We start from the raw sequence: 109,049 nt of genomic DNA, 5'->3' as shown, positions 1-109,049 counted from the left end.
TTTAATCATTCAACAAGGGATTTTGCAAGCTTTAGCTGACTTCATCAGGTGTACCGTACGTAAGCTTTTACCATTATTTTTACTAAAATTCATTACAGACCCCCTTCCCCCACCCCCGTGCAACGTTTTCAAGAAACCCTGTTTGGGACTTAGAAGTTACTGCAGTCAATGCTACTATATTCTTCTCATAAAATTTTGTTTTTTTAATTCTTTTTTTGTTGTTGTAAGAAGACGGCTTTAGCGCGGGGCCCCTAAAATTGCGGGACTCGTTGCAAATAGTACTTTTGCTACATTGTAAATCCGATAATGACCTTAACACCTTATGGAAAAGTGCATTTCGGAACATGTAGCATATTGACGTCATAACTACATGCAATTAAGGCCACGTATCGTCCACCCAGGTCTACACCAAAGATAATTAGGCAATATTTTTCAAAAAGTCTCTACCGACGTTATCGTTACGTTACGATGTTATCAAAATACCTGTTTCTAACTTGGCTGTAATTGGCGTAGAAATTTGAACATTTTTATTTTCTTTAAACAGTTAAGTATTTTTTAGTTCCTCTGGGTGCCAGTATAGGTTACCATGGCGATAGCCGATAAGTTACAAAACATCAGAAATATAAGCAAATTTTGGCACAAGTCACATAAAATTTAACTCCCATGAGAACCATTTCAGCGTCAGTCGGCCTGACGGGCGTTTACTGCTGTAGTGTAGATCAAGCAACGAAGAATTCAGATGTTTTCATATTTTGAATAGATATGTACATACTAGGGCTACCATCCGTCATCTTTTTGAACGATTTGTCCTCCCTTTCACGACGACTGAATTGTCCTCCGAGAACGCATTAAAATCCCAAAATGTCCTTGTTTTTTGGTAATAACGTTTTCATACTGGTGTTTTTAAGTCGAATTTGCTGCATCTGGCCAACAAATTTAGATGCTTGTTGTGTTTTTTTGATATATTACAGCTTTGTCATGTCGAATTCGAAAAGTATTCAGAAAATACAAACCTCTATCGGCGCCAAAGGAATTAAATGAATTCATCGCCCCTGCATGAGGGATTATAGTCTGCGTCGCATGGTGTTGTCACAAACATTCTGTTACAATTGAATGTTAAAAAGCTTCGACGACGGTTGCTTGTACAGTAGTATCGAAAGGAGCAGAACAAATGTTCTGCTTTTTTAATTTAATCAGTCGTTTCTTGAATTATTGCGGAGATACAATACTCCAAAAAATCCATCAAAACTTTTTCTAATTTTAGAAATGCAGCCGACAAAGAACAAAAACTTAGTTTGGTGAAAACATGACAATAACACTTTTATTTCACATGCATAAAAGCTAAATCCATATCCCGCATTTCAAACAATAAATGCTGATTGTACACTAGCGTATTTAGGAAGGGGCCATGGTTCCTCTCACAAGCCGGATTTTTTGGATTATAGGATGGCCTAGGCGTTTTAAGTTTTGTTTACCGCATTCCTTGTTTACGACTCCTTATCAGCTATCATTAAGGAATCATATACTAAAGGGGGCATCCAGGCAGGATAGCGACTGTCAAAACAGCGACTGTCATAATGGCGACTTCATAATAGCGACGTAATCAAGTGAACGACATTCCAAACAGCGATTGTCTAAATGCCGACCGCATTAAAACAGCGACTGTTATGATAGCGACTTAACTAGGCTTTCCATTTTTCCAAATTTTTTTGTTGTTTATCATTGCTACTACAAGGCAGAGACCTGACTCAGCGAATGAAAAGATACGTGACAATGAACACACGAATCACTGTTGTACAGCAAAATCGAGGCCAGTATGATCTGCGGCAGTTCCTTCGAGCCCTTGCTCGCAATTTAGAAATAAACGTGTCTTGATTTTTATTGCATTTTTATTGCATTTTTATTTTATTTTATTGCTTTTTAAATCATGTGACTTCATGTGACTATGGATAGTCCAAATAAAATGTTGTTTTAAAGTCCCTTTTGGTTTCAATCTTTCACTACGCAGTATTTGCCTGTTTCTGCGTGCATACGTGTGTAGAGAGGTGTGGGGGATGGAAGTTCGTGTGCGCGTAAGCCTTGGATTTAATAAAAGAAGTGAGGTCGCTGTTGTGGCAGTCGCTGTTTTAAATGAATCGCTGTCGTGTAGTCGCTCTATTGACAGTCACTGTTTTAAATGAATCGCTGTCGTGTGGTCGCTCTATTGATAGTCGCTGTTCTGACAGTCGCTATTTGGAACCCGAGCCACTAAAGGGGTAAATGGCGTTTCAAAATCGCTGTATACGGCGTTACAAAATCGTTTTATACGATTTTTCAAAACTGTAGTTTTATTAATTACTGCTACTGTACTGCACATAAAATAGAAAAATATGATTCATTTCGAGGTCTTTTAAAGCGACCGTGGATGCTTAAAAACTCAGATCGTTCGCCCTCCGCGCCCCCTTGACAGGGTATTTAATGAGGGAAGTTTTGATCATACTTTTAAAAACATTTGTCCCATCCTCTCAACACAATCCTAAATACGCAACTGTACAAGAGATTGGCGGTGAAACGTATTCTCCTTTCGAGCGATAAAAATTTGGTACCCCTAGTTAGGTATGTTACGATCTGAAACATTGCGCTACCAATCATGTTGGCACATTTTGCACAAACAGGGGAGCGGTAAGTGCCGCGATAAGTCAATGCATAATGCACATTGTGTGTAGTGGCTATTGAGCCATTCACGTTGAAATCTTGGGGATTTACAGTAGCCTAGCTATAACCACAAAAGCAGAAACTAATTAAAATATAAAATAAAACAATAAAGTTTTAGGCTGCTGTTTTGTGGTATGGTTGGGAGTATTTGCAAACACTACCGGCATTTCCTATTTCCATGCTTACATGGCTTAACTCGGCGCGGGAGAACGACAGCTGCTGCAACTGCGTATGATGTCATTGTTGTCTGGGCAACTGATATGACGTCAATGCGTTAATGAAGTGGTAACAAGCAACGTTAGTATAAGGAAGGTAAGACTATGATGTCTCAATAAAATTAGCTATATTGTAACTTGCATTAGAAGCGTACAATTCAAAATGTTTTTCAATAATTCCAAGAGCATATATGAAAAACGTAAGATTTTGTTTCACATTGTGTTTTGATAAGTAAGTTGACAAACCATTAACTTCAAAAAATGTCTTTTGAGACCACGTCATTGTACCCATGCCTAAGTGCACTCATGAATATAAATTGTTTTGTGGTAATCATTTTTAATTGGTTCATTTGTATAGTTAATACATCATACCGTTGAATGTTATTTGTTACCAACATAAAAGTTCTTTAATGGCCTATGGATGTATCTTCTTTGTGCTACTGCATAATCTACTTGTCAAAGAACAACATTGAGCAATTAACTGTGGAAAGCTGAGATAATTTGAATAACAAAACCAACGTGAATGATCCAGTTACTATAAACTGGATGAAGAACCAGAAAGGCAATGCATATAAATATATGGCGTATGTTGCCAAAATACGAACAGAAATATTGTGGTATATGGCCCACCAATGATATAGTCTGTTATGCTACTACTATTAATTGTGCGTTCGACCAAGACACCAAGTAATGCGATTAGTGGGAAGCTGGGATGTCTTTAATTCAAGCGATGGTGTACGTCGTATCAAGCCTAGATGGTTATGACGTTATTGCGCCAATACTTATTATGTCACTCGATTTGAACGTCAGGCCAGCTGCTTACACAAAGAAGGATGCAAACTGAAATCCCTGTGTGCCATAGAGAACTACTTGGCCTCCAGAGCTAAATTTAGGAAGGCTGCAGAATGGTTTTAGAGGGATAAAAATTATTTTTAGCAACGTATATGGATGAAAGAATAGAAGTGCCAGATTTTTTGGTATCATGTATAAAACATTTTTAGTAAATTTGTGAAAGTAGTAGCAAATCTTCTTTTATGATTTAGCCTAAATTGTTTTAATTATCAATTCATCAAGCTATGTTATTAGTAGGTTCCTAAACGACATTTTAAAAAATTTCTCATTGTGCATGTCTGCCGATATTGCTCATATGCCATGGCCTTTCACTTTTAAGTATACAGTATTACAGATACCAGTCGCCTAAACTTAGCTTGGCTAATATAAAAATGAGTGAGATTAAAATTGCTTCACGTTTTCAAAAACTTGCAAATTACTAAGTGCTGTTTCCTTTGTCAATTGTGCTAAGTTGCTGTTCTACCATTGTTTCTAAGTAAAATCGCATAACACCTTTAGTACCTAGGTCTTTTTTTACAACTTTCTAAAGTAGTAATGTCAAAGGTATAGAATAGAGACCAGAAAAAAGAGTCTGTTACTGTCTTTGTCAAAGCTCAAAAACATTGTTCCCAACTGCCATTTTAGCCATGCATTAATTAAAGATCGATTAAGTGATTTGCACTGAATTTAAAACAAGATTTGTATGGTTTTCGCTGCACATAAGAATCTTTGTTGTATTTAGTTCAATTTAACAAAATATTACCACTGCATAAACAAGTTGCAAGTTTTTTGTGCAAATAGCCTAATTTCCTGCGGCTATCTACTGTATAGCCAAAGACTATAAAAGAGTATAAAATAGCTATGATCTACTAACTACCTATTATTTTTTGTGCACATTTCAGAACACGTTAGTGACTTTTCTACGTAAACGTATACACGTAAAAGAACAAATTAATATGCCGCGAAATTACCTCGGTTTTATTTTAATATCGATTTTAGAATTATTCATTAGTTCTGCGATGAAGCTGTTAAAAAAAAAAACAGGCAGAGCCATTATATCACCCGTCACAATAAGAAAGAGAAAATGACTATGCTCTAGTGATTTCGAATCTATAGGCGGGCAAGCTTGATGAAACTTTTTTTTCACAACTTGAAAGAAGAGTCCCACTCTTTCTTATTCTAATGGATGATTAAAAATCTCTAGGAAAAAAACAAGAAGTATTTTGGATGAAGGAGTTTTTACACGGTTTACATGCGATAAAAATAGCAAGGTCTATGGTATCAAAAAGCGATTGCTTGCAATTGAAATCTATTTTTAAATTTTGTTTCATATTTAGACGACGGTAGGTCTTATTTTGGTACTTCACTGCAGTAAATGTAGTATTTGTCGTTGTGTCAACCAAATGAACCTATTGTAGCCTTGCCCTTACTATGGTCAAATGTCTTAAGCATCTGTAAGGCGTTGCTTAGGTTCAAATAAAATTTCCTCGTGCTGTTTGAAGGTCTTGGGTAATGGAATAGTGACATTTTTTATGTAGTTTTCCGAGTGCGTGATCTTTTATTGGCCATAAACGGACAATTATTAGCCATCGCGCACATTTCTTACGAGAGTTAAGCTTCAGGTTTAGAATATAGGCTACGGTACATTTATTATAAGTCGAACTCAAAATGCGTTGACTACGTAGTATATAGCTTATAGGTAGGCCACGGTAAGTTTGAATTGCAGAAACGTCCCCGGGGTGTTAGTTTGACTGTACGGTATACCAACAGCGTCGGAATTTAAGATGCAGTTTATCACGAAATCAATTTTTAAACATAATAGGCCTAGAAGCCTACCGGTAACGATAATTGTGCTTTGTCGATCTACAGTGGCTGCCACTATTTCACCAGAATAATCGTTCAAAGCTTTTTGTAAACCTTAAATGCTATAACATAGCAGCATAAATCTACCTTCTAATCTAAATCAACTCCAATAAAACCTTGAATAGAATAGGATATCAACTTTTTGCGTGGTCCTCCCCTAACATAACAGCCTATCTTAAACTACAGGCTGCGTGACCTACTTACCGTGAAATAGACACTCTTTAGCCTATAAGCTTTAAACAGTATAACCTAGGCTATAATGTACTGTGCAGGATATCAGTGAAGTTTAAATTTGATTGCTTTAATAAACATTTTTAAGTGTATTTCACTTATGGTAATTATGGGATATTAAAACTAAGGTCTATAGTCATGATACATTTAATTTGGCTGCAAAAAGGTCGTTGATCAGTGGCATAAGTTATTGCAAAAACAAACTATAGATGTCATCATTCTGTGATAATTTATTTCAGTGCACAATGCTTCAAGCTAGAGTGTTATGCTTGCACTATATCATGTTAAACTATAGGTTTAGGGCAGAAGTACACAATCAAATGACGTTTACAACTTACATCATGTAGCTGTGTACTTTCGCACTAAATTGAAAGTATCAAGCCACAAAGCAGATGTGTTGTAAAGTATTGCTTGGCATAGTTCCTCTGTTGTGATGTTGCACTTATTTCCTGGGCTTTCTAAGCTCTGTAGTCTCTCTGTTGAGCTTGTCAGTTAGTGAGATTTTGTTTAATAAAAGTTTGTAAAATTTATTTTGGGTCTAGTGCAGAAGTGCACAACCCGATGATGCCACAATTTGAGTAGCTAGGGTCCAGTATGCAAAGACATCTTGTGGTTGTGCACTCCTGCACTTGACCCTTTATATTTGTAGTTAAAACATAAAGCTTTGTGCACATTACTTTAGATTTTTTTGAAACGTTGTCTGAATAATCATTGAATACTGAATCATTCATCTGAGAAACACAGCAAATGCATACAATAGACAATTGTTACAGTTACAGTGCACTTATAAACTGTAACAGTAGTTGTGCCATGAAATAGTTGCTTGAGTTTTTCTGTATGTGGACCTGCAGGAATTTGGCGTGATAGTTGTAGGTTATGAATATGATAAACATATAAATTTTGCTATTACTTGGAACGATAAGTCTTATCTTTATATATACTTATATCTATAAATATCATAAAAAAAATATTATTTAATGCGTAAGGTATAACCGTATTTCCACCAGATGACCTGATAAAAGTGACATATTAGTTAAGTTTGAACTTCACATTTTATGGGTATTTTGAAGTATGTGAATGTTTTATCAGTAAATTATTAGCAAAATTGCTATGTATACATATGTATAAAAGTAGCTGTGTTAATATGAAAATTATATACTTCATTATATCAGGGTCTTGTCCAGCACACAAATTAACTTAATTGCAATATGATGTATATGTATAGTCTACTTTGATGTTTTGATTTGACGACGTGTTCAGTGTATTGTCCTGTAGTAACTTTTGCTTGGTGATGGTACCTGTTTCTTGTAAATGCTATGGGCTTGTGCCATTAATAATAGTCTTACTACCGTGTGCTATTCAGCTGTTTTGTTTTTCTTGGCATCATATGAGGGCCGTCTTGTCATTTTTGGAGTTTTGGTATTAAGGTTAAGAAATGAACATGATATATTCAGATAAATTTTTCTATGAATTGCTGCTTTTATGTTCTTTTCATGCTGATTTTACTCAGGCTATCTTCTTGCTGGTTTTACCTAGACTAAATATTCAGCTGCTTCGACGATGGTGATATAGCTGGAACTTCTTTCACCAAGTCGAACACATGGTTATTCATTGAAGTCAGTTGGTCGGAAGTGTAGGTGTGCCATAATGTGCCATAAAGGGATCATGTAAACTAATATTATTTCCTTAATCAGCTATTTTTACAACATACTCCTGCCTCCCTCTCTTCCGAGTATGTTTGATTTTTCCTGTCCTGCGTGACGTTGGTAATTTTTGTCTCTCGTTTTGTCGACACCTAACATCAGCTTGTTCCAAATGACAAACAGGCATTATAAGAATTGTAGTTAACAATGTGATTGTGGTTACCATTGAACAGCAATTGTTTGATTGTAAACTGCAAGTTTTTTATTAAGTGTAAATGTAAATCAGAACCCTGCTGTCACATCATGTTTCAGAGTGATTAAAAACATGAGTGCGGATTTATTAGAGATGTGGTCATTTTGTCACGTCTTATAATAAGATGACTAAAAACATGCAAGAAATATCATTTGGCAAGTTACTTGTAGGTTAATGATTTCCAAAGTGATTTTGCACATTTTTGTTCCATGCTCCATGAAAGCAATTATCCATGTAAATTGTGACCTTTTTGCTTTCTATAAAAAGATGTGGCTCATGCGTAGTAAAAGTTTGATAGTTTGTTTAGTTTTGATCAGTTTCGCCCCAAAATGCTGACACGTTCTTTTGTCATGCCTTTGGTCTGTGGTCATTTTCATCTTGACTGTCAACAATACGTGCGTTTTTGTTTCACTTAAGACAAATTATCATGTGCCCGTTGCATATTGTATTCTGTTAAGCCACAAAGTGGTCGTATTCCTGTGTAGTGTGTTTCGTTATGAAACAGAAACTCTTTCTAAACCTTCTTCGGGTGAATGCGTCTCAGATTACAACTTGTTTACAATCTGGCTTTTATGCCACTGGTGTGACTGAGGAGGGTCGATTTTTTTTAGCTCAAACGCCCTATTATGAATATGATTCCTTTACATCGTTTATCAACTGTGGGCTGCAACGTTGGCCCCACTTCATTGCCCCAAGCTATATTATGCAATAATGCTAATAACCACAGCACTGCCAACCCTTATGGTTCTTTGCACCTCCATTTGTTAAGTAGGTGCACTCTGCGTCGGTGTGCAGTATTTTTCAGCGTTATGTCTACATGAACCTTAACTATGTTTACGTTGAATGGCGAGTGATCGATGCATAACCAGCAAACCATGTTGCAATTTATATGATGATTATGCACTTTTGACTAGAAAAGGAGTTGTTTGTACCGTGGCGCACTCTTAAGTGGTAGTGAAATCCCGCCATATACCCGTCAGCTGATTCAGTAATCTTGGTTAAAGATTGCTCTGTAAAGCCAGGCCCTGCCAAGGGGATTTCAGTGTTCATGGTGACGATCGTTTTGTGGTTGCTTACCGAGATCCTTAAACACATGAAACGCAAAATTTTATACGTCGCAAAATTTTATGGCAGCAGGTGGTCGTTTGTGTGCGTGCACGATCTTCACGCAACACAGAGCATATTATTACGTAGCGGAAGTCTACGTCACAACAGAGGCAGGAAAGGGCCTAAGGACGGTTCTGGTTAAATCACGATCTTATGCTGTATCGCGACTCAACTGCGTGATTCCGCTGTTGTGCATAGAGCCCGATATGACAGTGGTTTAGTTCTATAAATAAATCAGGCAAGGCAGGTAGGAGCCGACTCCAACTTTGGTCGCTTGGCATTCGGGTGTGACGTGTACTACGCGCTTATTAAAAATGCCTTATAAGCATATGGTAAGGAAAATAAATAAAGCTTTCGAAATTTTTGCAGAAACTCAAAAAAAATTGACATTACTAAAACAACTGTTTTTTCGGTCTGAAAAGAGCGTAGAACTTGAAACAAAGCGAAATTATAGAAGCAACCTTATTCTACTAAATTGTAACTTCGTGAAAAGTTGATTAGTTAACAACTGCGTGTTGTTATTCTAATTCCTTAAAAGTTATTGCCAGTCTTTACTTTTGACGATGATGTTTGGAACATGTATTATTTGTTTGTCGTCGTTCCTATGTTGCGCTTCACACGAGTTTAAAGAGCAAAAGCCTTGTTTCTGTTTTTTTGACGTCACGTCATTCTTACGCGGCAGCGATGCGTAACGTGTCCTGTTGTATTTTAAGTCGCGTCAGTATAGCGGAGAGCCAGATTTAGAAGTGAGCGTTATTTGTGGACTGCTGGTCACTATTAATACCCGTGTTGTGCTAATGCGTGTGGACGGAAACGTCTTGTTTTCAAAAGTAATTACATTTTATACGTTGAGTTGTTTAAAAAATAATCGTCTAATCAATGTTGTACGTCGATTTTTTATATGAAATTTTTTCCGACTTTGAAGTTCTTGGTACATTCTGTGAACGAATTAGACCAGGGTTGTAATTAAAGTGAATTAAGTAGAAAGATGACGTAAGTTTAGCGTGAATGCTTTAGTTTTCTGAAAACTTACAATAAAGCGCATTATGATCCCTTGTACAGATAAGGCTAAAGTTGTTCTTGCTAACTGTTCAGGCAGATTGATAGTGGACTGTAAAAATACGAATAGGAAAATGCATAAAAATAAACAGCAGGTGGACGACTGACAGGATATGTCAGTTGGAGGGGTCATTTAACCTTTGAAAGAAAAGTCTTGCTTGCTTGCTTAGCTGTTCAGTTTGGCTTCCGTAATGCAAATGCGTGATAATGTATGCTCAGCTTACAGTTCCACACCAGCCCAAACCTAAACGATTTTATTGACGTTTCCACTTTTCTAAGATTCGCCGAAGGTGTTTTTTCTTATGTGTGTTAGGCAGCGACCTGTTGATTGATCTTACACCTTTTGTTGAAATTGGCATCCGTCGTGTTAGGAAAAACGGCTTCAATAACCCTTCACGTGGCAGTTCTGTCAGAATTAATAACCAACCATACAAGGATGTGCTGCAAACACGCAGATAAACACTTGCTCTAAGCGGTGTTATACATTTCATTCGTATAATATAATTCGAAAATCGATTTACAAGTTGTTTTCTTGTTTTTCAGCTTTTCATTTTGCAACTAATCAAACGCAAAACTTGTCCAAACTCGAAGCCGCGGAAAAAGTTAAAACCTAAAATTTAGTTTTGTTAAGTATGCTTGGCAATCTTTTAAACAAACAGTAAAATTGCAATCGTAAAATTAAAGACAAAATAATTTTCAAACGTTTGAACCTTCATTGCTTTTGCTTGATATCCATACCGATTGAAAATGGGACGCAAGAAGATTCAAATTTCAAGAATAGGAGATGAAAGAAACCGACAGGTGAGTTGAACAACGGTTCGGTATTTTAGAGTTTTACGCATCTGTTTATTTGCGTATTATACATTTAACACCTGCTCGACAAGCGTTAAATGTCTCAATATTACTTGTAAATTCTGACATGTCAGCCTGACAAGACAGCACAGCTAAGAGTCGTCTATCTTGCTTCAAAGGGTTAAGTACTTGTTCGGAATCAACAACGTTTCATACTTATCCTGAGGAAAAGCTAGAAAATATGTTCTTTTCGAAATGGGCACAGTTATGGTTGTGAATCGACATATACCGTGATGCGTTCACGGGTTTTTACACCGTACGAATTTTTCCAGCTCATGGTAAGCGTTACTAGCTTCGGGCGTGTGCAGAGCACGGTGCTGAAGCACTTCGTAATCCACGCATATGGCTACCACCGACTTACTTACAGGCAAAACAGCATAGGCAGTACATTTACGCTTACGGTGATACCAATAAAAAACGTTAGGTTACTTTTCGTGTATCGTTAAAGAAGACGTAAAAATGCTTTCACCTTTAAAAGGGAATATACAGTCTTTTCGCATGCTGAAGGTTTACAGTGATTCGGGTGCGCTTTTTACAGTCGGGCAAATATGGGTCCAAAAAACTTGATTGGAACGCAAACTGCAGCACGTGCTTAGATACCACGTGGCAAAATTATTTTCGTGTCGTCGTTCTAGGTTATTTTTAAAACAGCATGATAGAAGTTTGGATGCTTCTTTCCCTGAAAGAGATCACCTTGTTTGCCTTACACCATTGCACACAGATGCTCAAGTTTACGTAGTGACGGGCTAACTGACGTCATCGGCAATTTTACTGCTTATGGGGAAAGTAATTGTGGCTTTAGAAAATCGTTATCCCTTCCTCTTTTAAGGAAGGTTAAGACAGTTTTGTAAATAGCATATATCAACCTTTTGAGATGGTTGTTTTATGTAAATACCTTAAAAATGACGTCGTATGCTCTGTTAGTTGTTTAACGTTTGCTAACGTGAAGACAGTAGCAACATGGTTCGATCGGTAAAGAATTTGCAGTAAAAAAATCAAATAGCTGTTTTTTCGATGGAAAGAAAACATTTAAATATACAGAGAAACGTCGGAAGACACACAAACAATCCCTTGCATATTAGCCTATTGTGTTTTGGTGTGCGTAATTTCCCTAGCCTTTACCAGCTCTTGGTCTGTGTGCTTGTAACTTGATTCCAATGCAAGGAAACCAGTTTGCCCGCGTGGTTGCGTTAACTACGTTTAACGCATTATTTGCAGCCATGCATGCATGGTAGTACTAACTAATGCTATGCGCTTAATCATATTAAGCGAACGCATACTGCACAAATCGCAATTCACATATCGCACAAACCGCTATTGGGAGGATGATTTGTCCCGTTCATGCACCCGAGGTGTTTTTAAAACCTTACGTACGTTTTCGAGAACAGACATGAAACTACGTTTTGTATACTGTGAATTAGGTATGTATTTGTCAGTGCTATTAAATTTTCCAACAGAGCAATATGGCTACCACATATACAGTATAACATCCGATAAAGCACGCGTCGTAAAAGTTATTCTTCCGCCGTCTTGATCTTCCCTTGGACAAGAAATTAATTTATTATCAGCAATTTGTCTGGCCTTTAGTTAATGAAAAGCCCAGCACGTAAAGACGATGGTTGTCGACACCGCTCTCGTCACCTTGCCCTTGTGTCCGCATTAATCTCACGTTGACGTCAGGCGCATAAATTATTTATTTACCAAACCGATAATTTGGAAAATGCCTTGACGTTTTGTAGATTTTTTAAGAGAAGTGACCAGTGTACATAACGCATCCTGGTAACAAAGTATTTTGCATCAGCCAACTTAACGTCTAAATGTGAAACATCGAGCTATTTTACGCCATCTTTCTCGACCACCAGTAACCGTAAACTCGTTGTTTTTCGTGATTAGAATAGTTTTTTTGCTCGAAGTGATAAAAAAACGTTTTTTGTGTCATGGAGATGAAAGCGTTGACGTCAATCGTTAAACAGTTCCACAGAAACCGAAATTCCCCACTTACAGCTGCCTATCAGTTAATAATTTTTTATCGTAATTCCCGTCTTTTTCCTCGCATTTCCAAGTCTGCAAACCAGAGGTAAAAACTCCCACAAGCTGCAAATCACATGAGAGTGCGTTTGGAACATCCATTAAAAAAGCTTCTTTTTCAGGTAACCTTCACGAAACGCAAGTTTGGTCTGATGAAAAAAGCCTACGAATTGTCGGTGTTATGTGACTGCGAAATCGCCCTGATCATCTTTAACAGCTCAAACAAGCTTTTCCAGTATGCCAGCACAGACATGGACAAGGTTCTTTTGAAATATACTGAGTACAACGAACCCCACGAAAGCCGGACTAACTCCGACATTATTGAGGTAAAACCTAGAACAAATCTTAACAATGTCTAGTCAATTAATTAATTAAATTATTATTAAAGCTTAACTCTGTCTAATCCTGTTGACATAGGAAGAAATATAGAAAAATGTTTGTCGTTACGCGAAGGTGGCTCATCGCCGGTAGAAACATGTTATTGGAACAGTATTTATTTTTATATATGCCCTGGCTTTTCTGACTCCTCTGTCGTAGCCGTTCTTAACTCTAAACCGCGATCACAGAAATTTCATTTATGATTTCCGATATCCTTGACACTATGGAAATTTAATTGTTGTCGTGACATTACGTCATGCAATTTTTCTGTGTAATGTGGCCGCCGTGCCAAATAGTTGTATAAGTGTACCTCGCAGTTGATACCATTCGTTTCGACACAAACTTATCTGATGTTAACAATGGAGCGCGGTGCAAAACCAAAACCAAAATAGAAAGGGATTTCCCCCAGTTTTGCCCTTCATGAGCCCTCTTGTTGTGTGTTCTGTGTATCACCTAATATACAGTACAAGGAGAATGTGGTTTTCAAGAAAAATGGAAATTATTCCACGCAATACAACAAATAATGAGAGTGACAGGTACTAAATCATAACCGAAAAAATAGAAGAACGATAATATCTTTTTCGATAGGATTCCGATTGTTAAGAAAATAATGCGGTTGCCCGCCCAAGCCACCGCGGTATGGTTACGTCGAAGATATCGACGTCATTTTTTGAGAAGAGGACCTTCCGTAGAAAATAGCATGCGTGGGGTATCTCGTTTCGTTTTCGTTCTAAACTCATCTTCCTCGTGCGGCGTATTTTTGGAATCCGCTATTTTTAGTCAAAACTGACGGGGATTACCCGCCCATTCTAAGTTACAAAACGAATAAGTCCTTTAAAAAACAAGACGATCAGATGGAATTGACGATTTTTTTACATTGTTTCCTAGAAATTCTTATAACTGATTCTAAATGTGTTAGTGTGGTTCCTAAGGTTTAAGGCTTCTCCGTCCTTCACCGGGCGTTGTAATCAGTAGCAATGCAAAATGAAACGTTTCTGGCATTATGTTCAACCTATTCTGTATTGACCACTGACTATTTACGTTTTCTATTTTTTCCGCTCTGAATCAGGTTACTATGGTTACTGTGGTCGGTGAAAATAACTTTAGAATAGTCTAAACATTCTTAACACTCACTCATCCATGTGTCTCAATAAAAAATTTTGTTTTTGCTTAATTTATGGACTTCCATTGTTTCAAATACGTACATAAGCCTAAATTTTCCCGAACGAGCTCGAAGTGCGTGATGGCTTATTGGCAAATAAATGCTTTTTAGTTACTTATAATTTTTAACTTAAGCAAATAACAGGATATTTCAAAAAGCCATGTCGTACTGTACATTTTTGCACCTTGCAGGAAAACTGGGGTAATTTCAGTTTAACTGCGGTTTAGGGAATTTCTCGACCAGTGAAATCCTTTTTTGGTCACATTGCGAAGCTGACACTAACATCCGACAAAACGTCTTTGTTTATTTTCGATATGTCAGTGTTTCAAAATTTTTCAATTTTCTTTTCCGTGAAGATATTAAACGAAAACAATTAGGCTGCAGGCCAGGGGCTTTACTGCGTCATAGTAACATGCAACTTTCCCGGAATCGTTCTGCTTTTGCCACGTTTTTGGCTTGAAATGCCAGACATAAACGCATGTTTACAATATGAACAACACGCTTTGACGCACATTCACTAAATTTGTGACATTCGGATAATTTTAGGATATTACTACTATTTTCAGATATGTCAAAGTATTTTTGCCACTTCTGACGCTAAAATGGTACTTTGTACGTATATATCGGGAAATGTCATAATAGTGACATCGTACATTCGTAGTCGTGGTTTTTTATCCTTTTTTGGAAAGTTACAGTAGCATCTATGAAACTGTATATATTTTTGAAAAACCTCCGATAATTATGGAAACAAAGTCGTCGAATGCTAATTCTGATGCTATAATTATGTTGTGCAAGGTAACGATCACATCAAAATTAGTAGTTATGGTGCAAAAAACACTAACGTTAAGTCGTAATCGCCACCGACTCTGGAAGGTTTCCCTGCATATAAATCTCCCATTTCGTGCGTGCGTTGCGTCAAGGTGTATTCCCATGACGATTTATTTTTGTGTCCGTAGCGTTGCCACAAATAAGCGCGTTAGTCTTCCTCATGTAAAGTGGCCAATGTTTCTTTTTTCTCTTGGTGTTCAATGACAAAGCGCGTTTTCAACAAACCAGGTGGCAAACAAACTGTGGCCGTTGTTGTGATGGTATAAATTCTTTAATTATTTTTAAAACTTGAAAATAACCGTAAATATTATATAGCGCCATTTTTATAATATTACGTGTCTTCTTATTGACACAATTGTAAGTGCAGGCGAACGCTTGGATAGGGTGAGGAAAATAGACTTTTTCCAAAAATCTTCCTTTGTAGCAGAATAGTCACCACGGAGTCATAGACCAGCCCCTTCGCATGCGTCCCAGAACACTGCGTGCGAATATTGGCTTTTAAACATATGCTCCTACCCGTGAACAAATATTTAAGAGCCACGAAAGTTTTTTTGTTATCGCCGAAGAACTCTCTTTCTCCCGCATACGTCACGGTCGTGTTGACGAGTTTACCTGTCGCGTTTGTACTTCCCTGACGTGCCGTTGCCTGAGTCATAGCTCATGTACTCAGCTTTTAATACTTTTCTTGGATTATTTTTAGCCATTAATGACCGAAACGCCTCAATAGTTACCAGTTTATTTGTCGTTGAGACAAATCCTAATAACAAATTCTTGCTTGTTCAGATTCTCAAAACGAGCGAATGCGCCGTGACCATTAATTTTTTCGCAAAATGCTGCTTTGCCAAAGCGAGTAGCTCAAACCGTTCCGACAGCAGGTATTGAAGTGGTATTAAGGTAAATTGATTGCCGAAAGCAATGTACTGTTACAGCAAACTCGTTCGGTCGTGACAACTTCTCTACGTCACGAAACATGAGGCGCTTGGCGGTAGCCTTGTATCACAACTTAACATTCCGCGAATGCATTGTGCGGCTTCCTTAGGCTGCCGCTTTCCCGCCGGAACCAACAACGTACGCAAATTTACCCCTACTAAGACAAGATCCTATTTGGCTTTGCAACCCGCATAAATTACCCCTTTTTTCACCCGGACATTCTATTCTTAGTAGCTCACTCTCACATTCGAACTATTATTATTCGTTCCCGCTATCATTACTCTCCATCATAGCGCTTTTATTTTTCGTCTCCACAAACCGCAACTTGCGTCAGCAATGACGTCAATACGGCTTAAATGGCAGCTCAGCATTGGTGCTGGCTTCGGAAAGTGTTTTTACTGTACAGTGTACATCAAGGCCAGCTACTAATGCTTTGGTGCTATTTAATCGTCTGTATTTAAAGCGTTCATCTAAATCAGGCGTGGGACATATTTAATTTCACTCCGTTGATTTTGGAAATGAGAATTACCTTGCTTATGATTTATTGTTTGTCAAATATCTCTTGTGTACAATCACAGAAAACGATCATACGTACTATTGCAATAAAGGTTTAATGAGGTAGAATAAATGACTTATGGAAATATTCTGTTTTATTGTAATATACAGTACTGATGTTGATACTGTACTTCAAACCGGCAGTAGCCTGTTTAAATTAAACATTATGGAAGTGTGAATGTAAACTTCAGCACAAACTCGTATTATTTATCACACTGCTTTTCTTTCCAGAGCTATCCTCAGAATGAACCACTGTAAATTAATAATTAACATATGCCAACTATACAGTATACCAAAGACATATTATATTACTCTTATTTTTAATGCAAATAAATAAAACTGTAGTATTTGATGTCTTGCGCTTATACTGTTCATGTTAAGTTTAAAATTACTTTTCGTTGTGGAAAGAGACATTGTTATAGCTGCACAATTAATAGAAAATACACCATGTCATTTATCATGACCGTTCTCTTAGATGCTGAACAAGAAGGACAACAAGAATTGTGACAGCCCTGATGTAGATCACCAACCCCAGCTTCCTACTCCTGGAACAATGCAGAGATATGCTCAGATTGATAAGCAATTCGATGAAATGATGACCACCCTCCGTCCGCAGCAAGTATGTTTTCACCATTTCCACCAATGTCTGGACTGTTTCTTCAGCAGTAAATCGCACTCCTTGATTTATCCTTCCTTGCACCTTGTTATGTGTCATAACATGTGATAATAGCAAATGTCAATGCTTTATATAATTTCTGTGGGTTAGCTCTGGTATCCCTGGTTTTATATTTTAAATGTGTATTTTCTTTTTCAGGCAACTGATTTTCCTTCTCACCCCGTTTCGTTCCCAGTCACAGATCGAGGAATCCCCTCCTACCCGACAAGCGGATTTGGACTTCACCCTCATGGACTTCACCCGGAACATGATCCTAATCTTCTGCATCCTCATCGCAGAAGTAGTCCTCTTCCAAGAAGCCCTTTAGCTGGCGGCGGACACAGTCCCAGTCGATCCCCCTCTGGTAATTAAGTAAATTTGATTAAAGTAGCATTTGTTAAGATCCGAGTGCTCTGACGTAGTTTTGGTGGAACGTAATTGGCATAGGTGGCAATCGCGTTAGTGCATGATTTTTCCTTGTAGATGTAGATTTTGTTTTAAGGATTTTCGAAATTGAAATATCCTGAAATGATCGCTAAATTTTGTTATATTGAAATTTGCTAAAATTCCTACTTGTTGATAACAATGTCCATGCCTTAAATGTAATCCTTTACAGAACTATTACTTTTGCAGTTAATCAATTCACGTATGTATAAGTCAATATGCAATAAGTTCTTTAAGCTGAGAAAATAGCTTGTTTTTGTGAAGCCTAAAAATTTTAATTTGATGCGAATCACTCTTGCCTATATTATAACATTTTGAATGGGGATTATTTTGTAAATTTAAACTGATGCTGCGCTACATAAGACACAAAGAACTTGTGATTTTGGTAGAATAATTATCAGCATATTTTACAATCTCATCCATGAGCGCCTGAAAAGTGCACAGTTAATTTTGTTTTGTTTTTCTATTCGAATTTCAAAGCCCCTGGAATAAAAAACAGTTGCATGCGCTAGACTGAAACAAACTTAATTAACCCATCACCAAGCACAAACTGCAAGTTGAAGCCAACTGCAAATGTAGCCTTGGAAAATATACAATTTAATTTTCTTCAATTCCTCTTTTTATTTTCTAAGGACACTTCTTGCTTGCATTAGTTTAGTTTACTGCATGCCACTAACACTGTCATCCACTCACACAGGTCCGATGTACAGCCCAGAAATGAGCATGGTATCGGATGCTTCTTCACCTGGCGGTGAGACTAATTGTGCTTACTATAATTAATTGCGGTAATTTTGCACTCTGTTACAGTTGTTTTGGTTTAGTAAAAAAGATTGCAAAAGTTAGCACATTTTTATAAACAAAACTGTCAGCTTGACAAGTATATTTTACCTTACTTAATATTTGCATATGTTTTTGTGCATAGCTGATAAAATGTTGTTTAATCTTTAGGAAATGGATATAGCGGACCCAGCCAGCAGAGGGGGTCATCGCCTTCAATGCACATACAGCAGGACCGCACTTCCCCAATGCCCCGGAAACAGATTATTAACCCACCTTCACCCAACCGATCCCATCTTCATGTTGTCATACCCCAATCTCACAATCCCCAGATGGTAAGTACCTAGTGAGATGTACATGGACTCGCACATTTATTGAATGTCTACCCCAAGCAGCGATTTCTTATTAGATTTATCCCAAAGGGTTATTGCACAAGTTTCATTGGTTGGTCTAATTTTATAAGTTTACTTCTTTAGGATGGTGTAAATGAACTTTCAACGCCGGTTGTAAGCTTGGCTACGCCCAGTGTGATGCCCTATGTACAGCAAGGTTATAGTGCTGGTAAGTTAACAAATGGCATGAAAATTAACACGTTTTGAAAGTATTCGTCCTGTAGAAAAATCTTTATACAGCTAACGCCTTGTTTGTCTTTTAATCCAAGAACGTGCACTTGGTAAATATTTTTTTTTAAATTTTGTAGTAGGTGATTATCCGATTTTGACAGGCAGTGATTTGCCAGGTTTTTCCCCGTCACCGGGATCGATATTGCACCAATGGCCCCAACACCAGCTGGGAACACCACAAATTCAAAGGTATTTCGTTGTCTTGTATCTTTCAACTCGTTAAACATGACGCAATGCAATTTTCTATAAACACCCATAAGGAACAGATGTTTGATACGGTGCCTCGCTTCACTTGGCATTCAATTACCATTGACCTTGCATTTTTGTATTTTCTTAAAGTTCTCTTGCTCATCACGGTGTTCCCATGGTAACGATCAAAAGCGAACCAGCGTCACCCCCAGACAAAATGGCAGACCAAGCCTCGATGAATCGCTCAGTTGAAGGAAGGTGGGTGCATTGATGTGAATAAGTTAGCTAACAGGTGTGATATTGGCTTCATGAAAAAAACTCGTGGTTAGGAACATTTTGACAATAAAAGCACTGATTTGGGCAGCAATTTTTAACTGATTCACCGTGGCTGTAATTTTCACAATGTTTCCTAAACTTTTGCTCTGATAATGTCGTGTTTTGCTGATTCTTCTGAAAAATTTGAAACAGCACAAACTCTACATTTTGTGCCTTACAAAGATTACCTACTTTGACATGTAGGTTACAAAATGAATCAGTACAAAAGCTGAACGTTTTTCGCTAAATACGTCACTAAATCAATGTGCTATTCTTCACTTTCCTCATTTTGTAAATTAGTATTGTCCATCCTCCGTACAAGTCCATCTTCTGCAGATCTCCGATGGAAGTTGTGGCATCCTACGACATGGACGAACGAAACAGCATGCTCCTAGAGAACGGAGATCGTCTCCCGACCAAGAGGCAAAGAGTAGAAGCGGGACCTAGTACGTCACCGGGATGGACCACTTGATCGTTACGTCGTTGTCCGTGACGTCAGGCAATTCTGTTAACTTTGGCTGGCGAACTGAGCGTGCCTGTTCGCGCGGTATATCTTTGTGACGTCATACATCTAGTTGATAACGTTGAAGTTGGCGCGTCGCGGCGAAACGTGCCATTTTTGCATAAACTGCCACGCTTACAGCATAGGCTGGCTGAACGGGCGGTTTATATATAACAGCGCCTATTTAATGGATTTTCTTCTCTCTGCCAAGTTCCTGCGTTTTTTGTGTTTGTTACTAAATCAAATCGCGCTATGTGTGGAATCATGTTTGTGGCACCAACATGCACCTCTTGGCCGCGCCATAAAGTTCTCCAATTTGCGCCCTGGCCGTTGTATGAGATTACGTCTTCGTGTTTTATTGATGCTTGATGGAAGGCGTTTTGTTTTAAAGAAGTTCTGTAGATATAATCGTCGCTTATATTCGTTGCCAGTTTGTATCCTGTATATAATGCATTGTTACCGCTTGTACGTTATCTTTCGCCCCCCTTTAAACCATTATGTGGCTGCCAGTGGTCTTTCGACTTCGCACTCCGTGAAGACAAAGTCCGAGTAAAAACCTCGAAGCTCAATGTATGAAGCGCACCCAGCAAAGTTTGCAGAACCAACAAATTAACAGCTTGCCCCATTTCAAGAAATTCCGCATTAATATATGCTAGAGTTCCAATATCCGTTTTGCAATTGACTTCAAAAATCTTAGTTCTTTACCTGTTTCAAATACGCTCCGAATTTTTGTGCGAGATATTTGTTCGTTCTCGGCTTTATGGCTTTTCAAGGGTTGCTGTTTTAGCATCCGTCACTTTTTCCTTGCAAGCAGTTACGTGACATACGGTGGTATATTATATCCTTTTTGCCTTAGATGTTAGGTCATTGTGCGTTCCGTATTTTGTGGTGACGTTTTTGTCTTGTTGACGTCATTTTTCGTGAAGTCAAGTTTCGATGAAATCTTTGAAAATTTACGTGCTGCGTATACCATGTGTGCGCCATTTCTATGCCGATATCAAGGTTCATTATAACCATTACTAACCCAACGCACGTATTTTGTTCTGTTTATTTTTATTCGAGTTGCAAATACGGAATAAAATAACTTGCTATGCCACAAGGCCGCAAAACGTAAGATCTGGACATCGGTATGTTTTTAGCCGGTTAACGCGTAGGCGGACTCAGATTATTGTAAAACCTCAGGGCATGGTGCCATAGTTGGTCAGATTTAAGTATTTGGCAGATTGATACTTGTTTTGCTTAAACAGTGTTACCCATTGTTTTAGTGCGCGTTTGAAAAATTATAGCTTTCATAGGTTTATTCTTTTGCAAAAAAAATCTGGCTCGGTATGCACATAATAACATGTAAAATGTCTTAATTTGAGCGAATCATGTCAGAACTACCAAGTGATAGCTGACTAAAGCGAACACTTAGTGTATAAATCTGATGCGGGATACCTTTCCTATTTTCTTATAACTTTATTGATGCTCAAAAGAAGCCCAGGAATCGAAATTTGGTATAACAGTTTTGAATCGCAGATCTCTATTGTAACCATCCATGTATTTCCACGCACGCTATGTCACGAAAAAAGTACGACGTGTGATGAGAAAACTGAGAAAGTTATTGCTTTCCTAATTGGACTGTAAAAAGATTGCCTGACTAGTATTTAATCGCAATTCGTGTTTATCACAAACAGTTGCGATTGCTTCGGTTCCAATTTTTAAAACCTTGTTTACCAGAGCGCTTACATAACTGTACTGGTTTTATTTTATAATTGAAGGTTTTCATTGGCACGTTCAGGAGATTTGTTGTTTCACATTCCAATGCTATGAACTGGATGCGTTAATTGTCATGAATTAAACCATCTGTCATGTCAGTTTGACAAGTTTCAACTTGCTTGAACCAAAATAATTTCGTGAGCCTATTACAAAGGCAAAACAAAAGAACTGCAGTGCTTAGATTTTTTAACTTTTATGCTATTCTAGAATAGGATTCAAAATTCTGGATCCGGAATAGACTATTCTAGATTATTCTAGTATAGTCAGTGCCGGATTTACCAATAGGCTACGGCCTCGAAATTCAATTTCGAAGTTTGGGATTGATGCCGCTTTAATTGCTTTAGAGAACCTTACGTCTTATTTTTAGGGCAGGGGTTCGTCTTTTGGGCATTTTGACACCTTTGGTATACCATTTTGTACCAAAGACATCCCAAAATTAAGAACATGCAAATAGTGTATTGTTTTTTTTTTTTTTTTTTTAGGAACATTGGTTGCTTTCACGCACAGTCGAATCTGACTTCAAAAATAAAATAAGGGGCCTCACAAATGGAATAGCCTAGGCCCTCTCATGGTCTAAATCCGGCCCTGAGTAGGCCTATAGTCAATTATTCTGTATTGGACATCCCTAAGCCTACTAGGTACTAGTATTCAGTGGTCATAGTATTGGATATTTGGATTAAGGTTAAACAAACTTAATTATAAATGTACTCTTTATTACGGTGACAAGCGCGAGTGTTCAAAAGCAGTGCAGGATTAAGGTGGATGCTATTGATGCTGCAGCATTAGGCCCATTCCTGAAATAGGCCCAGACGAAAACAGACGTGAATTTTCCGGACGCTGAACAGTTTTCCTTTGCTTAATTAACCCACAAATAATTCTTATTATGAAATTTGTAGTCCGACTTTCGCACGCCTAGGCACAGTGTTACGCCTAGGCACGTAAGATAAAGCAAGATTTTGGCATAGACTACTTATTTAAGATGAAAAATTATAACACTTTTCGAGCTGTTTCAGGGCCCTTCATTACTTCAGCCGCAGATAAGATGCACGGCTTTATTAACTCTTCCCCAATCGTGTATGCTTTTTTTGGTTTTAACTATTCGTAGAGAAACTAGATAGGATTCATGAAGAAAGGATTTTTCGGTAGTCGTCATCTTTTCATTTGCTTTTTTTAATCGTTCATATCAGAGAATATTCGTCCAAAATATTCAAGTGGCTTGCCTTCAAGATTGTTGTGCTTTGAATGAAAGTGACGAACAACTTTAGAAGGTTTCATAACGTCATTTGGCAGAATTTGGGAGCACACCAAACATTAGGGCCGTGACGATTGTTCACTACCCGGAACTATTGTAAAACCAAGCTCCAAGTATTTTTATTGTATTGCCTGACAAATTCCCCTTTTCGTTTCTTACTTCCCTCTGTGACACTCAACTTATCTGCATATGCCCTTTTCGTAGTTTACATTTGCACCTACTGATACTTGGTTCATTTCCATTTTGAGAATTATTTGTTTCAGAAGTCTTAGTTTTTTCCTTCTTGTTAAAATACACTTGTTGGTTCGTTGATTCCATATTAATCCTTCTGTAGTTTAACAGGACAAGCTATTGCAGCATCTGAAAAGTGAAGAATGACCTTGTATTACAAAACTTTTTGAAAGCTAGACGCAGTTTATGACGAAACAATCATAAACGGCACAAAATCTAGGTCATCGGAAGGTTAACCTTTATTATTAAACAGTTCTGCTGTATCAACGAAGGAGAGATAGGCTATGCCAGTTTTAGCCTACTGCTGTGAATCGGCCAAGCGTAAAATGAGTTTTACAGGAAGTATCAACTTTGCAATGCTTATGATTCCAGATTAAAATTAGCTTGGCAGAAAGTAAGATACGGTACTTCGCGGACCGGCGGTTGAGAACCACTGAGTTAGGCTAAGCCTTAGGAATAGATTAGGTTAAGGCAGTAAGATTAGTACTCATTATGGTTGGGAAAAGAGTTAGCAATCATTATTGTTGAGTTCAATGTTGTTTCATTGCCGATTCACAAGCTAACACCGTGCAAACAACTGCCGGTTCACAACAAAAAATGATGGAAACCAGTGTCAGTTTATAACAAAAAATGATGGAAAGCATTGGGGTTCACTTGGACGCTAGCGACTGCCTTAATTCTAAGACAATTGCTAATGTTTTTTTTTTGCACTGTGACGTAGGCTAAATATACGGCGTTGTGTTTATTGTAACGGAAGCTTTCAAGTTAATGCGATAAATTTTACGGTTCCACAATTTACAAATTTAGCTGCGTTTTGTGCACGCTTGCTATGGCGTCTCAACTCAGTGGATGGGATAAAGCGAAAAAGAAAAGGAAAGAAGCAGCAGAACAAGAAAAGCTTCTGGCGAAAATTCCAAAACTGAGTTCATACTTTGGAATGCGAGCAGCTTCGTCTCAATTGCCTGCGTCGGATGCGATTGCGAATTCGAGCGCTCCTGAAGACCAGGCCAAGCAAGATGAACCTGATGAGGAAAGAGAGGATAAAGAGCGGGAAAGTTCAGCGGAGAGAGCAGAGGTGAAAGGAGACGCTATCACTGGCGAAGCACTGGCGCAAACGCTGGAGGATATCACCAATGATTTAGGACAGTGGGGTAAAATCAACGCTGACACTCGAGAATATTGGGCCAAGAAAGGTTCAAAACACTGCCAACACACTGAATCGATGTTTGAAGAGAGCGCCAGACAATACCTAGGTGAATCATTCCAACGTCGATGCACTAAGACCTTCTTCGTGCGTACGCATCCGCTCAATGGTGAAAAATCCTATAGACAATGGTTGTGCTACTCGCCTTCGACCGGGAAGGTGTTCTGCTTTGCATGCAAGTTGTTCGGTGGTAATGCTGTTCAAGCAACCAAGTTCGTATCCGGCGGTTTCGACAATTGGAGGACAGGCGAATCCAGAATAAAAATGCATGAAAGCAGCGATGGTCATCGCAAGGCTATGTTGTCTTTTGCGAGCCGACAGAGGGAGGCCGGTCGTGTTGACTACCTAGCCGCTAAACAGGTCGAGGAAGAGCGGTGTTACTGGCGCCAGATTGTAAAGCGGCTCATCGACGTTCTGATATTCCTAGCTAAGCGTGGCCTTGCTATAAGGGGCGCGGATGAGATCATAGGTTCCCCTCATAATGGTAACTACCTTGGCATCATTGAGTTGTTGGCGGAGTACGATACTCTGCTGGCTAGCCATATTAGAAAATATGCGAACTGCGGGAAAGGTCACATTTCTTATTTGTCATCCACAATTTGCGAGGAGCTGGTGCAGCTCATGGGACAAAAGGTGCAGGACACCATCCTGAAAGAAGCCAAGAAGGCGAAGTATTTCTCTGTCTCGATTGACTCTACACCTGACGTATCACACCTCGACCAGCTAACGATTGTTATTCGATATGTTCTGCCGTTGGGTCCAGTTGAACGGTTCCTGACATTCTTGCCTATGATGAGACACACCGCTACGCACATGGCTAGCATACTTCTGAACTTTCTGAAGGAAAATGGCTTGGATGTTACTAACTGCAGAGGCCAGTCGTATGACAATGCGTCAAACATGTCAGGACGGTACAACGGTGTCCAGGCAATTGTGAAGCGAGAATGTAAATATGCTGCTTTTATTCCATGCTGCAACCACAGTTTAAACCTGGTAGGAGACCAGGCTGTTAATAGCTGCGCTGGCTGTACCAGGTTTTTTCATTTTGTCAATGGACTATACGTTTTCCTGTCTGAATCGACATATCGCTGGCAGAAACTGAAGAATCGCTGCACATTAACGCTCAAAGGTTTGTCTGGAACCCGATGGTGTGAACGTGCAGATGCTGTCAAAGCGCTAGTAGAAGGGTGGAAGAGCATTCAAGAAGTCCTGGATGAGCTTGCGGCAGATAAGGAGCAGAAGGCCGATACGAGAAACCAGGCCGACGGATTTTCGCGCAGGATGGACGAACTTGAGACAGCAGTTATGGCGACTGCCTGGAACGATATCCTATGCCGTCTCAACAGTACGAGCATTAGCCTCCAAGACCCTACAGTCAGTCTGAATACGGCAACTAGTTTATTGGCATCACTGGTCGACACGATTCAATTTGCACGGGACAGATTTGACGTGTATGAGCAGATGGCGATCGAAAAGGTTCCTCACGGCGAATACAAGGCTGAAGAACGTCGAGGCCGTAAGCGAAAGCGAATGCCTGATGAAGGAGCTGCAAACGAAGAAAACCTCACCCCTAGGGAAACATTCAAAACCCATATATATCTGGTCATGATCGACAGACTGTTAGCTGAACTGGAAAAGCGAATGAAGGCGTATGAGGATATATCTACAACATTCGGCTTTCTTTCGGAGCTAACGTCATTGAGCATAAAGCAGATCGAGAATAAAGCTCAAAATCTCGTTTCCTCGTATCCAGATGACTTGGAAGACACGCTGGTGGCTGAGCTCATACAGTTTGCTGCATTTATGCGCACCCAGAAATCGGTGAGTGTGAACGAGTCAGCAGAGCTTACCATGTACAAGCTTTTGTCGTCGTTGAACCTTTCTCAAACATTTCCAAACGTCGAGATTGCTTTGCGCATCTATCTGTGCTTGATGGTGTCTAATGCCTCCGGCGAGCGGAGCTTCTCAAAACTGGGAATAGTCAAAGGAGAGCTGCGGTCCTCGATGAGGGAGGAAAGGCTAAACATGCTGGCGCTTATGAGCATTGAACATGAGGTGCTGAGCAGCCTTGACTGCACTGACATGATCGAAGATTTCGCGCTTGCTAAGGCTCGAAAAACAGTAGTATAAGTAAGCAGCACTAGCGCAGCATTGACAATATGCCAACGTTAAGTTGATATGGATTAGCCTTTTCTTCATTAACTCCGCTTTTCAGGCAATATTGGTATTGAATTGTGTTGGTGTTACATAGCCTGATGTTACTCTCGAGTTTTTACGATAACACGTCGTTATTATTGTTCATGTTCATTAAAATTTGGCTGACTGCGTCGAAAGCAATAAAGGCTCTTTGGTCGGTCTGATTACGCGTGTACGGTGGAGTCAGAGTGTCGAATGCATATGTACCAATGCCTAGAAAAAATAGGCCTGTTTTTGCGCTGCAGCATCAGGCCCAGTTTCGTCTTAATCCGGCCCTGTTCAAAAGTATGTTCCAAGTGAACTCTGGTGGAAGTTGTTTTTAACGTATCCGGTTAACTTACGGTTTACGCATGTTTGTACGTAAAAATTATCCTTCTGTGGATGGATGTAAGTTCTGAAAGAGACAAAATATTGCATGCATGTATGCATACAAACTCAGTGTAGTACTGTAGTCCATATATGTGGGGCAAGAATTAGGGTGAATTGTCAAGCGTGACTTAGTTGTACAAGGCCGACTGTATTTTGCTCGCTGGTTAAACTCGTTGGAAACTGTTACTACACGGCAACATTTACAAAAGTTGAATACATGGTTTGGCGAAGACAATTCGTTTTCTTTTTCAAAAAGTTCGGTTTCGGACCGAATCCAAAAAGTCCAATTCGACCATTCGACGCACCTCTACTGTCGCCCCCAAAAGACTTACAGGAAAATTAGTATTGAAATTGGTACTTCCCCGTAAACAGAACCATGTGCCAGATAGTTTTGCCCCAAGTTAATAGAAAAGTATTCTCCATTAAGACGCCGATTTTATACACCTTGAGGTGGAAATTTGGGAAAATCCTACTTTAGCTACAACCCAGATTGAATAGTTTGCTGTTTTTTGCGTGGAATATCCCCCGCACAACAAGATGAAATGAAACAATAGCTAGTAAATGCGCAATTAATATTAATCCCTTGCGCACCTAGCAAACTTTCCAATCTGGGATACAACGCCAAATTTACGTCGTTGCACGCACAATTTCTCAGCGAAAACCACTACTTTCCCGTCGGGAACATGTGTATGTATCCAGTAAGGGTACATTATATGTGAGTTGTGCCGAAGATCTTCAGCGTGACCTACAGTCAAGTGGCATGAACTTGTTTTAACCTCGGCATGTCATGGACCATGTCACATCTTGGCACAAACTGCAAATTCAGTTTGCTCCTCTCCAATTTTATTTTGTTTGAATGAAAAAGAGCACTGTGTGTATTTTTAGAGATTGCAGTTGGCATAACGTATTTGGCGAACACATCGCACAAACTGCACCCTGGGTAGCCTATGTCCAGTCAGGTTAAAAGTAAGAGTTGATATTGCCTATGGTGCAGTAAAATTTGCTGCATTCACACCAAGCCAGTGTTGCACGTGATTAACAATAATTACGAAAATTATGTAGCGGAGCTGCTATTACGAACGTTTGGAACAAATTATATTATTATGCAGCCTATTTTTTTTGTTATATTTAATGCACACAAAACATCAACAACCAGCTTTTTATCCATCTCCACTCACTATGTAAATGGATTTGAAATGCATGCAATGTTTTTCACCTCGATCTTGGCCCACATTGCCCATTTTCTGAAACCGGGCAATAGCAGAATAGAATTTTTTTAATGTGACGTATAATAACCGTCCTTTGGTAACTATTACTATGACCATAAATCATGTGTGGGAAGTATGGCAGTAACACGGCTGCATTATTTAAGTAGTATTACACTTCACGAGGCCCACAAGGAATATCGCTTTGGCGTTTTGTGCAGAAGTGAATCACACCCAATGTCAATTAAGCTACAATACGTAGTTGGAAAAATGCTTAATTAAAAAAAAAATTTTTTTCTGGGGAAATTTTAGCAACTGCCTATCTCTCCACTTAGCCTAGCTTGTCAAATGTCTTGAAATTTCTGAAAACAATTGCCATGAGATGGTTGAGTTACAGTTTGAGGACATACAAACTTTGTGGCTTTTGTCATGGTTAGACCACATTAGATGAAAAAGATGTCTATACACCTTCTTCGTTGACCTCTAAAAACGTACATATGCCAATTTTGAGATAAGCTTTGAAGAGTACTGCAGGAGTACGGTATTGATGACAGCCTACTCATAGCCATTCACTCTCTGTTCACTTGCTCTGGAGCTTGTGTCTGTTTAAACAGTGTGTGAAGTCAAAACCATTCAGTATGGATGTTGAACTCTGCCAAGGGTGTGGGTTATCACATCTCCTCTTTGTAATTTCAGGAACTGAATGGACAGGTACAGCTTTGGCGAAAAGTGTTTCATTGTTTGAAACAGTATGATCAGTCATTTATTGTATGCGGTCACGGATGGCTTGGTTTTCCTGGCTTCTTCTAAACTTGATCTTCAGCATGCATTCTATCGTTTTGCAACTGTTTGTGATAACACCAGGATGAAAATAGACAAAAAGTAAACTGAGCTAACTTGCCTCTCCAGAATCCCGGCTCACTGAAGCAGGTGGAGAAGTTTTATTGAACACTAGAAAGGCAGTTCATGATTTATGGAAGGCAGAACATTGGACACCTGAATTAGAAAAACAAATTTGATTAGTTGTGAGCTTTATCATTTGGTTTTCATGAAGCAAGGACTTCAATCTTCCTTCCAACTTTCACCTATGTTCTTGAGTCTTGAATAATGACAAAAAGAGTGCACTCATGGGAGCGGGTTTTAGAAATTGCAATCTTAAAAATGGTTCGCGGCATGACTAGGGACGTACAATACAGAATAATTGACTATACTAGAATAATCTAGAATAATTTATTTCAAATCTAGAATCTAGAATTTCGAATTCTATTCTAGAATAGCAAAAAAGTTAAAAAATCTAAGCACTGGAGTGCTTTTGTTTTGCCTTTGTAATAGGCTCACGAAATTATTTTGGTTCAAGCAAGTTGAAACTTGTCAAACTGACATGACAGATGGTTTAATTCATGACAATTAACGCACCCAGTTGAAAGCATTGGAATGTGAAATAACAAATGACAGCAACTCCTCCTGCTTGTGCCAATAAAAACCTTCAATTATAGAATAAAACTGGTTCCTAGGATCTGGAAAAATACGAAAATTAGATTCGGTTCTTTAGGATTTGTTATTGTAGTATGTGCATTCCTAGGCATGACGTTATTAGATCAAACGCAGAGCCCTGAAATCCAAATCGGAATCAAATCGAACACTGGAATGCTTCAGGAAGAGCTTGCAAAACAAGTGATGCATGCCACACCAACTGACAAAGGATTGACAGATCGACCAAGGGCTACTTACCGGTAGTACAGTTACATCACTGATCTGGCTTAGACTCGCCTGGGTATTTTTTTAAACAAACTAGCAGATATGGCATAAAGATGCAAACTGTTTAGGGAACTCCTAAAGCTACTGCCTCACATGCCATATCCCTTTTCCGAATATACAATGGGTTTTAAAGGGAGAGAGAGGGTATTAATATAATGGGCTCGTATTACATGTGATTTATGCGAATATGTGTAGTTATGTGAAAAAGTGATAAGACAATTTATTTAACAACATGGTGGAATTAGATAACATAGAAAGCCATTTTCAAGTTAATTATTAAGTCACAAAGGGCACTTTTTTGTTTGCATGGCAAAAGGAAGTGGATGCAACTGCTCCCATGGTTAGAGCACTTCTGAATTACACCCGTGAGTGTGATTGCATGTAAGTGCAGTTTCATGGTCACTGTTTGCAGGAAGGCCAGAATCAAATCGATTGATTGATGTAATTGTTGAGTATAAAAGGTTGCTTGTTAACATAATGTTTTTATTTTGGACAGTTTCATAGATTATCTATATTCCTGTCATACAACTTAAAAGCTTTTTTGTTGTTTAGGCTGTATAGAGTAAACAACATGTTGCATATTTTGATCTGTCAACAAAAATGACATACTACACTGGTGCTTAGCACTTGAGTGCTAACGATGTTGGTAAGCTCAAAAGATGATGTTGCAATCTGTTTTTCAGAATCCTCAGCTTTGGATATCGATTGCTCGAAAGTGGAATGGATAAAACCACATGTAAGCATATGCATTTTGCAAGGTTTTAATTTTTAATACATTTGCCTTTTGTATCAACAATATTTGTGAATAAATTTTCTTTATTTTTATCGGATTTATAATGCTCTGCGTGTAGCTAATTTTTGTTCTTGACAGTATTTGCTTATTTTTGTTTTAATGTAACTCAAGTTACATTAAAAGGTCCTAAAAAAGTTTAAAATTTTTTACACATTTTATCTCGTATAGTGTTTAGAGAGTCATACTCGCAGTTATGCAAACTGGGTTCTCTACTTGACATTGCTGTGTTGTCATGCACTGCGACCTGGCTTTAACTATAATTCCTTCTGTTCAGTGGTTCTGATGAACAGTATCAAAAATGCCATAAAAAATTAAAGCTGTTATGCGGCTTAGATTCTGAGATTAATTTGATTTTGAGTATTATTGTATATTAAAAAATACATGTATCTCTATCAATGTTTAGGATTTATGTAAAAATCCAAAACTTTTTGGTGAACATTTGGGTAACTTCCCACTTCAAGGACAGCTTGGAAACTGTTGGTTCATTTCAGTCTGCTATACATTATGCGAAAATGTCTTCAATCTCAAGAAGATATTTGCCAATAACAAAGGTATTATGATTATGCAAAAATTACAATTTTGTTGTAATTGCTGACAATAAAAACCTAACTGGTAAGCTGAAGAAGTGCACCCTTCGCAACAAAGATCAATCTTTTAATTGCAGTCTTTGTGGGCACATTATTTTTGATTTAGCTTGGAAGTAACACTCTTTTCTTGCAAGTTGTGAATTTATTTTATGGTTTTGTACATACTACTTCATATCTTCATCTTTGGTGTACAGGTTATTATCAGGGTTATGAAAAAAAGCTCATTATGATGTTAAAAGCTCGTTCAAGACTGAAATTATGATGTCATAATAATACGAACAAATAAACTGATATGTAAAGGCAGAAAGCTTTTTACTGATATACTACGGCTTCCTTCGAAGTCTGTGCTCGTGCTATACGTGCTTTTTAATTGATGTAATATAACAGAAGCTATTTTACAAAGAGAATTTTCAAGACAATAAACTATTTTGAATATATCACTTATTAGCGATTACATTTTTAATAAAAAATCACACTAACTGCGAATCACACTAACTGAAAAAAATCACACTAACTGCGAAAAATCACACTATTTGCGAATCACACTAACTGCCATGCCTCCACAAAGAAAGCATGTAGTGATACCACAAAAGTTAGAAGGTATTGTACAAGAAATACAAATTTTTGTGTCTTTATCGAATTCCAACCGCACCATAGCTATGCATTTGTTGTGCCCATATGGACAAGATGTGGCCCTTCAAACTGTGTTCTGGTTTAATATATAAACTCTCATTTTGCAGAGTATAAAAAACATAATTTAATTTAAACGGGTTTTCATTAAAATCTGTATAGAGTTTGAATTGGCATTGATGTTAACTGGCCGTTTATTAAATATGTATTTAAGAGTTTACCTAATTTTTGCAGGAGCCCAAATTTACTTTCTAGTCTGGGCCTACATTTTGCTATACACGGCCCTGCCGGGTGTAATAGTGTACATGTCTGCGTTGAAAAAGAATGTTCATCGTACATAATGCTAAGACTGTTGTTGCAACATAGCTGTAGAAGACATTTCCATTATTGCAACAAAATTTGGCATAAATCTCAGAATAAACTGGGGAAAATAGAGTGTCTCTTTGATTGTTATCACATTATTGCATGTTGCATTGAAATGGAAAGATGCGATATTTCTGTTGCAATGATGCACTAATGCAATTTTCTTTTCCAATAGTCTGATTCTAATTCCGGTTGTTCTTCTTTGACATTAATGATGTGTTCTTTCCGGCAAGAAGTTGTATTCAACCTGAAGTTGGTTATGTCTACTTTATGTTCTTTTTATGACTACAAAAAGAACGACGATGATTATTATAGATGCTGCAACCCCCTTGGTCCTTGTACCGCGTGATGATCCTTGCGTCCCGCATTTTATTGGAGTCCAGCCTCTTCTTTCCAGCATTGGAACAATTTCATAATTTGCGCTTTGCCTTTGTCCGTCAGCATAATGTCTAGGCTATTACAACCAATAGAAAGTCAGCCAAGCGACTCAGTAATTTTGTTAGACTTTACTATAGAACTGTCCTGTATTCAATTCTGCACTTCATTGCAAGTATTATAGCTTGGTGTATGTGACCGTTTCTACAGCTTGGGTGACCACTATCTTTCATAAGTTGTGAGCAGAAATAATACTTGATTAAACGTTACACACCTACTACTAAGTAGCACAAATTAAACCTAAAATACGTTGCTAACGTTTTGTTTTTATTAATTCTACTATAGCAAATTTTTGTGATAAATCTTATGATGGCTCATGGAGATTTACTCTCTGGGATTCAACTAAAGCTGAATGGACAGATGTCATCATTGATGATACAATACCTACAGTAGAAAAACGATTTTTGTTTGGCTCTAATCAAGACAGAGATGTATTTTGGCTGCCATTGCTCGAGAAGGCTTGTGCAAAGTTAGTTTGCTAGGTATTACAGACCAGCCTTTGAAGCTAAAAAAATACAAATTACCAACAAAAAATTTACACACATAAATGAAGAAATTTGTAATGACCTTTTTTGTTTCTTAAGCCTAGGATTTTTGTTGCATAGAGTTAATTGCATTGCAGATTTTATGGATGTTACGAAGCACTGTCTTCTGGCCGAGCATCTGAAGCATTCATGCTGTTAACTGGTTCTTACTGCTGGCGCAAACAACTCTTAGATGTGACCAAACTCGCCATAGTTAAACAGCAACTAGAACGAACTTTGCAGCAAAAAAATGTAATGGGGTGTTTGGTTGCCACAGATGTATTGTGTATTAAAGGTAATATATGGTGCTATCACATTGTAGTATAGGGACATGATGTTAACGACTGCATCACTTTATAATTATGTATCAATAGATAATAATGTTTGTTAACAACACATCAATGTGGTAATTCTGCCAATTACTATGAAATTAAGATAGTGAATGATATAGCTATTCTATGTAGTTTCTGTGTACGTAGAATATGAACAATTCCGGCGAGAATCAACAGACCTTCATTATTATGTTATTGTCGGAGTGCATGAAAATGCTGAAGACACTGTGGTTAGTTGCCACTTTTTGAACTTAATGCAACAAATGTAATTTAGCTATACAGGTATTATTTAAAATCTTTTGAAAACCTGATGCTGTTTGATAGTTGTTTGCAATTAAAACTTTTTTAGATGAAACTGATGAACCCACAAAGAAGCACTTTTGGCGAAGGTCAAATTATTGTAGTACCACTTTCTCAGTTATTTGGTCAAAGAGCTGTGCTCACTTTTACAACAACTAAAATGAAGGCAGTGTTTAATGGTTAGACAAGATCTTTATGTGATATGTTAAACTTTTTATGAAGCTGTTAAGTCAAAAGGAATTACACAAATTCTGAGCTATGCCTTTGTAAACTCAGGTTTTGTCACTGAATCGTGATGCTGTTGGTGTTTAGAAACGGTAAAGATATACTGATCCTTAAATATCAAATCATTTTTGACAACATAGCACCACGCTTGATGTTTTTAATCTGAAATTTATTTAGAATGTGAAGCAAGTATTTCCAATCATGACTTAATCGGTGAGTGGCAAGCAGTGGGGTCTTCTGGTGGCAGCATTAACCATCCATCTTATTCTTCAAATCCACAATATTTAGTTTCACTCAATGGAGACTCAAGTGCAATCAGTGAGTGGTATTGCAGTCACCAATGGTTTAATGTAATTGATTATTATTTATAACATATGCCAAGTTTTCTTTTGACCAAACCAACTTACCTCATTTTATGGAATAATATTTTCCCGTCCATCACAAAAATTTTTTCACTTTCAGCCTGAACAGAAAACCGTTCAATAAATCTCAGCTAGTTTTTATAATCAAAGCTTATTATTGTAGCCCAAATTTTTGTGTCACTCATTCAAAACAATAAGAGAAGGCAAAGCAAGAGAAAAGATTTAGAGCAAGCTATTGGTTTGCACGCATGGAAGGTTTGTTTTAGTTGGTATGCTCAAATCTTAAATAAGCATAATTAATAACGTATTAATTGAACGGTAATTTTTGTATGTTATGCCGCGGCATACAAGCGCATTTATGAAGATAGTCTGGATTGTATGGGTACAACTTCTTAACTTGCAGGTTAAATCGCCAATTACAAGACCAGCTTCTGCGCAGTCGCTAAGCAGCAATGTACCTGATTATGCAACGTCACCTTCTTATGCATATGCTCGTAAGTTAGTAATCTATGTATGTGCTATGACTTCTGCTTGGTAACATATTTTACTTCGCTATTGCTTCTCTTTTCTAAGCGCATGTCAATGAATTAGTGTTCAAGTATCGGTAATGTTTAATTTTAAATCTACCCAAAAATTGGCAGAAAAATGCTACTAAAACGTCTCTCGCAATATCATATTGTGAACCTAGAGATTTACAGTAGGTTCGTATTGAAATCTATATTTCAACAAATAAACTTGGATAACGGTAACACTTTCTTCATATTATTTGAAGATGATGTTTCCTTGTTTTGTTCCTTGACACTCGAAAAACACCTGCTTGTGATCCCAAGCACATACGCCACAAATATTAACTGCAGCTTTCTCCTGCGGATATCTACATCAAGATTTTCTACTGTTACGCTATTACAGTGATTGGCTGTTTGAATGTTTAAGATAAACGACATTTCAGTAAACCATTGTCCGTCACACTTACAAACATTATTATTATTCAGTAAAGCGTGGGGGTCCTGCGACTCTAGTACCGATAATTGCTGGATTGCCGCCTGCAGTTTGCTGTAAGTAGTAAGAAGTTTAAGCTGGTTAATCGTTGGGTTGATTTGCTGATAAAACCTCATATTTACAGTAAACTAAAAACAACGGTTCCGCGCGGTTTTTTTTGTTCTATGGATTCATACAGTGATTTCTTGCGGGCGGTGGCCTGACGAACAAAGGGCGACAAATTGAACACAACTCAATAAAAATTATTTTCTGTTGTTTTATTACTCATTCCAGTGCTCACTGTAGCGATAAAAGGTGCAACAAAATACTTGGGAATATTTTACTTTTTACCGAACGTGCAGTAGCAAGCAAGCATTAACACAACACCATTAACATTAACACACAACAGTAGACACAAGAAACCGATTTTGGTGTGGATTGTTCCGTCACATTGCAACGGTTTTTCACCCGACTTTTTGGTGAACTTGTGATTATAACTTGGCATTTGCAAAATAAAGGAGTTAAAGACGGACTATTTGGTGTCAAAATCTTGTTAACCATACGTTAGTAATAGACACTGTTTCCTTCCAGACACTGAGAGATGTGCAAATATGAACAGTTGAGAAGTGAAACATCGATCTGTATTGAGCGAAAAGTCAAAAAAGCACGTATCAGTTAAACATACTGTATATAGAATATTGTCAGTGACAGTGATTAAGTCGCTGCATTCCAGTTGCTCACAATCAAAACAAGAAAAGTTTCGAACGCGGCTTAGGGAAACTGTTTGGGGGGGCGTTAACAGGCACCAGTTCTAAAGTTTGCTTGTGGGCCCATATTACGTTTGTATAACTAAACCGTGTGAGCCAGCAAGTCTATATAGTCATACAAACATAGCACCGCAGCTCGCGAGAGATCTTTCTGTTGATCCCGTCTAAAAGCAACTAGCTCCGCCACACGCGTACAGAATCTTTAACGTGTTATGCCAAAATTAAAATTCACTGAACTCGAAAAAGAATTCACTAGTTTTGATAATTTTTATTGTTTAGTTGGTTGGAGACGTACAAAGTAGAAAAAAATGGTTACTCTAACAAAATAGCAATTGATACTCGGAAAGGGTTTCTTTTCAGATCATTACAAACCGTAGCAAAATTGATTACACGTAGGCCTAATATAGAAGGAACTCTGTCCGAATAATTCCACTATAGTTCTACACAAAAGAAAGTATAACGCAAAAATTAAAATTTGCCAGTAATTTCAATTTCAAAACAATTTTTACAGTCTTCATAAGCTTTGGCAATAGTTTTTAATGAAACAGAGAAAACTATTGCCTCAGTTTTTGAAACTCAGCGCAGACAAGCTTGGTAACCAGAGCAAGAGCGGTGAGGAGTTATCGCCGAGATTAGTCATATGAAAATTTTGCCTCACCCGGATAGCCTACCCAGCCACCATACTGTTTTCTTTACGCAACTTTTATTACGTCATGTACTCGTATTGTAGGTGTGGAATAAAGCTCACGTATTTACAATTTCTTACATACATACAAGCATTCGCTTTTACTTTACAATAATACTCAAAGTCAGCAAAGTTAGTTAATTATATGTCTCAAGCACATGTCTGTAGCGTTCTCTATAGTATAGGGATTTACTCTACTTTGACGAAACTGACTGAGCAGGCTCAGACGAACTACGGTCGGTTTTTTCGTGTTGAACTTGTAAAGTGACAGGACCTTTGATGGCTTGTTTGATAACCGGCGCCTCGACGGTAAGAAAACCATCAGGAGACAGAGATGACGTCACCGTAAGTGGATCCACGTCTGGAAAATTAATAATACATAGAAGGTCGTTAACGAATTACATCTGTTACGTAACGCGCAATGAGGAGTATAAACCGTTTCTGTTCGGTTTGAAACTTTTATCATAAAAACAGCTTCACGAACCCTTCAAAGTAAAATTTGGAAGTGTTTTATTAAATGTAAACCCACTGGGCGGAATCGTATATTTTCGTGTGAAGTCACGTGATATGACGCCGTGGTCGTCTTTCTTCTCTTCGTGTTTTCCGTGAACTTCGATCGAATTTCCAATGGTTTTAACTGAGATCTCCTCGGGTGTGAAATGCTTTACGTCAAGTGTGACCTTGAACTTATCATCTTCCGTCGTAACCTGTGACGTAGGCTAATTAAACTTACTCCGAGTGTTCACGATAATTTTTTGTTTGGGACGTCAGGCCTATAATATGTGCGTCACTTTATTTCCATGTTTGTTAAATCAATCTAATATATTTCTGATTCACCTGCGAAAGGCCGCCGCTAAGTTGCCGGGTTAATACTGGGCCCGTTCGTGGGGGCATAACCATCGTTGTTGGGCTGGGCCTGGTCGCCCAGGGGTCACGAAAGAATCTTTGCCTTGCCTGGTCAAACTCCGGGTCGGTCATGGACATTCCGAAATCCTGAAGGCGAACATGGAGTATGTTAACCTGCTGATTTTCCGCCGTTGGACTAAACGTTTCTGGTCAGACTTGAATTGGCATTAATTTTACTTTAGAGTTCCTATAGTAACGATATGCGTTGACAATACAAAAGGTCGTTCTTAACTATTTTGTTTCTATAGCGTCTGCTTATACGTATGAAGTTAGTGGATGGCATTACTCTAAAGTCGCCCTGGGTAATTCTGTAAATACATGATATTTAAAATCAAATCTGACATTTGTACTTTTAGGTTACTTTGGTATTTGAGAGATTGATTACGTCGGGACGATTGATGTCGTTTCTAAAGTATGCGATTCTTGTCTGGAAATTTAGTTTTAACGTAGACAGCTTATAGTGCGCAAAATTCTTCATGAAAGATTTGGGCCTTATTCATGACGACATAGTATATATATACTGCTAATTGCAAAGTATTACTGTTACTGTGAAATCGCATTCTCTTGAGTTTATCTTGCGCTCGGCACTGCAAACTACTTCATTTTGCTGCAATTTTAACATAAATTCGTTTTAGGTGATATAATAGTTACGTATAACATTTAAAGTTACCTGATCGAAAAGTCGTGTTGACGGCCAGTCGTGCATGCTGTTACCACGAAAAGGATCCTGCTGCCTGTACGGCGTGATGTTGATGTGATGCTCGCTTCTTTGACGTTGTTCAGACATTTTTACCCGTTTTATGCGTTTACGTTTCTGCGAATAAATTTGTTTCAAAGTTAGAGTTGGTAATATTAACATGTTTTCAAGGCAACACGCTACCTTCCAATGCGTTTGCTTACTAGTATGGCTTCTTCTGTTTACTTCAACAAATCTTGAAACAACTAAATATGTCTGAATACTCAAAACTGTACAACCCTGCGTAGAAATTGAAATTTGCTAAAAAAACTGTATAATTTCCCTACAAAAATGGCGACGCCAGAAAGTTTCCTTTGAAAGATAGGAATTGGGGCCATAAGAAAGGGTTCGATGAAAATATCGAAGCCCCATAAATACAGTGGAATAGGCTGGCTAAAATATACGGTCATAATCAACAAGTTGAACATATTTTGCAAGTCGTCAAACAAATCAAAAAACTTATAGCTTACAAATATACAAGACAATTAAACAGCTATACAAACCGAAGCCCATCGGGACCGGCTCCATAAAACTTGGCGTATATGGTAACATAACGCCATAGTAATTAGAAAGTCTTTAATATCATGACTGCACTAAACCATCCATTAATTGCAGCGTAGCGAGAAATAATAAACTTTCAAATTATTGCACGAAATAACTAATTCAAAATACACTGTTATCACCAATAAATAACTTTAACTGCAAACGAGCAATTCCTCAGTTGTTTTGTCACCATTGCGACAAAACGCTTCGTAGCTGAAACACGCCCCAAATTAGCCTGAGTTATTGAATTAAATCCGAATGCAAAGAGCGAGTTAGATATCCTTTGGCAGTTTTTTTTTAACTGGGTAAATCATAGGGTTGGATGAAGACCTTCTCGCCCTCTCTTGGCATCGTTATTACCCTACAAGTTATTGCATATTGTCTAATTTAGCCAGAAGACTAAATGGACTAATAATTGTCTAAATATTCTCTGCTGGAAAGCTTGCTTCCAATGATGACAAGCAATCGTCATCATCAGTTCGTACGCTGCTTTTCGTAGAATACGGCTAACTCTTCAAAATGCTTTTTCATTTGTATTCTCTTGATATCGTTCTGCGTTTATGGATGCGACATATAGCTTCATATATGTCTTTACTTATAGGCCTGATTTGTATTTCTGCAAGAATCTTTTGGGCAATGACATCATACAGCTGTTACGTCATATCCCCGATAAAGCAGTGTGACGCGTTGACAAATTCCAGAACATTATTATCCGGCTAAGTCCTGTTTATACACTGGCAATGTCAAACGTTAAACTAAACTTAAAGTGTTTTGATTGGTGCTTGCATTTTACAACTAACGAAAAAAAGTCTTATTCTTGATTGTGTCACATATGTAAAAAGCGCTTACCGTATTTTCTTGAATAGAAACCGCCCTCGAGTAGAAACCGCACGATTGGATTATAAATAAACAATAGAAGCCGAAGAAGACAATGATGTAAGAAAACAAAGCAAACAACAATAGTGGTCGGATAGTAATAGAATAAAACCTTTTTGTCAAAAGAGAGCGCGGAATTTTGTTGTCACCTAATCAACACTACCGGTATTTCCTTTTGGTTTCGTTTGCTTTATACAGATGCGACAATAATAGCAGCTGTCGGATTAGCGGTTTTACAAAAAGAGACAATAAAATTGCAGCTGACTTACTGTTTCCGTTTTCTTGTTACCGGTACTTATGGTAGATAAACTCGAATGCCCACTGAGCACCAATTAGAAGACAAAAACGTTCATGTAATAAAAATACAAGCCGCCTTCGAATAGAAGCCGCCCTCGAATAGAACCCGCACTAAACGTTCAAAAAAAAAAAATAGTAGCCGTAGTTTCTATTCAAGAAAATACGGTAGGCCTGCAGCCTAGCAAAATATCGCCCTGACCTTATTACAGTAAATCCACTAATACCAACTTTTCTGCAGGTATTTCAAATCAGCAAATGAGTTTCAATGTTAAGTTGTGCTTTACTTTGTTGGCTCGAAAGAGAAATAATCAGAAGTCGGCGTGTGATGGTGCGAACCTGTGTTCAATACTCAGCAGCGCTGCTGTTGTTACTCCTCTGAGCAAGGCATTAACAACGCTTGCTCCTGTTCTGTTGTCTTGGTGAACAATTACAAAGTTGGGCAAAATCACACAAAAAGCAAAAAATAAAAATGATTCTAACGAAAAATGCCCGCAGACTGCGGAGGAAACCGGTAAAATTAAACAACGAGGAACTACTTTAGACCTTGCAAACAGTTTTATCAAGCCGAAGCAAAGATTTCAGCGCCATCTCATACCTACATATTGTTTTGATTTGTACATGTTTTATTTAAACAAAAATTACTAATAAAACAAAGAATTAATCATGAATATGGCAGTAAATCGAAAATAGAAAATGGCTCGACACCACATAAAAAGCACTGACTAATGTTTAGCTAAAAGCATATCCATATAAGCCCCAGTCACGAGGTCCGACTCTGCAATTTCAAGTTCTTTCATCAAGGCATGCGCGACAGCAGCGCCATCTTCCGGCGATTGATGCGCTTCGATTTCAACCTGTAAAATATACTAGTTACTATATAAACGCCATTTTGCCGTTATAACAGCAAGTTTTTTGTTATACGTCCTCGAACCAAGCTTTTAATGAAACAGTAAACCATAACCATCAGTTTGTCTGAAAACCTCAACTGTATCACACCTCCAGTTCCAAGTAATTTCCCAGCCCTTGCACCTTGTCGATGTGAATTCGCGTTTGACCAACCATAAACAAGCACCGCTGTTTGCACACAACACCTTTGCTTCCCAGAGACGCGGTTAGTATCCTGTCCATTGCTTCGGGTTCGGAAACTGGCGTAACTACGTAGTCTGAGACCTTTGGACCGGTTTTGTCCGGACGCTGATAAAATACGAGTTGACCTTGATGACTGCCGTCCTGTCACAGAGATTAAAATGATTATTTGTGCAACAAACTGGAAGATTTTTGCGTTTTAAAAATTAAACCCACCACGCAACCGCATTAGAGTTACAATAATATTTAATATTGATAGTTTTTTTTTAAATAGTCAGCGGAATCAATTATGATAAAAATGAATGAAAGAATTAGCCTGCTGTAAGTTATTACTTAATGATTTCATCCATTGTGGTACACCAAAGATTATTCATAGTCCCAGCAAACCTTTTAAAAGGAAACTAAACTTTAAGACACCAAAGATATCTACGGCAACGCGTTACTTTAACAGATTATTTTACACTACTAATCACTACAGGCTATCTGTTAACACTTTAAATAACATAGTCGCCCTCCGTAATTAGTGGCATTTACTTTTCAAACGTTCAACTACCGTTATTATCGTACTTCTAATATTAATAACACACACTTTTTTAACGAAACCTGTAGTCGGAGTTTACGAAGACTTTAAGGTTTACAGTAGGGCTATAGGTTTCTTAGAGAGTTGCTTAACTTATTAGTTATTACTAGTCTAAGTCAAGCAAAGACAATCCTCAGTCCGAGGATAATAATTGTAGGCTAGTGGTAATACCATACCATCAAAACAAGAGGTTTCTTTTAAGCATAGCAGTTGTCAGATAAGAGATTAACAACGATTTAATTTATCAGCAACTACCACAATGCACAACAGAAAAAGTGCTCATGTCTCAAACGCAAAAAGTTTCTTCTGGTTCTGGGCAAGTTCTGGGACAGCACGCAAGGATGACCATAAGTATGCTCTTTCGCTACCCCAAGCTATGCGATCTATTTAAATCTTAATATTGTGCAAAAGAAAAATTGAGGTGACGAAACGAATCTCTTTCTTTTACATTTCATATGTGGTTCAACACTGGAGCTTTTAAAAAGAGGCCTCTACAGTTTCTTTCAAAATTGTGAGTGTATTCAATCTCGTGTCACAAAATGAACCTAAGTACTCCGTTGTACAATAACAAATTAACATATAATTAATTAATCGGCCTACCTGTTGGCTAAGAAATCTTAATTTTAGTCTACCATTTGGACAATTATAGAACACGTCTCTTTGCTGAAGAACGGTTGGTTCTTCATTACTTAGCCGTTTTGCATTGTTTAACACAGCAGATAAATCATTTACTTTAGCTTTAATTTCAACGTTTTGGGGCATCTTTAACGCTAAAACAGAGATACAAATTCATGTTAGTAGTGTAACAAAAGTTCAGGCTAACATTCGCTTGAAAGAATTTTTTCCGTAAGTGCTCTGGTTCAGATTTCAGTAGACAACAAAATTACGCTTTTTCAAAATAGGTAATTTTTTAAAAGGATACACGCGTGATCAAAACTAATGATAGATGATTTAATTGAAAATTTTCGTTAAACTTATTGGCGATTATTGACGATTACAAATAACGTATATATTCGTGGCAAACTTCGCTACATCAAGTTAACTATATACCTCAACACATAATACATAAGGTTACAATCACATAAGGTTGAAGTATATAGTTAACCTTATGTAGCATAGTAAAGCTACTAGTAAAGCACAAAGAATTGGGGATGGTACAATGCTTGTTCCTGTTACGATTTATGTGTCACCACTCACCGCCAAAAGCTAAAATGCAAATAGCTAAAGTATAGATTAAGGTAATGTTTAGTTTGGACTTGTTTACCAGCTAACACAATGTCCAATCTAGCAAATTTTTCGAACTGTTGGCACAGTTGTCGCAATCACACTGTGAGTTAAAAATTGACACAGACCTTTCCCCCTTACTTGTGACTAATGTACGTCCCCTTCGACGTTATCCATCACGTGATAACGTTTAAGCTTAAATATTCATCCGCGCTGATATTTTTGCATTATTTTTAAATTTTACGACATCGTTTTCCTTAAAGTAGAATAATAAACATTGAAAAATGAAATAATTTTTAAATTTTTAAAATAAGTGCTATGTAATAAGAAATTTTACATATCAAAAATTAAAATCTCGACATCTTTACTCTTGCGGATTACAATCACGTGACGAAAATGGAAACACGTATCACCTCACCGCCATTTATCACGTCAAACGAAAATGGAGAACTCGAAGACTAAAGAAAGCTAGAACGGGTTTGAAGGGTAAAGCAGCTATAATTTTGCGCCAGAAAAAACAAATTTAGTTAGCCTTTCGAACAGTGCACCTTACGACTGATAAAGTTTAACTTAAGTTAGCTCCTAAACTGTGCAGAAAGCATATTCTTGCTCTTGTTTTGAACAAAGGAAACCGTTGTAACAAACCGCCCAAAGTGGACTGACGTCACAAATGTTAAAGGGTGCGGTCAGAGAGCTGACTTGGGTAGGCACTGAGGAGCCGTGGCCGAATTTTGATCAAAGTGAAAATTGTTTATAAAGACATTGTCAATAAACTTTTAAGGCAGTAATGTTTGTTAGTAGCTATCACTTTAGTGTCAAGTCCACAAGCTGTCAAGTAGTTGTTTTGTTTCAGTTGCTACAACGGTACCGAAACTGCACCAATTGAGTTAGGGGAATGTGAGCTGTAGGCGATACACAATAGCTTCAGCACGATCGCCATATACAGCATAGACGTACCGCGTCATTATGAGAGGCATTAGAGAAGTCTGTTGATTGACAAGTTAATTTTTGGTGTTGGTCACTGTACACTGGTCTGTATTTCGTGGCAGCTGCACACCCGAGATAAATTTTAGGCAGCGTTTATTTCATCGGATGCCGAATTTGGAAAAAGCTACTTCGGTAAACGGCAGTCAGTGAAGTAGTCACTTATTTTACCGGTCACCGTTTACCGAAGTAGGGAAATATGGTAAAAGGCAATTACGCTGATCTGTGAATTGAAATGTATGCTAATTTTTAACCGAAAGCGTCATACTAATATGACCCAAAATCTCACCTCGCATGACAGAATTACATGAAAAAAAATTTGGCCGAAAAAGTCAAACATTAGCAAGATTCGAACCCGAGACCCATCCTTACCCACTACGCCACCGCATTGCTTTCTTCCCCTCGTAGACGAGAGTTATAAACCAACCCATCAGAGCGAAAATCTGCCGATCGTCATACTGTCATTCAGCAACTTAGCAAAACAGCCGCCCATGAAACAATCACTGAAAATTTTAATTATCGCGGTTATATAATCTTCTACCGGGACTTTGCATTTGTGGTACCTTCAAAAGCGAGGCGCTACAACGCTGTTTTAATTGAAAAGGACCACAAACGCAAAGTCTACACAGCTCATCAGAGTACACGTTCGTACTTGTTTCCAGGTGTAAGTCAGTTAAAACTCTTTGGATATTATCAACTGGCAGGCAAATCAAATCGTTACAACGCTTTGCACAAGACACGAATGAAGAACAATATCACAGCAGAGAAAAAGCTGAATTTCGATTAGAATCGATGAAAATTCAACCGGCCCACAGATAGCCAGAGACTAGATTGGTTGATAGGCTAAATCTATAGGTCTAACATAGTTACAAACTGTGTTAGCTAAGAAATGCAATGGGGAAAGATTAAATAGTCGTACACTTGGCTACCCATTGACAACATAAGTTAGCACGTTTGTACACTTGAGATCTTGAGCCAACACACTGGTAGCATAGTTCTATGTCTTGTTTCGATAACGTGGGAACAATTTCTCGTGGCATCTTACATCTGTGTGATGTCAAACGTAATTATACACAGTAGTAGCAAATAGCAATGGCGTGCAAACTTCATTATGTGGTTTTACTAATATCAGTTTTATAGAGTGCTTAATGATAGATCAGTAATGTGCACTAGTTCTAATTTACATTTTTTGCATGCAGGTGTTATTTAGATAAAACTATGGTTATTTCGCATACGTGTACGAATAATTGCACAATGCTGAAGGCGGTGTCGTCGCGTTACTCACCGTCAACAAACATGACGGCACGAGAATTGTGCGAGAACGATGATCTCGCAACGTCTCTTGTGCTTGATCCTTACCTTCGTTTCACAACACATAAAATGAATACAAGGTTTTGTTTTGTTTTAAATAGTATATACTGAAATAGATTTCAAGTATAATTTATTAATCTTATGCAACTTGTTTTTGCATTGCCTTTTTTGTTGCTGGGTTACGATTAGGTTTGTTTTTCATTTAGGTTCCGACCTGTCAAAGGACGTGTTGAAGATTTATTTCGTGCTGTTGAAGATTTTCTGAGTGCTCTAAACTATGAAAAGACTTACGAAAAATTAATATCTGGTGACTGGGCGAGGATCTTTTTTGCCACGAAAAACAATAAACAGAAAAAAGTTTTCAAAGATCACATCTTTAGATATCTAGGTATGTTTGATCCTGAATGTGGCTTCGAAATCAAAGCTTGTACAAGGTACAGCTTAGAAGATGGAGGTGGAAAAATTGTGGCCACAAAATCTTGGTATGTTTTGATGAAAAGTAAATTGTTAATTGGTGTTGTAAATGGTTCTTGTATGAACGTTGAAATATTTTTTGATGTCAAAATTAAACATTTAGGTTTAAACATGAAAAAATGAATTTACTCGTCGGCTGTATTGCTGAATTAAAACCAGAAGATGAAGCCACACTTCTAGTTCTTGGCCAAAATGATTTTAGTGTCATGTTTTCAACCAGAAAAAATTGTGCACAGCTATGGCTTGGGCCTGCATCATTTATAAACCATGGTAGATAATGGCATTTACAGTATTCTTCTGCAAAAACAGTTTTTCTGTTGGTTGTTATTAAGTGTCTTAATGATCAAAATATGTTTTTAGATTGTCGACCAAATTGTTGTTTTGTATCTACTGGACGAGATACTGCATGTGTGAAAGTTTTACGAGATATAGAGCCAGGGGAAGAGATTACCTGCTTCTATGGTGAATCTTTTTTCGGAGATAAAAATTGTTTCTGTGAATGTGAAACATGTGAGAGGTGAGTTTCACTTAACTTTACGGAAAAAGGTAAACACAATGAAAAAGTTTCATTGTTAGTTGAACGTTTGTTTATGTTTGCTAATAGGAGGAAAACTGGTGCTTTTCGTCCCAAAGACAGTTCAGGCACAACTTCTGACATTCCAATGACTTTCAATAAAAAGTATGGATTGAGAGAAACAGACAAGCGACTTCACCGTCTTCAAAGAAAAAACAATGCCAAGAATAGAGAGAAAGTGTGTAAAAATGGCATTCTTTCAACATTTGATTTATATGCTACGTAATAATAAGTGCATAATACTTGTGTGCAGTATAACAGACGACATTCCAAGGAAAAACGAAGACTTCGAGAGAAACGTTTGTTGCTTGGCGACCATGAAGGAAGGGCATCCTCTCCTGCTTCGAGTGAATTCTCTGTCAGTTCAGTTGAGAGTTCCGAATATTTCTCCTGCAACAGTGAATCGGGAAGCTACGCTGATTCTGATGTTACATCCTTATCATCGGAGGATAGTGTGAAGATCAAGAACCGAGTGGACATTACAGCATTGGAATCTTTGAACCGATGTAACAAGCCAACACTGGAAGAAAAGATTAATAATATTGTGTCACCATACAGAATTGAACATAGGAACAATGCAGAAGAATCCAACTTAAGACCCAGCAAAAGAACTAAACTTGAACAACCCTGCTCCAACCTCTTTGACCCATACTACTTTCCTGACGAAAAAGAATCCTTCTTTCCACTAAGGCGCCAAAATACAATGCATCGTCGGAAAAAAACTGCGCCAGTGAAGTTGCCTTCAGAAAATCACTCTGGTGTGACACTTGTGTCTAAAAGCATTAAATGTGAACCACTGGCCACACGTTTAATTCAACTTCATCACCAAACTTGTGAACCTGGGGCCTCTCACTCATCTGATGCCGTTGTTAGACGAAGTCCACGATTTAGTTTTAATTCTGAAGAAAAGTATAACAATGGTAAATGACTTAGCCATTGTGTGCTTTTGTTTTTTTAAAGAAGTTTTGTTAATTTCACAATACTACTACTTGCACTACTGCATTGACTGACAAGTTTTCTATTTTATCTTTTTAACACAGTGCAGGATTTGCAAGAAGATGCTGTTGACATCCTGGAAACACCATCTTCTCGGTGCACTGCGCAAAACTATTCCAGGAGAGCATCACTCACTACTGTAGATAATAACAAGTCAGATGGCAAAGAATCATTTTCTATGAAGCTAAGGAGTGGCAGCACAACATCGAGCAAGAGCGTCAAATCATCCAGTTTTATTCCCTGTGACAGACAGGATCGTAGTTTATGGACTGAAATTCTTCCTGTATTTGCTGAAGATAATAACCATCATAATGATCTTGCACAAGTTGACGAAGATTTCCAGTATGAAGTGGGATACGGAGTATTTAACTGGGTTAATATTCCAGTTAGCAGTGTTCCATGGTGTACAAACAACAACAACCACAGAGATTTCCAAAGAAAGATCACCAAGGAAAAATTTGTTCCAAAATCGTATTCTAATCTAGATACCCAGGATCGGATACAAACCAGAAGTGGACTACCACAGCATGTGCTATCCACTCCTTCACAACTGAAATACGATTCCCAACTTATTGATACAACTCCTGGAGGAGTACCCAAGCTCACACTGCGTAAGCGAAACCATTCATCAAAGTTCCAGCATACTCACCATACGTCAGACAGTTACAAAACTAAGCGGCTGAAGCTGATCGTAGGAAAGGAATCCTTTCACATCGATCTAAACAAGTAAAACATTTCTTATATAGCGGCTTCTCACGCACTGCCAGACGGCGTTGGCAGACGAACTCTTTCCCACCGCGATCACTGTTGAAATAGTTGTTTTTCTTGAAATTTGTTCACTGTAAACCTTATGCAAGGTTCAAATTAATCATGAATTTGTGCTTACTTAAACATTCTCTTCTCGCGCGTGCTGTTCATCTGCACAGAATCCAAATTTTGTAATTTGCTTCATAACGATTTAACCTGTAGGTTCTCATAACCTTTGCATATTTATTAGAAAATTTTGAATTAATCAAAACCTTAATTTTGCAGGATGCCTGCTTATACTGTATTGCTAAAATCGCAGTGTGTAATGTAATCCTGATTGCTTGATTTGTTACCTAGTAACTCTTAAATGGCGTATCGTTGTGATTGTGTGACGTGTTTTCCGTGTAATACACTCTCAAAAGTGTGCACCGTTAAAACATGCTGCAGTCTTGGTGGTTCCTTTGGAATCACGCCCCAACTAAACCAGGTAGGAGTTACTACACAACAAATTATTTTTCAGGGCACAACACCGTGGTTGCCGCCGAAAGTATCAAGTCTCCATCGACATGTGGCTCCATGCCATTGTATGTGGTTAGTTACATTATGGAAAGTTAACAACAAAATTAAACTGAATTTTTTCGCTCCATTTGGGAACGAAATAGGAAAAGATCAATTTGTCTACGCTTAATACGGATAAATGAGCTCCGTGGAAAAACGGAGATTAGTGATGTATGAGCAAACGTTCCTACGGAGGTAATTTTTTAAAAAACAATCTTGTAAGGTGAGTTTTCATGTATAATTAATTCTATAATCACGTGAGAATAGAAGATATAGAGTTGCCCACACTACCTCGTCGCATAGATGTATCTGCGTCAAGTGCAACGCAATGGTCACTGACTTGGTGAATTTCACAACTTAGGTCCCAAAGAACAAGCGCGGATCGTCCTCCGAGAATCAAACTTCGTATTCAAAGAATATAACGCATGTTTGAATAGGTTATACCTGTATAGGAATAGGCCGATATAGCGCGCAGAGTAAATTGTGCAGCTATAGATGAAGTAATACCTGAGAAAGCAAAGTTGCAGTCAGCATAATTTATCCGCACTCATATAACAAAGACTAACCACACTGTAATCTATGTGGATTCAGTTTGTCATGGCACTTTTCCAGTCATGAGGCTTTGAGTTTTTCCATCCTACTGCACAGCTTGGACATATTTGGATTTTTTCGCAAACATCGTTACGATTATTGTCATTTATCGCTCCTCTCGCGAGTAAAATTAAATATATCTTTATCAAGGTAACTTTGGGATTCGGAATTATTTAATCTGACTTGTTCATGAACTCAGGTCGATCTTTAACTACATCATTTTGAGCCTGAGTGCATCTGGCCTGATCTCTGCGATCACTGGTCCACTTTACATATATCACACTACTAACGCTGTTAATTGAAACTTGCCCGCTTTCCTGTGCAAGGTGTTATTTTATTTTATTCCACTTTTATTTTATTTACATGAGCAGATTTAAGCGATGACTTGTAAGTTTTTGTCTGTCTTTAATATTATATGTTTACCATAGGAATTTAATTAATTAAAATATTAAACTTGAAAAGCACTTAAATCGTGCAGACATTTTCCAAGGCAACTTGTCAATAAGCCATCACAAAAAATAAATGATTACTATTATGGTCCAATTCCTGTCTCTTATACAATTTAATGTTCAAATAGTTTTGTATGATAAGGGAATTAAAATGTTAAGAATAGCACTATATCACAATGATAAGGAATGTTTCAAAATGATGGGCCCAGACGGAGACTGATATTCCTTCGAAAACCTAGCGATACGTCTTTGTTCTATTTCTAACACCAGTTTTAAAAATTTCAACTAGATCTGTTTGTAACTGTTTAAAGAATTTACAGACCCAGGAAACATAAATATAACAGAAAATAAAATAAAAACGCCGACAACAAACAAAATCTTCTTTGAGGAGGTACAAGATAGAATCTAACTTATATATCCTATTACTACTTTAAGGGACCATTGATACTTTTTTCTGTTTTTGTCACAGCTTCAAAGAACCGCTAAAATGGCCCATCTGTGGCTACGTCACTTCACATTGTCTTTTTGTCTCTCCTCCGCTTCATATCAATTCAGTTTCCTCATCAGTTTAGAAGAGTGTCTTTGAGGCATACAAAGGTTGTAAAACAAACATAATTTAATTTTAACTTCCTGGTTAAATCCTTTAAAGTTCCTAACTTTTCTAAAACCAGATTGTTATTTTCATCTAGTGGTTGATCTCATTCTGCAGAGTAAGCTTCCCTTTTATAATTTCGTCACATGTGAACCAAGTATAAGGACCAAGTCGGGTATGCTTTTTCTGGACAAAGTAGTTCAAAAGTGGTTTAATTAGTGTTACAGGTCCATCAGCAGATTTTACAGTAATTTCTGTTTTCAGTTAAAGGATGCGAATAAGCCTATAATGAGAATGGTGGTTAGATCTAACCTTTTGACACCATTGTATACAGTTTGAGTAGTTGTCAGTGGTACAAAACTATTGGATACTTGTTCTTCTACGACATCCAAACGGTACTCATATTCTTATTTTCGAGGGGCATCGCAGTTTCATTGCGAAACCATAGAAAACAACAAATTTAAAGTAAGTTTTCATTTTGTACCAAAGAAACACCTTGTATAGACATGTATTGGAACAGAATTTGTTTGTCGGTAGAATTTAAAAAAATGTTGTAAAATATTATTTAGCCTAGTTCTCAACAAATAAAATGCTTTTAGGTAATTTTTGCTATTTTCTCACATATAGCCCGACAGATTTCCATCCCGAGCTCAATCAAAAGTCGATCCTGAACAAAACAGACAGAAAAAAGAAAGTCATACCATCATGCAAAATTTTTCATTGTGGGATCATTTGTATTTAGTTATTTGCCGAATATAGGTCAAAATTAAATAAAACTTTCAAAAACTTATCCGTAAAAAGTTTTTTCTTCATAGGATACTACGCATTTATTGCGCACCAGCCGGATGTTACCACACATACTTGGGGAATGTGTTGGTTGTTTGCGGTGCCAGCACGAGTGTGTTTACGCCTGAATGAATGTCTCAATCCGATATTTTATAACATTGCATCAAGGTAAGTGTGGTTTCATGAAATGATATTCATATACTTGCAAGTGCAAATATAGTCTATAACTCTATACCAAAAAGTTTATAAAGCTGCTAAATAATTTTTCTAATGGTTTTATAATAAACTGCTTTCCATTTGTTATGCATAAACATAAGTTGATTAACGAATAAATGTATATTATTCAAGCAATAATGACCAAATTAACATTTTTTCCAACAAAAAGTTGAAATTCACAGCAAAATGAGAAAGAAAACCGGACTATTTTTGGGAGGGAGGATTTTTCGTTACCAACCGCCTCCGCTCTGTCAGCGGTTGCTGCGCTGTTCAGCAACATGCTTCTGCCATCGAAATTACTTTTACAGCGCGCCCAAACTCAATGACAATAATTGCGATAACTACAAAATTTTGAAGTATTGATTAATAAAGTTTGTTGTGTTCACGTTCGGTAGCGTATGGTAAGGTGCAGTAATAAAATCATCTTTTTGTTTTATTTCTTGTCATCTTCAACAAATTTGGAGATTTTAAATTCCTGCAAGCTCACTGTCTTTCACAAACATATTTAGATGTTGGTAACTTGCAACATCAACGCAAGAGCACACGTGCTTCTATAATTATATACCAACGCTATAATCAGTTTGAAACATAGCCTACTTCTGTCTTTCATCAGAGCGACACAATATACAAGAAACACAAAAGACTTACGACGATATATTTAAAAATTCTGTGCGAACCAGATTTATATCACTTCGCCAAGCTTTTATTCTTAGTTTTGACCGTTGGCATAATATTCATGCTGCCCGGTTCACTTTAACGGTAACGCTGTCTAACGTTTCTCACATAATGCAACCAAACGAGAACATAACCAACTGAAAGCTCTCACATTAGCTACGTATTTAAGCTATATTAAAAGTTTTGAACAAAGTTTCTTTTCTCAGGGTAAGCCATTAAGTAATAAAAACGCTACAAGTGTTTGAACGGATTTCTTTCTGATTAAAACTGATAAAGACAAAACTGATGTGGAAGTTTTCGGTTTAAAAATGAGAAAAAATAAAATCAATAAACTGAAAAATAAAATGTATAAAAAAAATAAACTGAAATGTTTTAAACAAAATCTTTTAAACATCAAATCACAGACCATCAAATGTTGCATTTTTAACAGCAACAGCGAAATAGACAAAAAGGATCCAATTACAACGAGAAAAGTTTTTAACATTTGCTGGACAAAATGCTCTCTAGCATACAGTTTGTTTTAAAACACCAAAATCAAACAAGACAAAAAAGCTTCTGTAAATGTTTTTCATGTAAGCAGTTGGTGTGCATGGCAACTTGTCTGAGGCTCATCGATGGCCAGTGGTGGTAGAAGTAACCACATAAGTTAAGTAGAAGGATTGCCACTCACGAAAAAATCTACTCCACTACAGGTAGAAGTATTGTTGTTCAAAACTATTCAAGTATGGAGTAGAAAATAGCACATTTTAAACTACTCAAGTAAGAAGTAGTTATTGATCTAAAATATGAGGTTGTAAAAGCACAAATTACCATGATCTTGCTAAAAGCAATACAGCTGCAGGAAAATGCACAATTTTATGAAGCAAAATAGTTTCAGACATACGTTTGACCTTTGTCAAAGCATTGTTACATGAAATACGTGAAAATGAAGTTGCAGACGCTATAGAATCGCTTTGTGCAGATGTGACTGCAAATGAAAATTACTGCAAATTATCTTCGAAATAAAAACTTTCCACTTCAGCATTTGGTAGAGATTGGCACAGTTTCTTTTTGCCATAAAAGTGACGTCAGACTCAAAAGATGACGTAATGCTTCAAAGATTTTATGACTGTGTACTGATAACTTTTGATGCCGTTTGTGACTTATGAAGAAAACTCAGAGAAACAATAATCTATCATGAAGATAACAATCAATGCGCAACTTATAGAAGAGTAAATAAACTTATTTACTTCATCCCCATTGGCTAAACGGCAAAGTGTATAAGATTGACACTTCAATGACACTTTCTGTGTGCAATTTATATTTGTTGTATTTAGTTATTGGTTTCTTTGTTATCTGCCAACGTGTATATATGTAACCGTTTCTCACCTCAAAAAGTATGAGTTTCTGAGGTCAAGAAAAGAACTAGTCGAGTGTTATAGTGGACATCCTACAACCTCTATAGTTATTGAACTTGATCATTGCATGCTGAATGTAATCGTTCTAGATGTCTGTTAAGAATTAGTTGAGACGTTGTTTGAGCTCAATATATCTTACTGTTAACCTGTAATTATAAGCTTTGTCTGTAATAATAATAATATACATGATATTATTAATGATTGTCTGTATTAAGTTGGCTGATGCCTAAAGATTTCTTAGCTGAGTTCGCTCCCGTCTGAAAATAGGTAGACAGATGCGAGTCCCTGTTAACAAAGAAAATATGGTCGTCTCAATATAAAAATAAAGTAAACTTTTAAAAAACATACATATCAGTATAACCTACTCAAGTACTTTACTTTGGACTAAAGACAACTTAAGTAAAAGTAAAAGTACCCGTAAACAAAAAATTTAAGTAAGTAGCCAAATTAGAAGAAATCTACTTAAGTACGACTACTTCATTACTGACCACCACTGTCAATGCCAATGTGATAATTATTGATGACATAGCCTGTTTTTGGGCAAGATGTTAGCGTTAGATGTCGGATTTCTGAAAATCTACGATGTTTGATAAAAAAGTTATTCATCTAGGATTAAAGATTGATCAATACTGTTTCTACAACTGCAATAATATGATCTGTTCTCGCATGGCATAAAAGCACAATAACGGAAAATGCAAAAAATGTAACAGCTTAAGTCCCGGTCTCCCCTGTACATTTTCTAGCATTCACTTTGTTTTACAAAGGCACATATACCTTGTGTGCTATATGGGAGTCAGCACGCATATAGCTGTGGACAGTTATGGAACAAACCTAAAATTAATGTGCAAGATTAAAAATTAAATTACAAATTTGTCTGTTCATGCCTAGGGCACCGGATTTAGAAAGTGGCTATACTGTTTTTCACTGTAAGTACAAGGTCATGCAGCTCGTTGTTAGATAGGCTGCCAGATTAGGGAACAGGTATGCAAATTGTTGATTTTCGCTATTTAGGAGTTAATTGAAGTTAGATTTAGGAGGTTAAATTTAAGTTTCTTTCTTATAAAGTAAAACTTTATGGTAAGGTATTTAATTTGGATTTAATTTTATTAATTACAAGGTTCAATAATAACACGTTTCATAGTTTATATTAGAAGTGGTTACTTTCCCGAAAGCCCAGCACGTAGTCAGGCGTTAGATAAATGTTGAGGTTTCTTTGTATAAGGAGAAAAATCGCAATGCTTAGAGTTTGGCAATTTTAAAGTAAAATTATATTTGTTTTTGATTTAGACTGTGATATAAATAGAATTGTGTTAAGTTTTAGTTTGTGTAATAATAATAATAACCAATAATATCTAATGATAATAATGATAACTTTTCAAGTTAAAAGATGAGATTTAACATCATAATGCGATTTTTTCAGTGAAATATACAGCAGCAAAAATTTTGTTGCCATATAATAGACACAGGTTTTTTTACGGTATATTGAAAATTCTATTATGTATTTGTTAAGCCGTGTCAGAGATATTCGTATGGTATAGATATAAAAATTGTATAGACGGCAACTTTTTTGTCTGTGTATCCCGAGGGGCCAAAATTTTTAAACTTTTAAAGAGAGTTTAGGAAGGCTTTATAATCAAGCCAAAATTCTGTCGGTTATTATAATCGAAAATAGGTACTTGCTTTACTACTTAGAAGTAATATTTGGTTGTTCAACTGCCGGAACGGGATTTAATTTCTTAGTAAAAAATGTTTTTTGCCAATAAATTAGAAGCGACGTGGCCATCATACCAGATAGATTTTTGTGATATGGCAGCAATGCCATACATCAAAAGCTCAAATCGGAAATGCATATTTTACAAAAATGCGAGCAGGTCTGGTTATTTAAAACAATATTGGAGCAAAACTTGATCACCAGACTCGGCAATGCTTTGTCTTTTCAAATGTCAAAGAAACTCTGACGTATGAAGAAGGTTAAGTTGACTTTCATCATGTTAATATGATGTTAATGTTTCAAACCGAAATAGGTTTATGTCATTTTGTGCAGAATTAACCTATGGAGGCTTAACATTATAGTTGTCAGACTTTATCGATAGCCTTGTGATGCCGTCCGAGTCGACCCTTATTAAATACATGTACTGTGTATGCATCTTGGTATAAAGTAAACGGTGTTAAATTGGTATTATAAGTTACTAAAGTTATTGTAAGGTATTGGTATTATAAGGTACTTAAGGTATTGTAAAGTATAGTATAGCGAAAAAATACTTACAACGAGCCTTTATGAGAAACTTCATCAATTACTACTGTAGAGTTATACGAATAAAAACTTGGCAAAACCATCTTCGCCATAAAGTGAGTACAATAACTAGAAGTCGTGGATAACACAATGACAACCGAGACGGCGAATTTTTCAACGTTGGCTCCAAAGAAAGGGTACTTATTCAGTATTAAAGAGTTTAAGGTTCTTTAAACTACAACTTTTTTGATTTTGATCCCTTGCTTACAGTAATAGGTATAAAAGGTTGACGTGTTACATACACTAAGCAATATGGAGACATACTGTACAGTCACTGTTTTAAAAAAACTTGGGTTATAGCTTGTTGCAAAGAAGCCTTTAGTGTCCTATATCTTTTGACATAAGAAATATTTCTAAAAGTTTCAAAATATTCATCCAACTATAAATTTGTTTTAAAGCAAACTTTGCTCTGAAATTAAGTGAAATGCTGCCAAATTGGCTTGTTTCTTGAAAGATGAAATAAAAATGAGTTCATATAACTCTGACGTTTCTGAAAAAACATTTTTATTTTCTACTAGTTGCATTTGAAACCAGGCGAGATTCCTTAGTTTTACTACAACCTCGATAGCTTCTGTAAAGCATTACTTAGATTTACCATGCAGAAACGGCTTCTTCGTTTCTCCTATGGATTTTCTTAAAAATAAACTTATTAAGTTGACATAATTTGTTTAACTCATATACCACTCTCATAATGCCATAGATCCACGTGTATTAAGTTAAAAGCATATAATTTTAAGCATCATCTTCAAAAGTATTTTATTTGTTCATTTCAGAGTTTTATTTCTGTTTTACCCTGTTGAAGCTTTGGGCGTTTCCATTTTATTTTACTCGTTGGACATTATTGGATTTACGGCAAACATCGTAGTGATTATAATCATCAGTCGTTCTCCCAGCTTAAAGTATGTAATTGAAACTACTGACGCAGCTAAATGGACACAGCTTCCAAAACAGGTAACGATTAACAATTTGGTATTTATGAACACAGGACGCTCTTCAACTACATCATTTTGAGCCTGAGTGCGTCTGACCTGATATCCGCCATTGCTGATCCGCTTTTCGTATATCGAAGAACCACCGGCAGTATAAAGTGGATTTTGCCAAATTTCGTGTGCAAGGTATCATCTCGATGTTTAAAGCCTATGTTTAACATAAAGCCGCAAGATAAATTTAGCGGCGTTGTTCGGGACCTGTGGGTTGTGCTTAATAGTATCCTATGTTATGGCAGCCTAAAGTGAAAAAGAGATTATTGGTTAAAACACTGAATTTTTTCCGAACGGTTTCTAAAACGTGACTTTTGTTTTGCTACAGATTCAGAGAGCGGTTGAAAATGGACCATCGGTGGCGACGTCACTTCACATTGTCTTTTTGTCTCTTCTCCGCTTCATATCAATTCAGTTTCCTCATCAGTTTCGGAAAGTAACGATAAAGCAGACAAAGGTGCTTAAACAAAACAGTTAAGTTCAACTTCGTGACAGATGTTTTATTTCTTTAAATGTTCCAAACCGAAAGACTTTTTATAAAAAAGGTTGTCATTTTCGCTTTGTGGTTGATTGCTTTCTGCGGCGGAAGTCTACCTTTTCTCATCTGGGCAAATGTGGAACAAATGGGACCAAGTCGACGGATATGCCACGTTTCGTATAATAGGTACGAGCTTACACAAAATTCACAAGCCCATGTTGCGCTCACGCGCTGGGTAATTGGATTAAAAGTAAACCATGAAATCTGCAAATGCAACCATGCAAGTTACTTTTACGGATTTACTTAGATTAAAGTGAAGTTTAACTATTACGTTGTTTAACTTTTTAACATATTGTGCAGCTACGACGGAATGCAGTTATTTACTACAGTGGGTTATCTATTTTTCTACCACATACCCATGGTGCTCATAGTTATTTTCTCAGTCGGTATAGCAATTTCACTGCGAAACCGTAGAAAACAACGAAGTAAAAGTAAGACTAACATAGTTGTAGGCTATTGAACGAATACAAAGTTACAAGCAAATCGGCTAATTGGGTGTTCCGTTTGTTATGACAGTTTTTATGTTATATTAATGTTATAAATGGCATATCGTTTATTAAAATTGGTTATAATAAATGAAAATACTGATATATCGCTTAATCTTCAAAATAGCCGATTATACCGAATAGGCCTAACTATAATGTAGATTTCTGTACAACTTTGCTATAGGCCTAATAATGTGCTGTGTCATGCAGTTAGTTATTGGTGCTGAGACAACAACCTCATAAGCACAATTATCTTGTTAGTGTAATTGAGAAGATTTGTGTTCAGTTCTGCAGAAAGTAGCCATATTTTTCTTTTTTATGACAGATCGAAGCACTGCCATGCAATCCCGAGCTCAAACAAAATTCGATCCTGAACAAAGCAGGCGAAAGAAAGAAAGTCTTGCTATCATGCAAACTTTCTTGATTGTGGGATCATTTGCGTTTGGTTATCTTCCGAATACGGGTAAAACTAAAACTAAAAAATTTCTTTCGTTATTCGCGTTGCGCTATTTGCTCAAAGTTTTTATGAACATTTTTTTTCATCTAGCTTTTTACGCATATACTGCCCTCGGGCCAAGTCATGGGGATCCAGGGTTTAGTTACAGAAAGAGGTGGTGGTTTGCAATGTCAGCACGGATATGCTTGCGACTGAGCGAATGTCTCAATCCAGTGCTTTACAACATTGCTTCAAGGTAAAGTTTACTTTCAACTCTCTACAGCTGTAAACAGTATTTGCTGCATCTGCACTGGACAAGCGAGAAAAGCGTGGTAAAAAGGACCTTACGCGGCAAAACAGACATCCTTACTTTTTCACAAAACCGTAACTACATTTTTTGGCGTAACAGTTTGTATTAGACATACGACTGTCACACACATGCTTTCGTCTCGCCAATAAATCGACCTAAGCGTTTATTACATTGCTGGCGTAAAACTTTACTGGCCACAAAAATAGTGTCGCTGGTCTAGGCCATTTTGTTAAAAACTTATTCACTTATTTAACTTGTCAGAACAAGCATTAGTTGGTAGGCTACCTTTCCAGCTTGTAATATTATTCTAAGTTAAGTAATTCTTTTTAATTTGCATTATATTGATTCATTCCAAGTTGCCGAAAAACGGTCATATAAGCAAGTGGGGCAAAATTGATAGGGATAAAAGATTTAGAAAATGTGCTGAAGTGTTTTTCTAAGCGATGCTTTACGAAGTGTATCGATCATTTTGTCTAAAGGCATACAGCAGTGACACTTCATACCGTATATACTGAATGTGTGATTTTATTAAAGATAGAATTTGAAATATAACAATTTAAAATAAAAAGGCGTGTTTTGCTCCGTCTTCCTTTGCACGCATATGTTGTAATACATAACCTTAACGAATGACGTAACAAGCAATAACGAACATGTTAACATCTTTTTCAAAAAAACTTTGCTTTTCAGCAAAATGCGAAAGGAGACAAGAATATTTTTGGGAAGCGTCTTTACCCGTCTTCCCTTTGTTAGAAGCCGCTGCACAAATGCGCAACCCGTTACTGCACCTACTACTATTACCGCTCTTACAGGGCGGACAACTGCGATACATGCTGCAAGTGCAAAACTTTAAGGCTGCCATATACAAAATGTGTTGTGTTTATGCAACGTATATACTGTACTATAATTTGTGGGTGAAACTTTGTGTTGGATATACTGTTGTGCGGCAAAGCCAACAATTCAATTAGGAGTTGACTCTGCAGCATATAATATTGAAGTACAGTATATTGATATAGGAAAATAGTTAAACCTCATTAAGTTTGACATTTCGAAAACAAAGCAATTTTGTTATCATTTTGCCCACAGTTGTTGCTGTTTGGCGGTTTTGCAGCATTGTCGTGCGTACTTGTGTGTTGCAAATAACTGAACAACAAATTTGTAAACGCTACATTTTTTTGGACAAAAAGCGAGAAAATATATGGGTTTATAAGCCTAATGTTTTCCGGAAAGCACATTTTCATATTTAGAAATATTCCACATGACAAAGTCGTTTTAATTGGGTATATTCAATTCATGTTAGTGCTGTGGCTGGTATAACAGTCGAAAAAACGGTTTTTCAATATTGTCAGCTAGGATTGTATTCTTGCAGAAAAGTGAGTTCGAAAAAATGGACACGAACGTGTGTTTTCATTGTCGTCCATTTTTCGCTTATTTGTTTATGCAAACTTTGCATCATATTCAGTTTCTGCAGAAACGCGGGACTAGTGATGTACAACGAGCAAGTTTAGGTTGGTGAAAAATATAATGATTAAGAATAAACAAAAAACTTATAGCCCAAGACGACCAAACCAAGCGTATTGCTTTGTAAATCTAACATTAATATTGTTCATACTGGAATGCTTATCCGAATGTTCCTTTCCCATAATCTGATGTCGCCCGTGGCGTTGTTAATATATGTGTGAATACTTTGCTGAGAAGATAATTATTAAAAATGTGCCTAGTAAGCCGCAATTTCAGACACAATCCATTTATAATTAATTTCATTAGCTTCATTACATCAAGGCGGTAAGGTACAATATAATCCAACCACCTTGGCTTTAATCTCAGTTAGATTCTTCTTAGAGTGAGAGCAACACAATGACAACTGACTATGTGAATTTCACAACTTCGTCTCCGAGATACAAGTGCGTATTTAACCAAATATTAAAAATTTTGTATAGTTTTGAGCCCCTCTCTAAAGTTATATATCAGACCATAAAGTACTTATTGTCAAGATGTATACCTAAGTAATTTAAACGGGGAGATCTACATAGGCTATACAGAGTTTAAATCAGTGATCAATCAGATGTCCTTAAAGCGTTTACAAGAGGTCAAGCTTTAGATGGTATGTTAGTAGTTTTTTCTTATAAAAACATTAACTATATATAGGTATATAGTAGCTATTACTAGTAGTAGCTAGTATATACACACTGTTCTGAAAGCAAATTTTACCACGTGCGCTTCAGTTTAAAATAGCAGGGTGTCCTCAATTGCGTACTTTGGGGCAGCTAAATGGGTTTGCGGAAACAAAAAGAATAACAAAACAAAATCACTGGTTTAAACAGCATGGCAATAAGATATTGACTTAGAAACATGATAAAGCACCATCTATGCCATAAAAATGATATTATTTGTTGGAATATTTTATAACCAGGTATTCACCATCTTTTTACCCTCATGAAGCTTTAGGAGTTTCCATTGTGTTACATGCGTTGGACATATTCGGATTCGTCGCAAACACCGTAACGATTGCTGTCATTTATCGCTCTCCTAGTCTAAAGTATGCATTACTGTAACAAATGTAGCCAAGTAAACACAGACTAATTATTTCTAAAATTAGCAGTGCTGACACTTTTTTAAAACACAGGTCTATCTTTAACTACATCATTTTGAGCCTGAGTGCGTCAGACCTGATCTCTGCGATTACTGATCCACTCTACGTATATCGAAGAACCACCGCCAACTGGATATTGTCGAATTTCATGTGCAAAGTATATTGATTTTACGAACGGATTTTAACTTAAATCTGCAAGTGTACCATTTACTTTGGTTTTTAAACGTATATATTTGCTAAAATTATCGACAATTAAAATATCAAATAATAGGCCTAATCTGGAATCTAAGAACGTAGCTTTTGTAACTGAAATACTGCATTGCTTCTGTCGCCTACACAACGTGGCCTTAAATTTGTCACAGCTTCAAAGAGCCACTGAAAATGGGCCATCGGTGGCTACGTCGCTTCACATTGTCTTTTTGTCTCTCTTCCGCTTCATATCAATTCAGTTTCCTCATCAGTTTCGGAAAGTAACGATAAAGCAGACAAAGGTGCTTAAACAAAACATTTAAGTTTCAACTTCGTGACAGATGTTTTATTTCTTTAAATGTTCTAAACCCAAAGACTTTTTATAAAAAAGGTTGTCATTCTCATTTTGTGGCTGATTGCTATCTGCGGTGGAAGTCTACCTTTTCTCATCTGGGCAAAAGTAAAAACTTTAAGCACAAATAGACGGATATGTCACCTCTCGAATAGGTGTGCAAAATACGCTATGGACAACATTTTACTTTAAACGCTACAGTTAAGTCATCATTTTGCTATAATTTATAATTAAATAATGATAAGATGAATGAACAGACAATAAGGCAGATTCGTTATATAAAAATTTGAAGCGATTTCGATGTGAAGACTTTTAAAATGGGAATATAAGATTTCGTTGATAAGATCTAAGTTTTTGACATGTTGTGCAGCTACGGTGGATTCCAGTTGTACACTTCAGTTGGCTATTTGGTTTTCTATCACATACCATTGATATTGGTATTCCTGTTCTCAGTCGGTATAGCGGCTTCACTTTTACACCGTAGAAAACAACGAACCAAAAGTAGGCTATAAAGAAAAAAACTCTTAAACGTTAATATACCCTTCTATACTTGCGTTGTTACGACAGCAGCAGTCAAAAATAAAGTAGTTCATGCGAAATTTTCGATTTTCTACTTACACAGCTCGAATGACTTCATTGCGAGTCCGAGTTCAAATAAAGAACGATCCTAAAGAAAGCAGACAAAGAAAAGAACGTTTTGCCATCATGCAAACCTTCTTGATTGTGGGATCCTTTGCATTCGGTTATCTTCCGAACACAGGTAAGACTAAACTTTATAAACTACTCTACGAGAAATCGCTCTTTTATTATTCATTGAAAATCTCTTCCGTGTATAGCTTACTACATGTATTTGGCTTACGGGCCAAGTCATGGGGATCCAAGGTTCAGTTACAGAAGGTTGTGGTGGTTTGCAATGTCAGCACGGATATGCTTGCGACTGAGCGAATGCATGAATCCGATCTTTTACAACATTGCTTCAAGGTAAAGTCTACTTTCAACTCTTGGCTTGTCAGCACACTGTTTACTGAAAATAGTCGTATTGGAAGGGTTCTGTTATACAGCTGTAAGCAGTATTTTGCTCTTATTCATATTTTGGTAAATTATACGTCCAACTTATAATAGTCAGGTCACTGTTAAATGTGGTCTATTAATATAGCCTATGCACTATGGCTATAATAGATTATTAAGCTGTTTATAGTGTTTCGGAAAATATCATACGTGGTCGGTCGAAATGTCCTCAATTTTGGTTTACAGTATTTGACGAGATACGACGAAAAAAAATCAAATAAAAGATATATTTGACAATCGGACCTGCCCAAACCGTACGTAGCTCGGTAATCGGGGTAAGAGCGATGAGGAATCGTTGCCCAATTTAAGCCGTGCAAAAGACTTCCTCAGATCGAGGATTATCATAGCAAACAGATTTCAGATCAGCAATTTTGTTTATTAAGATATTTTACTTTAAAAGACGACAAAATTGATCCACTGTGGACCGGCACCGATACACAGTGAATATGGCACGAGTACACATAGTGAATCAAATTCGGAATCAGCGTATTGGTTGTCATTGTTGTCTGAAAATGAAAGATATTTTTAGTCTTGCGAATAAGCAGTGAGCTGTATATATTTGGGAGGATTATTGTTAAGACGTTAGTAAATAAATAAATAAACATTAAATAATTTTATTTACAAGAAACAATGCACATCGCATTGCATGATGCAGCAAAAATAAATAACGAAATGAAATAAACAGAGAAGGTTATTTATCAGAGAAACATAGAAAATAAACAAATGTAAAGTTTTGGAAGAAGTGTTTATTTCTGTCTTTTCTTTCTCGTCTACCATTTATCCTATGGAAATAAAACTTTTAAATCATCACGTTACAGCGATTACCACCAATTTTTATTGATCTTTTTTATTTTAGACCATTTGGTTTATTGTATTCGGTGATTCACTGTAGGTTACCCCGATCTCCATAAATCTAGCACTTGTTAAGGCTATTGGGCCAAATGGAATTTAACTGTTTGTGTATCGCTTTTAATTTAACTTTCTGTGTCAACGAACGAATGCCGCTTTTCTGGAAAATAATTACTTCATCTAAATGTAGGCTTGTAGTAAAAAGCAATTTAAACTAAACTTATAACATTTCAATCAACACCTTGCTATTTTCATAAGCATGTTTTTTCAGCAAAATGCGAAAGGAGACAATACTATTTTTGCGAGGCGTTATCAACCGCCTTCCGTTTATTGGTGGTCGCTGCATTTCTGAGAAGCCTCATGCCGAAAAGTCTACCGTAAGACGTTCAAATACAACTGCGATTTCCACAATAACTACAAAGATTTAGTAGTAGACTGGTGAAACGTTCTGTGTTCATGTGAAGTAGTGTTTAGCTGAATTTATTATTTGTAAAATTGTAAATCACACTGCATATTTTCCAAATGACAACGAAGTACAACAAAGTATTGAGAAGTACAACAAAAATTACCACTATAGTTAGCCTTCTTACATCGTCATTCACTTTGAGTCATTTCTGCTTTAAATCTTATTAATCGAAATAGATATATAGCTTATAATTATAATTATACAACTACCAGAACTTGTAATAGGCTATTTTTTATGTCGTGCCGTAGTTATAATGTTGAGCACATTTGCACTGTTGTAACTGAAGCGTATCGTATCATAACCCTTTCGTTATTTAATTACTGTTGCGTGTCGTATCGCCCCAAACTACCTGAAGGAGAGGAACAAAATATTCATTGAAAATTAAGTTGGCCACTATAGGGCCAAGTAACTTGAACGCATTTGCAAACGTTTTGACTCAAGTTATAGCATAGCTTATAAAGTACTCAAGCAAAGCGACGATTGCTAGTTTCTTGACTCAAGTCTATTTGTTTTGGAATAATCTTACCGCGGTTCTTGCTCTTAAAAAAATAACACTTTGCTCCGAAAATGCCAGCCGTGATACCTACAGCTACAGCACAACAAAACAAACCCTCCAGCATGAAATCAATCCAAAAGAAATGAAGATAAAAAGCCTCTTACAACTTTTTTTGTTGGCAAACTTATTTTCCTGTGTTGTTTTGTTTACCTTGTTGGTCAGTAGATTTATTTGTTAATTTGTCTTTAGCCGACGAGGTAAAAAGTAAACTTGTCGTGACAAACAGGAGTTTATTGCATACACTGCGTTGGATTGAAATGAATTATAAAGGGAGAACTTTGAAGATAAAGTAAACGTAAATTACTAAATGATAGATTGGGATTAAGCTCCGCCACTACCTCTTCCTGGGAGTAGACCTACACATAGTAGCTTATACCGCTGTGTAAGAACTGAAAACGTTCAAAAATCACAGACAAATAAACCACCTTGTTGTACTGCAATTTGAGTACGCTTTAGATTTGTGATTTCAATTTCAACAACATTGCTCATAAAGTGAAGCACCTACAACCCCACAAAGATTATCACCAGTGTAACATTCGACCAATTCGACGACAGATGACGCGCAGTGAACACGGACACAAGCAAATTGCAGCAAGCCGCGTGGCCGGTTAGCTCAGTTGGTTAGAGCAGTGGTCCCCAACCCCCGGTCCGCGGACCAGTACCGGTCCGTAGGTCAGTTGGTACCGGTCCGCACAGGGTACTGTTAATTAGTGTGGGAACCCCTTTTGTTGCGTAGGCACGCTTGAGTTCTCGAAATCGATTGTCTGGAGAGGCCATTTTATCGCATAATAACCTTATTTTATAACATCACAAGCCCTTGTTATGCTAAAATGATTTAACGATGACGATTTAACGATAAAATATATCGTTAAATTTAAACAATTTAACGATAGATAACGATTTAACGATAAAATCATTGATTTAACGATGGATTGAAAATTTTGCAAATTTAAATCACTTGATATTCGTTTTAATTCAATTTCAATTTCATTTTGAATGCATGTTCAAATACAAGAAAATTAAAAAAAATCTGCGTCTCCCCCACCCTTTTAGTGGGTCGCGGTAGAATTATCAAACGTAGACCGGTCCGCGGAGACAAAAAGGTTGGGGACCACTGGGTTAGAGCGTCGTGCTAATAACGCGAATGTCGCGGGTTCGATCCCCGTACTGGCCAGGATCTGCCTCGATAGCTCAGTTGGGAGAGCGTTAGACTGAAGATCTAAAGGTCCCTGGTTCAATCCCGGGTCGGGGCAAATTTTACTGTAATATTAATAAAATATTTCCGCTTTTGTTTGCTTTTTCAAGCTTGATATTGCTTTCTTATGTTTGATCATGGTTTGATTTAGCTTTCTTTCGTTTTTATACCGAAAAACGGAAGACACTGCGAAAAATTAATAGTTATACAGCCTTTATCTATCTCTAATTTAAATAACTATAAATTGATAAGAACATGACTTCTAACAGTAATCATGCATTACTTTAGCTTAGCGAAAAATACAGTTTTCATGACTCGATTTGGCAAAATAGATTGTTCCACATGAATGGGCTGCGACTGCTTAGCGACTATTACTACAGGCGGCCTTCCTGTGTCACGCCAAAGTTTATTCACTTCGAAAGATAGGAATTAACAAAGAGTAAAAGTGAATGTAAAAAGATTTCCTTAACCGAAAATATGGTTTTGATACCTCCCTATTACGGTGGTATTTTTAATTTACTTTGCCACTCACCTGACTAGAAATTGTACAGTAATTTTGAAAAAGTACCACGTATCGGTGTTTAGATTGTAATCAGGAATCATGCAGCTAGGCGTGCGGAATGCATTAACACAAATTTATGCGTGATGGCGTTCACTGAATCCTCATTATTTAGTTTACTCTAATATGAATTGGCTTACAAACAACAAACTTTGCTTTGGTTATTCTGAATTGGCGTTTGCGTTTTGTCTTGGCAATAGGCTATGAGATGATAAAATTTTGACAACCAGAAAATTGTTGCATGATTGCAGAATATGGTCATTTTCAACAGGATCTTGCGTGCGCCAAGCAACCAAAAATGAAAAGTGCGGGCGTACAAAAATATTTGGATGCACTTAAAGTGCGCAATTACGTAGTATGTGCACAGCTCGGCAGTTTGACTAGCCTAATTTCATTTACGAAGTGACTAGGCTATTTTACTGGCATCGGTTACCGATATTGTTGAATCACAATTCCAAAATCCGGGAAACTTCAAGTTTTCACTGACAGGTTCATGATTCGAATAAAACGAGGGAAGAAAGCAATGCAATGGCGTACAGGCCTAGTTGTACCAATTTCACTTTGTAACGATATCACTGGTAACCGTATAGTAGAGGTCTCGGGTCCAAATCTTACTAATTTTTGCCTTTTTTTTGTCCAAATCATTTTTGATGTAATTTAATCTTGAAAAGTGAGAGTTTGGGTCAGAGGGAATTAGTTTTAGGTTAAATTACACTTTGGATAAATTAGGAAGTAAGTTTAAGTTGAAAATTAACATACGTTTCAATTAGCCTAATTTTCGTTGGCCGTATTCATTTTTCATACTTTGCACGCATATGCTGTATTACATAACCATAACGAATGACGTAACAAGCAATAACGAGCATGTTAACATCTTTTTCAAAAAAACCTTGCTTTTCAGCAAAATGCGAAAGGAGACAAGAATATTTTTGGGAAGCGTCTTTACCCGTCTTCCCTTTGTTAGAAGCCGCTGCACAACTGCGCAACCCGTTACTGCAGCAACGACAATTACCGCTCTTACAGGGTGGACAACTGCGATACATGCTGCAAGTGCAAAACTTGCCATATACAAAATGTGTTGTGTTGTGTTTATGCAACGTATATAGGGCCTACTGTCCTATATTTTGTGGGTGAAACAGTGTGTTGGATATACTGTTGTGCGGCAAGCCAACAATTCGTTAAAGAGTTGACTCTGCAGCATATAACCTTGAAGTATATTGATGTAGGAAAATAGTTGAACTTCATTAAGTTTGACATTTCGAAAAAAAATCAACTTTGTTATTTTTTGCCTACAGTTGTTGCTTTTTGGCGGTTTTGCAACATTGTGGTGGGTACTTGTGTGTTGCAAATAACTGAACAACAAACTTATAAGCGCTAAATTGTTTTGGACAAGCAGCGAGAAAGTATATGGGTTTATAAGCCTAATGTTTTCCGGAAAGCACATTTTCATGTTTAGAAATATTCGTTTTAATTGGGTATATCAAATTTATGTTAGTGCTGTGGCTGGTATGATAGTCGAAAAAACTGTTTTTCAATATTGTTAGCTAGGATTGTATTCTTGCAGAAAAATGACTTCAACAAAATGGACACGAATGTGTGTTTTCATTGTCATCCATTTTTCGCTTTTTTTTGCCAGCTTTGCATCATATTCATTTTCTGCAGAAACGCGGGACTAGTGATGTACAACGAGCAAGTTTAGGTTGGTGAAAAATATAATGATTAAGAATAAACAAAAAACTTATAGCCCAAGACGACCAAACCAAGCGTATATTGCTTTGTAAATCTAACATTAATATTGTTTCATACTGGAATGCTTATCCGAATGTTCCTTTCCCATAATCTGATGTCGCCCGTGGCGTTGTTAATATATGTGTGAATACTTTGCTGAGAAGATGATTATTAAAAATATGCCTAGTAAGCCGATATTTTAGACACAATCCATTTATAATTAATTTCATTAGCTTCATTACATCAAGGCGGTAAGGTACAATATAATCCAACCACCTTGGCTTTAATCTCAGTTAGATTCTTCTTAGAGTGAGAGCAACACAATGACAACTGACTTTGTGAATTTCACAACTTCGTCTCCGAGATACAAGTGCGTATTTAATCAAATATTAAAAATTTTGTATAGTTTTGAGCCCCTCTCTAAAGTTATATATCAGACCATAAAGTACTTATTGTCAAGATGTATACCTAAATAATTTAAACAGGGAGATCTACATAGGCTATACAGAGTTTAAATCAGGGGTCAATCAGATGTCCTTAAAGCGTTTACAAGAGGTCAAGCTTTAGATGGTACGTTAGTTTTTTTTTCTTTTGAAAAAATTAACTGATAAGTATATAGTAGCTTGTACTAGTAGGAGCTAGTATATATACACTGTTCTGAAAGCCAATTTTACCACGTGCGCTTCAGTTTAAAATAGCAGGGTGTCCTCAATTGCGTACTTTGGGGCAGCTGAATGGGTTTGCGGAAACAAAAAGAATAACAAAACAAAATCACTGGTTTAAACAGCATGGCAATAAGATATTGACTTAGAAACATGATAAAGCACCATCTATGCCATAAAAATGATATTCTTTGTTGGAACATTCTATATCCAGGTATTCACCATCTTTTTACCCTCATGAAGCTTTAGGAGTTTCCATTGTGTTACATGCGTTGGACATATTCGGATTCGTGGCAAACAGCGTAACGATTGCTGTCATTTATCGCTCTCCTAGTCTAAAGTATGCATTACTGTAACAAATGTAGCCAAATAAACACCGACTGATGATTTCTAAAATTAGCAGTGCTGACACTTTTCTAAAACACAGGTCTATCTTTAACTACATCATTTTGAGCCTGAGTGCGTCAGACCTGATCTCTGCGATTACTGATCCACTCTACGTATATCGAAGAACCACCGCCAACTGGATATTGTCGAATTTCATGTGCAAAGTATATTGATTTTACGAACGGATTTTAACTGAAATCTGCAAGTGTACCATATACTTTGGTTTTTAAACGTATATATTTGCTAAAATTATCGACAATTAAAATATCAAATAATATAGGCCTAATCTGGAATCTAAGACCGAAGCTTTTGTAACTGAAATACTGCATTGCTTCTGTCGCCTACACAACGTGGCCTTAAATTTGTCACAGCTTCAAAGTGCCGGTGAAAATGGACCATCGGTTGCTACGTCACTTCACATTGTCTTTTTGTCTCTCTTCCGCTTCATATCAATTCAGTTTCCTCATCAGTTTCGGAAAGTAACGATAAAGCAGACAAAGGTGCTTAAACAAAACATTTAAGTTTCAACTTTGTGACAGATGTTTTATTTCTTTAAAATGTTCTAAATCCAAAAACTTTTTATAAAAAAGGTTGTCATTCTCACTTTGTGGCTGATTGCTTTCTGTGGTGGAAGCCTTCCTTTTATCGTCTGGGCAAACGTAAAAACTCTTAGCACAAATCGGCGGATATGCCATCTCTCGAGAAGGTGTGCAAAATACGCTATGGACAACATTTTACTTTATACGCTACAGTTAAGTCATCATTTTGCTATAATTAATGATTAAACAATGATAAAATGAATGAACAGACAATAAGGCAGATTCGTTATATAGAAATTTGAAGCGATTTCGATCTGAAAAATTTAAAATGAGAATATAAGATTTCGTTGATATAAGATCTAAGTTTTTGACATGATGTGCAGCTACGGTCGATTCCAGTTGTACACTTCAGTTGGCTATTTGGTTTTCTATCACATACCATTGATATTGGTATTCCTGTGCTCAGTCGGTATAGCGGCTTCACTTTTACATCGTAGAAAACAACGAACCAAAAGTAGGCTATAAAGAAAAAAGTCTTAACGTTAATATACCTTTCTATACTTGCGTTGTTACGACAGCAGCAGTCAAAAATAAAGCAGTTCATGCGAAATGTTCGATTTTCTACTTACACAGCTCGAATGACTTCATTGCGAGTCCGAGTTCAAATAAAGGACGATCCTAAAGAAAGCAGACAAAGAAAAGAACGTTTTGCCATCATGCAAACCTTCTTGATTGTGGGATCCTTTGCATTCGGTTATCTTCCGAACACAGGTAAGACTAAACTTTATAAACTACTCTACGAGAAATCGCTCTTTCATTATTTATTCAAAATCTCTTCCGTGTATAGCTTACTACATGTATTTGGCTTATGGGCCAAGTCATGGGGATCCAAGGTTAAGTTACAGAAGGTTGTGGTGGTTTGCAATGTCAGCACGGATATGCTTGCGACTGAGCGAATGTATGAATCCGATCTTTTACAACATTGCTTCAAGGTAAAATCTACTTTCAACTCTTTGCTTGTCAGCAGATTTAATTACTGTAAATAGTCGTATTGGAAGGGTTCTGTTATACAGCTGTAAGCAGTATTTTGCTCTTATTCATATTTTGGTAAATTATACGTTCAACTTATAATAGTCAGTTCACTGTTAAATGTGGTCTGTTATTATAGCCTATGCTCTATGGCTATAATAGATTATTAAGCTGTTTATGGTGCTTCGGCAAAAATCATACGTGGTCGGTCGAACTGTCCTCAATTTTGGTTTACAGTATTTGACGAGATACTTTGGTTGAACGTTAATCTCCTTTAAATGTTATCATGGTGTATTCATAACTTTCATCACCCAATCATAAGTTAAACGTTATTAGTGTCGTATAGGCCTACTTATAAGGAAAATGGAGCCATCTGCTAGTTTCGCTTAAATCATTTCCGTTACTATTGCTTTATCTTGCGGGTTCTGAAAGGAGGCAGACCCGATATAACTAGCATGCATACATGCTCAGAAAATCCAGAAATAAATAGCATATTATGCTCAACATAAAGCGGCAGCGTACTTAAGGCGAGGTCTGCTTAGGTGTTGTGAATGTGGGGGCGCTAAGAATACCTTTTTGGACCGTATCGAGGCCACTGCGTCACAGAACTTCGGCTCGGTAGCCGAGTGGTTTGAGCGCTGGCTTCGCAACAATGCGGATGGTGTTCTGTGTTCGGTACCCAGTTGCGCTACTGTTGTAATTACCTCGGGAAAGGCATTGACAACACTTGCTTCTGTTCAGTGGACCTGGTGATCAGCTCTAAATTCGGGCTATACCATTGAAAAAAAAAATCAAATAAAAATTAAATTTGACAATCGGACCTGCCCAAACCCCAAACCATAGCTCGGTAATCGGGGTAAGAGCGATGAGGAACCGTTGCCCAATTTAAGCCGTGCAAAACACTTTCTCAGATCGAGGATTATCATAGCAAACAGATTTCAGATCAGCGATTTTGTTTATTAAGATATTTTACTTTAAAAGACGACAAAATTGATCCACTGTGGACCGGCACCGATACACAGTGAATATGGCACGAGTACACGTAGTGAATCAAATTCGGAATCAGCGTATTGGATGTCATTGTTGTCTGAAAATGAAAGATATTTTTAGTTTTGCGAATAAGCAGTGAGCTGTATATATTTGGGAGCATTATTGTTAAGACGTTAGTAAATAAATAAATAAATAAACATTAAATAGTTTTATTTACAAGAAACAATGCACATCGCATTGCATGATGCAGCAAAAATAAATAACGAAATGAAATAAACAGACAAGGTTATTTATCAGAGAAACATAGAAAATAAACAAATGTAAAGTTTTGGAAGAAGTGTTTATTTCTGTCTTTTCTTTCTCGTCTACCATTTATCCTATGGAAATAAAACTTTTAATTCACCACGTTACAGCGATTACCACCAATTTTCATTGATTTTTTTATGTTATTTTAGACAATTTGGTTTATTGTGTTTGGTGATTCACTGTAGGTTACCCCGGTCTCCATAAATCTAGCACTTGTTTAAGGCTATTGGGCCAAATGGAATTTAACTGTTTGTGTATCGCTTTTAATTTAACTTTCTGTGTCAATGAACGAATGCAGCTTTTCTGGAAAATAATTACTTCATCTAAATGTAGGCTTGTAGTAAAAAGCAATTTAAACTAAACTTATAACATTTCAATCAACACCTTGCTATTTTCATAAGCATGTTTTTTCAGCAAAATGCGAAAGGAGACAATACTATTTTTGCGAGGCGTTATCAACCGCCTTCCGTTTATTGGTGGTCGCTGCACTTCTGAGAAGCCTCATGCCGAAAAGTCTACCGTAAGACGTTCAAATACAACTGCGATTTCCACAATAACTACAAAGATTTAGTAGTAGACTGGTGAAACGTTCTGTGTTCATGTGAAGTAGTGTTTAGCTGAATTTATTATTTGTAAAATTGTAAATCACACTGCATATTTTCCAAATGACAACGAAGTACAACAAAGTATTGAGCAGTACAACAAAAATTACCACTATAGTTAGCCTTCGTACATCGTCATTCACTTTGAGTCATTTTTGCTTTAAATCTTATTAATCGAAATAGATATATAGCTTATAATTATAATTATACAACTACCAGAACTTGTAATAGGCTATTTTTTATGTCGTGCCGTAGTTATAATGTTGAGCACATTTGCACTGTTGTAACTGAAGCGTATCGTATCATAACCCTTTTGTTATTTAATTGCTGTTGTTTGTCGTATCGCCCCAAACTACCTGAAGGAGAGGAACAAAATATTCATTGAAAATTAAGTTGGCCACTATAAGGCCAAGAAACTTGAACGCATTTGCAAACGTTTTGAAACAAGTTATAGCATAGCTTATAAAGTACTCAAGCAAAGTGACGATTGCTAGTTTCTTGACTCAAGTCTATTTGTTTTGGAATAATCAGACCGTGGTTCTTGCTCTTAAAAAAATAACACTTAGCTCTGAAAATGCCAGCCGTGATACCTACAGCTACAGCACAACAATACAAACCCTCCAGCATGAAATCAATCCAAAAGAAATGAACATTAAAAACCTCTTACAACTTATTTTTGTTAGGAAACTTATTTTCTTGTGTTGTTTTGTTTACCTTGTTGGTCAGTAGATTTTTTTTTTAATTCGTCTTTAGCCGACGAGGTAAAAAGTAAACTTGTCGTGACAAACAGGAGATTTTACATGCACTGCGTTGGATTGAAATGAATTATAAAGGGAGAACTTTGAAGATAAAGTAAACGTAAATTACTAAATGATAGATTTGGATTAAACTCCGCCACCACTTTTTCGTGGGAGTAGACCTACACATAGTAGCTTATCCCGCTGTCTAAGAACTGAAAACTTTCAAAAATCACAGACAAATAAACAACCTTGTTGTACTGCAATTTGAGTACGCTTTAGATTTGTGATTTCAATTTCAACAACATTGCTCATAAAGTGAAGCACCTACAACCCCACAAAGATTATCACCAGTGTAACATTCGACCAATTCGACTACAGATGACGCCCAGTGAACACGAACGCAAGCAAATTGTAGCAGGCCGCGTGGCCGGTTAGCTCAGTTGGTTAGAGCGTCGTGCTAATAACGCGAATGTCGCGGGTTCGATCCCCGTACTGGCCAGGATCTGCCTCGATAGCTCAGTTGGGAGAGCGTTAGACTGAAGATCTAAAAGTCCCTGGTTCAATCCCGGGTCGGGGCAAATTTTACTGTAATATTAATAAAATATTTCCGCTTTTGTTTGCTTTTTCAAGCTTGATATTGCTTTCTAATGTTTGATCATGGTTTGATTTAGCTTACGTTCGTTTTTATCCCGAAAAACGAAAGACACTGCGAAAAATTAATAGTTATACAGCCTTTATCTATCTCTAATTTAAATAACTATAAATTGATAAGAACATGACTTCCAACATAAATCATGCATTACTTTAGCTTAGCGGAAAATACAATTTTCATGACTCGATTTGGGAAAATAGATTGTTCCACATGAATGGGCTGCGACTGCTTTGCGACTATTACTACAGGCGGCCTTCCTGTGTCACGCCAAATTTTATTCTCTTCCAAAGATAGGAATTAACAAAGAGTAAAAGTGAATGTAAAAAGATTTCCTTAACCGAAAATATGGTTTTGATACCTCCCTATTACGGTGGTATTTTTAATTTACTTTGCCATTCACCTGACTAGAAATTGTACAGTAATTTTGAAAAAGTACCACGTATCGGTATTTAGATTGTAATCAGGAATCATGCAGCTAGGCGTGCGGAATGCATTAACACAAATTTACGCGTGATGGCGTTCACTGAATCCTCATTATTTAGTTTACTCTAATATGAATTGGCTTACAAACAACAAACTTTGCTTTGGTTATTCTGAATTGGCGTTTGCATTTTGTCTTGGCAATAGGCTATGAGATGATAAAATTTTGACAACCAGAAAATTGTTGCAGGATTGCAGAATATGGTCATTTTCAACAGGATCTTGCGTGCGCCAAGCAACCAAAAATGAAAAGTGCGGGCGTACAAAAATATTTGGATGAACTTAAAGTGCGCAATTAGGCCTACGTAGTAATGTTCACAGTTCAGCAGTTTGAGTAGCCGAATTTAATTTAGGAAGTGACTAGGCCTAGGCTATTTTACTGGCATCGGTTACCGATATTGTTGAATCACAATTCCAAAATTCGGGGAACTTCAAATTTTCACTGACAGGTTCATGATTCGATTAAAACGAGGGAAGAAAGCAATGCAATGGCGTATAGGCCTAGTTGTACCAGTTTCACTTTGTACCGATATCACTGGTAACCATATAGTAGAGGTCTCGGGTCCAAATCTTACTACTTTTTGACTTTTTTTGTCCAAATCATTTCTGATGTAGGCCTAATTTAATCTTAAAAAGTGAGAGTTTGGGTCAGAGGGGATTAATTTTAGGTTAAATTACATTTTGGATAAATTAGGAGGTAAGTTTAAGTTGAAAATTAGTATACGTTTCAATTAGCCTAATTTTCGTTGGCCGTATTCATTTTTCATACTTTGCACGCATATGCTGTAATACATAACCATAACGAATGACGTAACAAGCAATAACGAACATGTTAACATCTTTTTCAAAAAAACTTTGCTTTTCAGCAAAATGCAAAAGGAGACAAGAATATTTTTGGGAAGCGTCTTTACCCGTCTTCCCTTTGTTAGAAGCTGCCGCTGCACAAATGCGCAACCCGTTACTGCACCTACTACTACTATTACCGCTCTTACAGGGCGGACAACTGCGATACATGCTGCAAGTGCAAAACTTTAAGGCTGCCATATACAAAATGTGTTGTGTTTATGCAATGTATATACTGCACTATATTTTGTGGGTGAAACAGTGTGTAGGATATACTGTTGTGCGGCAAAGCCAACAATTTAATTAGGAGTTGACTTTGCAACATATAATATTGAAGTATATTGATGTAGAAAAATAGCTAAACCTCATTAAGTTTGACATTTCGAAAAGAAATCAATTTTGTTATCTTTTTGCCCTCAGTTGTTGCTGTTTGGCGGTTTTGCAACATTGTGGTGCGTACTTGTGTGTTGCAAATAACTGAACAACAAACTTATAAGCGCTACATTGTTTTGGACAAGCAGCGAGAAAGTATATGGGTTTATAAGCCTAATGTTTTCCGGAAAGCACATTTTCATATTTAGAAATATTCCACATGACAAAATCGTTTTAATTGGGTATGTCAAATTTACGTGAGTGCTGTGGCTGGTATGATAGCCGAAAAAACTGTTTTTCAATATTGTTGTCGGCTAGGATTGTATTCTTGCAGAAAAGTGAGTTCGAAAAAATGGACACGAATGTGTGTTTTCATTGTCATCCATTTTTCGCTTATTTGTTTATGCAAACTTTGCATCATATTCATTTTCTGCAGAAACGCGAGACTAGTGATGTACAACGAACAAGTTTAGGTTGGTGAAAAATATAATGATTAAGAATAAACAAAAAACTTATAGCTCAAGACGACCAAACCAAGCGTATTGCTTTGTAAATCTAACATTAATATTGTTTCATACTGGAATGCTTATCCGGATGTTCCTTTCCCATAACCTGATGTCGCCCGTGGCGTTGTTAATATATGTGTGAATACTTTGCTGAGAAGATGATTATTAAAAATATCTCTAGTAAGCCGCAATTTCAGACACAATCCATTTATAATTAATTTCATTAGCTTCATTACATCAAGGCGGTAAGGTACAATATAATCCAACCACCTTGGCTTTAATCTCAGTTAGATTCTTCTTAGAGTGAGAGCAACACAATGACAACTGACTATGTGAATTTCACAACTTCGTCTCCGAGATACAAGTGCGTATTTAACCAAGTATTAAAAATTTTGTATAGTTTTGAGCCCCTCTCTAAAGTTATACATCAGACCATAAAGTACTTATTGTCAAGATGTATACCTAAGTAATTTAAACGGGGAGATCTACATAGGCTATACAGAGTTTAAATCAGTGATCAATCAGATGTCCTTAAAGCGTTTACAAGAGGTCAAGCTTTAGATGGTATGTTAGTAGTTTTTTCTTATAAAAAAATTAACTGATAAGTATATAGTAGCTAGTACAGTACTAGTAGTAGCTAGCACAGTACTAGTAGTAGCTAGTAGGATATACACTGTTCTGAAAGCCAATTTTAACACGTGCGCTTCAGTTTAAAATAGCAGGGTGTCCTCAATTGCGTACTTTGGGGCAGCTGAATGGGTTTGCGGAAACAAAAAGAATAACAAAACAAAATCACTGGTTTAAACAGCATGGCAATAAGATATTGACTTAGAAACATGATAAAGCACCATCTATGCCATAAAAATGATATTCTTTGTTGGAACATTCTATATCCAGGTATTCACCATCTTTTTACCCTCATGAAGCTTTAGGAGTTTCCATTGTGTTACATGCGTTGGACATATTCGGATTCGTGGCAAACAGCGTAACGATTGCTGTCATTTATCGCTCTCCTAGTCTAAAGTATGCATTACTGTAACAAATGTAGCCAAATAAACACCGACTGATGATTTCTAAAATTAGCAGTGCTGACACTTTTCTAAAACACAGGTCTATCTTTAACTACATCATTTTGAGCCTGAGTGCGTCAGACCTGATCTCTGCGATTACTGATCCACTCTACGTATATCGAAGAACCACCGCCAACTGGATATTGTCGAATTTCATGTGCAAAGTATATTGATTTTACGAACGGATTTTAACTGAAATCTGCAAGTGTACCATATACTTTGGTTTTTAAACGTATATATTTGCTAAAATTATCGACAATTAAAATATCAAATAATATAGGCCTAATCTGGAATCTAAGACCGAAGCTTTTGTAACTGAAATACTGCATTGCTTCTGTCGCCTACACAACGTGGCCTTAAATTTGTCACAGCTTCAAAGTGCCGGTGAAAATGGACCATCGGTTGCTACGTCACTTCACATTGTCTTTTTGTCTCTCTTCCGCTTCATATCAATTCAGTTTCCTCATCAGTTTCGGAAAGTAACGATAAAGCAGACAAAGGTGCTTAAACAAAACATTTAAGTTTCAACTTTGTGACAGATGTTTTATTTCTTTAAAATGTTCTAAATCCAAAAACTTTTTATAAAAAAGGTTGTCATTCTCACTTTGTGGCTGATTGCTTTCTGTGGTGGAAGCCTTCCTTTTATCGTCTGGGCAAACGTAAAAACTCTTAGCACAAATCGGCGGATATGCCATCTCTCGAGAAGGTGTGCAAAATACGCTATGGACAACATTTTACTTTATACGCTACAGTTAAGTCATCATTTTGCTATAATTAATGATTAAACAATGATAAAATGAATGAACAGACAATAAGGCAGATTCGTTATATAGAAATTTGAAGCGATTTCGATCTGAAAAATTTAAAATGAGAATATAAGATTTCGTTGATATAAGATCTAAGTTTTTGACATGATGTGCAGCTACGGTCGATTCCAGTTGTACACTTCAGTTGGCTATTTGGTTTTCTATCACATACCATTGATATTGGTATTCCTGTGCTCAGTCGGTATAGCGGCTTCACTTTTACATCGTAGAAAACAACGAACCAAAAGTAGGCTATAAAGAAAAAAGTCTTAACGTTAATATACCTTTCTATACTTGCGTTGTTACGACAGCAGCAGTCAAAAATAAAGCAGTTCATGCGAAATGTTCGATTTTCTACTTACACAGCTCGAATGACTTCATTGCGAGTCCGAGTTCAAATAAAGGACGATCCTAAAGAAAGCAGACAAAGAAAAGAACGTTTTGCCATCATGCAAACCTTCTTGATTGTGGGATCCTTTGCATTCGGTTATCTTCCGAACACAGGTAAGACTAAACTTTATAAACTACTCTACGAGAAATCGCTCTTTCATTATTTATTCAAAATCTCTTCCGTGTATAGCTTACTACATGTATTTGGCTTATGGGCCAAGTCATGGGGATCCAAGGTTAAGTTACAGAAGGTTGTGGTGGTTTGCAATGTCAGCACGGATATGCTTGCGACTGAGCGAATGTATGAATCCGATCTTTTACAACATTGCTTCAAGGTAAAATCTACTTTCAACTCTTTGCTTGTCAGCAGATTTAATTACTGTAAATAGTCGTATTGGAAGGGTTCTGTTATACAGCTGTAAGCAGTATTTTGCTCTTATTCATATTTTGGTAAATTATACGTTCAACTTATAATAGTCAGTTCACTGTTAAATGTGGTCTGTTATTATAGCCTATGCTCTATGACTATAATAGATTATTAAGCTGTTTATGGTGCTTCGGCAAAAATCATACGTGGTCGGTCGAACTGTCCTCAATTTTGGTTTACAGTATTTGACGAGATACTTTGGTTGAACGTTAATCTCCTTTAAATGTTATCATGGTGTATTCATAACTTTCATCACCCAATCATAAGTTAAACGTTATTAGTGTCGTATAGGCCTACTTATAAGGAAAATGGAGCCATCTGCTAGTTTCGCTTAAATCATTTCCGTTACTATTGCTTTATCTTGCGGGTTCTGAAAGGAGGCAGACCCGATATAACTAGCATGCATACATGCTCAGAAAATCCAGAAATAAATAGCATATTATGCTCAACATAAAGCGGCAGCGTACTTAAGGCGAGGTCTGCTTAGGTGTTGTGAATGTGGGGGCGCTAAGAATACCTTTTTGGACCGTATCGAGGCCACTGCGTCACAGAACTTCGGCTCGGTAGCCGAGTGGTTTGAGCGCTGGCTTCGCAACAATGCGGATGGTGTTCTGTGTTCGGTACCCAGTTGCGCTACTGTTGTAATTACCTCGGGAAAGGCATTGACAACACTTGCTTCTGTTCAGTGGACCTGGTGATCAGCTCTAAATTCGGGCTATACCATTGAAAAAAAAAATCAAATAAAAATTAAATTTGACAATCGGACCTGCCCAAACCCCAAACCATAGCTCGGTAATCGGGGTAAGAGCGATGAGGAACCGTTGCCCAATTTAAGCCGTGCAAAACACTTTCTCAGATCGAGGATTATCATAGCAAACAGATTTCAGATCAGCGATTTTGTTTATTAAGATATTTTACTTTAAAAGACGACAAAATTGATCCACTGTGGACCGGCACCGATACACAGTGAATATGGCACGAGTACACGTAGTGAATCAAATTCGGAATCAGCGTATTGGATGTCATTGTTGTCTGAAAATGAAAGATATTTTTAGTTTTGCGAATAAGCAGTGAGCTGTATATATTTGGGAGCATTATTGTTAAGACGTTAGTAAATAAATAAATAAATAAACATTAAATAGTTTTATTTACAAGAAACAATGCACATCGCATTGCATGATGCAGCAAAAATAAATAACGAAATGAAATAAACAGACAAGGTTATTTATCAGAGAAACATAGAAAATAATCAAATGTAAAGTTTTGGAAGAAGTGTTTATTTCTGTCTTTTCTTTCTCGTCTACCATTTATCCTATGGAAATAAAACTTTTAATTCACCACGTTACAGCGATTACCACCAATTTTCATTGATTTTTTTATGTTATTTTAGACAATTTGGTTTATTGTGTTTGGTGATTCACTGTAGGTTACCCCGGTCTCCATAAATCTAGCACTTGTTTAAGGCTATTGGGCCAAATGGAATTTAACTGTTTGTGTATCGCTTTTAATTTAACTTTCTGTGTCAATGAACGAATGCAGCTTTTCTGGAAAATAATTACTTCATCTAAATGTAGGCTTGTAGTAAAAAGCAATTTAAACTAAACTTATAACATTTCAATCAACACCTTGCTATTTTCATAAGCATGTTTTTTCAGCAAAATGCGAAAGGAGACAATACTATTTTTGCGAGGCGTTATCAACCGCCTTCCGTTTATTGGTGGTCGCTGCACTTCTGAGAAGCCTCATGCCGAAAAGTCTACCGTAAGACGTTCAAATACAACTGCGATTTCCACAATAACTACAAAGATTTAGTAGTAGACTGGTGAAACGTTCTGTGTTCATGTGAAGTAGTGTTTAGCTGAATTTATTATTTGTAAAATTGTAAATCACACTGCATATTTTCCAAATGACAACGAAGTACAACAAAGTATTGAGCAGTACAACAAAAATTACCACTATAGTTAGCCTTCGTACATCGTCATTCACTTTGAGTCATTTTTGCTTTAAATCTTATTAATCGAAATAGATATATAGCTTATAATTATAATTATACAACTACCAGAACTTGTAATAGGCTATTTTTTATGTCGTGCCGTAGTTATAATGTTGAGCACATTTGCACTGTTGTAACTGAAGCGTATCGTATCATAACCCTTTTGTTATTTAATTGCTGTTGTTTGTCGTATCGCCCCAAACTACCTGAAGGAGAGGAACAAAATATTCATTGAAAATTAAGTTGGCCACTATAAGGCCAAGAAACTTGAACGCATTTGCAAACGTTTTGAAACAAGTTATAGCATAGCTTATAAAGTACTCAAGCAAAGTGACGATTGCTAGTTTCTTGACTCAAGTCTATTTGTTTTGGAATAATCAGACCGTGGTTCTTGCTCTTAAAAAAATAACACTTAGCTCTGAAAATGCCAGCCGTGATACCTACAGCTACAGCACAACAATACAAACCCTCCAGCATGAAATCAATCCAAAAGAAATGAACATTAAAAACCTCTTACAACTTATTTTTGTTAGGAAACTTATTTTCTTGTGTTGTTTTGTTTACCTTGTTGGTCAGTAGATTTTTTTTTTAATTCGTCTTTAGCCGACGAGGTAAAAAGTAAACTTGTCGTGACAAACAGGAGATTTTACATGCACTGCGTTGGATTGAAATGAATTATAAAGGGAGAACTTTGAAGATAAAGTAAACGTAAATTACTAAATGATAGATTTGGATTAAACTCCGCCACCACTTTTTCGTGGGAGTAGACCTACACATAGTAGCTTATCCCGCTGTCTAAGAACTGAAAACTTTCAAAAATCACAGACAAATAAACAACCTTGTTGTACTGCAATTTGAGTACGCTTTAGATTTGTGATTTCAATTTCAACAACATTGCTCATAAAGTGAAGCACCTACAACCCCACAAAGATTATCACCAGTGTAACATTCGACCAATTCGACTACAGATGACGCCCAGTGAACACGAACGCAAGCAAATTGTAGCAGGCCGCGTGGCCGGTTAGCTCAGTTGGTTAGAGCGTCGTGCTAATAACGCGAATGTCGCGGGTTCGATCCCCGTACTGGCCAGGATCTGCCTCGATAGCTCAGTTGGGAGAGCGTTAGACTGAAGATCTAAAGGTCCCTGGTTCAATCCCGGGTCGGGGCAAATTTTACTGTAATATTAATAAAATATTTCCGCTTTTGTTTGCTTTTTCAAGCTTGATATTGCTTTCTAATGTTTGATCATGGTTTGATTTAGCTTACGTTCGTTTTTATCCCGAAAAACGAAAGACACTGCGAAAAATTAATAGTTATACAGCCTTTATCTATCTCTAATTTAAATAACTATAAATTGATAAGAACATGACTTCCAACATAAATCATGCATTACTTTAGCTTAGCGGAAAATACAATTTTCATGACTCGATTTGGGAAAATAGATTGTTCCACATGAATGGGCTGCGACTGCTTTGCGACTATTACTACAGGCGGCCTTCCTGTGTCACGCCAAATTTTATTCTCTTCCAAAGATAGGAATTAACAAAGAGTAAAAGTGAATGTAAAAAGATTTCCTTAACCGAAAATATGGTTTTGATACCTCCCTATTACGGTGGTATTTTTAATTTACTTTGCCATTCACCTGACTAGAAATTGTACAGTAATTTTGAAAAAGTACCACGTATCGGTATTTAGATTGTAATCAGGAATCATGCAGCTAGGCGTGCGGAATGCATTAACACAAATTTACGCGTGATGGCGTTCACTGAATCCTCATTATTTAGTTTACTCTAATATGAATTGGCTTACAAACAACAAACTTTGCTTTGGTTATTCTGAATTGGCGTTTGCGTTTTGTCTTGGCAATAGGCTATGAGATGATAAAATTTTGACAACCAGAAAATTGTTGCAGGATTGCAGAATATGGTCATTTTCAACAGGATCTTGCGTGCGCCAAGCAACCAAAAATGAAAAGTGCGGGCGTACAAAAATATTTGGATGAACTTAAAGTGCGCAATTAGGCCTACGTAGTAATGTTCACAGTTCAGCAGTTTGAGTAGCCGAATTTAATTTAGGAAGTGACTAGGCCTAGGCTATTTTACTGGCATCGGTTACCGATATTGTTGAATCACAATTCCAAAATTCGGGGAACTTCAAATTTTCACTGACAGGTTCATGATTCGATTAAAACGAGGGAAGAAAGCAATGCAATGGCGTATAGGCCTAGTTGTACCAGTTTCACTTTGTACCGATATCACTGGTAACCATATAGTAGAGGTCTCGGGTCCAAATCTTACTACTTTTTGACTTTTTTTGTCCAAATCATTTCTGATGTAGGCCTAATTTAATCTTAAAAAGTGAGAGTTTGGGTCAGAGGGGATTAATTTTAGGTTAAATTACATTTTGGATAAATTAGGAGGTAAGTTTAAGTTGAAAATTAGTATACGTTTCAATTAGCCTAATTTTCGTTGGCCGTATTCATTTTTCATACTTTGCACGCATATGCTGTAATACATAACCATAACGAATGACGTAACAAGCAATAACGAACATGTTAACATCTTTTTCAAAAAAACTTTGCTTTTCAGCAAAATGCAAAAGGAGACAAGAATATTTTTGGGAAGCGTCTTTACCCGTCTTCCCTTTGTTAGAAGCTGCCGCTGCACAAATGCGCAACCCGTTACTGCACCTACTACTACTATTACCGCTCTTACAGGGCGGACAACTGCGATACATGCTGCAAGTGCAAAACTTTAAGGCTGCCATATACAAAATGTGTTGTGTTTATGCAATGTATATACTGCACTATATTTTGTGGGTGAAACAGTGTGTAGGATATACTGTTGTGCGGCAAAGCCAACAATTTAATTAGGAGTTGACTTTGCAACATATAATATTGAAGTATATTGATGTAGAAAAATAGCTAAACCTCATTAAGTTTCACATTTCGAAAAGAAATCAATTTTGTTATCTTTTTGCCCTCAGTTGTTGCTGTTTGGCGGTTTTGCAACATTGTGGTGCGTACTTGTGTGTTGCAAATAACTGAACAACAAACTTATAAGCGCTACATTGTTTTGGACAAGCAGCGAGAAAGTATATGGGTTTATAAGCCTAATGTTTTCCGGAAAGCACATTTTCATATTTAGAAATATTCCACATGACAAAATCGTTTTAATTGGGTATGTCAAATTTACGTGAGTGCTGTGGCTGGTATGATAGCCGAAAAAACTGTTTTTCAATATTGTTGTCGGCTAGGATTGTATTCTTGCAGAAAAGTGAGTTCGAAAAAATGGACACGAATGTGTGTTTTCATTGTCATCCATTTTTCGCTTATTTGTTTATGCAAACTTTGCATCATATTCATTTTCTGCAGAAACGCGAGACTAGTGATGTACAACGAACAAGTTTAGGTTGGTGAAAAATATAATGATTAAGAATAAACAAAAAACTTATAGCTCAAGACGACCAAACCAAGCGTATTGCTTTGTAAATCTAACATTAATATTGTTTCATACTGGAATGCTTATCCGGATGTTCCTTTCCCATAACCTGATGTCGCCCGTGGCGTTGTTAATATATGTGTGAATACTTTGCTGAGAAGATGATTATTAAAAATATCTCTAGTAAGCCGCAATTTCAGACACAATCCATTTATAATTAATTTCATTAGCTTCATTACATCAAGGCGGTAAGGTACAATATAATCCAACCACCTTGGCTTTAATCTCAGTTAGATTCTTCTTAGAGTGAGAGCAACACAATGACAACTGACTATGTGAATTTCACAACTTCGTCTCCGAGATACAAGTGCGTATTTAACCAAGTATTAAAAATTTTGTATAGTTTTGAGCCCCTCTCTAAAGTTATACATCAGACCATAAAGTACTTATTGTCAAGATGTATACCTAAGTAATTTAAACGGGGAGATCTACATAGGCTATACAGAGTTTAAATCAGTGATCAATCAGATGTCCTTAAAGCGTTTACAAGAGGTCAAGCTTTAGATGGTATGTTAGTAGTTTTTTCTTATAAAAAAATTAACTGATAAGTATATAGTAGCTAGTACAGTACTAGTAGTAGCTAGCACAGTACTAGTAGTAGCTAGTAGGATATACACTGTTCTGAAAGCCAATTTTAACACGTGCGCTTCAGTTTAAAATAGCAGGGTGTCCTCAATTGCGTACTTTGGGGCAGCTGAATGGGTTTGCGGAAACAAAAAGAATAACAAAACAAAATCACTGGTTTAAACAGCATGGCAATAAGATATTGACTTAGAAACATGATAAAGCACCATCTATGCCATAAAAATGATATTCTTTGTTGGAACATTCTATATCCAGGTATTCACCATCTTTTTACCCTCATGAAGCTTTAGGAGTTTCCATTGTGTTACATGCGTTGGACATATTCGGATTCGTGGCAAACAGCGTAACGATTGCTGTCATTTATCGCTCTCCTAGTCTAAAGTATGCATTACTGTAACAAATGTAGCCAAATAAACACCGACTGATGATTTCTAAAATTAGCAGTGCTGACACTTTTCTAAAACACAGGTCTATCTTTAACTACATCATTTTGAGCCTGAGTGCGTCAGACCTGATCTCTGCGATTACTGATCCACTCTACGTATATCGAAGAACCACCGCCAACTGGATATTGTCGAATTTCATGTGCAAAGTATATTGATTTTACGAACGGATTTTAACTGAAATCTGCAAGTGTACCATATACTTTGGTTTTTAAACGTATATATTTGCTAAAATTATCGACAATTAAAATATCAAATAATATAGGCCTAATCTGGAATCTAAGACCGAAGCTTTTGTAACTGAAATACTGCATTGCTTCTGTCGCCTACACAACGTGGCCTTAAATTTGTCACAGCTTCAAAGTGCCGGTGAAAATGGACCATCGGTTGCTACGTCACTTCACATTGTCTTTTTGTCTCTCTTCCGCTTCATATCAATTCAGTTTCCTCATCAGTTTCGGAAAGTAACGATAAAGCAGACAAAGGTGCTTAAACAAAACATTTAAGTTTCAACTTTGTGACAGATGTTTTATTTCTTTAAAATGTTCTAAATCCAAAAACTTTTTATAAAAAAGGTTGTCATTCTCACTTTGTGGCTGATTGCTTTCTGTGGTGGAAGCCTTCCTTTTATCGTCTGGGCAAACGTAAAAACTCTTAGCACAAATCGGCGGATATGCCATCTCTCGAGAAGGTGTGCAAAATACGCTATGGACAACATTTTACTTTATACGCTACAGTTAAGTCATCATTTTGCTATAATTAATGATTAAACAATGATAAAATGAATGAACAGACAATAAGGCAGATTCGTTATATAGAAATTTGAAGCGATTTCGATCTGAAAAATTTAAAATGAGAATATAAGATTTCGTTGATATAAGATCTAAGTTTTTGACATGATGTGCAGCTACGGTCGATTCCAGTTGTACACTTCAGTTGGCTATTTGGTTTTCTATCACATACCATTGATATTGGTATTCCTGTGCTCAGTCGGTATAGCGGCTTCACTTTTACATCGTAGAAAACAACGAACCAAAAGTAGGCTATAAAGAAAAAAGTCTTAACGTTAATATACCTTTCTATACTTGCGTTGTTACGACAGCAGCAGTCAAAAATAAAGCAGTTCATGCGAAATGTTCGATTTTCTACTTACACAGCTCGAATGACTTCATTGCGAGTCCGAGTTCAAATAAAGGACGATCCTAAAGAAAGCAGACAAAGAAAAGAACGTTTTGCCATCATGCAAACCTTCTTGATTGTGGGATCCTTTGCATTCGGTTATCTTCCGAACACAGGTAAGACTAAACTTTATAAACTACTCTACGAGAAATCGCTCTTTCATTATTTATTCAAAATCTCTTCCGTGTATAGCTTACTACATGTATTTGGCTTATGGGCCAAGTCATGGGGATCCAAGGTTAAGTTACAGAAGGTTGTGGTGGTTTGCAATGTCAGCACGGATATGCTTGCGACTGAGCGAATGTATGAATCCGATCTTTTACAACATTGCTTCAAGGTAAAATCTACTTTCAACTCTTTGCTTGTCAGCAGATTTAATTACTGTAAATAGTCGTATTGGAAGGGTTCTGTTATACAGCTGTAAGCAGTATTTTGCTCTTATTCATATTTTGGTAAATTATACGTTCAACTTATAATAGTCAGGTCACTGTTAAATGTGGTCTGTTATTATAGCCTATGCTCTATGGCTATAATAGATTATTAAGCTGTTTATGGTGCTTCGGCAAAAATCATACGTGGTCGGTCGAACTGTCCTCAATTTTGGTTTACAGTATTTGACGAGATACTTTGGTTGAACGTTAATCTCCTTTAAATGTTATCATGGTGTATTCATAACTTTCATCACCCAATCATAAGTTAAACGTTATTAGTGTCGTATAGGCCTACTTATAAGGAAAATGGAGCCATCTGCTAGTTTCGCTTAAATCATTTCCGTTACTATTGCTTTATCTTGCGGGTTCTGAAAGGAGGCAGACCCGATATAACTAGCATGCATACATGCTCAGAAAATCCAGAAATAAATAGCATATTATGCTCAACATAAAGCGGCAGCGTACTTAAGGCGAGGTCTGCTTAGGTGTTGTGAATGTGGGGGCGCTAAGAATACCTTTTTGGACCGTATCGAGGCCACTGCGTCACAGAACTTCGGCTCAGTAGCCGAGTGATTTGAGCGCTGGCTTCGCAACAATGCGGATGGTGTTCTGTGTTCGGTACCCAGTTGCGCTACTGTTGTAATTACCTCGGGAAAGGCATTGACAACACTTGCTTCTGTTCAGTGGACCTGGTGATCAGCTCTAAAATCGGGCTATACCATTGAAAAAAAAATCAAATAAAAAATAAATTTGACAATCGGACCTGCCCAAACCCCAAACCATAGCTCGGTAATCGGGGTAAGAGCGATGAGGAACCGTTGCCCAGTTTAAGCCGTGCAAAACACTTTCTCAGATCGAGGATTATCATAGCAAACAGATTTCAGATCAGCGATTTTGTTTATTAAGATATTTTACTTTAAAAGACGACAAAATTGATCCACTGTGGACCGGCACCGATACACAGTGAATATGGCACGAGTACACGTAGTGAATCAAATTCGGAATCAGCGTATTGGATGTCATTGTTGTCTGAAAATGAAAGATATTTTTAGTTTTGCGAATAAGCAGTGAGCTGTATATATTTGGGAGCATTATTGTTAAGACGTTAGTAAATAAATAAATAAATAAATAAACATTAAATAGTTTTATTTACAAGAAACAATGCACATCGCATTGCATGATGCAGCAAAAATAAATAACGAAATGAAATAAACAGACAAGGTTATTTATCAGAGAAACATAGAAAATAATCAAATGTAAAGTTTTGGAAGAAGTGTTTATTTCTGTCTTTTCTTTCTCGTCTACCATTTATCCTATGGAAATAAAACTTTTAATTCACCACGTTACAGCGATTACCACCAATTTTCATTGATTTTTTTATGTTATTTTAGACAATTTGGTTTATTGTGTTTGGTGATTCACTGTAGGTTACCCCGGTCTCCATAAATCTAGCACTTGTTTAAGGCTATTGGGCCAAATGGAATTTAACTGTTTGTGTATCGCTTTTAATTTAACTTTCTGTGTCAATGAACGAATGCCGCTTTTCTGGAAAATAATTACTTCATCTAAATGTAGGCTTGTAGTAAAAAGCAATTTAAACTAAACTTATAACATTTCAATCAACACCTTGCTATTTTCATAAGCATGTTTTTTCAGCAAAATGCGAAAGGAGACAATACTATTTTTGCGAGGCGTTATCAACCGCCTTCCGTTTATTGGTGGTCGCTGCACTTCTGAGAAGCCTCATGCCGAAAAGTCTACCGTAAGACGTTCAAATACAACTGCGATTTCCACAATAACTACAAAGATTTAGTAGTAGACTGGTGAAACGTTCTGTGTTCATGTGAAGTAGTGTTTAGCTGAATTTATTATTTGTAAAATTGTAAATCACACTGCATATTTTCCAAATGACAACGAAGTACAACAAAGTATTGAGCAGTACAACAAAAATTACCACTATAGTTAGCCTTCGTACATCGTCATTCACTTTGAGTCATTTTTGCTTTAAATCTTATTAATCGAAATAGATATATAGCTTATAATTATAATTATACAACTACCAGAACTTGTAATAGGCTATTTTTTATGTCGTGCCGTAGTTATAATGTTGAGCACATTTGCACTGTTGTAACTGAAGCGTATCGTATCATAACCCTTTTGTTATTTAATTGCTGTTGTTTGTCGTATCGCCCCAAACTACCTGAAGGAGAGGAACAAAATATTCATTGAAAATTAAGTTGGCCACTATAAGGCCAAGAAACTTGAACGCATTTGCAAACGTTTTGAAACAAGTTATAGCATAGCTTATAAAGTACTCAAGCAAAGTGACGATTGCTAGTTTCTTGACTCAAGTCTATTTGTTTTGGAATAATCAGACCGTGGTTCTTGCTCTTAAAAAAATAACACTTTGCTCCGAAAATGCCAGCCGTGATACCTACAGCTACAGCACAACAATACAAACCCTCCAGCATGAAATCAATCCAAAAGAAATGAACATTAAAAACCTCTTACAACTTATTTTTGTTAGGAAACTTATTTTCTTATGTTGTTTTGTTTACCTTGTTGGTCAGTAGATTTATTTGTTAATTTGTCTTTAGCCGACGAGGTAAAAAGTAAACTTGTCGTGACAAACAGGAGATTTTACATACACTGCGTTGGATTGAAATGAATTATAAAGGGAGAACTTTGAAGATAAAGTAAACGTAAATTACTAAATGATAGATTTGGATTAAACTCCGCCACCACTTTTTCGTGGGAGTAGACCTACACATAGTAGCTTATCCCGCTGTCTAAGAACTGAAAACGTTCAAAAATCACAGACAAATAAACAACCTTGTTGTACTGCAATTTGAGTACGCTTTAGATTTGTGATTTCAATTTCAACAACATTGCTCATAAAGTGAAGCACCTACAACCCCACAAAGATTATCACCAGTGTAACATTCGACCAATTCGACTACAGATGACGCCCAGTGAACACGAACGCAAGCAAATTGTAGCAGGCCGCGTGGCCGGTTAGCTCAGTTGGTTAGAGCGTCGTGCTAATAACGCGAATGTCGCGGGTTCGATCCCCGTACTGGCCAGGATCTGCCTCGATAGCTCAGTTGGGAGAGCGTTAGACTGAAGATCTAAAGGTCCCTGGTTCAATCCCGGGTCGGGGCAAATTTTACTGTAATATTAATAAAATATTTCCGCTTTTGTTTGCTTTTTCAAGCTTGATATTGCTTTCTAATGTTTGATCACGGTTTGATTTGGCTTACGTTCGTTTTTATACCGAAAAACGAAAGACACTGCGAAAAATTAATAGTTATACAGCCTTTATCTATCTCTAATTTAAATAACTATAAATTGATAACAACATGACTTCCAACATAAATCATGCATTACTTTAGCTTAGCGAAAAATACAGTTTTCATGACTCGATTTGGGAAAATAGATTGTTCCACATGAATGGGCTGCGACTGCTTTGCGACTATTACTACAGGCGGCCTTCCTGTGTCACGCCAAAGATTGTTCACTTCGAAAGATAGGAATTAACAATGAGTAAAAGTGAATGTTGAAAGATTTCCTTAACCAAAATAAGGTTTTGATACCTCCCCGTTATGGTGATATTTTAAATTTACTTTGCCACTCTCCAGACTAGAAATTATAGTACAGTAATTTTCAGGATGTACCACGTATCGGTGTTTAGATTAGAATGTAATCAGGGATCATGCAGCTAGGCGTGCGGAATGCAGAAACACAAATTTACGGCACCGGGTAAAAGCTGGACATCAGTATGGACACTTATAAATGGACGATTTTTGCTACGTGTGATGGCGTTCACTCATTATTTGGTTTATTCTATATGAAAGGGCTTACAAACAACAAACTTTGCTTTGGTTATTCTGAATTGGCGTTTGCGTTTTGTCTTGGCAATAGGCTATGAGATGATAAAATTTTGACAACCAGAAAATTGTTTGCAGGATTGCAGAATATGGTCATTTTCAACAGGATCTTGAGTGCGCCAAGCAACCAAAAATGAAAAGTGCGGGCGTACAAAAATATTTGGATGAACTTAAAGTGCGCAATTACGTAGTAATGTGCACAGTTCAGCAGTTTCTAATTTTATGTACGAATCGACTAGCCTAGGCTATTTTACTGGCATCCGTTACCAATTTTGTTGAATCACAATTCCAAAATTCGGAGAACTTCAAATTTTTACTGACAGGTTCATGATTTGATTGAAACGAGGGAAGAAAGCAATGCAATGGTGTATAGGTCTAGGCCAGCGGTTCTTAAACTTTTTTGAGCGCGACCCAAATCTGAGTTTCATGATCACCTCACGACCCAAACCTATGTCGCGACCCATTTTAATGTCCTATAGACCTATATTATATTATATTAACCTATGTCGCGACCCACCTATGTCACTATGTCGCGACCCATTTTCTGACCCTCCGCGACCCATGTTTGGGTCGCGACCCATACTTTAAGAACCCCTGGCCTAGGCCTATAGTTGTACCAATTTCACTTTGTACCGATATCACTGGTAACGGACTAACGGTATAGTAGAGGTCTCGGGTCCAAATCTTGCTAATAGCCTATTTGATTTTGTTGTCCAAATCATTTCTGATGTAGGCCTAATTTAATCTTAAAAAGTGAGAGTTTGGGTCAGAGGGGATTAGTTTTTGGTTAAATTACACTTTGGCTAAATTAGGAAGTAGGTTTAAGTTGAAAATTAGCTTACCTTTCAATCAGCCTAATTGTCGTTTGCCGTATTCATATTTTTATAATTCAGTGAACGGCGGCCGGTAAAATAAGTGACTACTTCACTGGCCGCCATATATTGAAGTAAGAAAATATCAATTGCATAATTAGCAAGCCGTTTACTGAAGTAGCTCATATTTCTTTGGAAATTACTAGTTATATACAAGCTGTATGTATAATCTCTGAGATAGGTTTATTTTTATAGATCTTTTTAAGTTAATACAAGCAGAATGGGGAAACTTAATCCCAAAAAACTTAAAGTTGCCGAACTGAAGGTTGAACTTGAAGCTCGCAATATTCCAATTACAAAAGGATTGAAAAAAGCTGACCTTGTGACATTGCTGATGTCGGCAATTGAAAGTAAGTCTATCAAACCTGCAAAAACGTAGATAATTTGACCACATATACACAAACTACCAGGTTATAATGGGTATACAGAGGTTAAATATAACAACATAGATATCTGTTGCTGGGTATTAGGGTCATTTCGTGCTGTTTATGCCAATTTACTTGTAAATTGTTAGGTCACTCTCTCAGATTTTAGTATATTTTTAGAAATTGGTTGAGAATGTGTTAACCAGATAAATTTTGGAGTTTTTTTGCTCTTTATCTTGAGTGCTTTTTGAGATATAGATCTTTGAACATGAAGTAGTGGCATTTAGGGTGAATTTACTATATTTCTCTTTCATGTTTGACAAGCCATTTCTCAGAATATCTTAGAAGAAACTTTAAAAAATCAATTTTTTAAGATTTTCAAAATTATCTTTCAAATATTTAAAAACCTTGCCAACAAAACAGCTAATTTTTACCAAATTTGCCACAAATGGTCATTAGCAATGAACATAAATACTTGTTCAAATCCGTTCTAAATGATATAACTGCTACAGCTTTGTATAAAGTGTGTGATGGTGCCCCTCCACTGCACCTCTACTCCTAACAAGATGTAAAGATATTTTTCATTGTCGGGACAATTTTGGCAGCAATTTAGCATTCATTTCTTTTAAAGATAAGTTACACACCAACTTTTCAATAGATTTTCAAACATTTTAGGAACAAGCCAGAGGTGGGACAAGTCAAATGTAAGTTTGAGGTCTTGGTTGGGTGTTGCCTAATATATACTTGACGTTATGCATAGTGTTGTCATATGTAACATTAAATTATTATCAATACCCAAGGCCAGTTACACGCTTGATTGTGTAAATGAGAAGTTAACTAAGTAATATATCAGATCGCATGAAATATGGAAATTTTTGATGAATTTTGCCTTTTAAAGAATGCTAGTTTTGCTTTTCCTTTAGCTTGTGGTTTGGTTTAGGCCTGGGCCAGTAAAATTCGTAGTTGCCCCAACTTTAAAACTGACACAGGCAATGGATAAACTACTAGTATTACCTGAACGGTATTAGTTTTCATCAGATATTAGTTCATTTTCACGCACGATACAAGCTAAATACATGTTCTTTTTGTCAAATTTATACTATTTAAGCTTAAACAGCGTTTTTGTTTTGCTGGTTAAGTTTGCTTTCACGTTTAGTGTAACACAATTCAATTGATCAAAACTAATGCTAATCTTGTTTACTACAGTTAAGTGTTGTTAGATTCTTTTTATTGGCAAATTTTTTACTGTTGCTACTACAACAATTCCAATTACTGTTACAGATTATACCAAATGTGTGTTATGTATGTATTTGGTTTCGTTGCAACATAGCAAAGTGCTAATCAAACTTTAAACAGAATATTAGCTGTTTATCCTCAAACAGCAATCGAAAAATAGACAGCAATTATAATAAAAGCAATTTATGACCCAGTGTTCAGAAATAGTACAATGTAAAGCATTTACAATAACAAAACTAACGTTCAAATTTAGTTTCTAAATACAGAATATAAGATATCGTGAATGATGTCAGTGTGTAAATACAATATTCCGTCTCGATTCATCTGTGGCTTGCCTTCTGGCATCATCTACGCCAGTGGTTCACCAACCTTTCTCAAATCAAAATCCTTTCTCATAGACTCCAACTTCAAAATTATTATATACTTGCTAACTCGCGGACCCACTGCGCCACTTTCACGGACCTCTAGCAGTTTGCAAACTCGAAGTTGGGAACAACTGATCTAGGCAGTCTATATGATATCTTACATTATTGCAATAATGTAAAAACTATGTTAAGGTGTTACGATTAAAGTATAAACACATTTAGAAAACCCAAAGAAACGAGCATTTTTTTATCAGTATTAGTTTGAGGCAAATGTGGCATGTATTAGTACATGTATGGAAGTTTTAATTGACTATAAAAATTTAAAAATCCACGATGACCCACATGGCGTTTTTTGAGTTTGAATGTGGGCAAAGTGACGGAAAATTGTCAAACTGTTTTAAATACTATCTAAAGAAAAGTTGTTGGACTATCAGATAAACAACTTTTAAGAATCTTCAAATTATCATCATAGGTTATATAAGGCTTTAAATATGACAAAAACATCCCAAAATTGGAATTTACGAAGAATTTAGGCGATTTATAAAATTCTTATAAATCATAATCATATAAATTTTAAATTTAATTTTTTAAAAGTGCTATAATTTCTTACTTTATGTCTAAGGAAGCAAGGTCATAGCATGAAGAACTTCTGAGATATGGCTTGTCAAATATGAAGGAGAAATATAGTAAATACCCCTAAAAGCCACTACCTCATGTTCAGAGACCCATATCTCAAAAAGTACTTAACATTTTTTACATATTTTTAACAATTTACTAAAGTATTATCAAAATCTGGGATGTTACCAAACTTTCTTGTTTGAAGCGGCATGAAATGTGCCATTGGGCAATACTCAACTGGAGTCTCTGTTATGGAAAAACACTAATATTCATATAGCTAACTAACTAAAATAAAAATCTACTACACGACCATATATATCGGACTTGGAGTCAACTTGTCCTGTCCTTGATTAAAACTTTTCACATTTATGCATCTTTGACAGGTGAAGAAGAAGGCGCTGGTGAGGAATCAATGATGAGCGAAGAAGACCCTGATGTGGGTAGCATTTTTGCATATTTGTTCAATAACAGTATGGTTATGCCAAATGTAATTACAAATTAGCTTATGATAATTCGAATATAATAACTTTCATTAAAGTAACTAACAAGAAAGGAATTTTTGCCCAGACTAGAAACCTGTTTAATAAATGATTGCAAAATCAACCTATTTTCACTTATCAAACATTACAAAACATTTTTGAAACCATTTCATCAGCATAAAGTCAATGTCAACCTTTCATGTATTCAAAAATAAAGGATTTTACCTGAATCTGCCTGCAAGATTCAAATTCTTAAACCTAAACATTTTTATACTCTACTGTGCTTTTCAACTTGGGTTCCTTGAACTAATTCGTCTTTTGTTGGCTCAGTGCAATTTAATGATGTCATTAATTAATTGTCATGCTTCAGTGGTATTTTTTCCATGTTTGTAGTCTTAAGGTGAACTCAGTTAGCACCTGTTTGTTAGGCTGACACCTGACTCAGTTGCAGTGTAGCTAGGGTAGTGTTTTTTTTCACTTGTCAAAGTCTTTGACTACATTGTTTACTCTAACTGTTTTAAATATGTTCATATATTCAATTTGAAAAAGTTTAAATTAGTCGAAAATGAAGCAGTCTGTTGTATATTCTTGGAGGAGGAGTTATCAGTAGGAATTACAAAAATTGCTCGTTTGTGGCAAGTATTTCTTATTTCATCAGGCAAGCACTATTGCTGAAAATGATTCTCAAACAGAAGATGAAGCTTCCATTTTAATAGAACCAAAGCAACCAGAAGAAGATAACATGCAAGAGAAACTAGAGCAACCCGAAGAAGTAGGAGTAATGGGATCTTAATTTTGTTTTTTTGCCTATGACAAAAACTGTGTGACTAAAAACAGTGCATATGTTTTGCACAGATAACTCAAGAAAAACCAGAGGAAACGGCTGCTTTCACTCAAGGTCTGCTTAGTTTGTGGGTATTCTGGGATTTATTCAAACAAGGTAGCTTGTAAAATTGTACCGTATGTGATAAACAGAATCAGAGAAAGTGGCTGAAGAACCAGAAGCAATCAATGCAGCTCCAGAAATTTCTGAACTTACTGAGATGGAACCACCAAAGGAAGAAGAAGAACCTGAACATACAGAATCTGAAATCGCTCAGTCGAAATCTGTATCGCAACAGGTATTGGTATGTTAGAAGTTAGAACTGAAAGTATACATACAAATTGTACTCGTTAGAAAGCGTGTATATATGTTTTTTTTTGATTTTTTTGCCCGATAATGTAGTTAGAGTTGGAGTTACTTTAGGAAGAGGATGTAACCTTTTATGATAACAGCATTTTAACCTGATTGCTATGTAGGAAGAGCAAATGGAGACCGAACCAACACACCAAGAAGAACCTGCTGTGCAAAATGAGCCGGAGTCAGCAGTTATTGGTGCAGTAATACATTTTGTTTTATGTTTGCCTTTAATAGTATCTGACTTTTTCTCTGTTTACGGTGGTTTGAGTACAACCATTGTTTTGTGTACACTACAATATTGCTTTGATAGTTCATATCTTCAGTACTGGTACATGATTTATGCTTATAGGCAAAAATACGTAGTCATAGTTCAGTAACATGTTTATCTTTCTTTAGAAACTCCAGACGAAGGATTTGGAAGTGCTCCCACTGGTGATGAAGCATCACAGGAAGAAGAACCAACAGCTGTTGTTGATAAAAATGATGAAGAAGAACAACCCAAAGATTCCACTGCTGATTCGATTGTTGATTCTGAGAAAGCTGAAGAATCAGAAAGCAGCGTCCAGGAAAATGGAGGCAAAGGCGAACCACAAGCTCAAGCTGAAGGAAAGGACCATAAGGAAGAAAAAAGAGAAGGTCCTTATTTTATTTCAAAATTTGATATATTATATCAACCTTATATTTCAGGTTGGCGCTACTCAAATTGTGGTATGTGTACTGGTGCTAGTATGCATGTGATTGATTCCTGGTACAAAGTTCCCTACCAATTTGTTCCATAAACTAAGACGCAAATCACGTTATTTTAACATAGCCATCTTCTTGTTTTCAATGGAGTTTGATTTTCGTGTCAATGTGACGTTTATGTGCGAATTTTACATTGCTAATAACATATTGTTACTTACCATGTTGCAAAAAGTTTGTACTGATACACCAAACAAAAAAGTTTGAGTAGCGCCATTAGGTCACATTTAGGAGACTGGTAAGTCATTAACTTAAGATGATACAGATTTTTGTGTGGCAAAAACCGTGTACAAAACTAATGCAAAACATACTGCTTTTAAGTGACTGTTCTGATAGAAGGTGATGGATGGTTAACGTAATAATCCCCCATGCTACAAGTCAACCACTGCCTGTTTCTGCTTCAAATAGTTGGTTCCTTTATATGGAGGCCTGTGTCTTCTATTATTTTTATTACTTTTCTAATGTTACACAAACAGGCAACTCCGAAAGCAGTGGCATGTGGAAATAAGTATAAATGGCTCGAAGTAGTTTATTGGGATAACATGATTTTCGTGATTTATTGTTGCTTGTTCAAAAACAGAAAGCATATCTTCCGAAGGTGACCAAAGTTCACGTAAGCGTCGTCACGACGATGACAGACAGCGTCGGTACGAGGAAAGGTGAGAAAATATTGAGTGACATTGAAATGACCGATACCAGTTTCTCTTGTCAGATGTTTTTACGTGTTGTGGCCAATTTCGTGGTCGGGGTGTTAAAGAAGACATAAACTCAAACTACCAACTTAATTATTTACGAAATAAAGATATGCACCACCGCCCGAGGAGCCTGAGGAAGAATTTGATGATACCCTTGTTGTCTTTGACAAATATAACTCTGACCTGAATATGAAGGTTCAATTTTAAAATTATTCATCTTTCAACTTAATTCATAGAAATATGACAGTTGTAGCCAATACTTCAGGTTCAGAGAATTGCTGCTTTTTCACTCTATTAAGCCTAATAAAATGCATAAATGCTGATGGAATTTTTCCTGACTGTGGTGTTTTCCATTCCAGTTGCATCGTGATAGACTCACCGGACAGCCTCTCACCCTGGAAGGATTTGCTTACTTATGGGCAGGTTCTAGAGCAACGTATGGAGTTAAAGCTGGGAAGATTTGCTATGAATGCAAGGCAAGACTTTCATGGCTGCATTTTCTACTTTGTATAGATTTTTGTGCCAACTCTAATATTTTATAAGGTTTTGAACCAACTGAATCATCACTCATGGTGTAATTAAAAAGCAAAGGAATAAAAATAGCTAAAAATACAAACAATTTAGCTTGCAGAGGAACACTCAGTGCGCCACCTGCCATCCCATGAAAAGAACAGGCATTTAGTCCGATTAGGCTGGTCCCTTAACCACTCATCAATGTTGCTCGGAGAAGAGAAACTCTCCTTTGCATACTGTGGCACTGCCAAAGCCGTAACCAATAAAACCTCTGTCGATTTTGGCGAAACATTCACAGAAGGAGACGTAATTGGATGTTATCTGGTAAGTTTTGTACAGTAAATGTATGCAGTAACTTTTCCCAGTGTGAATCCAGTAAATTTATCTCATGTTGAAACTTTCTTTTCTAGGATCTGACTGGTGAAGAAAACATTTCTTTTATCTTTACAAAAAATGGCAAATCTCTTGGGGTTGCTTTTGCCGTTGAAAAGTCTGACTTTAACGATGCTGCAATATTCCCCCACGTGCTTTGCAAGAACACAACAGTGGAAATGAACTTTGACAAAAAGGTAATTTTCACTTCATGCCGTATTACTTAAGATTTACGATCTAGTAAATTAAATGTTCAACTTTTTTATAGGAAACGCCGTTCTTTCCCCATCCCGAAGGTTTGGAAGATTATGAGTATATTGCCACCATTCCCCTTGATGAGAGAGTGAGGGGAACTGTCGGACCTTCCACTCGTAAAGATTGTGAGGTATATCATAGAAAGCATCAGTTTTTACACAAACCTCCTTAACCTTAAGATGTTGTGACGATTGCAGGTGAGACTGATGTATTGTCTTATTTAGGTTTTAATGCTGTGTGGCTTGCCTGGCTCCGGCAAAACTTATTACGCCAGCAAACATGCCAATGAAAACCCTGACAAGAACTACTGCATTTTGGGAACAAATGCACTGATTACTAGAATGCAGGTAACTTGCTGTGAACTTAACAATATAAAGCATTTTTCAATCTAAATTTTTTCTGCAACTCGAAATTTTTAGTAGTGTGAAGCAATTACTACTGAACTGCAGTGTTAACAACGATTAATAAAAACAAGCAAACTACTTATTAAGCAGACTACCTCATCATTGCAGAATGATGATAACGTAAATAATGAACTTAATTGGTGATTATACGAAAAACTAACTTCCTAAGAAGTAAATGACAAGTTTACTTACACCAGGTCACTGGATTACAAGGCACACCATCTCGTGACATCCTGATGCAACATGCATCGAGTTGTCTCACTCGACTCTTCCAAGTAGCTTGTCGGAAGAAGAGGAACTTCATCCTAGATCAGGTAAACCGGCTCTTTATTACTTTGTGAATCATTTTTTTGCAGGAAAAACCATGCAGAACTGTGCACAGTACACCAATGCTACACACAATATATGATATGACACATTTTCAAGTACAGTTCTAAATCATATATTATACAGTTTCTAAAACTCATTTGCACAAAATATATGTAATTGTGTAGACGTTAAACTCTTACTGCGCAACCCTTGTTCAACCTACCAGTTGTCTTTTGTTTTCCCCCACTTTCAGCCCCCCAGAACTTTCTTTTGTGCTTTAGTATTTGTGAGGTTTGGTAGTGTAAGTGGGGTAATATAAACATGTAGGTCGTGAGAGACGCAGCTATTGTTATGTCACAATATGTATTGTTCAATTTGTTCCAGTTAACTGCTTGCAAAATGAGGTAAACTTAGAAGTTGGGACTATGTACTTGTTGATAACTATTAACGTTGTTCATTAATTGATACTCCTAAATGCTGGGAAAGCAGTATTCATCTTTATGTGGATTAACAGTTTTTTTAAATAACTTTGGCATATACATTAGTCACATTTTTAAAATGCCGAAGCAGTTTGTTTGAACAGCCTACTATTAATAATTTGTTTCCTTTCTGTAAAAGATCCCTTGTTTTCAATGTATCTTTACCACTAAGTAAATATGTGACTATGTTTTGTGAGCAACAGGGCTTTTTTTCAGCCCTTCCTTCCCAAAAGAAAACTTTCTGGTTCCCCAGCTAATCAAGTGGCAGTCTTCTTAAATATTGGCAATTGATAAGGCACTTGCTTGCTTTCATGTTGTTGAGGTTTTCCATTTATCCACCCAAGATTGTCAATAAAAATTTTTTTGCAGAAATTAAAATTTGCAGAAGGTTTGCTGTTTGCAAACAATCAGATATTACTTTATCATTAATTGCGCGAGTTTTGAAGTGGGTTCTATATGTATCTTATGTGTGTGGTAGTAATTTTTGCGGAATCAAGCATAGCACGAAAAAATAATTCCTGCACTATTGTGTCTGTAAACAAACCAAAAAATTCACTTTTTAAACTTCATCATCCTTAATTACTCGTAATTATCCTTTCATCATCAAATCTCTTCAAACATCTACACTTCTCACCCACTTACATGACAATAATTCACAGTCACACAGAATAAGATAACAAGATCACAACAATTATGGTAAGTTAATGGTAAGTATGATTTTTTATTTAGTAGGGGATTGTGACATGCTGCCCTCTAACGGCATTTGATTGTTTCAGATTGTGACACAATAATGGTCCCAACTCATAAGTCTTTTTTTCTATCTTTCCCACATATTTATTGCCGCATAATAGACAAATGTGTATTCGTCTGCTCAAAGACGCAAAATGCGTCCATTTGAGGGTTTCCATCGAAAGGCAATTGTAATTGTGCCTACTGACGAAGAGTTTAAAACCCGCATAGAGAAACGAACTAAAGATGAAGGGAAAGACATACCTGATATTGCAGTGTATGAAATGAAAGGTATTTCCATCGTAATTGGGTTGTGTGTTGATCTTAACCTACATAAAAACAAGATGGCCCAAATCGTTTACCTCTGGGCTAAAGCCAGCTTTGGGTTTGCTTCATCACGGTTGGTTTGAGCGGCTCCCACAATTGTTGGCTGCCCCTTAAAACTGACGTAGCGACATTGCAGAAATCTCATAACTCCCTTAACTTTGCAGCTAACTTTGCCTTTCCTGAAGTTGGTGATCTCTTCGAAGAAATCATCTTTTCAGAACTCGACCAGGAGGAAGCGAGCAAGCTGATCGAGGAATACCGTAAAGATGCCAAACAGAAAGGTCCACCTCCTGAAAAGAGGTTTAGAGGTTTGGAAGAAATTATAACTTATATTGGGCATGTAGAATTTGCTGTAGCGCAGACATTTGAAGTTTATTTTTGTTTTTGTGAACTTCACTTTATGCTTGTAATCTGTATTGTATACAGTGAATAGAATGGCTAATTTAAGAATTTGCTTCAATATTCTTTACGATTTTAACGCCCTTTTTGCTATTAAATAGTTTTAGCCAATAGACTGTTATTCTTATAGTAAATCCTTTTTAAATGCCAGGAAATTTTGATGGAACTCGCCCAGCAGGTCGTGGAGGTTGGGGTTTTAATGACAATAGGAACATGGGGATAGTAAGACCCCCGTTCAGAGCCAGTGGCAGTGGCGGTGGCGGTGGAGGTGGATTCGGTGCTTTTGGAGGAGCGAACAGATTTGGAAGCCAACGAGGAGGATTTAGGGATGGTGGTATGTTGTACATTCGTTTGACCTGGCATTGTGGCAATCCGCAGAAGATATGCGACCAAATAAGACCGTTGCATAGCTGTTCAATTCCACATGTTCTGTAAATACAAATGTTTAACACTGTGAGAACAATTCAAGATTATGAATTTCTGTTGGGTTTAATTTGCTTGTTTTCAGATAATAATCGTCGTAACTATGGAGGTGGAGGTGGAGGTGGCAACTGGAACCAGAGTAAAGGTCCGTTGTCTTTCGCACTTTATAAATAGTTGACATGCACTTTACTTAATCATCTCAATATAGTTTTGTTATCCTAATTGCACACAGTACAGTGTAAAAACAGGATTATCTGAAAATGTACGTCTGTTCAGGTAATTGGCAACAGAACAGGAATTTTGGTGGCGGCCGTGGCGGATATCAAGCTGGGAACCGAGGTGGCTATGGCGGCAACCGCAGTGGTACAGGTGGCGGTGGCTTCAACCGCAACAAGTAATTGCCCAACACTTACCAACAATAAGTGTTCCAATCAACTTCACATATATAGTAATGTTTTTGAATCATTCTTTCACTCCTCTCTTTAAAACGTGTTTGAAGTAATCGTCAGCAGCAGAATCGTAACTATGGTAACCAACAAAATCGTTCCAACTACAACCAAAACCGCAACAACCAGCAATCTGGTCGTGGGGGAGGGAACAGAAACCAGGTAAAGTAGAAATACGTTTTTTTAATTTTGCGACATGAAAATAGAGTGTATTGTCGCCCTGATGGTTAGTATTTACTCGGTATATTCTGTACTCACCAACAAAATTAAATTGTGTTTTTTTTTGAATTAATAAATGAACAACTTTTGTTTTCATCAGAGCTCGTACAGTTACCAGCATCAAGCTTACCAACAGCAGACTGCGCAAATAGCTGCGCAAGTTCAACGAAATCAGCAAAATCAGTCACAACAAAGCAGTCATAATACACAGGCGTATAATCCACAGTCTCAGGTTGGGCCGTATTTTTAACACGTAAGCCGCTTGATGTACGTTAAGTATCCGAACGTACTTTTTATTTGTCTTGTTGATTGTGGAAGGTATCTTTTTAGTTAGTTGTCGTTTATACTAACTAACTTCTGCAAAGAAAGGATAAAACCTTCAAATGGTTTTTACAGCAGCAAGATTACAGCCAGCAGTGGGCTCAATACTACCAACAACAACAACAACAGCAGCAACAACAAGCGGCAGCAGCTCAACAACAACAACAAGCTACCGCTGCTGCAGCCCAATATCAGAATTACTACGCAAGCTATCAACAGGCTTATAATTCCACTGCTGGTAAACCATAATGAAGAGTTCTGTAGGATTTAACAATGTAAATAACTGTTTTTCGCCGTTTGTGCGAGATCTGTGCCGCTTGTGGGCTCGCGGACATTATTTTTGTATTTTTACCGTCTTTTCTCTGCGCGTGACCCCATCTTACACGGAATTCTAAAAGCCTTGGAAACCTTTACGTTGTTGCTTTGTGCTCGTCTGTCAACATAATTCCGCTCATAGCGGGTGAGCCGATCATAACTAAACATGTGCTTCACTTGTTGGTTGTATTCAACTTTGTTAAATTGTGGGTTAATTTTAGAGTTTTTAATTGTAAGGGCTCACTGTAGTTACGTGAATAATCGAAGAAAAGAGACCGCTACTGCCGAAATAAAATGAAGTTGTATTTGCCTTTACCGATCTTCTTTGTTGAGAAATCGTTTCCCCGTATGACTGAACATTCGATTCCAGTGGTGGATTTAGGATAGTGCGATCAGCTCGCCCCCCGTTTATGTACACGTGCTCTAAAAGAACAAACATTCCAAACGAGCGTTATTAACTATTCGCAGTGTTTCAGGACAGGAGTCATTCATTGGTTAAAGCTTTAGCTGTACTAACTCTATTAGAACAGGGGAATTTGTGTAAATCGAACCTCTGTGTAAGTTGATCATATATTCCGTATATCAATACCGTACCATATCAATTCAAAATATTCCGCGAACTTACTTCGCCCCCCCCCCCCAAAAAAAAACTTGAAAAGTCACCACTGTCCACTTTCAAGGTTTACGTGCAAGCTCTCGACTGGAAGACTGCGCAACACAATTATCCTTTTCATAAACTCTTGTCCATTCACCTGTATAAACAAACACTTGGCAAATGTTGGTTAAAAAACACAGTAAAGTCAGTTAGCTTATGATCAGTGGTGGGATTTACCCGATTCGTGCGCACCGGTTCTTGAAATTTTAATGATCTCCGCGAACCGGTTGTTAACAAGCGTATGTATAGGCCTATGTGCAGAGGTGGGCAGTCGGTACTTTGAAAGTATCGTCGGTACCGGTACTTGGCAAAAAATGTACCGATGGTTCCTGTATTCGGTACTATTTTAAAAAGTAGTTTATCGGTACCGGTACTTTTTGCGTAAAAGACGCTGCTACAAATGCAATGTTTGCCGCTATTATGCCCCGCTAAAGGTTACTGCAGGTCAAAACAAATGTGGCGTTAATTGCTTGCGATTTTACTTGACGTTTCTCGATTAAAAAAGATCAACAAAAGGTAAAATTAATATTAAAGATTAATTCACATGCATTTTTGAAAACATACTAGTTAAAATTTTGAAATTATCACGTGGATAGTACCGAGTACAGGGACCGACAGAAATTTCTTGAAAAAAGTAATTCGGTACAGAGATTCAGTACTTTTTTTCAGAAGTACCGACGGTATCGGTACCGTAATTCGGTATTATAGTACCGCGGTACTGCCCACCTATGCCTATGTGTGTACCGGACCCAGGTCAATATGGTATGCTGCTAGTTAGAGAACCGGATGTTAAAATATTTGAATCCCACCACTACTTATGATGCCAGAGATTAATATAGTTGTAATAAAACATGGGTAGTGGTGTTCACATTTACCACAGTCATAAGCGGGGCTTTGGAGCCGGAGCTGGAGCCCGGAGCCGGAGCCCCGGAGCCGTGCATTTTCACCGGAGCTGGAGCCGGAGCCGGAGCTCTTCGTGAAATTCAAATGGAGCCGGAGCAGGAGCTGGAGCTAGTTGTTTGAAACATAGCTCCGGCTCCGATGTATTTCATAAGATGCTATGCTACTAGCCTACTACTATTGGCTGAATTCACATAATTTAAGAGCAACCCTTCACAAAATTAAGAATTACTGGGGATTTGACAGCAGAGCAGTCACATGTTCATAGCTGCAACCGATGGTACTGACTACTGACTGACCCATTGAGATAGATATTCCAAATTGAGCGTTCATCCTTAAACCTCAGTTTGTGACGTAATGGAGCCGGAGCTGGAGCCGGAGCAGTGATATCAATGAGCTCCGGAGCTGGAGCTGGAGCTAATTTATGATAAAAGAGAGCTCAGGAGCTGGAGCTGGAGCAATTTAAAATTTACGCCTGCTCCGAAGCCCTGGTCATAAGTCCTTCGGTCTAAATCTGCTGAGCCCAAAACAAGCGGCTTTAAGGCTACAATTTTTTAACTGGATTCATGTAGCACGATTTCCGTTTTACACACTAAACAGTGTGTGTTATTTATAAATTTGCCCATAACAACCATACGATAAAGCTGCCCACACAATGTTGATTATACTATGTGACCAATATTATATGCTAAGACAGTAACACAATGCAAATAACTTGTTGTTTGAAGTTACTATCACAGTCTCGAAATACCTTAATTTAGAAGATTAGCAAAGGAGTAAAAAATATTTACACCAGTATTTATTTTTAGCAACCAGTGATTTTTATAGCTTTAGTAAAACAAGCCATTTAATCGGTGCCGACGGTTACTGTCTATACTCTATAGTCTATACTATAGCCTAGGCTTATATCCTTCAGTGATGTGGTGCAGTTTAAATTTGTAAATATATTAGAAAACTAACATAGGCTACTGGAATGAGCAATGTCTGTCGTTCACACAGCCTTTTTGTTCGTCTATGGCAGGGGTGGGTAAACTACGGCTCGCCGGCGGTTCCAGGTCGATTCAACCCACGGACGATTCAACCCCGGACGATTCAACCCACGGACGATTCAACCCAGGACGATTCAACCCGCGGACGATTCAACCCACGGACGATTCAACCCGCGGACGATTCAACCCGCGGACGATTCAACCCGCGGACGATTCAACCCACGGACGATTCAACCCAGGACGATTCAACCCCGGACTATTCAACCCGCGGACGATTCAACCCGCGGACGATTCAACCCCGGACGATTCAACCCAGGACGATTCAACCCACGGACCTTTCAACCCACGGACGATTCAACCCAGGACTTTTCAACCCAGGACGATTCAACCCGCGGACGATTCAACCCGCGGACGATTCAACCCAGGACCATTCAACCCAGGACGATTCAACCCACGGACGATTCAACCTGCGGACGATTCAACCCACGGACGATTCAACCCAGGACCTTTCACGTGCTATTGGCTTAGGTTATCACCAAGTTACTTTGTAGCCAATATTATGTAAGCTAAATAAAGCTAATATATAGGCCTAAGCTAATATAAAGCTTTTTGTGTTTCCTTTTTTTTCTTTTACCACTTCTTGTTAGCATTGGTTGTACATCAAAACACTTATTGTTTTTTGCTTTCCACTAAAACCTTGAATATTGTTATTTTGCCCTATACAGTACTTTGCGTACATTTCTGTCTACGCCTGCTATTATTTTTTGTATTGACCATTGTAGATCGGTTATTATATAAAATGTTCTCCTTTTAGCATTAAGTTAACATTTTTGAAGTTTTTGAAAAGACAAAATGCATGATTTAGTTAGCTTTCGACTCACGTACGTAAATGTGTGTAAGTTATTTATTTTTTTGCATGTACACAAATTACAGATATTTTTATAGATACCTGTTTATACATCGATTAATTAGAAAAAAAGTTGGGTCACAAATTCGCGCACTCGTGCGTGATCAAGAATTTCTCAAGAAAATGAACGCCATGGAGAAAGCAGCATGGTTGGCTTTTGTAGATGTCATGAAGAACTTCCTTGGGAACAAAAGGGCACAAAACTATGAGATTCTTGTATCCAAGAGACTCTTTGCTTTTCGTGATTTAGGATAAAAAATGAGCATCAAAGTTCATTTTCTGTTCAACCACCTAGACAAATTTCCAGAAAACCTTAGGGCCGTCATTGACGAACAGGGAGAAAGATTCCAACAGGACCATCTCATGACGGTGGAAGAACGCTACCAAGGTCGATGGGACTGACATATGATGGCCGATAACTGTTGAAGAATCAAACGTGACTTTCCTCAAAAAGTTTACAGACGCAAATTTTTGCCCACGTTGTGCTAGAACGTAAAATACAATTGACTCTTGCGTCCTTTCATCAACAGCTTTAAGTTACTTGACTGCCATCATTCTTTTCTTTGGCATTTGCATGGACAACTTGATTTTCGCATGTATTTTACTTGCAAAAAATCCCCTTTCTTTATATTTTTTGCCCAAAGTTTGGTGCATATCTGTCTGTAAATACAAGTTTTCGTAATAAAACAAAAATATTTTGGCAGATGTTGTTGCCTTGAGGCTGGTTTTTAGACTGTCAGCAATAAATTCATTTGACACGTTATGTCCCTTTGCGAAAAATTCGGATTTTTCCAAAAAATAAAAAATCTTGATCTGCAAAGAATCTACAGCTTGCAGAAGAAAACCAAGGTCAGATTCGGATTCAGCACCTCAAAATTACCTATGAATAAGTTTTGGTAGATTTGCCATAAATTTTTTGTTGATGAGTGTTATAAAAGAGTTGCCAGCACAGACTACTGTAAAAGAGTAGTTCGATTTTATATCTTGTAGTAGTCCGTTACTCTGTATCTAGTAAAGCATTTCTTCTTCTTTTACTAATGTCAGCAAGTAACCTACCGCAAGGTGCGCCCGTGTGCAAATCGACAATCTGGGCAATTTATGTACAAAAGAGGCAACATGAGTGATACTAATTTGGAAAATGTCCACAAGTTGATTTTTAGTGTATACTTATGTTAAAAAGCTTCAAGACGATGGCCTCAAGACGATGTATCATTGTCTTTAAATATCTAAAAACATCTTAAAGTTTTCTTCCATTCTTGGGTACTTCAGGTGTCATCAAGGTCACGTGAACAGGTGAAATGGGGCAAATTCTTACACCCAGGGATTGTGGGTTGCTGTACTGGCACCGTAGGTAACCGGTGACTGTACTACGCTTTGGGGTGATATTTTGTGTTTTGGTTAGGCTACTTCATAGGCTTCTCTATTTTAGCAACCATTGATTTTTATAGCTTTAGTAAAACAAGCCATTTAATCGGTGCCGACGGTTACTGTAGGCCTATAGGCTTATAGCTTTCAGTGATGTGGTGCGGTTTAAATTTGTAAATATATTAGAAAACTAACATAGGCTACTGGAATGAGCAATGGCTGTCGTTCACACAACCTTTTTGTTCGTCTGTGCCTATAAACTATTGCCAGGCTATTATAGACTATATATAAATTTATAAGGCTTGAGCGTGTAGGAGACCATCCAAAACTGATGTGTGTAAGTGTGTTGTGTAACGGCCTATCTTCAGATGGAGGGTTTTGCGCTTGCACGAGTCTCATTATCAGATCATTCAATATTCAGCTGAAGTAGATCTAACCCAAATATAACCTAAAACTGATTTCTTCATGCCCCTGGTTCGAAAGTATGGCAGTTTTTGACTAGAAATCATTCGTGAAAAGACACAGGTTTTGGAGTGATAGCATGCACTGAAACCTTTAGTGTTTAACCTAGCTACTAGTGTAAACTAATCTTGAATCTTTTTACAAATTAGAATGAATGTTTAAAAGTTTTGTGCGGTCGTTCGAGAGTCTCATAGACTTAAGCAATTGTTCCGCATATTGTATTATAGTCAATGCCCAAATTTTCACTCTGCCTACCGACATACTGATCTACCCTTCATCTTTACACTTCGTCTAATTATCACAAAAATGTAACTATTTTAAACACGAACGGCTTGTCATGTGAAAGCTGATTTTAAAACAATTCAAGCCTTAATCTTCTAAATACGTTAAATATAGAAGACCAAACTATCCTCATTTTAGGAAACAGTTAATTTAAAATAAACTATACCCAGATACTTTACCTGGTAGCGTACTGCATGCATGTTTAGCTGGTTACACGACTGGTGTTTTACTACTTACGTTTATTTTAGCTGCCGTTGATTAGCTCTTGAATTCCAACGGCCAAATGAAAAATAATTTTAGGTTTTTAGTTTTAATCATTTTGAAGGTA

The 109,049-nt window shown here is 37.0% G+C and overlaps 15 protein-coding genes and 7 non-coding genes across 30 annotated transcripts; 20 read left to right on the top strand and 2 right to left on the bottom strand.

The window, feature by feature from the left end:
* The first annotated feature begins 10,418 nt into the window (after positions 1 to 10,418).
* LOC143445555 (myocyte-specific enhancer factor 2C-like) lies at positions 10,419 to 21,248 on the top strand. 3 transcript variants are annotated; one of them, XM_076944734.1, is made up of 10 exons: positions 10,419 to 10,697; positions 12,899 to 13,102; positions 17,105 to 17,248; positions 17,444 to 17,648; positions 18,426 to 18,479; positions 18,677 to 18,840; positions 18,982 to 19,066; positions 19,206 to 19,317; positions 19,468 to 19,575; positions 19,969 to 21,248. In XM_076944734.1, exons 1-10 carry the CDS (start codon positions 10,644 to 10,646, stop codon positions 20,102 to 20,104), a joined length of 1,266 nt encoding a protein of 421 aa, XP_076800849.1. In that variant the 5' UTR covers positions 10,419 to 10,643; the 3' UTR covers positions 20,105 to 21,248. The 3 variants fall into 3 exon arrangements, with proteins under 3 accessions (XP_076800849.1, XP_076800848.1, XP_076800850.1); XM_076944733.1 differs by having other exon boundaries at positions 19,933 to 21,248; XM_076944735.1 differs by lacking the exon at positions 18,426 to 18,479 and having other exon boundaries at positions 19,933 to 21,248.
* A 2,956-nt stretch (positions 21,249 to 24,204) lies between these two features.
* On the top strand, positions 24,205 to 26,709 carry LOC143444928 (zinc finger MYM-type protein 1-like). Its single transcript, XM_076943720.1, has one exon. The coding sequence runs from the start codon at positions 24,205 to 24,207 to the stop codon at positions 26,707 to 26,709; it is 2,505 nt and encodes an 834-aa protein (XP_076799835.1).
* A 1,922-nt stretch (positions 26,710 to 28,631) lies between these two features.
* On the top strand, positions 28,632 to 36,168 carry LOC143446134 (calpain-10-like). Of its 3 annotated transcripts, XR_013113893.1 has the most exons (12): positions 28,664 to 30,488; positions 30,660 to 30,843; positions 31,304 to 31,451; positions 33,201 to 33,384; positions 33,538 to 33,734; positions 33,919 to 34,001; positions 34,121 to 34,250; positions 34,474 to 34,614; positions 34,822 to 34,913; positions 35,062 to 35,152; positions 35,431 to 35,713; positions 35,782 to 36,168. XR_013113893.1 is itself a non-coding variant. In XM_076945641.1 (11 exons), exons 2-11 carry the CDS (start codon positions 30,748 to 30,750, stop codon positions 35,568 to 35,570), a joined length of 1,302 nt encoding a protein of 433 aa, XP_076801756.1. In that variant the 5' UTR covers positions 28,664 to 30,488; positions 30,660 to 30,747; the 3' UTR covers positions 35,571 to 36,168. The 3 variants fall into 3 exon arrangements, 1 of the variants encoding a protein (XP_076801756.1); XM_076945641.1 differs by having other exon boundaries at positions 35,431 to 36,168; XR_013113894.1 differs by lacking the exons at positions 34,822 to 34,913; positions 35,782 to 36,168 and having other exon boundaries at positions 28,632 to 30,488; positions 35,431 to 35,481.
* A 902-nt stretch (positions 36,169 to 37,070) lies between these two features.
* Positions 37,071 to 40,265, bottom strand: LOC143446135 (alpha-crystallin A chain-like). Of its 2 annotated transcripts, none has more exons than XM_076945642.1 (5): positions 40,123 to 40,265; positions 38,665 to 38,808; positions 37,926 to 38,081; positions 37,618 to 37,807; positions 37,071 to 37,449 (listed from the first exon to the last, which is right to left on the bottom strand). In XM_076945642.1, exons 2-5 carry the CDS (start codon positions 38,779 to 38,781, stop codon positions 37,283 to 37,285), a joined length of 630 nt encoding a protein of 209 aa, XP_076801757.1. In that variant the 5' UTR covers positions 38,782 to 38,808; positions 40,123 to 40,265; the 3' UTR covers positions 37,071 to 37,282. The 2 variants fall into 2 exon arrangements, with proteins under 2 accessions (XP_076801757.1, XP_076801758.1); XM_076945643.1 differs by having other exon boundaries at positions 37,074 to 37,449; positions 37,618 to 37,795; positions 40,123 to 40,260.
* An 841-nt stretch (positions 40,266 to 41,106) lies between these two features.
* LOC143446270 (uncharacterized) lies at positions 41,107 to 42,901 on the bottom strand. Its single transcript, XM_076945841.1, has 3 exons — positions 42,713 to 42,901; positions 41,443 to 41,676; positions 41,107 to 41,300 (listed from the first exon to the last, which is right to left on the bottom strand). The coding sequence occupies exons 1-3, from the start codon at positions 42,872 to 42,874 to the stop codon at positions 41,169 to 41,171; spliced, it is 528 nt and encodes a 175-aa protein (XP_076801956.1). The 5' UTR covers positions 42,875 to 42,901; the 3' UTR covers positions 41,107 to 41,168.
* Positions 42,902 to 45,499: 2,598 nt separating this feature from the next.
* Positions 45,500 to 48,848, top strand: LOC143446373 (uncharacterized). Its single transcript, XM_076945975.1, has 7 exons — positions 45,500 to 45,711; positions 45,838 to 46,113; positions 46,209 to 46,375; positions 46,466 to 46,622; positions 46,710 to 46,857; positions 46,933 to 47,599; positions 47,720 to 48,848. Exons 1-7 carry the CDS (start codon positions 45,539 to 45,541, stop codon positions 48,403 to 48,405), a joined length of 2,274 nt encoding a protein of 757 aa, XP_076802090.1. The 5' UTR covers positions 45,500 to 45,538; the 3' UTR covers positions 48,406 to 48,848.
* Positions 48,849 to 54,657: 5,809 nt separating this feature from the next.
* Positions 54,658 to 59,893, top strand: LOC143447200 (growth hormone secretagogue receptor type 1-like). Its single transcript, XM_076947171.1, has 9 exons — positions 54,658 to 56,116; positions 56,753 to 56,878; positions 56,965 to 57,094; positions 57,288 to 57,416; positions 57,505 to 57,623; positions 57,798 to 57,928; positions 58,308 to 58,445; positions 58,530 to 58,674; positions 59,416 to 59,893. Exons 1-9 carry the CDS (start codon positions 56,070 to 56,072, stop codon positions 59,576 to 59,578), a joined length of 1,128 nt encoding a protein of 375 aa, XP_076803286.1. The 5' UTR covers positions 54,658 to 56,069; the 3' UTR covers positions 59,579 to 59,893.
* Positions 59,894 to 60,068: 175 nt separating this feature from the next.
* Positions 60,069 to 65,039, top strand: LOC143447201 (neuropeptide CCHamide-1 receptor-like). Its single transcript, XM_076947172.1, has 9 exons — positions 60,069 to 60,629; positions 61,139 to 61,264; positions 61,352 to 61,475; positions 61,681 to 61,809; positions 61,899 to 62,014; positions 62,230 to 62,360; positions 62,482 to 62,619; positions 62,696 to 62,840; positions 64,048 to 65,039. Exons 1-9 carry the CDS (start codon positions 60,583 to 60,585, stop codon positions 64,202 to 64,204), a joined length of 1,113 nt encoding a protein of 370 aa, XP_076803287.1. The 5' UTR covers positions 60,069 to 60,582; the 3' UTR covers positions 64,205 to 65,039.
* Positions 65,040 to 65,978: 939 nt separating this feature from the next.
* Trnaf-gaa (transfer RNA phenylalanine (anticodon GAA)) lies at positions 65,979 to 66,051 on the top strand. The gene has a single exon. It is a non-coding gene; the product is annotated as a tRNA-Phe (tRNA).
* A 2,552-nt stretch (positions 66,052 to 68,603) lies between these two features.
* LOC143444927 (C-C chemokine receptor type 2-like) lies at positions 68,604 to 69,509 on the top strand. The gene is made up of 3 exons (XM_076943719.1): positions 68,604 to 68,650; positions 69,157 to 69,282; positions 69,370 to 69,509. The coding sequence occupies exons 1-3, from the start codon at positions 68,604 to 68,606 to the stop codon at positions 69,500 to 69,502; spliced, it is 306 nt and encodes a 101-aa protein (XP_076799834.1). The 3' UTR covers positions 69,503 to 69,509.
* A 761-nt stretch (positions 69,510 to 70,270) lies between these two features.
* LOC143447034 (uncharacterized) lies at positions 70,271 to 73,222 on the top strand. Its single transcript, XM_076946944.1, has 4 exons — positions 70,271 to 70,382; positions 70,502 to 70,639; positions 70,716 to 70,860; positions 72,608 to 73,222. Exons 2-4 carry the CDS (start codon positions 70,507 to 70,509, stop codon positions 72,762 to 72,764), a joined length of 435 nt encoding a protein of 144 aa, XP_076803059.1. The 5' UTR covers positions 70,271 to 70,382; positions 70,502 to 70,506; the 3' UTR covers positions 72,765 to 73,222.
* Positions 73,223 to 73,960: 738 nt separating this feature from the next.
* On the top strand, positions 73,961 to 74,034 carry Trnai-aau (transfer RNA isoleucine (anticodon AAU)). Its single transcript has one exon. It is a non-coding gene; the product is annotated as a tRNA-Ile (tRNA).
* Positions 74,035 to 74,040: 6 nt separating this feature from the next.
* Positions 74,041 to 74,113, top strand: Trnaf-gaa (transfer RNA phenylalanine (anticodon GAA)). Its single transcript has one exon. It is a non-coding gene; the product is annotated as a tRNA-Phe (tRNA).
* Positions 74,114 to 76,631: 2,518 nt separating this feature from the next.
* LOC143447549 (C-C chemokine receptor type 2-like) lies at positions 76,632 to 77,638 on the top strand. Its single transcript, XM_076947747.1, has 3 exons — positions 76,632 to 76,752; positions 77,286 to 77,411; positions 77,499 to 77,638. The coding sequence occupies exons 1-3, from the start codon at positions 76,706 to 76,708 to the stop codon at positions 77,629 to 77,631; spliced, it is 306 nt and encodes a 101-aa protein (XP_076803862.1). The 5' UTR covers positions 76,632 to 76,705; the 3' UTR covers positions 77,632 to 77,638.
* A 761-nt stretch (positions 77,639 to 78,399) lies between these two features.
* LOC143447029 (uncharacterized) lies at positions 78,400 to 81,351 on the top strand. The gene is made up of 4 exons (XM_076946941.1): positions 78,400 to 78,511; positions 78,631 to 78,768; positions 78,845 to 78,989; positions 80,737 to 81,351. The coding sequence occupies exons 2-4, from the start codon at positions 78,636 to 78,638 to the stop codon at positions 80,891 to 80,893; spliced, it is 435 nt and encodes a 144-aa protein (XP_076803056.1). The 5' UTR covers positions 78,400 to 78,511; positions 78,631 to 78,635; the 3' UTR covers positions 80,894 to 81,351.
* Positions 81,352 to 82,089: 738 nt separating this feature from the next.
* On the top strand, positions 82,090 to 82,163 carry Trnai-aau (transfer RNA isoleucine (anticodon AAU)). The gene has a single exon. It is a non-coding gene; the product is annotated as a tRNA-Ile (tRNA).
* Positions 82,164 to 82,169: 6 nt separating this feature from the next.
* Trnaf-gaa (transfer RNA phenylalanine (anticodon GAA)) lies at positions 82,170 to 82,242 on the top strand. Its single transcript has one exon. It is a non-coding gene; the product is annotated as a tRNA-Phe (tRNA).
* Positions 82,243 to 84,760: 2,518 nt separating this feature from the next.
* On the top strand, positions 84,761 to 85,767 carry LOC143447548 (C-C chemokine receptor type 2-like). The gene is made up of 3 exons (XM_076947746.1): positions 84,761 to 84,881; positions 85,415 to 85,540; positions 85,628 to 85,767. Exons 1-3 carry the CDS (start codon positions 84,835 to 84,837, stop codon positions 85,758 to 85,760), a joined length of 306 nt encoding a protein of 101 aa, XP_076803861.1. The 5' UTR covers positions 84,761 to 84,834; the 3' UTR covers positions 85,761 to 85,767.
* Positions 85,768 to 86,528: 761 nt separating this feature from the next.
* On the top strand, positions 86,529 to 89,483 carry LOC143446926 (uncharacterized). The gene is made up of 4 exons (XM_076946792.1): positions 86,529 to 86,640; positions 86,760 to 86,897; positions 86,974 to 87,118; positions 88,869 to 89,483. The coding sequence occupies exons 2-4, from the start codon at positions 86,765 to 86,767 to the stop codon at positions 89,023 to 89,025; spliced, it is 435 nt and encodes a 144-aa protein (XP_076802907.1). The 5' UTR covers positions 86,529 to 86,640; positions 86,760 to 86,764; the 3' UTR covers positions 89,026 to 89,483.
* Positions 89,484 to 90,221: 738 nt separating this feature from the next.
* On the top strand, positions 90,222 to 90,295 carry Trnai-aau (transfer RNA isoleucine (anticodon AAU)). The gene has a single exon. It is a non-coding gene; the product is annotated as a tRNA-Ile (tRNA).
* A 6-nt stretch (positions 90,296 to 90,301) lies between these two features.
* Trnaf-gaa (transfer RNA phenylalanine (anticodon GAA)) lies at positions 90,302 to 90,374 on the top strand. Its single transcript has one exon. It is a non-coding gene; the product is annotated as a tRNA-Phe (tRNA).
* Positions 90,375 to 92,134: 1,760 nt separating this feature from the next.
* On the top strand, positions 92,135 to 103,471 carry LOC143445597 (uncharacterized). Of its 4 annotated transcripts, none has more exons than XM_076944811.1 (23): positions 92,135 to 92,321; positions 94,939 to 94,991; positions 95,693 to 95,806; positions 95,890 to 95,932; positions 96,010 to 96,155; positions 96,334 to 96,409; positions 96,611 to 96,850; positions 97,536 to 97,614; positions 97,758 to 97,845; positions 98,010 to 98,126; positions 98,275 to 98,487; positions 98,574 to 98,732; positions 98,804 to 98,920; positions 99,015 to 99,137; positions 99,392 to 99,508; positions 100,834 to 101,002; positions 101,203 to 101,346; positions 101,589 to 101,771; positions 101,946 to 102,005; positions 102,137 to 102,254; positions 102,360 to 102,468; positions 102,626 to 102,757; positions 102,925 to 103,471. In XM_076944811.1, the coding sequence occupies exons 1-23, from the start codon at positions 92,192 to 92,194 to the stop codon at positions 103,093 to 103,095; spliced, it is 2,901 nt and encodes a 966-aa protein (XP_076800926.1). In that variant the 5' UTR covers positions 92,135 to 92,191; the 3' UTR covers positions 103,096 to 103,471. The 4 variants fall into 4 exon arrangements, with proteins under 4 accessions (XP_076800926.1, XP_076800925.1, XP_076800928.1 ...); XM_076944810.1 differs by having other exon boundaries at positions 102,922 to 103,471; XM_076944813.1 differs by having other exon boundaries at positions 102,626 to 102,778; positions 102,925 to 103,066.
* Positions 103,472 to 109,049: the final 5,578 nt, after the last annotated feature.

This window comes from Clavelina lepadiformis, chromosome 2 (assembly GCF_947623445.1).
Source record: "Clavelina lepadiformis chromosome 2, kaClaLepa1.1, whole genome shotgun sequence".
NCBI lineage: Eukaryota > Metazoa > Chordata > Ascidiacea > Aplousobranchia > Clavelinidae > Clavelina > Clavelina lepadiformis.
Note: the sequence above shows the minus strand (reverse complement) of the source record. Positions and strands in the feature narration are given on the sequence as shown.

Excerpts from the sequence above, each read along its gene's own strand:
- LOC143447034 (XM_076946944.1), top strand. The coding sequence starts at position 70,507 with ATGACTTCATTGCGAGTCCGAGTTCAAATAAAGGACGATCCTAAAGAA. Across the intron at positions 70,640-70,715 it reads CGGTTATCTTCCGAACACAG|CTTACTACATGTATTTGGCT; the intron begins GTAAGACTAAAC and ends TTCCGTGTATAG. Across the intron at positions 70,861-72,607 it reads TTTTACAACATTGCTTCAAG|CAAAATGCGAAAGGAGACAA; the intron begins GTAAAATCTACT and ends ATGTTTTTTCAG.
- LOC143446135 (XM_076945642.1), bottom strand. The coding sequence starts at position 38,781 with ATGTCTGAACAACGTCAAAGAAGCGAGCATCACATCAACATCACGCCG. Across the intron at positions 38,082-38,664 it reads CAACACGACTTTTCGATCAG|GATTTCGGAATGTCCATGAC; the intron begins GTAACTTTAAAT and ends GTTCGCCTTCAG. Across the intron at positions 37,450-37,617 it reads AAAATATACGATTCCGCCCA|ACGTGGATCCACTTACGGTG; the intron begins GTGGGTTTACAT and ends TTAATTTTCCAG.
- LOC143447029 (XM_076946941.1), top strand. The coding sequence starts at position 78,636 with ATGACTTCATTGCGAGTCCGAGTTCAAATAAAGGACGATCCTAAAGAA. Across the intron at positions 78,769-78,844 it reads CGGTTATCTTCCGAACACAG|CTTACTACATGTATTTGGCT; the intron begins GTAAGACTAAAC and ends TTCCGTGTATAG. Across the intron at positions 78,990-80,736 it reads TTTTACAACATTGCTTCAAG|CAAAATGCGAAAGGAGACAA; the intron begins GTAAAATCTACT and ends ATGTTTTTTCAG.
- LOC143446373 (XM_076945975.1), top strand. The coding sequence starts at position 45,539 with ATGGTTATTTCGCATACGTGTACGAATAATTGCACAATGCTGAAGGCG. Across the intron at positions 45,712-45,837 it reads ACACATAAAATGAATACAAG|GTTCCGACCTGTCAAAGGAC; the intron begins GTTTTGTTTTGT and ends TTTTTCATTTAG. Across the intron at positions 46,114-46,208 it reads ATTGTGGCCACAAAATCTTG|GTTTAAACATGAAAAAATGA; the intron begins GTATGTTTTGAT and ends TTAAACATTTAG.
- LOC143447549 (XM_076947747.1), top strand. The coding sequence starts at position 76,706 with ATGACAACTGACTATGTGAATTTCACAACTTCGTCTCCGAGATACAA. Across the intron at positions 76,753-77,285 it reads ACTTCGTCTCCGAGATACAA|GTATTCACCATCTTTTTACC; the intron begins GTGCGTATTTAA and ends TTCTATATCCAG. Across the intron at positions 77,412-77,498 it reads TATCGCTCTCCTAGTCTAAA|GTCTATCTTTAACTACATCA; the intron begins GTATGCATTACT and ends TCTAAAACACAG.
- LOC143446270 (XM_076945841.1), bottom strand. The coding sequence starts at position 42,874 with ATGCCCCAAAACGTTGAAATTAAAGCTAAAGTAAATGATTTATCTGCT. Across the intron at positions 41,677-42,712 it reads TAAGATTTCTTAGCCAACAG|GACGGCAGTCATCAAGGTCA; the intron begins GTAGGCCGATTA and ends TCTCTGTGACAG. Across the intron at positions 41,301-41,442 it reads GAAATTACTTGGAACTGGAG|GTTGAAATCGAAGCGCATCA; the intron begins GTGTGATACAGT and ends TATATTTTACAG.
- LOC143447548 (XM_076947746.1), top strand. The coding sequence starts at position 84,835 with ATGACAACTGACTATGTGAATTTCACAACTTCGTCTCCGAGATACAA. Across the intron at positions 84,882-85,414 it reads ACTTCGTCTCCGAGATACAA|GTATTCACCATCTTTTTACC; the intron begins GTGCGTATTTAA and ends TTCTATATCCAG. Across the intron at positions 85,541-85,627 it reads TATCGCTCTCCTAGTCTAAA|GTCTATCTTTAACTACATCA; the intron begins GTATGCATTACT and ends TCTAAAACACAG.
- LOC143445597 (XM_076944810.1), top strand. The coding sequence starts at position 92,192 with ATGGGGAAACTTAATCCCAAAAAACTTAAAGTTGCCGAACTGAAGGTT. Across the intron at positions 97,615-97,757 it reads CAGCGTCGGTACGAGGAAAG|ATATGCACCACCGCCCGAGG; the intron begins GTGAGAAAATAT and ends TACGAAATAAAG. Across the intron at positions 102,758-102,921 it reads CGTATAATCCACAGTCTCAG|CAGCAAGATTACAGCCAGCA; the intron begins GTTGGGCCGTAT and ends TGGTTTTTACAG.
- LOC143444927 (XM_076943719.1), top strand. The coding sequence starts at position 68,604 with ATGACAACTGACTTTGTGAATTTCACAACTTCGTCTCCGAGATACAA. Across the intron at positions 68,651-69,156 it reads ACTTCGTCTCCGAGATACAA|GTATTCACCATCTTTTTACC; the intron begins GTGCGTATTTAA and ends TTCTATATCCAG. Across the intron at positions 69,283-69,369 it reads TATCGCTCTCCTAGTCTAAA|GTCTATCTTTAACTACATCA; the intron begins GTATGCATTACT and ends TCTAAAACACAG.
- LOC143445555 (XM_076944733.1), top strand. The coding sequence starts at position 10,644 with ATGGGACGCAAGAAGATTCAAATTTCAAGAATAGGAGATGAAAGAAAC. Across the intron at positions 13,103-17,104 it reads CTAACTCCGACATTATTGAG|ATGCTGAACAAGAAGGACAA; the intron begins GTAAAACCTAGA and ends CCGTTCTCTTAG. Across the intron at positions 19,576-19,932 it reads AATCGCTCAGTTGAAGGAAG|TATTGTCCATCCTCCGTACA; the intron begins GTGGGTGCATTG and ends TTTGTAAATTAG.
- LOC143446134 (XM_076945641.1), top strand. The coding sequence starts at position 30,748 with ATGTTGGTAAGCTCAAAAGATGATGTTGCAATCTGTTTTTCAGAATCC. Across the intron at positions 34,002-34,120 it reads AAAATGCTGAAGACACTGTG|ATGAAACTGATGAACCCACA; the intron begins GTTAGTTGCCAC and ends AAACTTTTTTAG. Across the intron at positions 35,153-35,430 it reads ACCTTCTTATGCATATGCTC|ATGATGTTTCCTTGTTTTGT; the intron begins GTAAGTTAGTAA and ends TATTATTTGAAG.
- LOC143446926 (XM_076946792.1), top strand. The coding sequence starts at position 86,765 with ATGACTTCATTGCGAGTCCGAGTTCAAATAAAGGACGATCCTAAAGAA. Across the intron at positions 86,898-86,973 it reads CGGTTATCTTCCGAACACAG|CTTACTACATGTATTTGGCT; the intron begins GTAAGACTAAAC and ends TTCCGTGTATAG. Across the intron at positions 87,119-88,868 it reads TTTTACAACATTGCTTCAAG|CAAAATGCGAAAGGAGACAA; the intron begins GTAAAATCTACT and ends ATGTTTTTTCAG.
- LOC143444928 (XM_076943720.1), top strand. The coding sequence starts at position 24,205 with ATGGCGTCTCAACTCAGTGGATGGGATAAAGCGAAAAAGAAAAGGAAA.
- LOC143447201 (XM_076947172.1), top strand. The coding sequence starts at position 60,583 with ATGACAACTGACTATGTGAATTTCACAACTTCGTCTCCGAGATACAA. Across the intron at positions 60,630-61,138 it reads ACTTCGTCTCCGAGATACAA|GTATTCACCATCTTTTTACC; the intron begins GTGCGTATTTAA and ends TTTTATAACCAG. Across the intron at positions 61,265-61,351 it reads TATCGCTCTCCTAGTCTAAA|GTCTATCTTTAACTACATCA; the intron begins GTATGCATTACT and ends TTTAAAACACAG.
- LOC143447200 (XM_076947171.1), top strand. The coding sequence starts at position 56,070 with ATGACAACCGAGACGGCGAATTTTTCAACGTTGGCTCCAAAGAAAGG. Across the intron at positions 57,095-57,287 it reads TGCCAAATTTCGTGTGCAAG|ATTCAGAGAGCGGTTGAAAA; the intron begins GTATCATCTCGA and ends GTTTTGCTACAG. Across the intron at positions 57,417-57,504 it reads TAACGATAAAGCAGACAAAG|GTTGTCATTTTCGCTTTGTG; the intron begins GTGCTTAAACAA and ends TTTATAAAAAAG.